General features: G+C 47.6%; 2 long non-coding RNA genes and 1 pseudogene across 5 annotated transcripts; 1 reads left to right on the forward strand and 2 right to left on the reverse strand.

Annotated features, from left to right (window-relative positions):
- Nucleotides 1-13759: 13759 nt before the first annotated feature.
- On the reverse strand, nucleotides 13760-71322 carry LOC126516528 (uncharacterized). Of its 4 annotated transcripts, none has more exons than XR_008609433.2 (7): nucleotides 70965-71322; nucleotides 69868-70146; nucleotides 68446-69608; nucleotides 66393-66634; nucleotides 62073-62244; nucleotides 50016-50057; nucleotides 13760-14194 (listed from the first exon to the last, which is right to left on the reverse strand). It is a non-coding gene; the product is annotated as an uncharacterized lncRNA (long non-coding RNA). The 4 variants fall into 4 exon arrangements; XR_008609432.2 differs by lacking the exon at nucleotides 13760-14194 and having other exon boundaries at nucleotides 49828-50057; nucleotides 68446-68605; nucleotides 69252-69608; XR_008609429.2 differs by lacking the exon at nucleotides 13760-14194 and having other exon boundaries at nucleotides 49821-50057.
- Nucleotides 18769-23862, forward strand: LOC140214206 (uncharacterized). The gene is made up of 2 exons (XR_011891129.1): nucleotides 18769-20440; nucleotides 20629-23862. It is a non-coding gene; the product is annotated as an uncharacterized lncRNA (long non-coding RNA).
- A 31062-nt stretch (nucleotides 71323-102384) lies between the features above and the next one.
- LOC126516962 (U2 spliceosomal RNA) lies at nucleotides 102385-102563 on the reverse strand (annotated as a pseudogene).
- Between the last annotated feature and the right edge of the window lie 41616 nt (nucleotides 102564-144179).

A 144179-nucleotide genomic window follows, 5' to 3' on the forward strand; every position in this document is an offset into this window, starting at 1 on the left:
TTGTCGTCTGTTCAATCTGTGGTGTTGCAGTATGGTGTTGTATTGTAAAGGCACGGGCTTCATAGATGTGGCCGTATCCCTCTCTTGTGGCGCCCGGGAGGCATGAGCTCAGGCTACAGCGTGTGCACACTGATTTCCACGGAGGGACTCACGTCCTGGACTCCGCACTATTTCAACGCCCGGGAATTAGGAGGCTTGTTTGAGGAGTCGGTGGGCGATAGAAGATATTCTGCCTCTCGTGTAGCTACAGCAAGCTGCCTGGGAGTCAGTTGAAGAGCGGCCCGTAGTATGTACACATAGCCACATACTCAGTGACCGAAGTTGGTCTGATGGTAGGTTTCGAAATACATACATACATACATACATACATACATACATACATACATACATACATACATACATACATACATACATACATACATACATACATAGCTCCCCGGAAAGTGCCTGAAGTACTCAAAGAACGCTAACGCATTAAAATATTTCTGCACAATAAGAAAGAAAAATTCAGACTAGCATGAACAATGGCCATCAACATACAGTGGGTGGTGTTCGTGTCAAGACCGTCTCTTTTCTTTTTTTTAAATTCTCGAAGGCATTTAGTTGGGACAGCCGGTATATTGCGTCTAAATACAGTGGTCGAACAAGGTATGTTCCTAGAACTGCGTTGCGACTTCTCTGGGGACTACTATTTGCCAGAGAGAGACTCATTGTTCGGCCACTGCTAATCTTGTTGTGTAGCTCTGTCTCGTTGGGCATAACAGTGCATAACAAAGAAGGATATCCCCAGTGTGAGCAGTAAGCAACAAGCGAAAACGTCCAAGAATGTCATGCTGTTCCGCTACCGTACGTCCTTACCATGTGATAGTTGCACGTGCGCAGCACGTTACCTTGACGGCACGAGGAATGCGGTAACCGGTGGCCACATAACTTTCCACGTAATAGGCAACAGGAAAGTTACAACGGTGTGGAGGAGGCATTTTACAACAATCCCTTATGGCGGAGCGGCTGAGAGTGGGGGAGCACAGCTAACGGATCGATGTCCGGTTTTTCCGGTCATTGCGCCACCCCCACAGTCAGTGCCCCGCTTACATTGGCCGCCAAAGCGCGGAAAAAAAAAAGAAAGAAAGAACGTCCACAGGCTAGCGGACGAGCTCCAGTCGTGACGGTGCGGTGCGTTGGTTGATGTAAAAACCCTGGGAGACGACACACGCATCGCAACCCGCTCCGTCCTCGCAGCTCTCGCCGAGATGAGAGTGACGTTAATCGCGGACACGCAAAGGGCGGCGTGCGATAGAGTTAGTTTAGCGAGGGAGGCGCAGCTTTCTAGCTTATGCGAAAAGTGCTGCGTGCGTCACATAATTTTGCCTTGAAAACGCACATCGACTGCTGCCCACTCAAGCAGCAATTGTTTTTGTTCTAGATATCGGCCTCGATGTTACTGCTTTAAAAGATCACTCTGAGTAGACTGTCCGAAATGGGTTTGACTGTACCTGCACGTGAAGTACGGTACTCGGATATTACTCGAATTTTACAGCGAGCATGCGTTATAAGTTAGGATGCGGGCAGAACGTGTCTGTTCGTTATCCTTGAGCAACAATTCCAGCTTGTACGAACGTACCCGCCGTGATTGTTCAGTGGCTATGGTGTTGGGCTGCGGAGCACGAGGTTGCGGGATCGAATCCCCGCGACGGTGGCCGCATTTTGAAGGGGGCGAAATGCCAAAACATCCGTGTACTCAGATTTAGGTGCACGTTAAAAAAACCCTGGTGTTCAAAATTTCCGGAGTCCTCCACTACAGCGTGCCTCATAATGAGAAAGTGGTTTTGGCACGTAAAGCCCCATAATTTAATTCTTTTACCACCACGTCGAGGCTTGTGACGTCAGAAGCGCGGCGCATGAAATCGAGGAGTGGGTGGGGGCAGTACAAGTGCGCTTGTCCTGCCTTCTCTGTGGTGTTGAGCGATAAAAATTGCTAAATATGAAGCAACTAGTCCAGCAGTGCGCTTTGTTATTCAGACTGCTGTTCGCATGTAACTGCATGAGCTAAGCGGATGAAAGAATCCGTGGAGCCATTTTTTTTCTTTTTTTTTTTTTTTACAGCGAAAGCTGTATATGACTAACCTTCCGCAGTATTTTCGGCGTCCGGCAACAGAAACAGACTTAGCGATTTCTAACAAACCCATACGGGTGCAGTGCAGCGGTGCAGATGTCAAAATGCGGAACAGATTAGAACGCTCACCGTGAAAAACAGCGTGACGTCAAGGTTATCGCAGCACGAGAGGTATCGGCGCTAAAAATAGCTGCGTTGTCGATGGGGCGGACACGTACAGTTCGTACACCCGAAGAACAACATGCTTACGAGGAGCGCCGGAGGGAACAGCAACGAGAATGCAAACAGCGCCGGCGCGAAACGACCACCGACGAAGAACGTTCCTGCGATGCTGAATGAAAACGAGACTGCCCGGGCACCTCTGAACGAGCAAGGACGCCAGACTCACAACGCAAAAAATGACAACCATTCCACTCTGTGAAGATGGAATGGCAGCGAAAGCACTTTGCGTTTCGTTTGAGAGCTTTGACTATCGTCAGCTTTCGCTGCCATTCCATCTTCACAGAGTAGAATGGTTGTCATTTTTTTACTAAACCATGAAACAATGATTATACCTTCCAAATATTTAACGTATTCCTGAAAAAAAAATGGCCGAAAGTTATTTCTGTACTATTTGCGCGACATGATTAATAGGACAGCTTATTGAAACGAGAAAAAAAGATGGAAAAAGAAGTAAGGAGGACTTGACATAGTGCGCTGACGTGAAGCTGAGTTACTGAGGCATCTGCTCGGTGTTCAAACGAAAGACGCGCCCTGAGATAACCATTTATATTTCTTCACTGTTATTGTATCTTTTAATGCCTTAGGACTGTCAAAATTTTAAAAAATATATATATGTGTATGTGAGTGAAGTGTGGGAAGCAAATTAGGCCCCTGATAGAGGTAGAGAGAGGATGGGAGTGCGATATATATATATATATTGACACGTGTACTTATCTTTATCGGGCGACCACGTTTCGCCGCTTAACAACTGTAATCGCACAGCGACGGACGCGCCTGCATGTATCCGACGTTTCTGGAAAGTTATCGATGATTCTACCCGGCTGTCTGTTGTCGCCGAACCTTATGTTATCTGATTTACTCGCCTGACGCGAATGGTGTAGAACTTTGTGGAAGGCACGCGGGTCCCAGCGATTAGTCTGGAACATTCGACGACTGCTGTATAAAAGCCGACGCGCTTGACCCGCTGGGCAGATTTTCGACGATCGCCGAGCGTGTTCGCCGCTATCATCGTGCTATAAGTGTAGCCTGTTTTGTGGGCACAGGTTCGCCCAATAAAAGTTAGTTTTGTCGTTCACAGTACTGCTACTGTGTTATTCAACGTCACGACCACGTGACATCTGGTGGAGGTGCTTGTGCGTTCATGTACCGAACGCCCCCGCAAAGCCGCGATCCAAGCCCGAAGCCCGAGGACAAAACCAACGTCGCCCAAGACCAGCGAGCTAGCCGCCGGCTGCAAGGACTGCCCCCAGAGCACGGACTCCTACCTGAGACGTGCAGGAAGATTGCCACCAAGTCCTCCCCAATGGCAGCCCCAGCATCCCCCGTCGTGCTGCAGCAGCCCAGGGAGCCCCCCACGTTCCGCGGTTCAACATTCGAGGACCCGGAAACCTGGCTCGAGACGTACGAGAGGGTCGCTGCATTTAACAGCTGGAACAGCGACGACAAACTGCGACATGTCTTCTTCGCATTGGAAGACGCTGCCAGGACGTGGTTCGAGAACAGAGAAGCCACGTTAACGACCTGGGACCTTTTCCGAAGTGGCTTCCTGCAGACATTCACAAGCGTCGTACGCCGAGAACGAGCCCAAGCACTACTGGAAACCCGAGTGCAGCTGCCCAACGAGACCACCGCGATTTTTACAGAAGAAATGAGCCGCCTATTCCGCCACGCCGACCCGGAAATGTCCGAGGAAAAGAAAGTCCGGCTACTAATGCGTGGTGTTAAGGAGGAACTTTTCGCCGGTATGGTACGAAATCCACCGAAGACTGTCGACGAGTTTCTTCGCGAGGCCACTAGCATCGAGAAGACACTCGAGATGCGAAACCAGCAATTCGACCGCCGCACCAACGCTACAAACTATGCCGGAGTTCAATCACTGGCCTCCGAAGACCTGCGCGAGGCTATCAGGGCAGTCGTACGAGAGGAGCTTCAGAAGATCTTCCCGTCGTCGCAGCCTCAAGTGGCCTCGATCGCTGACATCGTCAAAGATGAGGTTCAGCGGTCGCTCGGAGTTCCGGAGGTGCAACCTCAATTACCGCAACCCCAACCCGAAGCGATGACCTACGCCGCCGTCGTACGCCGTCAAGGCCCTCCTCAGCGACCGCGCCAGGGCCCTGTAACGCCGCAATTCCGTCGACCAGCGCCGCCGCCGCCGACAGCGCGCCCACCCGTCGCCCAGCGGAGCTACCCGAGGAAGACCGACGTTTGGCGCGCTCCTGACCACCGCCCGCTCTGCTACCACTGCGGGGAAGCGGGTCACGTCTACCGACGATGTCCATACCGGGAAATGGGACTGCGAGGTTTCGCCGTCAACGCTCCGCGCCCGCAGCAAGGTGAACGCCCTCGCGATATCGCTGACTACCTCGCGGCTACTCAGTGGAGTTCTCGACGACCGTCGCGTTCACCATCACCAGGCCGCTACCTGTCGCCGCAGCGCCGACGATACACTGGCCCAGCTCGGGGCCGGTCAGCGAGCCCATATTCGGAAAACTAAAAGCAGCAACCGATGGAGGTGCGGTTGCTGTCCGTCGAACTGTCGAAGATCCTCCGCCGCCGACGAAGACGCCGAAGAAACTACCTCGACGACATAACGACACGCCGCCGTCCCGACGAAGTCTGGAAGGAAAGAATGCGACGACGAAAGACGACCTGACGACGTCACATACCAGCCACAAGTCAACGCGACGCAGTCGTGATCCGACGCCAAGACCGAACTGTAATGCAAGACAAAGAGCCACCGACCTCGACGTGCTTCTCGACGGCCACGCAGTCACCGCCTTAGTCGACACAGGGGCTGATTACTCCGTCATGAGTGGACACATCGCCGCCCAGTTGAAGAAAGTTAAGACTACGTGGGAAGGCCCTCAAATTCGTACCGCCGGAGGACACCTCATAACGCCGACTGGAATGTGCACGGCAAGAATTACCATTCACGACCGGACTTACCCTGTCACCTTCGTTATCCTCCAACAGTGTTCACGAGACGTCATTCTCGGCATGGACTTCCTCAACCAACACGGCGCAGTCATCGACCTGAAGTCGAAGTCAATAACTCTGTCGGAAGACCATGCGATACCGTCGGAGAACCCTCGTAGTCACCACGCCTTGAGTGTGCTCGAAGATCAGGTGAGCATCCCGCCTCGCTCCAGCATTGTTATTTCGGTCGGCACCGAAACACCCGCTGACTTAGAAGGTGTCATCGAAGGCGACCAACGTCTACTGCTAGACCGTGAAATTTGCGTCGCAAGAGGGATCGCTCGACTGCACGGAGGAAACACGAAAGTGTTGCTGACAAACTTCAGCCAGGAGTACAAGCACATCAACAAGGGCACGACGATCGCATACATCGAGGAAATTCTGGAAAACAGCAATGCGTTTGTCCTCTCGGATTCCGCCGCATCTACCCCGACGACCATGGTTGCCGAACCAGACTACGACATTAATCCAAGTCTCCCCGTGATTAAGCAACAGCAGCTCAGATGTCTGCTCCGGCGATACAAAGGCTGCTTTTCGACGTCATCGAGGATTCGACAAACACCAGTCGCCAAGCATCGCATAATCACCGAGGAGTACGCTCGACCACTTCGCCAGAGCCCTTACCGAGTTTCGCCGCGAGAACGTGAAGCTATAAGAGAACAAGTCCACGAAATGCTGCGCGACGACATCATCCAGCCGTCGAAAAGCCCGTGGGCATCTCCTGTTGTGCTGGTGAAGAAAAAGGACGGAACCCTTCGTTTCTGCGTCGATTATCGTCGTCTGAACAAGATCACGAAGAAGGACGTATACCCTCTCCCACGGATAGACGACGCATTGGATCGGCTCTGCAACGCTAAATACTTCTCCTCGATGGACCTCAAGTCTGGCTATTGGCAAATAGAAGTCGACGAAAGAGATCGTGAAAAGACCGCCTTCATCACCCCAGACGGCCTCTACGAGTTCAAGGTTATGCCATTTGGACTGTGCTCGGCGCCTGCAACGTTCCAGCGCGTGATGGACACGGTTTTAGCAGGATTGAAGTGGCAGACCTGTCTCGTTTACTTGGATGACGTCGTTGTATTCGCCGAAAATTTTGACGATCACCTTAGGCGGCTTGCCACAGTACTAGAGGCCATCAAGTCATCAGGGCTCACTCTGAAGCCAGAAAAGTGCCGCTTCGCTTACGATGAGCTTCTATTCCTAGGCCACGTCATCAGCAAATCCGGAGTACGCCCCGACCCGCAGAAAACAGCTGCCATTGCAAAGTTCCCGCAGCCCACCGACAAGAAGGCAGTGCGTAGATTTCTTGGCATGTGTGCCTACTACAGGCGATTTGTCAAGAACTTTTCACGCATCGCTGAGCCGCTGACACAGCTAACTAAATGTGACGTCGAGTTCAAGTGGGAAACGCCACAGGGCGACGCATTTCAAGAACTCAAACGACGCATGCAGTCGCCGCCCGTACTTGCGCACTTCGACGAGCACGCCGATACCGAAATACACACTGACGCCAGTAGCCTAGGCCTCGGTGCCGTCCTAGTCCAGAGAAAAGATGGACATGAACACGTGATAGCTTACGCTAGCCGATCATTGTCGAAAGCAGAAGGCAATTATTCTACAACCGAAAAGGAATGCCTCGCCATCGTTTGGGCCACAGCGAAATTTCGCCCTTACCTATATGGCAGGCCATTCAAGGTGGTCAGCGATCATCACGCGTTGTGTTGGCTAGCTAACCTAAAAGACCCCTCAGGACGGCTGGCACGGTGGAGCCTGAGGCTACAAGAATACGACATCACTGTAACCTACAAGTCCGGACGAAAACACTCAGATGCCGATTGCCTATCCCGCGCCCCCATTGACCCGCCGCCGCAAGATGACGAGGATGACGACGCCTTCCTTGGAATAATAAGCGCGGAAGACTTCGCCGAACAGCAACGAGGAGACTCGGAGCTAAAAGCCCTAATCGAGTATTTGGAAGGGCACACCGACGTTGTCCCAAGGGCATTTAAGCGTGGATTATCTTCGTTCACGCTTCAAAACAACCTGCTCGTGAAGAAGAACTTCTCACCAGTCCGCGCCAACCACCTTCTTGTTGTTCCGTCGGCGCTACGTCCAGAAGTACTGCACGCCCTACATGACGATCCGACCGCTGGGCACCTCGGTTTCTCCCGGACGCTATCGAGGATACAAGAAAGGTATTACTGGCCACGCCTAACCACCGATGTCGCCCGTTACGTCAAGACATGCCGCGACTGTCAGCGACGCAAGACACCACCGACAAGACCAGCGGGATTACTACAGCCGATCCAGCCTCCTTACCGACCTTTTCAGCAGATCGGGATGGACTTGTTGGCACCGTTTCCGACATCAGCTTCCGGAAATAGGTGGATTGTCGTGGCGACGGACTATCTCACCCGCTTCGCTGAAACTAAAGCTCTACCGAAAGGCAGCGCAGCCGAAGTGGCTAAATTTTTCGTCGAGAACATCCTGTTGCGACATGGTGCTCCAGAAGTCCTCATCACCGACAGAGGAACGGCCTTTACAGCGGAGCTCACTCAAGCCATTCTGAACTACAGTCAGACAAGGCACAGGAGGACAACGGCCTACCATCCGCAGACGAATGGTCTTACGGAGCGGCTGAATAAGACCCTCGCCGACATGCTAGCGATGTACGTCGACGTCGAGCACAAGACGTGGGACGCGGTCCTGCCGTATGTCACCTTCGCCTACAACACGGCGGTGCAAGAAACAACACAGATCACGCCATTCAAGTTGGTTTACGGCAGGAACCCGACGACGACGCTCGACGCCATGCTGCCGCACGTCACTGACGAGGAGAATCTTGACGTCGCTACCTATCTCCAGCGCGCCGAAGAAGCCCGACAGCTCGCCCGCCTACGGATCAAGACCCAGCAGCGTACCGACAGCCGACACTACAACCTCCGACGACGCTTCGTGGAGTACCAGCCCGGCGACCGTGTTTGGGTATGGACCCCGATACGCCGGCGAGGACTCAGTGAGAAGCTGCTGCGACGCTATTTCGGACCCTACAAGGTCATCCGACGTATTGGCGCACTAGACTATGAGGTCGTGCCAGACGGCATTTCGCACTCACAGCGGCGCCGCGCACGATCTGAAGTGGTCCACGTGGTGCGCCTTAAACCATTTTACGGACGCTGATGAACTTCCTTAGTTTGTTGTTTTCTTTGCTACGAGTGCTTTTCTTTGTTACTTTCGTTTGTTAGCAGCATCGGGGCGATGCTTTTTAAGAGGGGGGTAATGACACGTGTACTTATCTTTATCGGGCGACCACGTTTCGCCGCTTAACAACTGTAATCGCACAGCGACGGACGCGCCTGCATGTATCCGACGTTTCTGGAAAGTTATCGATGATTCTACCCGGCTGTCTGTTGTCGCCGAACCTTATGTTATCTGATTTACTCGCCTGACGCGAATGGTGTAGAACTTTGTGGAAGGCACGCGGGTCCCAGCGATTAGTCTGGAACATTCGACGACTGCTGTATAAAAGCCGACGCGCTTGACCCGCTGGGCAGATTTTCGACGATCGCCGAGCGTGTTCGCCGCTATCATCGTGCTATAAGTGTAGCCTGTTTTGTGGGCACAGGTTCGCCCAATAAAAGTTAGTTTTGTCGTTCACAGTACTGCTACTGTGTTATTCAACGTCACGACCACGTGACAATATATATATATATATATATATATATATATATATATATATATATATATATATATATATATTGCAACTGACGGTGGTCTGTTCCAGACCACCGTCAATTTCACTACTTCGTTCCTCGAAGAGGCAGGATGTGCGTCGGGCGAGCTCCTGAATAACATATTGCAATATGTGAACGTAGTTTCAATCATCGATGAGAGACCTCAAAGAGTTGCGAAGCAAGCTTACGCATTTCTGTCGCATTTGCCGCAAAAGCGCCAGTGAATTTTCTTTTTCTCCCGTTTCTTTAAATGTTTTCCCCTTTTTCCTTCCTGTTTCTCTCCGCTGGCTACGCCGCTCCACTTTTTGTTGATGACCTTGAACGGGTGCCCACAGCAACGGGGAAGAGGGGGCAAGTAACGTTGTTGACGGGACTGGTGGTGAACGCCATTCTCGATTTCCAAGATATGATCGGCGGCAGCCTTTCTCTGCACCATTTTTCTCCTACCCCCATCCCGCCACTGCTGACCGCCGTTCAGGTGCCAGGAGGGAGGATGCTGTATCTCATACAGTGCTGTCGGCAGTAATATCCTTCCCTTCTTTTTGCTTTATTTCAGTAAACAATCACTTGTGATACGGTTGTATGCGCCTAAGGATGAGGTTTCCTGCGCTTGTCTAATAGCATCTCTACGCCCTATTAGGTTCGTCGGACGATCTCGCCGCTGCCACCATTTGTTAGATTTGGAGTCAAGCTTGTAGGATGATCGGAAGAACTTGGGGCGACAGGACTAGGCGAGCAGGGTTTATTTACATATTAACATTTGAACATGAGATACATCGACAGTCTAGCGTGACTCCCAAATGGAGCACGCAAGACGACGCATACAGCAAACAGCTTACGAGCACACAGCTCACGAGTACATTTCGAGCACGACAACGAGCACTCTGCTCACGAGTACAATGACGAGAACGACAACGAGCACACACTAGCAGCCGGCAATCGCTGCTTATAAGCACTTGGTCCCCCCTTGATTCCAAGCGGACCGAAACGTTCGTCCAGTCATCGTTCGACGTCACCGTTCGACGTCACGGTAAATGACCCGCCCTTTTGGAGGAGGCGGGCTCACATACACGTGTTGCGCAGGTTTCAGTGCCGCCTCGAGGGCCGATGACCTTTGCAGAACAGCCGTCGCCTCTAAATTCCAGAGCGGACCTCGCACAAGGGCCTCCACCGCGGTCCATTGTCTGGCGTCTCGAAAAGCGCATGGGAAGGAGCCTTCGTCGGCTTTCCCGCGGCAACTCCCCCACCCGTGGCAGATCAGGTCCGCGTTGTCGTGTTGCGCACAAAGCCTGCTTTGTCAAACTCCTTCACTCGCAACGGCGACGAGGCTAGAGCGTAACGGTGGCGGTTTCGGCACAAAGCCTGCTTCGTCAAACGCCTTCACTCGCAACGGCGACGAGGCTAGAGGTTGGCGGCGGCGTTCCAAGATGAGGTTACCACCGCTGGCGTAAAAGGCTGGCAAACTTGCACTGCAGCTGGCCGTTCTTAACAGCCCCCCCCCCACCCCCTCCTCTTCATATAAAATAAAGTCAACAACAACAACAACAACAACAATAATAATAATAATAATAATAATAATTAAAGAAACGTGAGGACTACGCACCCACACAAGTGGCTTTTGAGAGGATATTGCAGATTTTATAAGGCTCTGCATATTTGCTGAGGAGCGCAGGCGGGAAGCCACCGCGGCTGCGGTTGACAGGAGAGTGGTGCCGGGGAAACAGCGCGACCGAAATCGTCTACATCACACAGCTGTCGCTGCCACTGATGTGCATACTGAAAGCCCCCTTGGATTTTCCGACGCTCGATTTCCCATAACGCCTTACTTACATTTTTTTTGTACATTTTTGGCACCATTAGTGCTCAATATGGTGACATGGTCGCTGCACTACTTTAAATATGTGCGCCATTAAATGTGTCCGAGCGTTCTTTGTTTGTGCGCGAGAAATGCCGTTACGTAGATCAGCGCGTTAGGCTCCGTTGCCAGCATTGCAGAGAACCGTTTTCTGTCTTTTTTATCCCTCTTTTTCTTCTGCGAACAGTATTTACGGACTGCCTGAGAAATTGAATGGGTTCGTCGTCCCCAGCTGAGCAGATTTCACGGACTGCGCAGAGGGATGCGCACAGAAAGGCCTTCGGCACGGTGAGTGGGGTGGCCAGAGCCCGGACATCACTGCACTATGCCACCGGAAAAAAAAAAAAAAAAAAGAAAGGACGCTCATCAGCGTGTCGGAGCCGCGACGGGGCCTTCGCATAACAGCCGTTCGCGGTAACTGAGTTGGAGGATTCGTAAATCGCTGGAATCTGCCCGTTTAGTAATACGCAGCCGAACGCCGTCATAACGATGCGCTTAAGGACTCTGAAATAATTCGTTATACAGCCCACTTCGTTGTAGAGACGCTCGACTGTATTCCTCTTTTGGCACAGACGATACTGGTATACCTACGGAGCAAAGCGCGTCTCTGCAGAAGCGCGGTTACATCATGTTTGCACCTTTAAGGACGTTAATCTGTACCATGGCCGTACCTGCCAAACCATCAACTTTCGTTAAAATCTTGCGGACACAACAGCCAGAGGGAAAGGGGAAGCATTTCTATAACGCTCAATTACCCCGAGCACACGCCTTTTGAGGGATACATACGTACACACGGCGACAAAAGTTTACGAACCACAGGGATCTCCGAAAACGTTCAGTATCCGAGCAGCCTGCAGTAGTAGCCACAGAAAACTGTATACGACAATGTTGTTAGCATATTCTAGTCGAGGCCCGAAATGCAAATACCAGACTGCGTTGTGAGGTAGCGGAGATATTTAGCTTTTTCTCAGATATCGTGCCCCGCACTATTTTGTCCCTGGGTGCACTTTATTCACGACAATTTGCCCGTCGACGCAGCACAAAAGCACCAGCAAAACTTGAAACAGCAAAGAGTGCAGTGCAAGTAACAGTTTTTAGACTATACTGACTATTTTACCATATTTGCTGTTGCCGATTTCGCTTTCTGCATGAACTTTTCTGCATAAACTTGCTCGAAGCAGGTACCTCTCTTGCATTCTTTCAGCAACAGAGGAGTTCTAACAGAATGCTCGAAGACCGAAGAACAAAACTTTTTTCGCAGACAGAATTTATTTTTCGTAAAACATGCGCCATTCGTAAAACAGTAAAACGAGCCTAAATTCGTAAATTTTATTAAAGATTTGGTAGAGTTGCCAGGTATACCCACGGCGAACACCTTCATGCGTAGGGCTGTAAAAAAATATTGTATACGACAGTGAGCTCAAGGCAGACATGCGATAAAAGAAGCAGTAATTGAATACTTACCCGTCACGGTGTGCAAACATTTATACTGTGACCAGACACTTTCACAGAATACATGAGCCCGCCACCGGCATCCCACGCAACTTGCTGACAGGGCCATCTCCCCTCCATTCATAGGCTGCTTCGTATCATCATCGAACTCAGTGTGGTGATGGCATCCTCCAAACCCAACAAAGATGGTTAAATGACTGATTCGTAAGCCTATCGCCAATGATTAAAAAAATGAAAAAAGAACAAAGCTGTTGGGGGGAGAGGACGCCCTGAATGAAGCATTTCCTTGCAGCCGCATTGGCTGAGCACCCTGTAGCTGCGCATCAGCGAGTGAGGTTTGGCATCACGTCCGCCGCGCCGTTTCTTTCGAGCAAGCCATGGCGGAATAGCGCCCTGTACCCCCGCATTAGGTTGGGTTGCGATGTAGTTGAAGGTTCGGTGCTTCGCGCCCGCATTGCCCATCAGTTTGCGCAGGCACTGAACTGAGACAATGGGTTAAATTTATTCATTGCAGCTGGGGTAAAGGTGGCCGTGCCCCAGACATCAGATTACACGCTGTTAAGAATGGCCGTACGGGCCAGCTTTCAGCCCGCTGCACGTGTTCCAAGCCCACCAGACAGGGAGCCCTTCCGAGAACTGCGGACGGCCGGCAGCCACGTGGCGCACGATCAGCTCAGGAAATTGGTACTTGGCGGAGCCATCCGGGACAAAGCAGTTCTACGAAGCCCTCTGACGTCGGCACTGAAAGCTGGGCGGTACCGAGAACTGCGGATGACCGGCGGCCACGTGGCGCGCGGTCAGCTCAGGAAGGTGGTACTCCGCCGCGCCACACCAGACGGAGCACAGTTCTACGAAGCCCTCGGTCGTTGACTCCGGAGCCTTTGTGTGTGTGGGCGTAAACGATACTGCGGAACGGCGCCCCTCTGTCGTCGGCTCCAGACCTTCGCACCTGTGTGTTTTTGTGTGTGTGAGCCATAGTGCGGGGCGGCGGCAAGTTTACAATGCTTGGACGAACCTTCCCGACCATTCCTGCTCCGTCCACGCCGAACGATGACGTCGAACTATGACGTCAAGCGGAGAGCTTATAAGCAGCGTTTGCCGTCTGCTAGAGTGTGCTCGTGTCGTGATCGTTGTCGGGAGCTGAGTGCTCTGTCATGCTCGAAATGTAGTAGTGAGCTGTGTGCTCGTAAACTGTTTGCTGTATGTTAGTTTTGCGGGCCCCATATGGGAGTCGCGCTAGTCTGCCAATGTATCCTGTTTAAACTGTTAAAATGTAAATAAATCCTGTTCACCGAGTTCCTGTCTACGACCTTCATCTCCTTCAAATGGTGGCAGCGGCGAGATAGTCCGACGACTCCTACATCTGGTCGACAGCGGTAGGATCGTCCGACGAATCTAATAACGCCCGGCTGTGCACCGTTGAACTCGTAGACCAGGACGGGACATTCGCCGAACTCGAACATACTGCAGCAGGCTCATCTTGGCTGCGTGGCGCTGAGCGGGTCCCAGTTGCTTCAGAGCCGCAACCACACTCGTACAGAAAAAAATCTTCGACGTCCGGAAAGCGCTGCCTGGGCGCCGCCACAGCCGCCGTGGGAGCTGCAGCCGCAGGCGGTGCATCGGCTGCTGCAACCCTGTACCGGCCTGAACCGCCGGTGGCCTTGCGCTTGCGCGGTGCCTTCCGGGGACGGGCTCAGGGAGCCTGATGCATGGGCTCAAATGGCATGGACCCAAGTGGCAGGGGGCATGGGCTCAAGCTGTTGCGGCGCGGCCTCGTGGTTGACGACTTCCACCTCGTCGGGGTACTGTGGCTCGATTTTTGCCACCCCGTTCTCCATGACTCTGCGCATGAACACAGCAGCGGTGAATCGCAGTGGCTTCCGCGCCCTTCGAGAGCTTCCCCCGTGATCTCGTGTGCAATTTCTGTTCGACTGAAGCTCAAAAGCTAGTTGCGCGTTTCTGCAGTTTTAGAGTGCACTAGCCAAGCTGACTTTCTGCGGCACTCCTGCGCATTGGCTTGCGCGTGCGCAGTTTTTACTCTCTACGCCGCGTGCATAAAATTTACGCTCGCGTTAAGATCCGAGTTAAAAATTCATCTGGAGCTGTTACGGCGTCTGTACCGCACACTTGTGGTATGGTACCATCTGCATCATCGAATATACTGGGACGAATCACATAAAAAACGAACGACGAGCATGGGACCCTTCCGTGGTCCTTTCAGATGCACTGACCCTATAATACCTCACTATTCGCAAGCGGTACTTTAAAAGTTATCGCTATCTCTCGTCTTTTCTCCTCCTTCCCTACAGTGCTGACCAATCTTCAGGTGTCAGCCGCGCGCTAGAAGGTTACTGGGCTGTCAGAAGACTTTTCTCTACCAATCATCAATCTATTTCTCCTCCACAAGTTCCCGAGAGGGAACGAAAGCGCAGCACGGCCAGCTTTGCACGGCTTAATTTAGTCATTCGCAGCCGCATCTCGCTCAAATTTTGAGATCAAAATAGAGGAAAGGCGAAGGACACATGTTTTTGTGCGTTAGTTCTTCCTGAATGAGGGTAAGAACTACTTTCATGCTTACATCGTGCCCATGCCTCGTGACATCTACCAGTAAATCAGGTCGCACATACCGAGTTCGAAATGTTTCGACATGGAGGAAGCCGCAGAAGCGGGAAGCTTTCGATCGCCCTTGAACGCATAGAAAGTGCCCCGTGTCACCGGGGATTTCGCAAGCGAAATTGGCCGAGTAGCGACCACAGGGAGGTGTTCGGCAGACTGAGAGACGATCATGTCGGCATATGAAGAGTGTGGGCCGAAAGAAGGCCGCCCTATGTTGCCGACCTTGTTGGCGCTGGCTCGGCCACAGATGCCGGCCCGGATGCGTAGGGCTGCATAATGCCGAGCGCGAAAGCTTTGACTCGCCAGAGACATCGGGTTCACGCTGGACCGACGCTGCTGGCCCTCCTCTCTCTAACATTCTCCCTACCTCCTCCCTGGACTATCGTTGCTGTTGCGCGTGAGCACAGAGGCAAGCACAGCAGATCCTGCGATGCTTTTGCCGGGGGTCACGCCTAATTACGGCGTCCAGAGTAAAATAATTTAAGGGCTTTAGTGCTTCCGGGGACTTGTTTCAGCCCCCCGTCCCCCCCCAGGGAGCTTCAGGAGGCATTGTGGCGTCCCCAGGGCGAAGCAGAGGGCATCGTGGCCCCGTTCTACCGAAACGTCGTTGACGTCGCCCATCTCGTCTCCCGCACCCCTGCCGTGAGCTCTCACCACACCGCGACGCGACGTAGATGGCAACAGCAGCAGCAGCAGCAGCAGTGGAAAATTCGAAGAAAAGGGAAAAGAAAGCTTTGCTTTGAAAAAACTAAATACGAATACCGGCAAAAGAACGCTGGCCGCGGACAAGCCACGCTGTTGCCGTCGTGGGGAAGTCGTCAACCCGTGTGCAGGCCGTACCCGGACACGATGAATTAGCCGTCAGTCATGACGTCGGCCCGGTGTTGTCTGCCCAACACTTGCCGGTGGTCGGCAAATGGGCTGGCCATTTGCAAAAACCGAGCACGACCCGACCCAGATGGCCGAGATCGGGCCGTCTACTTTTTAACTGGCCGGGGGCGTCGGCCCGATCTTTCGCCGAGCTCATCTTTTTTGCTTGGGTTGCCATTTTCAAGCTCTATGTGCATCCTGTGAAGAGCAGCCATTTCGATGATTACCACAAAAAATCTTGTTTTATATTAGATTATCATGTTGTTTGCGTATTATTGCTTGTCCTTAGGCTTCGAGTTACGGAATGGAAGATGTAATCAAATATTACCTACGACGTGACCAATCCCCATGACTGGTCTTGGCCATTCTGCATGCCGACATCGCAGTGCAGTTGCCCAGGAGTACGCAACGTCTTCGTTGATGCTTTTCAGCGTTTTGTGTACGTGTTGTTCTACATATACTTTTGGCGCCGCATAAAAAAAAAGGAGAAAAAAAAAGTTGCGGCCTGCATCGAAAACGGCTTGACTGGCGAGGGTGCCGCCGGTCGAGGAGCGTTGTCGGCGACCGGCTTGGAAAATGAACCAGGAACGCCGTCGCCCGTGGAAGCCGGACGCGCCCCATCCTCGACAGGGCCGCCGGCGCCGTTCGGGCCAGCCAAGTGTCCCGCGAATGCCACTACGGTGGTCACGTTCGCTGCCATTGCAGCCCGCCTGACGCGGCAGGCGGCAGCTTTTTTTGTCTTTTCTTTTTTATCCAGCGCTTGTGGTGTCTCTCACCGACAACGTTTGTTGCCATCTCGAACGTGTGTCACCGTGCAAGCAACCGTTACGTGTAATTAAGTACTGTGGGGCTGAAGCCAATGGGCGTACATTTATGCATGCATGGATATGCGAGAACCGTCTTCAGTTTTCGTATTTGTAAGCACAGTTCGCCCAACTGGCGTACAAGCTGCATTTTGTTTGCATCACTGCCCATTATTCTCCTCAGGGACTATTGTTTTCGCATTATTGCAGCCATATCGTGTGCATCGCCGTGTAGTTATGTCAGTATTAAATTATTAGTATTAAAAAAAAAAGAAAATGTTTGATTAGAGTACACGAACCTATTTCTGTTCCAGGGCAAAAATGTCAAAATAGTTCAGCTAAATTGAATAAGTTTCTTCAACGTAAATGACTGAAAATTGCCTCGTCTCTTCACCGCGCAGTGCTGCTCAACCCTAGCCTTTTCTGCTCAACGCGAAGAAATGAACCGGTTGCACTTTTTTCTCCCGTGTGTTTCTGCCACCTACATAATTCAGTAAGAGCAATTCTATATGGACCATGTCACGCATGTATCCCGCTTCGATCGAATGCACCGCGTCGACCGTCGGCGCGCTGCGTATTGTTATGGTTGACCTGTCAAGTGTGAGAGACATTCAGGCGTACGTTCCCATGACAAGATTTGCCTCGTCCCGGAAAACGCTGTTACGACAAGCCTGGACATCGACCTGTCAAGTGTGAGGAACGTTCAAGCGGGCGTCCCCATGTCGACATAATTGACCTCTTCCCCGAAAAAGCGTCCCACCTTTATTCCCTGAGTAGACACAAAGGGAAGCACGAAGGGAAGAAAATCCGAAAAGCAGGAGCTCGTCGACGGCAGAACCTGACGAAAGCACTAATACCTCCACAGGCTCCTCAAGACGAAGTCGACGACAACAAGAGGTTATATTTAAGGCCATCCTGGCACCCGTGTTAATCAGAACCGATCGAGGCTCGGATAAGAGTCACAACCATGTACCAATGAAGTGAATACAATCTTTTCTACTTTTTTCAGCATCACGATGCCCGGCTTCGTCATCGTTTCCTGATTCTTGCGGTGAAGACGGATCTCACGCGGTCGAGATCGTACCAGCATATACTTTGTTCGATGCTTCATTTAATCCTAGGAGCGGAAAGCAAGGAAATACGGCTACGAGCATAACGATTGCAGTTAGACGACTTTGACTCATACGAAACTCAACATCTGTGTGCTGGTGAGCTTTCTTCATAAGACAACGCGTGATGCTGAACTAGACACTTGCAAATGTTTAGGCGGCGACTCAAGTGCACTCACGGGAATAAAAATGCATATAGGAGCTGGGGCCGGAGTGCTGTGATTGCAGACGCGCCTTTGGGAGTTCGTATGCCTTTTTGCGACACAAGCTCACCAGAAAGCTAGACTTTGTCGTTGTCTAGCTGTACGGCTGGAAATCGAGGAATGTTTTAAGCAGATGTAAGTGCAATTTTTGCCAGTCTACAAGGGAAGTGAGATTTCACGAGTTCCGCGCCCGGTTAACTATCATGCACAGTGCTGTCTCACCCTTGACCCGGCGGCAAAGAATACAAAAATAATTTAGTCATTAACGGGCTGTAAGCAGCGGTAAACCACTAGGCTCCACATCTAACGCCTAAAATAAAAGGGACATATACGTGCGCCTTGCGCTGTAGTAAAAAGCGTCGTATAAATGTGAACATTTAGCCCTGTGCTTTAGGCTCGACCACCAAGCGCCCGAAAAATGCGGGAAAGCCAAATTTTCTAAAGTGGACCTTTCTGCTCACGTGGGATGCAGAGTGAAGCAGCACGGCGCACCACCCGCAGGAACTCTCCGTCAGGTTCCGCGCACGCACGCCATGCACATACTATGATAAACTTCCCAGTTCTCTTATTGTCCAAAGGTGCCAGGGTCTAAGAGCGCATATGAATTTCTGGTGCGTATAACTGGCCGACTGTTTTTAAGGGTGATGAAACACCAGACTAACAAATAATACTCCAAATAAGAGTAATATTTTTATGAATAGAACGCATAGCGTTCTTTAAGAAGCTTTACCTCGGTGCCAACTCTGATGCCGCCTACTTAAATACTTGTAAAGCGCAGAAATGCTTTTATGATATAGCCCCCTGACTGATGACGCGTCATGTGCAAAGCAGTGAAAAAATACGCGCAGAATGAAAGTACACATTACGAGAAAAACAAAAATATGTGTCAAAAGTGAACCCCAGCAACCCGACACTCTTCGTCGTTACTGAAGACCCCTTTCTGCGTAAGCAGTCACAAAGCAATGACCAATCCTTCTGCATACGTCTACCAACCCCCAATGGCTAGCGAAGAGTCGTCGAGAAAGATCACGACTCCTTTGTGACTCAAGAAAGATTAAAACGCAAGAAATTAGATAATTTCTCATCGCTTTATGTATGCTTGCTTTTGTCTTAATTATACAGACTCTAGGTTTTTATGTCCTGTTTGTAATGCAATGTCGATAGCTGGTCCTTAACCAGCTATCGCTTAATTAACCGTGCGAGATACGAGTTGACATGGTAAAGGAAAATCAACATTTAGAGTTTGAAGTCATCACAGATCATCACAATGGTCATGTCCTGCAATAACTTCGAACTCTAAATGTTCATTTTCCTAGACCATGTCTGCTTATACCTCACGCGGCTAAGCGATATGTCTGGTTTCCTGTGCAAACGAAGAGCTGGATTCGTCACCACTGGCTTCTGACCATAACTAAATCTAAAAAAAAAAAGAAAAGAAAGAGAGAAAGGCTTGGTTACTAAACGGAGCACAGCAACGCGATACCAAGACAAGCTAATAGACGCGCTCAACAACGCCGCCTGTAAATATAGTTCCGTGCCATAAGATCAAATTCTGGGGTTTTACGCGACAAAAGTAATATCTTATTATGAGGCACCCCGTAATGGGAGGCTGCGGATCAATTTTGGCTACCTCGGTTCCTTCAACGTGCACCCAATTCCCGGTGTACAAGAGCGTTTTATTGCTTTCCGCCCCATCGGAATTAATGTGGCCGCCACGGCCGGGATCGAACCCGCAACCTCGATCTCAGCAGCGCAATGCCACAGCCACTGGGCTACCGCGGCGAGTTGCGTTCCGCGACTAGAAAGAAACACGAGCGCGCACAACACTGACCTTTTGAGTCCCCTTAGACATTTATGAACAAAAAATTTCAGTTTCACCCGAAAGGCGAAGCCTTGATAGCCATAGCAACGTATTAGACAACTGCACAGAGCAAGGTTCGTAGTTATATTGCAGTGAAAATTGGATTACTAACTAAATGAAGAGCGCAAACAGAGGGGGACCGAACGCTTCTGCTGCGTCTTCCTTCAACGCGTCTCCGACACTTCATATTACGCGACCTCGGCCAAAGCCACCTAGAAAAAAATGTAAGGCCTCCGCATCACCTCCTCTCCCCTGTCAATACGTCACGAGAGTCGGATGGTAGCGGTGGATGGGGGAGCGCTGCGTTTCTAGAACGCGGCGCGCGTTCTGAAAACAAATTTTCTTCGTGGCTGCAACGCTAGAGCGGCAACGCGTGGAGCATTTGCTTGGTGGCTTTGGTGGGGCATGCTGCACCGTAAACGCGATTGCTTTTCTTCGATTGTGCGTGGTTCGTCGTACACGGAAGCGCAACGATGCCTGGCTGTTGTTGCGCACCAAACTGCAAGTCCAATTATGACGGAGGACAAAGTGTCCGAGTGCACAAGTTCCCATCTGACCGAGCCACTCGGGAAGCATGGACGAGAGCAGTTCCTCGGAAGGACTTCTCGCCAACGAAGTACACAGTGGTAAGTATTTCTTCTCTCTATTGTTATTCTGGGTTTCCAGACGAATAGGTTTCGTCAGCATAGTGCGCAATGCATTCGTGCACGCGTGCACAATAGATGGGTCTCTGCACCTGTCGGCGCGCTTGTAAATTCAACATTTTCGTCGAGCTTTATACCTGTAACGGCTTGTTTTTTTTTTTTTTTTTCAGCTCTGTGAAAAGCATTTCTTAGCATCGGATTACTTGAAGACGACATCTTACACGGACGTCAAGACAGGAAAAGTGGACGAAGTTGCCATGAAAAACATCCGTCTGAAGAAAACTGCAGTTCCGAGCTTGTTTCCCAATTGCCCTGCCTATTTATCGCGTCCGCAAGTGCGCGCTCGAGAAGCGCCGGCTGCCAAAAGAGCGCGCTTGGAAGCCACATATTTGCAAAAAGCAATAATGCTTTCCCAGCAAACCCAAGCAGAAGAGGACGCCAAAAATCTGGTTGGTAGCTTTGCGGACTTGCTGAAGGCCTTGCCAAGCTTTCAGTGTTCGGACTTCTGGACAGTTTTGAACAAGGGCTCCAAGGTTTTCTTTTTGGACTTGTCACTTCAATCTGCTCCTGCAGTCCGTACTTCGGTGATCGTGTCCACAGACCTGCGCGTCGAAGTATTTTTTGGTGAAACGGGTGTGAGGAAGTGTGGTGATGTTTTAGTTCCTGAAAAGCTGTGCGACTTGAGAGATTTGAAAAGTGTGTTACACATGATCGAACAGACACGTAAGGATATCAGCACTGAGCGTTCTGAAAAGGCCCGTCATCTACTGACATTGGTTTCGACATTGCTAGAGGAAATAAGTGGAAAACATTTCGCATGCGAGTTGCAAGAATGGCATTTGGAAGTGCTTAAATTCTTGAAGAGTCAAGTTGATCTTGTTTTGAATGATGCTGGCCGATATCCCCCCGATTTATTGGTTTTTGCTAGCCTTTTGTTCACAATTTCACCTCATGCATATAGATTCCTGAGAAGTTCGATGAAGCTTAAGATGCCGCATCCTGATACGATCAGAAGACTGTGTTCATCGTACGATGTACGCCCTGAAACGGAGCAGCAAGAATGTAGCTTTCTTTCCTATGCAAAGCGTATTGTAAGCACATATAAAGAGCATGAAAAGACTGTAATGTTAATGATTGATGAGATTCACCTTCAATCATTTTTTTATTACAAGGCTGGGTTGGTTACTGGTGCTGCGGTAAATTCATCGACTGCAGCAAAAACTGCCCACGTATTTATGATACAGAGCCTGCTTTCTTCAAACAAGGATGTTGTACACATCCTTCCTGTGGCACAAATCGATGCTAAGGCGCTGCACGACTTCCTTCGGAAGATTGTTCTTGATCTAGAGGCATCTGGTTTTAGAATAATCGCAGTGATCTCGGACAATAACTCCATAAACAGAAAAGCCATGTCCTACTTCGCTAAGCCGGCAAGTGTCAGCATTGTTTACCAGCATCCTGCTGACCCATCACGACCCCTGTTTTTTGTGGTGGACCCAGTTCACATACTAAAGTGTATAAGAAATAACTGGCTGAATCAAAGAAACATTGGCAAATGCATGTACTTTCCTGAACCGAAGAGTATGAGGCTGAACCAAAGATACTTACAGCATCTTTCAAGGTATTATGCCAGCTGCACGAAGCTGAAAAGCATGAGCTCTTGAAGCTAGCACCAACGCTCACTTTGAAGGCACTGAACCCCTCAAACATGGAACGGCAGAACGTTAAACTGGCCTTAAAGATATTTAACTCATCTACTGTTGCTGCTCTCAGTGTTGCAACGTTCCAGCATGCAAATGAAACCTCTCAATATGTCGACACCATTTTGACTTGGTGGAACATTGTTAACGTCAAGACGCCAAGAAAAGGACAGCGGTTGCGAGATCAATTGCAAGGTCCAATAGTTTCATCGTCATGTCCTCAACTAGAATTCTTAGAGAGAATAGTTCAATGGCTTGATCACTGGAGAAGCCTCGAACATGACAATGGCCGCTTGACACGTGAAACGCACATAGCTTTCAGCCACACTACCCATGCCTTGCACGAACTTGCCATATACTGTCTTAAAGAGCTTCATTTCGAGTATGTTCTTTTGGGCAAATTTCAAACTGATAGCTTAGAGTATCGCTTTGGAAAGTACCGGCAATTGTCTGGTGCCAATTACCACGTGTCTAAAAGGCAGATATATGAATCTGAAAACAAATTGCGTTTGCAGAAGGTTCTGGACCTGCCAGATTTGGACATTCTACTACCACCGAGCGCGAACACGTTGGGGACAAGTGTAGATTCAGGAAACGGCCAGTTTCAAGTCACTGTGACCGACTCCGACATTGAGAAAAAAATGTCAAGGCTACCGGCACTAAGCTATGTTGCCGGCTATTGTGCCCATGCAGCTCTAAAAAAGCTGACATGCGCATCTTGCAGTGAAAGCCTTGTGATGCAAGACGTCGATCTAGATGACCCTGAGAATGCATTAATCACGAAGATGACAAGGGGTGGCCTGAAGTTTCCACGAGCAGTTGTAGTTAATGCTGTACTCTTTACTGAAATTATATTGGACAAGCTCAGGACACCAGAATATGCCGTACGATTTTTCAGCCTTCCTAGGCAGAAAGATACTCTTGTTGGCCTTGTGTTCGCTACCCTTCATAACTTTGAGGATGTAGATATGTGTGTGATTTCGGTCATCCTGCACAGGAGGTAATGGGGCATGTTGTAAGTGCTGCAGCGAATACACTGCTGAACAACTTGTGCCGCACAGAAAACGACAAATTACGCAACGCCAAGAACGACCGAAAATTGCAGACCTTGAAGGCCTGAGATGTTTCTCATTATTTATTTTTTATTCATGAAGCTCTGTTTTGTTGAACATCTACGTATGTTTGTGTTGACAGAACCCTTGTAAAAAGAAACCTGTGGCGTAGCTAGGACTTATTTGCCTACATTATCAAAATTTAAACCCTCCATTTTGGCTAATTCAAATGTTATTTGAGTGCATTGTGCTAGCTGTTTATGATTCGAACTCTCCATGCTACCGCAATCCATTAATTGCATGTTTTCCTTTAGGACTGAGAGTAGGCCTCTCGTTTTTTACTTACTTTTCACCATTATCTCAGTATTTTATGAAGACCAATAAGGCCTGCGAACAAGGCGGGTGGAAATAAAATAACCACAAGAAATGGTACAACAAAGACGGAAGCTTATTCTATTTGAGAATTAGTTGTGCGTGACCCTATAATAATAAAATTTTAACAATAAAATGAACCTCGATATTCGTGTGTCCAGCGAGGACTGTTTTACGCAATGCAAGAGTGAGAATGATAATTGTATATGGAAGATTTAAAATGTTTGTTTCTGAATGCAGTTCTTATCATTTGTGAATAAAGTATATTCTGTGTCTTCAATATGCAGTTTTCCTCTTTCTTTCTTTCCGTCTAAGGTTAAAGTGACTAAGCTGCATGCAGTTTGCTTGTCTTAGTCCCGACCAAACATCACAAGCACAATAAGGCAGGTCGTGTTGCGATACACGCAAAAAAGAAATGTCGCCAGGCAAGTAATCTTAGGAAGGTATGAAATAACATTGCTTTCTATGGTGGTGTTGACTGCGGTGAACCAGCGGCTCCCCCTTATTTTTTGCGTCAGCTATACGTGTCTTGCTTTCGAACCGAAGCATGTGCATTTATAAGGTGCTGGCACTTTAAGGACAGCACTAATTTTCCCATGCCATAGTATCTGCGACGCGCAAAGAGACACCCTACAAGCGCAACGAACCTAGGCGCGGAGACTCCGACTGCTTCGACTGTCCGGCTCATCCGACTAGCGTGACGTCACACCGGCGTGCGGAGGCCTTCCTTTTTTTTCTAGGTGGCTTTGCCTCGGCTCACCCAACCTTTGCACCGGTCGAAGACTACCTCCAAGACAGGGCGAGGGTGGCGCCATACCGGGCTAGAGGAGGAGAAGCGTGCTCACCTGCCCTCTCTGCCTGGTTTGCGCTGGCACCTCCAACATGGGGCACCCATCACCATCCGTTGCAGTTCACCACCAAATGCTTTCCCTCGCACCTACAGCAAACGACGCGCGGTAGCGTCTTATCGCACTTGGACTTTATACATAACCTCCTGGCAACGCCGACGGCTAAATTTCGCCGGGAGTGCCCAACATATGTAATTGCTATCGCAATAAAAGTGGTAATTTTATGAAGAACCAAGCCCATTTGCTATCCAAGAATGCGTTTCGCATGCTCTGGAGTTGGTTATTTGTGGAGCTACGTCGCAGTATGTGTAATGGGTGGCGCTTTCCTTATCACCATGCCTTACCCGTACTTGGGAGCCCACTGTTACTTCGAATGTCACTTCCACAATGACTATAGTTTAGAAGTTTAGAGTGTCTCAAACGACAGCCACCTCGACCCCAGGCGCAGCGTCTCAATATGCTGTCACGAGGAAAGAATGCGAGAATGCTCAGTTGTCCATAATGCGACCGTACGCTATACCGCATGGCACCATCGGTAACACCAATACCACCGCACCGTGGTACTAGATCTACCGCCGTGCAGTTTTTACCGCAGTATTAGTCTGTGTAATCTTCGTCATCAGCCCACAAAAACGGCAAGACACTCACAAGAAAATCGCGGTTAGTTCCCAAAGCTTTAATAATATTCCTACCCATGCATACCGGCTCTGTATCAGTGGCGGAGCCGTGCAAATAACTTAAATCGAAAGACTTTCTGGCAGCTGTTCCGCACCCTTTTCACGGCGATCCAGTGGCCATCGCCACGTTTGATCCATGTGATGACGCGTCCATTCCTTGCCTTAGCTGCCTTTGTTCCCTCCGTGTTTACAATGAATCTGCATGATGCCGGTGCGGCTCAGAAAACCTCTGTTTTGGCAGATATTGTAGACGGTGATTGGGGGAACGACACGAAACTTCGACCACAGCTTTAAAGGGCATGCAAACGCTTTCGGAGCTCCTTACGCCTTGTTAAAACAGCGCAAACACCGTCGGTGCTTGTACTGAAAGATGTATTCCAAGGTGCCCAAATTTTTCGCTTATGAATTAAATCAGAATCGGTGTATTTTGTTCTTCGTTCTTCATTCGGCAAACACTTTGAACAAGCGGCTTGTTTCTGACTCGGTAACCTTCCTCGGTGCGGCACTATAGGCTTGTTTATTTTTTTGCCTAATCGCTCGCGGGTGTGCTCAGTTGTGATAGCTTTGTTCTCGCTATGCAGAAGGTTTGCAACGTCAATTTTCCGTACTTTTTTAATAACTTGTAGCAAAGACGTATTATTGCTAGTCACTTGATTACTCAGTGAACCGTCACGAGTCGTTCAGCTTCGAATATTTGTGTGATGTCGCTGTAGTTGCAGTCACCTATGCTTCGGTGCACTGATTCAACAGTGCGTCCATTCACTTATTTTTGTTACATTGGTGATAGAGTGGGCGTAAGTGGTAGTGGAGGTTTGGGTGGTTATGCATAGATAGCATGCGAGAAAGCGGCGCTAGTTCCTTTGTCACTCTGCAACCAGCAGTACTCACTATTGCGGACGTTCCGGGGTTGAAGCTCTTTCTTTGGAGGTTAAAGATACAATGCTGGCGGATACGTGACTTTGTTTAATTCTTGAGAAAAGCCGTGCATTGCGAAGGGCCAGCAACGCAGGCAGTCCTTGTGTAGCAGCGGTCCATAAACTTGATCACACAGATTCATTCCATTCCTTATATGGCAGTCGCTATTTTTGCAGCCAACTGCTGTACATAGTATCTTCTCTCTACTGTTCAACATTTTGCAGCATGAATGGAGCACAGTGCGCTAGCAAACGATTAGTTGCATTTCCAACAGCTGCTGATCGCACAGTCGCAGGCCCGAAGGGGTAATGGCTTTGTATTCATGCGCATTTACTGAGGCAACGTGCAGTGCGCCGCCGAAAGTGCCATCTCTCTGATTTAGAGCAAACTGCTCCCCGAAAAAGTAAATAACCTTTTTTTACATCAAAATGCCGCGGCGACATATACTGCAGCCCAAGAGCCACAAATCGGCTTGACAAAGGAATGTAATATGATGGCAACTGAACGTCATAAACCAGCGGAGAACGATCTTCCAAGAAAATTTGAGCCTAAATCTCTACCAAACCACTCCACCTACAGTTGGCGACAGCGGCCCATAGACACAAGAACTTGAGGAAATACAGGCGCTCTGGCAGCTTCAGGTACACAAGATTAATCCGTAACATGGGCGTCTTTATAGTTCTACCTCACATCATTGCAAACTGCACTTGGCAGTGATCAAGTGCAGCCGCACTGTTATTGTTAAGCAAATTAATCGCAAATCCACCGCATCTTTCTCACAGCTCAAGCACGCTCCGAAAGCCCAACAGTAGATATTTCAAATGTATATAAATGCAGACGAGCAAATTTTGCTTTCAGTGAACATAGCGGGTAACTCAACACACATGCTTAAATTCATGGCTGTTTCATTCATGAATGTTACTTCCGTGATGCAAAATTATCTTAAGCAAAACAATTTTTGAAGCGCAGCTCTGAGGCACCCATTCCTGCATTGAGCGTTGGACTGCCTCGGCGCCGTTCCTCGGCATAACCGAGCCCAGCGAAAAATGAAAGAGAATGCGGAGCGCAGCAGGAGATCAAAGAAGGGAATGCAAAGGAGGAAATTGGAGGAGGAAGCTACAGTGAAAGCATGAGGCATAAAGTGGAGGAGGCGAGCAAGGCGAAAGCGCGAGAATGAAAGCAGAGTGCTGCACGAGACTACGAGATGCCGCCATATTATTTGTAATCTGATTGTATGCACGACGCGAATTGTGTAGTACTTTCTGGAAGACGCGATTACACTGGAGCCTTCGACGAGTCATGTACAAAAGCTGACGTGCTTGATCCGCAGATCAGATTTTCAACGATCGCAGACTCTACTCGCCGCCATCGCTGTGCTCGAGTGCTACTTGTTTTGCAATGCTTCACTCCGTTTACAATTTGCCACACGAGACATATTTTCCGTGCCAACCAGTATATCGCCAAATGAAAATACGTATAGAGCCGTGCTCAAATTTCGCATTGCGGAGTATTGTAATCGCCGGAGAATTTTTAAGGCAAAAGCCTTCGGTGGCTCATGGGTCAAAAGATTGACCATCCGGCGTGATGGCACCAAAATTAAATGGCACAAAATTGATGTGACTTGAACCCACGATCTTTAGTGTTAGAGCAAAGTAAATTAAGGCACTCGAATCCACGACCTTTGGTGGGAATCGAACTCTCGACTTATGGTGGGACCGAAATTTAATGGCACCAAAACTGATGGTGGCCCCATTGATGGTCAAACCCACAACCTTTGGTGTTAATTAAGGCAACGTTAATTAAGACATAGTTAATTAAGACAGTTAAGGCAATCAAACCCAGGGCCTCTGGCAGGAGAAAACAAGAAATATGAAGTAACAACGCATTTCAATGAGAATGAAAATTTAATATCTCGTGAGCGAGCAGCCTTTCGCCTTCATCCTCTTTACCGTATGTTGAGTGAGTGTACTAATATGGATGAGATAGTTCAAGTAGCTGAGGAGTTCTATAGAGATTTATACAGTACCAGTGGCACCCACGACGATAATGGAAGAGAGAATAGTCTAGAGGAATTTGAAATCCCACAAGTAACGCCGGAAGAAGTAAAGAAAGCCTTGGGAGCTATGCAAAGGGGGAAGGCAGCTGGGGAGGATCAGGTAACAGCAGATTTGTTGAAGGATGGTGGGCAGATTGTTCTAGAAAAACTGGCCACTCTGTATACGCAATGCCTCATGACCTCGAGCGTACCGGAATCTTGGACGAACGCTAACATAATCCTAATTCATAACAAAGGGGACGTCAGAGACATGAAAAATTATAGACCGATCAGCTTACTGTCTGTTGCCTACAAAGTATTTACTAAGGTAATCGCAAATAGAATCAGGGACACCTTAGACTTCTGTCAACCAAAGGACCAGGCAGGATTCCGTAGACGCTACTCAACAATAGACCATATTCACAATATCAATCAGGTGATAGAGAAATGTGCGGAATATAACCAACCCTTATATATAGCTTTCATTGATTACGAGAAAGTGTTTGATTCAGTCAAAACCTCAGCAGTCATGGAGGCATTACAGAATCAGGCTGTAGACGAGCTGTATGTAAAAATGCTGAACTATATCTATAATGGCTCCATAGCCACCATAGTCCTCCATAAGGACGCAACAAAATCCCAATAAAGAAGCGTCAGGCAGGGAGATACGATCTCTCCAATGCTATTCACAGCGTGTTTACAGGAGGTATTCAGAGACCTGGATTGGGAAGAATTGGGGATAAGAGTTAATGGAGAATACCTTAGTAACTTGCGATTTGCTGATGATATTGCCTTGCTTAGTAACTCAGGGGACCAATTGCAATGCATGCTCACTGACCTGGAGAGGCAACGCAGAAGGGTGGGTCTAAAAATTAATCTGCTGAAAACCAAAGTAATGTTTAACAGTCTCGGAAGAGAACAGCAACTTACAATAGGTAGCGAGGCACTGGAAGTGGTAAGGGAATACATCTACTTAGGGCAGGTAGTGACCACGGATCCGGATCATGAGACTGAAATAATCAGAAGAATAAGAATGGGCTGGGGTGCGTTTGGCAGGCATTCTCAGATCATGAAAAGCAGGTTGCCATTATCCCTCAAAAGAAAAGTGTATGACAGCTGTGTCTTACCAGTACTCACGTACGGGGCAGAAACCTGGAGGCTTACGAAAAGGGTTCTACTTAAATTGAGGACGACGCAACGAGCTATGGAAAGAAGAATGATGGGTGTAACGTTAAGGGATAAGAAAAGAGCAGATTGGGTGAGGGAACAAACGCGAGTTAATGACATCTTAGTTGAAATCAAGAAAAAGAAATGGGCATGGGCAGGTAATGTAAGGAGGAGAGAAGATAACCGATGGTCATTAAGGGTTACGGACTGGATTCCAAGGGAAGGGAAGCGTAGCAGGGGGTGGCAGAAAGTTAGGTGGGCGGATGAGATTAAGAAGTTTGCAGGGACGACATGGCCACAATTAGTACATCATCGGGGTAGTTGGAGAAGTATGGGAGAGGCCTTTGCCCTGCAGTGGGCATAACCAGGCTGCTGATGATGATGATGAAATGAGTGTCAACTTTTTATTCAACGCGAAGAAACAAGACTGAAGCTAAGGCTCATGTTATGCAGACCAAAAATGACCCAGAGGCGAAGCCATCAAAAGTGTGGCGCCTTCTTGCAATATATAAGCACATTGTTTTTTTTTTAAAATTACATAATGAAAGTAAAAGCAAGGGAAGGAAAATAAAGAAAAGGATAGGGTGGGGGCCGGGGGGTGTTGCTTGCTATACATTTCTAGACAAGCAAGTCGCGATATTTTCGCAACACTTTTCTTCTGCGCAGCGCAGTTGATGATTCGGTCGAGTACCAGGAATGAGAACCTCTTCGACGATATGAAGGCCTGGTGGGGAGAAACACTGCCCCCAAGTTTTAAGCACGCCCTTCTTCCATCTTTCTCTGTGTGCGTAATTTTTAGCACTGATTTCCCCTCAACAGTTATGGTTAAAGCGATCCGGAATGATGTATAGGAATGCCTTAGATAGGGCAGCAATATTCTTCCTGCTACAGATGCTGGGCAACACCTTTCACCAACTTTTTTTTTCCGAAAGCGGCGCTCTTCTTGCACACATTTGGCACAAACAGTGTGGTCCTAAACATTGGATTCAGGGGAGGGGGGTTCTACTGCCAAAATTCGTTTCCTCTCTGTCCATTAGACCTCAAATATGCTTGCAAACTGCATATATTTCTGCAAGCAGCACGGTCAGGCTGCGCATCTCTTATCTATGGAGGATCACATCAGTGGTGCACTTTGTGTGTGGAACTGGTGACAGGCACAAAGCAAGGGCTAGTTGTTCTCCAGAGAACCGCAAGTCATCAGTCTTTCAACAAAATGGAAAATGTGCGGTTGCTTCAGACAGCTTTTTGCATGCTTGTAAATTTTTCCTTCAATAAAATTTTTCCCTTTCCCCAGTACTGTAATCGCTATGTGCCTGACATAGGCATATGTGCCTGGAGGGAGCAGAGACTCGGATAAACTTGCGAGTTCCCTTCGAGAATGCCTTGACGCCGGTCATGAACGAAACTTAAGGCCCCTGAAAATTTCTACAATGGTACTAGACGCAATAGACCGTCAGCTTGCACCTCTTGAAATGAGCTCTCTTAATGGTCAGCTCGCCCTCTTCATGCTCACTAGCCGGCGTGTCCTCTGCATGGGAGGCAAAATGTGTGTAAATTGTCCTAATAGTCACTATTATAAGTACTGTATTTATTGTAAATAGGCCCTCTGTACTTTCTTGCTCCCCACTATGTGCTCTCTCCAATTAGTTCTCCCTTAATTGCGCCATCGTCCTTTCTGGCCAATGTTCAGGGGTCGGCCATCGCCAGTGCAGCTAGCAAAACTCTTTCTTTCGTCCAACAAGCACAAATGGAGTCACTTTTTGCACAATCAGACGCGAGCTGATGTAGACGTGCAGCAAGCTGCACCTTTTACTTATTTGTGCATGGCGTAACGGTGAAGACGTTTTGTGCACATGCGTGAGAGAGCGGATCGTCCCAATGGTGCTCACCCTTTCCACTGAAGCAGCCACTAGCCCTGCTTCTGAGCCCAACTCCTGAAACTTTCTGTTCCGTGAAAAAGGTGGGAGCAAGGGGTGGGGGGGGGGGACGTTCAACCCCCTCGCATAAAGGGTAATACGTTGTACAAAGGATAATACATTTACATAGTAAATGAGTAACACCACAAAGATGAGACATGGCTGAAGACGACAAGACACACAAGCCTCCTTTGCCCGCATTTCGATCTTGCGATATTACTCTGTTATTATCTACCAATAAACCTAAACTGTCCTCATCAGCTACATTTACTTATTCTCTGTTCTTACAATTTCGTTGACACAACATTAGAAGGACAGATGAACACAGGAAGATGAAGGCTTGAAATGATGAGGTGTGGTAGAACAAGGAACATTGCTCGAGCCAACATTTCGACATCGGGAAGAAGACAAGTCGCCTTGTCAAAACGTTGGCTCGAATGACATTCCTTGTTCTACCATTACTTACCATTAAAAGGAAGGATTATTGCTCTTGCTGAAATATTATGCAGTATGGGAAAAAATTACAGGGTGAAATGTTAACTTGAAAGCTGTCATGTATTTTAATGCTAGAGCAAGAAACAGACAGAAAAAGAAAATGTAAAAGGTGCTTTATTTCTTACTACCCAACTGTTTATTTCTTACTACCCAACTGGCAAGCTTCATTCTCATTTTGCTCTTTTTTCCAATAACAGCTGTGGCAATTTGTTAACTGAATTAGCTTGGTGATTTACTGATGTCAAGAGATGTTGAACTTGAAATCATGCAGCATAACATTACCGCAGACTGAGGCAAAATACAGTGACATTTTAAAATGGGGGTTTGCAGTTGATTAGCAGATCACTTGATGGCATGAGCCTAGGTTCCAACTAAGCTTACATGCGCAGCTCGGCTGCACATTGCTTTTCGTCTTGTCCATAAACATAAAGGCGGTTTTGTTTTTGTCGGGGTTCTAGTTGCGTTGTAGGCCCTAACCATTTACAGTACACCTTTATCTGTATTGGTAGTCCTGTTACATAAAAATATGCTACACTTTTTTTTTTGTAAATCATGACATTGCAGGACTAATTTGTTACAGGTACAGCCTGGCGGCTCCTGCACCCCCCCATTACCACGCAGTCCAGACAACGTCCACTAGAGAGTTGGCTGCCTTAGGGATGAGACCAAGCAGGCCAATAGCAGATATCAACATGCTTGTAAATGCATGTAATCCAGCCACATCTGCTTGACTGAAGCAGGTTGGTGCCACTCAGCGGTGAAGGAATTAATGTGAAAGCAGTTTAGAATTCCCTCATTGGTCCAAGAATGCTGAAATCCATGCATTATGTCTCTGCTGCCAAGAGGCTCTGTGGATTAGATAAAACACGGTGCAAATTTCGAGACTGGTGGGAGATCACTTGAATTTTTTCTTGCTTAAAACAAAGATTTTGATAAATCTTGATGAGTTTAAAAGCAATACGTGGTTTCAGACACTGTATTCGGCACACTTCTAGTAGGTCTGCCTCAATGATAAATATGCGGACAAACATATGCCAAAACAGAGTTTTTTGCAAGTTCAGCCTCGTCTGTGTGCACTGCTCCACAACGTATGTTTCTGAAAACGTTTTTGCAGACTGTACATGTCCTGTGCACTTGAAATGCATAAATTTTCGGCTTCTGCTGAAAGCCAGTCCTCTGAAGAAAAAAAAAAAAGTAATAGACCATGTTGCCCATTTTTAACAGCCCATAATAAATTGAGCCATGGCTAATAATTAATTACACACACTTTTTCTGAGAAAAATTTGTTTTGCTCTCATATTGAAAAAAAAAAAATTTTTTTTTTGGCCCTGCCTTTTAAGACGCATAGTTTGGTGCCTTACAACAAAGATCACAAGGTACTTACGTGTGTAAAAATTTTTTTTTCATAGGAAATACTTTGGAAAATGACCTTTTATGTTATATTGAAGGGCCTCCAATTTTTCAAAAAGAAATCGCAAGTGGTCAAGTGCCAGGTTAGGACAGTTGGTACGGAATAACCTACTCAGAGAAATGGGGCATCCTGAGGGCCTAGTAAATGCACGCTTGACATTATGTTGAGGTGCAATTATTAATGCACACAAGACAAAAGGATAAACATATCCAATAAGCAGTTCCACACATTTATTTGCACCCTTTTCACATTGTTTTTTTTTACAAAGAGTGTGGCGATGTGTGTCTGTCTTCATTATCTGCTATGTGCAGGTGGTAAGCTTCAAATTTGTCCTATGGTGAATAATATTTTGGTGCTTATAGATATGGACTTGCGTTTCTCAGGTTGCTTCAAACTTTTACTCAAGCTGTGCTACACACTTGTGACAGGCTTCTTGGAAATAATGCATGACCAGACTCCAGGCGTGGATATCGAATGATTCTTGGGATCAAGGCAACCTGTGGTGCCCCAGCGTGTAATCTTTACACGTTTCACCTCTACATGTTTCGCTTATTTTCGTAGCTGTACCTTGGCTGCCATCTATCCAAAAGCATCACTAGCTGTGACCTCCCGCTGAACCATTAGCAAATACTGGGGTGTAGTTTTCCCTGGGATTGACATTCTATTTGTCTCTTAAGATTCTTAGCATGTACTCCTGCTAATATAAGTTATATGTGAACTTAATGTCCAGTTTTTAATAGTTCCTTTGTTTTACGATACTTCAACTTTTAACTTTACTTCCCATCCATAAAAGATACAGATGACAGGGGCACAGACAGAAAGCCAGAAATTCAACTTGACATCATCTTGTGCTATAAAAATTTATATTTATCTTTATTAGTTCTTTTGTATTTGTGTACGTAATTGCTAGGTTCTTAATGCTTGTAATGCATCAAGCTAAAATGCCAACGTACGAAAGTATTTTTTTTCCTTTAATACTGTACACCACTGTAAAAGGTTCAAGAAATGTAACTTGACAAGGGCTCTGGGGCAGAATAAATTTAGGAGCAAAATGGAATATTACTTCATGCGCCCTTCATCTGTACAAAAGCAAGACTATTGGTGCATAACAAAGAAACTAATAAAGTAGACAAATCTGGGCACCTACCATAAGTGTGGTAGTAATGCAACTTCTTTTCAGTGCAATGATACCAGTGGCACTGGTACATAAGGTTTGCCATGCTGGCGAATGCCAGAGACATCGTAGGCTTCATGCACACATTAGTGGTCATGGTATACCTTATGAGTATTGCATTTCTTGAACACAAAGGTTGACAACAGTGTTTTGAATGGCAAAGATGTCTTCTAATATGTCCATATATCCATACACTAGCTTTTTTGGATGACACAGCACTGAAAGGTGACAGCATGAAGGTCTTTCAGGTTTAAATATAGGCCTCGGAGCCTGGGTTGGTCTCCTCCTACATTGACGATTCTAGGCCAGACTCCATGTACAAGAGGGAAGTTAATTTAAACGGGTAACATAAATGTGGAAAGATTTTGTTCGCGACACTGATATGACAATCAGCAAGGTTCTTTGTGCATTTATTTTCAAATTTGTGAGGATATACTTCATGTCACTGGTTTCATTACTCTGGAAACAAATATTTGTTTATTGTTACACTAACGCTGATAGCACCCATTTGCATGCAGTTTCTTTACGGGCTATATATTCGGCATATTAATAGGGTGTTTCAGGTTTTGGGCACTCAATGTTCAAGGTACGTAAACCGTGGCAATAAAAAGAATACAAAGGAATGCAACAAGGCATGGGGCTTTGTAGGCAAAGACGTTTGGGTGTACTATTTCTAAAACTCCTTGTGGTCTGCATTGAGGCATTTTCTCATGCTTTGGTAGAGTACATTAGTAGCCAATTATTAACTCAATATTTAATGTACAGAAGGGGTTCTTTGCTATAATGACCTACAACACAGCACACAAAACAGAAGGCAATTCTTGTCGCAGCGACTCTGGGCTGTCTTCTTTTGGGCTACTGTTAAGCGCTGTGAATTTCCCTGTGCTCACCAGAAGTGCAGTACTAAAACTTTTGTGAATGCGCCAGTTATTCACCACACTAACAGAAAAAAAAAGAGACATTTCTCTAAAATGCACAATCGACTATCACTCGGTTCAACATTTACATTTTGCCTCCATATCTTTGTTTTGCTTTTTTCACTGAGTGTTTCACCGATGACTGCCTCTAATTATTGAACAGTACTGCTTCAAAACAGTGCAACAATTTTCGCTAACAAAAATCTATAGCAGCAGCAGGTGTTGGTATTACAGTACTCAAAAATTTCTGTTTTGTAAGAACTCGTGGACTAGCTCTAGTTCTGAGATACACATCCCCAATATCGGTGATGGAATAGATTTTGAGCCCTAACCCTCAGCCACGTCCCTCTTTACCCTTCCCCCTTTCAATAAAGTTTATCACCACCACCACCACCACAGAGAATTGTCCCCCCCACCCTAAAAAAACAACACTCAGACGCGCATTGGTGCAGACACTTGTGCTGTGTACCGCGTTGCAACTCCACTAGTAGCCAAATGCCAGTGCAGTGCCGAAAATGTGCACAGCGCAAGACTCCAACTCCATTTTAAAACAGAAAGCGGCTATGCTTTTGTCCTGACTGCACCGTAAACCACGTAGACGCCGCCTTTGGAAAATTTGGGAAAAAAACTTGCATTATACTTGGGTGACACTTCAAAAACATCTCGTTACTGACGAAGACTTCTTGCAGTGTCGGCCCTCACTTGCATGTTGGTGGCAGCATGTGCCTGACTGGAGATGGATTGTGTTAGGATACTTTTTCTATTTTCTGTACCTTTCTCAATTGGTTCGAATGAAGTCATGCATAAATGAATATAATCAAATAAACAAATCTTGACATCTAGTATGGCTCCTTGAGCATCTTATGGCCGTGTCTTGACATCCATTTTGAAACATACCCGCCGTGGTTGCTTAGTGGCTATGGTGTTGGGCAGCTAAGCACGAGATCGCGGAATCAAATCCCGGCCATGGCAGCCCCATTTTGATAGGGGCAAAATGAGAAAACATCCGTGGTACAGTTGAGCCCGCTTATAACGAACCCGAGCGTCACGCCGAATTCGTTCGTTCTATCCAGAAGTTCGTGGTATGTGGGCCACACACAAAAATTGACATCAATCAAAACAAAAATTTATTGAGAAAGAAAATCGGTGATCGTTGTCTGCCTCGTCAGAGCACACCCAATGACGGCGGTTTCAAGCTTGTTCAAAGCTGCGATGTGTTCGTCACCCAAGGCGTTAAAATACACAAGATTTCTAAGTGTCTCAATATGGCTCACTGCTGTGGTCGCGCTTACGGGTGCTGGCTCCGACGGATCGTTGTCATCGTCCGATGCTTCGGCGTCGCTTGATGCCCGCACTTCCCGGACGACGGTCTCGTCGCAAAACGACTCCGCAACTTCAGCAGCGTCGTCCACATCAACAAAATCTTGCCAATCAAGATTGCAGCCGGCCAGGTTAGCGTCAACAACGCGTCGCCACAAGTCGTCGTCAGACTGGCTTTGTTCAGTGTCTTCAATGCCTGCTTCAGGTGCGTCAGCGAAGCCGGCCTTGCGAAAACAATTCCGGATGCATTCGGGTGTCACTTCCATCCACGCCGCTTTGATCATTTCTATCGCCGAGTACAGCGAGACCTGCAGAGGCACATTGGCAGCGGGGCGATCAACTGCAATCAGCATCCGCTACACAACACGGCGCCTGTAGGCCACTTTAAACGACCGTATTACACCCATGTCCAGCGGTTGCGCTTTTGAAGTTACATTTGGCGGCAGAAAAAGCAACTCAACTGCCGTTAAGACAGCTTGGACATGGTGGGCGGTACAGTTGTCGAGAATCAGAAGAACTCTGCGCCCTTTCTTCGCCATGCTGCTGTCAAAGTCAATAAGCCATTCCGCGAACAACTCGCGTGTCATCCACGACTTCGAGTTATGCCTGTAACGCACTCGTACATATGTGCGGAAGCAATGTGGCCTCTTTGATTTATTGATGACAAATGGCAAGCATCGATCACTTCCATCCATGTTGGTGCACAAAACACAGTTATGCGAACTTTGCTGTGCTTGCCACCAGCACATTTGTCACCCTTCATAGCGTGCGTTTTGCCAGGCAGCATTTGATAGAATAGCGCCGTTTCATCGGCGTTATACACATCCCTTTCAGCATAACTTGATACACGGGCCAAGTTTTTAGACATCCACGTGTTGATGTCTTCGTCGCTTACTGATGCCGATTCGCCGTTAATGGTCTTGAAAATAATTCCGTGGCGGAGCTTGAAGCGATGGAGCCAGCCATTGCCAGGAAAAAAATCTGGGAAGTCCAGGAGGAACGTTAAGTCCTTTGCTTTGGACAACATCAGCGGCCCGCTGATGGGAACATTGCGTGCTCGAGTATCAAGGAACCACTTTAGAAGCGCGTCTTCAACGTCTGCATATGTGGCTTTCCGTAGGCGCTTCCTCCTCGCGGAGTCCGTGGCGGCACTCTTGTAGATTTTGTCCTTCTCTTTTAGTATCGTGGATATTGTCGATTTCGACAAACCATACTGTTTCACCAGTTCGTGGTTTTTCACGCCTTGGGAAAGGTCTTTCAAGATCAACAGTTTCGTGGCCAAGTCCAAAGCTTTTCGCTTCACTGTCAAAGTAGACGCCGGCGAATCTGCCATCTCGGATAGGCACGGGAGCACACCAGTAGGAAACAACGCCGACAACGCTAGCACAACCACAAGTAAGAAAAAGACAGTCCCGCAGTCGTGTGAGGTGTGAGGCGCAGCGTTAAGGGGGGGGGGGGGGAAGGGAGAAGAGGGGGTACGAAAGCACGTGATCACGTGCTACGTTGTCAATCGGTGGAAAACTTCGCCGCTGCCCTGACGTCGACGATGGCGAGTGGGGTCCCGTGGCGAATGAGCTGGCTTGTGTGTTCACGTTGCTGATGCGTGCTGGGCCGGCATTTTTTTTTCTCTCTCTCTCGTTATCGCGGCGATCCCCTCGCCGCATCGCCGCTCCTCCGTGCCTCCGGAGAGACGCCGCGGGAAAGCCAATTCTCGGAGCGTGCACAGCACAGGGTCGGCGGATCTCGCCACGTGGAAAGTGGTCCGCGACACCAAGGCGTTCGCTGTAGCCGATCGGCTAGGCTCGCGGGCGTTCGTTGTAGCCGAGACCGAGCGCCATAGCCTAAACGTATATTTTGACGGTCACGCCGGACTTGTTCGTGATAAGCGAGCGTTCGTCTTAAGTGGGGCCGTTATAAGTGGGCTCGACTGTACTTAGATTTAGGTTCACATTTAAGAACCCTAGGTGGTCCACATTATTCCAGAGTCCCCCACTACGGCATGCCTCATAATAATATTGTGGTTTTAAAATGTAAAACCTTTTAATTTAATTTCTTTTGTTTAGGGTGTGGTCACACTGGGTCGATACAACACCGACAAGATGCTGACACCAACGACTGGCAGAGTATTCAGCCCATTTCATCTTACCAGGTCAACGATGACACAACCGACAAAATCAGCTTGCTGACCATCGTTCGGCTGAACCTTGTGTGATTGGCCGTCAAACTGACGTGATAGCCGTAGTGCCTTCGCTTGTGTATATAAATTAATTGTGTGCAAAAGGAGTCAAAACATGCATTCGAAGTTGAAATGTACAAGCTTCAGCCCTCTCAAGCCCTGCATGTGAAGTTTGAGCCAACCTTGGTTCCATTTCAGTGAAGGTTAGACCTGGTGAAATCGAGTTCATGCATGGACCTGAAGTTAAACATAAGCAGTTAGGATGAAAGTAACTGCTTTTATAGTTCAGTTCTGGCATTAGCAATTGCATATTAAATACTTTTCACTTCGCATGGAGCGTACACAATAAGTGCGGGAAGCGGCGACAGCGCTGTGCCAACATCTGTATGTCACTGTTCTCGAAGGCTGCCCGTTGCATTCACTGCGTACATGGGTAGGTCTGTAAGTGTTGTTATGCCGACACATTTCTTTATTCCAGAGAAGCACTGTTTAACTCTGCATCAAACATGAAACAAGAGCATTTGGGATGCTTTTTTCCCATAAAGAACCGCCTCGCTTAGTTACCTACGGTGTCAGCAATAGCAACTATGTACACGGTCTATAAATGAGCACTTACACAAACGCAGTTTTCTCTAATAATACTTCATGCCACGTGCAAACTGTAAGAATGATAAAGCTAAAGAAAAGTGAAAATCAGTAATAACAGCTTGTAATATATGTATCTGGATCACAGCTGCCATTCTTTAGGTGGCTCGGCTGCTCATATTGACTCGTCTCAGGGTGGAATGCCGCTCATATGCACAGATATGTATCTTTTGCTACATTTTGACATTATTTCTACCGGCAATGCTTAGTTTCCACAATATTTGAAGCCAACAATGGTCTGCGGCTGTAGCTGTTGATGTAAACAAATGCACCACTTTGGTAAATTCAAAGCGGAAGGTTGCATTTGAACACTTCTTAACTATGCGAAATGTTTAAAGAATGTGTAAAAGTAACCCAAAATGCCAGATGAAAATGCAGAAACCAGCGACAACAAACTCCAAGGCAGCTGTGTCGGCAGAAAGAACTCGGCATGCCTTTATCGGCCACACTGTTAGCACAACAGTGCACTCTGGCCTGCTCACCTAGTAGTCATTCAGTGCTACATGGCTTCCGGGAACAACATGCTGCGCTGGAGAAGCCATTGATAATTAATTGTGATCCATGAAACACATGGGTACAGGTACACAAGTCAAACGGCGAAAGCCCTACCACCCTTCCAGAACCTTTCCAGCAGCATACAGCAGCGGGCAGCACAGCAAAACGAAAAAGGCAGATTATCACACAGTTATAATCTCTGTCACTTTTGTAAATATTGGTCATTATATAATGTCAGCCTACTATTCTTGGTTAATATGGATATGCATCACAGGAAGAGCTAATACTGTACATTGAATTTAATAATAAAGGTAATGGTCATTCATATATTACAGTGAAATCTGTACATGACTAACCTTCCATAGTTTTTTCGGCGTCCGGCAACAGAAACAGACTTGGCGATTTCTAAAAAACCCATATAGAATGGGTTTCATTGTTTGCTTTGTGTGTGATCATGTACGGGTGCAGTGTGGTAGCACAAACGTCAAAATGCGGAACAGATTATAGTGCTCGCCGTAAGAAATAGCGTGTCATCAAGGTTATTGCAGTATATAAGCAGGAGAAGTATCGGGGGCTAAAAAGAGCTGCGTTATTGATGGGGCGAACACGTATAGTTCGTACACCCAAAGAACAATATGCATACGAGGAGTGCCACAGGGAACAGCAACGGGAATGTAAATGGCGTTGGCGCAAAACAACCACTCACAAAGAACTGACAATGACAACCACGTGATGCTGAACGAACAAATGAGAACCATTCTACTCTCTGAAGATGGAATGGCAGCGAAAGGTGACAGTCAAAGCTCTCATACGAAAAGCAAAGTGCTTTCGCTGCCATTCCAATTTGACAGAGTAGAATGGTTGCCATTTTTTTTTCATTTTCAGCATTTGTTCTGTACCATAGCTGTTACTTCAAATCTGAAATATTGTACCCGCTTCCTTATGTTAGCAAATTTCAATTATATCTGTTGGCGAAATACAGTTAACCGGCCTACTAATTACACTAATTGGTAATTATCAATTATAATGATATTGAAGGACAAGGAAACAAGATTGGCACTAACTTACAACTGTGCCCCTCTACAGTGATACCGCTGTACCATAAAATGTGCATCTGCTCAGAAGAGCTCAAAGCCACATAAGAAAAAATAATAGCCACCCAAGGCTTTTACTCGTTGCATGCCATCTTGTAAGAGCAGATTATTCGCCAGCTGTAATTTATCCTCAGTAAATACATAAATAAGTTATCTGAGGTGCCACATTTGTTTGTTGCGAGTACGAAGTTTTTGTGATACTGCTTGTTTTTGTTTCCTTTGTGAGCATGAGTGACATACTTGCCTCAATGTGTATTCGAATAAATGTTTCATCATTGAGGGTTACGGAAGTTGATTGACACATAACTGTCCCAGTTGCAAATACAGTCGCCGACTGATTTTTCGGACTACAAAATTCAGACATGCTCGATTATTCGGTGTGCTTTGCGGCACTGCCATTCTCCCCATAGACCATAATCTATAACAACTGCCGAAAGTTCGGACACCTTTCAACCTCTTGTCGGATTTTTCGGACACTCCTTGAGCCAACTCGATTAAGAGCACCGTGCACCGACTCTGACCAGTGCATGGTTTGACTTGCTGAAGCCCATTTTTGTTTTGAACGGAGCCTCCTTGCTGCCCCATGAAGTAGCACTACTGCAAATCCCTTCTCATCATCATCGTTTCTGCCTGGTTCGATAGAGTGGCTACAGCAGTTTCGGTCTCAGCTTAGTAAGCCATGTCAAGACAATCCAGCAGCTGAATTGTTTCTTTCTTCATGCACGACGCTGTGAGTAGGCCACGTTTTTCATTTGTGCGACTGGTGTCGGCGTGACGGCATGGTGGCGTTTGCTTTGTGTGCTGTGTCGAGGTTGCGGTGATCCAACATGGCATACAGAAACATTGTGTCAAGTGTCTAATGGCGCCGACAGTGCCAGCGCAGACTGCGCCGGGGAATGCCGGCAAGCGGGTGCCGGGAGGCCTAGGATTTGTCGCCTTCCGATGTGCTCCCTACTGACACCAAAAATGTTCTGCCGAGGCTTGCGCAGTGGTTGCATTGTGATTCCGGACACCGTCTCATCTGACAGTTTCACAGGTGCTGACACTGCTGTACTGACATGCGCTGAACTCGACGACGGCGAGATCTTTCGTCAGGTTTCTGCTGCGCTGCCGGACGATGACTCCGAGTCGGAAGATGACGCACCATGTGCTATGCTGCCGTCGCATGCGGAGCGTGTACAAGCAGTGACTGTGCTTTCAGCCGCCTATAGTGACCGTACAACCCTCTCCGAGATTCAGGCTTATCTGATTGCGCGTAAACTGAGCAGCGTGCATGGCGCATTCACGATTTATTCAAGCCTACTGCCGAACCCGATTAAGTGCGTGGAAATAAAGGATTGTTTTTTTCTTAATCTGCTTTTTCGGACACCTGTTTATTCGGACATTTCCGCAGTCCCCGTGAGGTCTGAATAAACGGTCGGCGACTGTATAGTAGGCTTCGAGTTTTAATTCTTTTGTCTTTTATGTGTTTATTGTATTTATTCGAATCTAGGCAGATAGTTTTTTTTCAAATAATCATATTCCAAACTCTAGGGTCGGCTTAGATTCGAGGATTTTAAAAAATGCGCCAGTTTTTCATTGAAACTGTGAAATATGGTGCATAGCTAGCGCCATCTAGAAAAGTCAGTATCGCAGCTGCTACTAGCCGTGCCAGTAGCCAACCGTACACAAGCGAAGTCGCCATTTTTGACCCGTGTCATGTCGGCCATATCGGTGTGCAGCATGGAGTTATCGCGATGGCACCAAGCAGGAGATGCCACTACAGTGCCGCTTTCAAGCGAAAAGTTGTGATAGCCGCAGAGGCATCGTAGAACTTGCAAGCCGGGCGGGACTTTGGCGTCGAAGAGAAAAACGCCCGGCGTCGAAGGGGACAACGACAGCAGCTTCTTGCGTGCGCCGCAACGAGGGTGGCATTTAGCGGACCAAAGAAAGGCCGTCACCACGAAGTGGAGACAGTTTTGGCCGACTTTGTTCGGACGAAGAGAGCAGCTGCCCTTCCAGAGACAACAGAAGTGCTCCAAGCGAAAGCTAGGGAACTTTCGAGGAAGCAAGGCCTAACGCCAAAGGATTTCAAAGCCAGCCGGCGCTGGCTTCAGAAATTCATGAAGCGCTTCGGCTTCAGCCTCCGACGTCGCACTTCAATGACCCAGAAGCTGCCAAGCGATTTCGAAGGGAAGCTGATACCTTTTCAGTGCTACGTGCTGCGAAAGAGAGAAGCGGCAGGCTACAACCTTGGGCAAATTGGCAACGTTGACCAGATGGCTGTGTATTTTGATATGCCAGTGGTGTACGCCATGAATGAAAAGGGTGCCAAGGAGGTGAAGGTGCGCTCTGCGGGCTACGAGAAGCAGCGCGCAACTGTGACGCTATGCTGCACAGTTGATGGACATAAACTCCCTCCTTATATGATATTTAAAAGGAAGACACTGCCTGCTCGAGAAACTTTCCCAAGAAATGTCATTGTGCGGGCAAATGAGAACGGGTGGATGACGGGTGCGATGGTGGAAGAGTGGGTTAAGATTGCGTGGCGACGGTGTCCAGGAGCCCTTTTGACAAAGAACTTGCTCCTTGTCGTCGACTCTTACCGTGCGCACTTGACCGACAACGTGAAGGCTGCGCTCGCCCAAGCGAACACGGACTTCACTATCATACCGGGCGGCATGACGGGCCAGTTGCAGCCACTTGATGTCTGCATCAACAAACCTTTCAAGGATCGTCTGCGGAAATATTACATGTGACGAAGACCACATGCATCGCTATCGCAGCTGATGGGCTGGGTAGCTGCAGCGTGGGACGACATCCCAGGTACTTTGATCGTGCGCGCCTTTAAAAAGTGCAGCATATCTAATGCGCTTGACGGTACCGAATATAGTGCACTGTTTGAAGGTGACAGTGACAAGGAACACAGCGACGACAACGTTGAATGAGCTCTGCAAGTTCAGATTCAATAAATGCTGTTTGCATTTTGTGAACGCTGTCCTCGCTTTTTTTGTTCGGCCTACATTTGAGGTAATATTGTTACGGAAAGGAAGAAGCGTGCGTCTGTTTAAGATGGCTTTTAATGGCTGGGCCAACAAGCGTAGAGCAGCAATAAAAAACTACCCTCTTCCTCGTCGTCTCTCAGGCTACCATCATAGTCCTCTTCTTCACACATTACCGACTGTGACATCACCCCCGTCAGAAAAAGCACCTTATTGGTGTGGCTCATCGGTCGGAGAAAGGTAATGCTTGAGACGGCTGACGTGGATGATGTCAGAGAGAGGTGAAGGCAACGTGGCATCCAGCGGAGACACTTCATATGTGACAGGGGTCACCTGGCGAAGGATGCGGTAAGGGCCATAATATCGCGAGAGGAATTTCTCCGAAAGACCAACACGCCGAGTTGGATACCAGACTAGCACAAGAGCACCTGGTTCGTAATGCACGTCGCGATGGCGCTGGTCGTAACGGCACTTCTGGCATGTCTGTGAAGCAGAAAGATGAATGCGGGCAATCTGGCGTGCTTGGGTCGCTGTGGTTATGACATCCCGAGTGTACTCTGTCGGCGAGTCGAGCGTGGTCGAGAGGAGTGTCTCGAAAGGCAAAGTTGGCTCACGGCCGAAGAGGAGATAGAAGGGGGAATAGCCAGCTGTGTCGTGGCGCGAGGAATTGTAGGCGAACGTGACAAATGGGAGAGCAATGTCCCAGTCGCGATGATCGGAGGAAACATACATTGTTAGCATGTCAGTTAATGTGCAGTTCAGGCGTTCGGTAAGACCGTTAGTTTGAGGATGGTAAGCGGTAGTAAGTTTGTGTTTAGTAGCACATGATCGAAGTAGGTCGTCTATGACTTTGGAAAGAAAGTATCTGCCGCGATCGGTGAGAAGTTGACGAGGTGCACCGTGGTGCAAGATAACGTCGTGAAGCAAGAAATCAGCGACGTCTGTAGCGCAGCTGGTCGGTAGGGCTCTAGTTATGGCATAGCGAGTTGTATAGTCCGTAGCGACGGCAATCCACCTATTTCCGTCATTCGACATAGGGAATGGTCCGAGAAGATCAACGCCAACGCGAAAAAAAGGGTCGGCCGGTATATCCAAAGGCTGCAGCAGTCGGGCAGGAGGCACAGCTGGTCTTTTTCGGCGTTGACACGACTCACACGCGGCAACATAGCGCCAAACGGAGCGGTTGAGACGGGGTCAGAAAAACCGTCGCTGAATTCGGTCATAGGTCCGCGTAACGCCAAGGTGTCCAGCGGTGGGAACGTCGTGCAGTTGCTGTAGTACAGTCTGTCGCAGATGAGACGGAATGACGGTCAGGAGCTCGGGCCCGTCGGGGTGCATGTTGCGGTGATACACGATGCCATTTTGTAGCTCGAACATGTGAAGGGATGGGTCAAATGGATCAGAGAGCAGGCGTTCGATAATGGGCCGTAACGACTCATCGCGTCGTTGTTCAGCGCCAATGTCTTGCAAGGCAGAGAGCGAAAGAACGCATATCGGTGCAACATCCACTAAGCCGTCCGGTACATCGACGGGATGATGAGACAAGCAGTCGGCGTCCTGATGTAGACGACCCGACTTGTAGACCACAGTGTATGTGTATTCCTGCAGCTGTAGGGCCCAGCGACCGAGGCGTCCGGTGGGATCCTTAAGGGAGGAAAGCCAACAAAGGGCGTGGTGGTCGCTTGTAACTGTAAATGGCCGACCATATATATAGGGTCTGAACTTGCCCACCGCCCAAATGAGGGCGAGACACTCGCGCTCAGTAATCGAGTAATTGCGCTCTGCGGGAGAGAGGAGGCGGCTGGCGTAGGCGATGACGCAGTCGTGCCCACATTGGCGTTGAACTAAAACTGCGCCGATGCCGTAGCCACTAGCGTCAGTGCGGATTTCTGTCGGAGCGGAGGCGTCAAAATGGGCGAGAACAGGAGGTGTGGTGAGCAGCGTAATGAGCTGCGAGAAAGCAGACGCTTGTTCAGAGCCCCAATAGAAAGGAACGTCTTTCTTTAGGAGGTCAGTCAGGGGACGGGCAACATGGGCGAAATTTTCTACAAACCTGCGGTAGTACGAGCAAAGGCCAATAAAGCTGCGAACATCTTTGGCACAAGTTGGTAAGGGGAAATTTTGCACAGCATGAACTTTAGCGGGGTCGGGGCGAATGCCTGACGAATCGACGAGGTGTCCGAGCATGGTTATTTGGCGGTGACCGAAGTGGCACTTGGACGAGTTGAGCTGCAAGCCAGCGGTGCGAAAAACAGAAAGAACAGATGAAAGTCTTTCAAGATGAGTCGCAAAAGTTGAAGAGAATACGATGACGTCATCCAAGTAGCACAAACAGATGGACCATTTCAAACCACACAAGAGCATGTCCATCATCCGTTCAAAGGTCGTCGGGGCATTGCACAAGCCAAAAGGCATTACCCGAAACTGATATAGGCCATCTGGTGTGACGAATGCGGTCTTTTCACGGTCCATTTCATCCACTGCAATTTGCCAATATCCAGAGCGAAGGTCTATAGATGAAAAATAAGTGGCACCGTGGAGACAATCCAGAGCATCGTCAATGCGGGGAAGTGGATATACATCTTTCTTGGTGATCGTGTTTAGATGACGATAGTCAACGCAGAAACGCCAGCTGTTATCCTTCTTTGTGACGAGAACAACAGGGGACGCCCACGGGCTGGAAGAGTGTTCAATAATCCCTTTGGCAAGCATCTTGTCAACCTCGCTCTGGATAACGTGTCGCTCAGAAGGCGACACCCGGTATGGGCGTCGGCGAACAGGTGTTGCATCGCCGGTATTTATACGATGCTTCACGACCGTAGTTTGATACAAAGGGCGATCGTTCAGGTCGAAAATGTCGGAGTAGGACTCGAGGAGGCAACGGAGCTCTGCGGCTTGTTGGGTCGAGAGGTCCGGTGCAATCATCTTTGTAAAGTCGTCGGTCGGGGCTGATGTAGACGGTGGAGAATGAGCATTGGTCGAAGACGACGCAACAGATAGAGCGGAAATGTGGCACTCGTGCGTCGGTGACAACGTGGCAAGAGACATGCCTCGAGGAACTACTTGTGGGCACTTTCCGAAATTTAGGATGGGAAGACATGTCTGATTGTCCGCAACAGAAACAATGGTGTGTGGGAAGGAGACATTGTGAGAAAGCAGGACTGAAGTCGCGGGAGTAAGGACGTAGTCTCCGTCAGGTACAGGTGGGCAGGCTAAGACAGGGATGCAGGTTGCTGCAAGAGATGGCAGGCATATAAAATCCGCGGAACAAAGCTGAGTTGGAGCTTGAGCAGGAAGGTCAACGGGAACAGGTAGGGGTAGGTCAAGTTGTACAACGCCGGCGGAACAGTCAATCAGAGCAGAATGGGCGGCCAGAAAGTCGAGTCCGAGGATCACGTTGTGAGGGCAACGTTCGAGCACATTAAACAAAACGGACGTGTGGCGACCGGCGACACTGACACGAGCAGTACACATTCCAAGCACAACCGGAGTTCCACCGTCAGCGACCTGGAGCAGTCGAGTCGGAGCAGAAGTCAGTACTTTCTTCAAGCGCGTTCGAAGCTCCGCACTCATAATGGAAATTTGGGCTCCAGTGTTGATGAGTGCTGTAACGGGCAAACCATCCACGTCCACGTCCAGAAGGTTCCGATTAGTAGGCAGGGTCAGCAGAGGAATTTCAGGCCGGTGTTCTAGAGGAGCGTCACCTCCAGGAGCTGCCCCAGTTAGTTTCCCGTCGGAGAGCGGCGACGGTAAGCTGGGGATGGAGAGCGACGCAGCTGGGGCGAACGGGAGCGGCGACTATGGGGTGATGGTGATCGGCTGGTCGCGGTGGCTCGAGCGTTGTCAGGTGTGTCTTCAACCTCGGTGGAGAGGGATGGCGGGCGGGGATTCAGTGGGGAGCGGCGGTAGGCGGGAAAGCTTGGTCGAGAGTGGGCTGGCCAGGAGCTTCGACAGTGGCGAGAGATGTGGCCCACACGTCCACAGTAAAAGCAGCTGGGTCTGTCATCATGGGTGCGCCATTCGGCCGGGTTGCAATAGCCCGGATATGGACTGTATTGGCCCCGGTGAACAGGGGCAGAGGCAGCAGACGAAGCAAAGTCAGGACGGCTGGCGGAGCAAATGGACGGAAGACCTACATTGGCAAGTTCTTGGCGAATGACCGACTGAATGAGTGACACAAGCGGCCTGGAATCGTCAAAGCACTGCGTCACAGGCGTGGCAGGAGACGCTGCTTTGATTTCTCGCCGAACGATACGTACGACGTTCTCGGAGGAGGTGGGCTCACGCGGTGGACAAATGTCTTCGCACGTCGATGAAGCTGCGGTATTGGGTAGCCACGTAAACTGTTGAACTATGCGGCGACTCTTCGCGTCTTCAAAGCGGCGACATTCGTTAATGATCTCATTGACCGTTGTGACGTTCTTATAGACAAGCAGGTTAAACGCGTCGTCCGCGATGCCTTTTAAGACATGGCTGACCTTGTCTGCCTCTGCCATATTATTATCTACTTTGCGGCAAAGAGCGAGGACGTCCTGGATATACGCCACGTAAAATTCAGTGGACGTCTGTACACGGGTCCCAAGGTCCATCTTCGCAGCACGTTGGCGGCCGACGGGCTTGCCGAACAAATCTCTAAGCTTCTGCTTGCACTGGTCCCAACTCGTAATCTCTTCTTCGTGTGTTTCGAACCAGCAGCGTGCCGTTTTCTTGAGGTAGAATATTATATTGGCCAGCATAAGCGTGTTGTCCTACCTGTTGTGTGCGCTGACCCGTTCGTAATTCTGCAACCAGTCATCGACGTCAACGTTGTCAATCCCGGAAAACATGCCGGGGTCGCGAGGCTGGGCCAGGATGACTGTCGGTGGCGACGACGGGGCCGTGGTTGAACTCTCTCCTTCGGATGACATGGTGGCCAGGTTACGTCCGCTGCGGTGCTCCGTCTTGCGCAAGTGATTACCCCGCACGTCCACCAATGATGTTACAGAAAGGAAGAAGTCTGCGTCTGTTTAAGATGGCTTTTAATGGCTGGGCCAACAAGCGTAGAGCAGCGATAAAAAACTACCCTCTTACTCGTCGTCTCTCAGGCCCCCATCATAGTCCTCTTCTTCACACATTACCGACTGTGACAATATATATATTTTTTTGTTGGCTTCGGACTTGAGGGGTCGGCTTAGAATCGGGGTCGGCCTAGATTCGAGTAAATACGGTAATTCTTGAAGTCACATGTCGCCACGAGCAACGTCACAGCCCGAACACGTCTACATAGTCACACTAGCACGTGTACGTCATCCTCCGGCTTGGAGCGCGGCGGCCGCGAGAAGGAAAAACATAGTTCGGTTTTAAATTTCAGACCTTTCTGCAATGCGAAGCAGTGTAACACTTTGCAAACACGATCGTTATCACACACTGTATGCTCTGAATTTGTCAGCTCAAAATGGCCAGACCTGGTGAGGGGCCCTTTAAATGGGAACTGAAGCACTTTTATAAAAACATGACTTTTAAGCTTGTAATCAGTTTTTTACCTGCTGAATTCGAAAATAGATCTGAACGTTCTTAAAAGTGTATGCAAATACTGTATAATCATGAGTAAGGGCGTCAGTTACCACAGAAGGTGAGGTGTTGACCTTTACACATAATTGGAAACTTGAGCTGGTATGTATACACTGGTACACTGTGATATTTTTTGTATGTGTAAATAAAAACCCAGGGCACACGCTTTAGCGAATGATTGGAGGGTTATAATCAGTTATCAAACTCAATCTTGCAGTGTTTGGCTCCAGCATGACATGCGCTTTGCGACAGCTGCATGACGTGCCAAGCAGAGCAATGTATTTGTGGTCTTTAAAGCGTGTAGCGATGGGAGCAGGTACTTCCTTCATTCTTTCAAAGAGGTGGACAAGGTACAGTTCAAGGTGCAGGGACTTAGTTGGACACAATGCCATTGCAGTATGTATCTGACATTAGTACTTTGATAGGCATAAACTTCAGTGGGGTAGAAACTTAGGCCAGTTGGTGTCAGATACTTGAAATTCTGTAGGAACAGCTCTTAGAAGAAGCACATAGAAAAGAGTGACGCAAACATTGCGCTGAGTAGCATATGTATGGGTTTATTGCTTCTTATTTGAACTTTATACATTGGCAAACAAACAGGAGTAGAGAACACTTACCAAAAGATGCTATGTCAGCAGAAAGTTGGTTCCATTCAATTGCTGTCCATGGAAGAAAAGAACCAGAAAGTACAATAATAATGAATAATATTGAATCAATTATACATTGACACAATAACTCCAGCTCTACTGAAGCAATAGTGTACAGGCCGGTGCCAGCTACCATTGCAGTTTCATTAGCGAATTTTTTAACCACTTCTCACTAATGAATGTTCTAAAGCCTTTGCGGAGATTACATCGAAATAGAACTTTGTACTTGCAAAACTAGGTGCAACCTTATGCCTAATAAATAAATAAAAAAAAAAACGCACAAGGACAGTTGTGTTAAATGTGCCGAAGGAGTTGTGTGTGGTGTTCCTCTTTCCTGTGGACTGAAATACGTAAAGCAGACTGAAAAATGCCTAAATTTCATACTAAAATAACACTACTTCATGATGCACAAGCGTAGGCAGGGCTTTCTTGCACTACAACGCAATTAGTATCGCTGCGCTCCACGATTTCAAAGCATGCAAGTAATTGAACAAGGGTGATAGTTGGAGTTTTTTTTTTCTAAAAGAGCCAAATCCAGAAACCGAAACTGGGCTAAATTTGATGGAAACGTAAAGTACACCCGGGTGTCTGTTCATCATCATCATCATCAGCCTGGTTACGCCCACTGCAAGGCAAATGCCTCTCCCATACCTTCTCCAACTACCCCGGTCATGTACTAATTGTGGCCATGTCGTCCCTGCAAACTTCTTAATCTCATCCGCCCACCTAACTTTCTGCCGTCCCCTGCTACGCTTCCCTTCCCTTGGAATTCAGTCCGTAACCCTTAATGACCATCGGTTATCTTCCCTCCTCCTTACATGTCCTGCCCATGCCCATTTCTTTTTCTTGATTTCAACTAAGATGTCATTAACTCGCGTTTGTTCCCTCACCCAATCTGGTCTTTTCTTATCCCTTAACGTTACACCCATCTTTCTTCTTTCCATAGCTCGTTGCGTCGTCCTCAATTTAAGTAGAACCCTTTTCGTAAGCCTCCAGGTTTCTGTCCCGTACGTGAGTATTGGTAAGACACAGGTGTTATATACACTTTTCTCTTGAGGGATAATGGCAACCTGCTGTTCATGATCTGAGAATGCCTGTCAAACGCACCCCAGCCCATTCTTATTCTTCTGTGTCTTTTATTTTAATAATAATTGTAATCAAAACAGGCCCATTCCTGATTGTAATGCGGACTCAAGAAACAGTGTTGAATAAAAAATGAGCCATGTGCTGCACCTGCTTGAATCAAAGTAAGCCAGATACATTCATCCAGTGCTGCGTGGACACCTCGTGACCAAAACAACCAACATGGCCACATACAGTCTGTTTCACGTGTGCTAGTTGCTTTGTTATCATGCTTTTGGTCAGAGATGGTACATTTCAAGTGGAAGACGACAGAAATGAAGAGACTGGGGATAGATCTATTCCTAGATGAAGTGATCGCAAATGGTGCCACCTAAAGCAAGCAAAGTAGAAGCAACTTCCCAAGTACGCGCACAAGAAAAAAAATTTTAACGTGCTCTCGTGCCGGCAAGCTCAACGAAAAGCTTTAGACAAATTCCAAATGCTTGAATACTGAAATATGTAAAGCTTCATTTTGATGTATTGTTCAAGAGGCCCTGTCGGGCGTCGAAGATCAAGCGAGAACTTGTCCACCTGCCATGGGCTATCGGCGATAAACATGGTACGTCATCAGAACGCGAGTGTTGTTAGTGTATGTCAGGATATGTTTTGTGCTGTTCTTGCGGTGGGCCACAGTATGGCGACACAATTGCTGAAGCAGAAGCACGATAAGGGAGAGACCAAGCCTGAAAAACGATAGTAAGATCTTGATGAGGGCTAGTTGGTTCATACTTAGAACTGAGGTGAAACAGCGCGATAAAGACGAGGACACAAGGAAACAACTACCACAGACAAGCGCTGTCTGTGGTATTTGTTTCCTTGTGCCCTCGTCTTTTTCGCACTGTTTCACCTCAGTTCTGAAAAGCGAGAAGGGGACTCTAAGGTAAAGCAGTATGGACAGAAGTGTGAAGCCATAGTCGCATTCATCAAGAGCCTTCAAGCGAGAGTCTCATTACTCTCGCGTGAAAACAAAAAAGCTTTACCTGCTGCCAGAGCTCAAAAGCATTAGGAATCTTTGGCACGTATACAACAGTCAAGCTCCAGTGGATGCACTTGTTAGGTACAGCTTTTTTCATTGCATTTTCCGGACAAAATTCAACCTTTCCTTTGGAACGCCAAAGACGGATGTCTGCTCGGTTTGCCTGAGGAATGCGCATTACATAAAAAATGTTGATGATGCTTAAAAACAACAAGAAGCCATGACAGAGCAGCGTGTGCACAAATAAATATATAAAGCCTTTTGTGTTCTCCCGAGGGAAAGATGGCCAGATTTGACGAGTCTTTCCTTTGACTGCCAACAAAATCAAACAATGCCTAAGCTTCCTGACCAACAACCTTTTTACTGTAGGCAGTTGTACCAGTACCACTCGTGCATAGTCTGCAACCAGCCAGATGGCACAATGCCCCAAAATGCAGTTTACTGCTACACATGTAGTGAAGACGAGCGTGCGAAAGGAAGCGATGAAGTGGCGAGCGCACTGCACAACAACTTGTGAAGTGCCAGATACAAAGGAATTTGGTGACCGATGGCTGTGAGGGCCAAAACAAGAATTCTATTATGATCGGTATGATTCTGTGGTGGCTGCAAAACGAAGCTCCAGCCAGCAGTGTTGAAAGTTACTCTCATGTTCCCAGTGACAGGTCATAGTTTCCTGCCACCTGACAGAGTCTTTGGTAGGATCGAGCAAGACATCAGAAGACACGAGAACTATTGAACCCAGGCGCCTACAAAAGGATATTTGCAGAGCATGGCATGGTCTTAAGAGTTAGGAAAACACTGTGATGTCTACGACTGGAAGTCCTGCGCTGCTGATGTATAGAAGTCTACATCAAGCCTGCCTTTCAAGATTAGCGTGGTTAAAGTGTTCCATATTAAGTGGAGCGAGAGTCGAAAAGGCCCGAAAATTTGAGCAGAATGACATTATAGATTTTCAACATCTAATTTTGTTTCAGTACTTAAGTGCGGAAGGAAGCTGTCAGGTGCACAAGAAAAGCAGAGTTGGTATAAAGACCAGCTAAACCCCTTTCAAGGTGAAAGACGTCACAAGCCTTCTGCTTAAACACTTTGGGGAATCGTGGCAGCAGCATGAAGAGCTGAAGTATTTTGTAGAGGCCTTCAACAGATGCCAAGACGAGGAAAGCGCAGCCGACAGTCCAGAAGAGTGCGCCTGTTGCCAGGAAGAAACACCCGCTAGTACACATCTAGTCATGGCCATTACGCCCATGCAACAGAGGATGCAACAGATGAAGACAGATTGGTGATGTTAAGTTTGTCGCAAAGTATTGTGATATTGCCCATGCGGTGATATTTAGACATTTTTTTGATAACCAATGCAAGCATAAATGAAACAGTTCAAGCAATATGAGCCGATTACTGTGTTACGTATCTATAAGAGCCAAATTCAAATTTTACTCCTGAATTACGGTGACAGTAGGCTATACACAATTCAAGTGTAATATAGCTTTGAGGTATTTTAGTGACATGAGCGCACAGACAAAAAATTGTTGCAGCAAGCTCGACCACATTGCCAGTAGCAAACAATTGCATTTTCCTCACGTCCGTTTAATGTGGACTTCCTCCTTCTAGAGAAAAAAAACGCCTCAGTTGAAGTGGCAGTGATAGCCATGAGTGGCTGTGTCACTAAGCACTTGGTTGCTTTCTGTGAAAAAGAAATACCATATCTTGAATGTGCAGTGAATGGTGCACTCTGCTAATGTTCACTGGTTTTTATAAAGGGCTGGGAAGTATTCTATGTTCTTTATTCTTTTCCTTTTTATGGCTTTTCTTAAATTCTGTTTTTGCAAGGTGGCGATGTGGCAGTTTGTTTGGAACTCACATGTGTGTGTGTGTGTGTGTGTGTGTGTGTGTGTGTGCGCGCGTGCGTGTGCCCTCGGCGTAGAAAACACGTCTGGCAACTGTGGGCAGAGGCGACAAGTCAACATGACGTTGAAATAAACATGTTCATGCCGTCGTTCTGTGGTGTCGGACTTATTACCACTGAGGCTGAGTGGTGAACCGGGGTACACCAGAAGCAGACAAGTAGTCAACAAGTGGTGATGAGGATGGGCTCAAGACGGAATGTACGCACAACACCCGCCAACCAAGCCAGACTACTTGGCGTGAGACACAAGGGACTGCTCCGGCGCACAAGTGGCATGGTGTAACCAGGGAGCGCACAGCCATTGTTCACTACACCTCCGCAATTCGATTTGAATGCGGATACATGGACCAACTACTTCAAGCATCTAGAATCATACTTCAATGCAAATGGAATCACTGAAGAGACTCACAAGCGCACAATTTTCACACCATTACTTAGCCCGGAGGTATATGGTCGTCTTAGAAGTCTGTTGCCATTGAAAAAGTCGCAGGATGTACCTTATGAGGCCATCATTGAACTGCTCAAACAGCACCTGAATCAGGCACTGACAGAAATATATGACATGTACCAGTTTCAAACCTGCATACAGAACACTGGCGAGAAGGTAGGCGAACACCTGGCAGAACTTTGCAAGATCGCAGACAACTGTGGCTTTGGTAGTGCATTGGAACGAAACCTGCGTGACAGACTTGTCATCGGGTTGCGAGAAAAAATGGTTCAATGGATACTCCTCGCAAAGCCAAAGTCCCTTAACCTTCAAGAAGCAGTGGATACCACCATGTCTGCAGAACTGGTTATACAAAACATTGAGCGTACACCCTACGCGAACGCTTCGGGATCGGCGAATGAAGTCAACACCGTAGCCTTCAAGAAGAAAGCAAATCCACAGTTCGGCACACCAAGGCAAAAACACCACGGCCGTGCATTCCCTGTGGCGACTACTTGCATGATGCTTCTAATTGTCTGCATGAAATGTAGACGTGCGACAATTGTCACAACAAGGGCCTTTAGCCACAATGTGTTTCAGTGGCGGAAAAGCGAAAAAGCCAACGATGTTGCACGCTAACATTGCGAGTGTTGAAACTGGCGAAAACAACTGCAGTCAAGTTCTGGACATTTTCACAGTAACAAGCGAAGGTACTGCGGTCTAGCCGGTCTACAAGACAGTGAAATGGGGACCAGTGGATCTTGAAATGCAGATGGGCACGGGTTCCCCAGTCTGCATAGTTCCCGAAGAAACATATCATTTCCATGCCAAGCAGTGGTCAGCCCTGAAGCCCACAAACAGAGAGCTCCATTGCTACTTGGGAAAGCTACCAGTCAGTGGGGTGCTTCCCATGACAACACAGCACCAGAACTACTAGGCAACTGCTAAACTGTGTGTTGTGCAATGTCCCGGACCCACACCGTGTGATAGAGACGCGATCCAAAAGCTTCATCTGCTGCCCAAACAGGAGGTAGGCACAATCCCGACACCGAAAAGTAAAATCATCTGTATTTACATGATTGTAAGTCGACCCCCCCCCCATATCGCGTGTGACAGGGAAAAAAAAAAAAAGCATACCCGAGGGCGCATTCGATAACGAAAATTTATTGGTAGCTGGCATGGTCACTGACCTACTCGTCTTCACTTGTGCCATTGTCCTCACTAGTTCTGCCATCATCATCGCTGCTACGGTCCCACAGTGCGTCGTTGTCCAGCGAAATTCCATACTTGGCAAACGACCGCAACACGACATCTTGTGGAACAGCAGCCCACGCCGAATGCACCCAATTACACGCAGCCGTCAGGGAGGCTCTTTTGACAGGTCCGATTGGCGTAAGTTCGCGGTCTTCTGCCACCAGCCACTCGTACTCACGGCGAAGCAGGTCCTTTAAAGGCGAAGATCCGGGCTTGTTTTATGACCATGTCGCTCTTCATTGGCAGAGACCGATCACACGTTTCAGCGACGTACGCCGCAAGCTTGGCCTATAGCTCCGGAAGGCGTCCAGAATTTGGCCCGTGGGAAATTCTTTGCTTGCCGTCACAAGTGAAAATTTTGCTTTGCTGCAGTTGCCACTCTCGCACCACCCGTTCAGAAACATTGAACTTTCGGCCCGCTGTGCAGTGATTTGTTTCTTCGGCGTAAAGGACGGCAGCCCTCTTGAAGACTGCTGTGAACAAGCACCGTATGTTTAATGGCCCGGAGCACTCATGATGACTGAGGAAGCATGGAAGTAGCACGTAGCCGACAGTCGAGTCGAACGCGTCAAACTAAGAACTACAGGGAAAAAGAAACACGTGAGCGGTGTCTGCTCTTCCATGAACTATCAATACTCCCTGCAAGCGCCGCCGTTCTGGAAGTGCCGCCGCGAATGGAACTGCGGCCCTTCCATCACCTATCGACAACCCCCCATAAGTGTTGTGTCATTGGATGTATGCGCTGTAAAACTCTGAAAAATGTTGAAAAACCCTCCCGAAAAGCGAACAAACGTGCGGGATAGCGAAACCCACGGGTAGGGCCTAGAGCAAATATAAAATTGTAACTACGTTGTAGCTCCCCTGATATCTCGTTGGTCTCGCTTTTTTGGCAGTGTCATGTTTTGGTTTCGATTGTAAGTCGACCCCCCCACTTCAGATTTTAAAATTTAACAAGAAATGGGTCGACTTACAATCGTGTAATACGGTAAGGGTCACAGAACAGCTGAAAGAAAAGTACAAAGACTTCTTTGAACCAGGAACAGGACTGGTGAAGGTACCTCCTGCCAGCATTGCTATGAAGAAAGATGCAACTCCAAGATATCTGAAAGCCTGTTCACTACCGTACGCACTGTGCGAAAAAGTGGGTATGGAACTGGACAGAATGCGTCAGCAAGGAATCCCATCTCCAGTTAGCCACAGCTATTGGGCAACACCAATCGTCCCAGTGGTAAAGTCAGATGGAACCTTGAGAATTTGTGGGGATTTCCAGATCACAATCAACCCCGGTTGTGATGTCAACCAGCATCCGCTCCCAAAACTAGATGCCATCTTCGCCTCCCTCAATAACGGCTACTGATTTTCAAAGTTGGCCCTATGGGAAGCCTACTGCCACATGCCAATGGATGAATGAGTGAAGCAAGTTGTGGTACTGAACACCCGCAAAGGCTTATTTCCGTATACAGTAAAATCTCATTAAACTGCACCCGCTTAAACAGTAGTTTTGTTTTAAAAGTAGTAAAGTCAAATCCCCGACACAGCGACCATTGAACATAATGTGTTTGAACATAATGTGCAAACAAGGCGGTGAGTCGTCTCCATCGGGTTGCCCAGCAGAACAATGAGCCTCAGAGATCGGAACCATGTATCAGAACAACGGCCTCCAAGTGCCCTGTGCGTGAAGCCACATCAACCTCAACATCATTTCGGCGCCATGCCAGAGAGAATTGTGACGCCGTGCAAACAAGGACTTGCATCATGCCGAAGCTCGGATAAAGAAAAGATGCCGGGTGCTCAGCATAGAAGAAAAATTAGGCATCGTTTGTGCTATCGAACGTGACACGAAGAAGCGCGCTGGCACGCGACAGGGATCTACTGTTGACTACGGAGTGTGGCATTTAGGATGAAAAGTTGCTCGGCAGCGCTGCTGCCACCGCGAAGAGATGTCGGCTACAAGGTTCGACTTTTTGCCGTCGTTGCCTCTGTTGCCGAAGTGTCGCCTTGCGACAGTGATGAGGACGACACAGAAAGCGACAGCACGGGCGATTCAGGCCTGACAATGGCAGAAGCTGCGTGTTACGTCAGCCTCATGAATGAACAGCACCCCGCAATGAAAAAGGCGCCCCGCGACATCTGCAGTGTGACTGTGCTTGTGCACGGAGAATATGCAATGCCAACGAGGAATATGTCATGCGTGTGTTTGCCGAGAAAAGGGTGCTGGCCGAAAAGCTGGCTCGCAGCTTCAGTAAGTTTGAGGCCATTGTGGCATCAAACGAAAATGATACTTTTGTCGCGCGAAGTGAATAAATACTGCGTGTTTTTTTTTCTTTCATCGCACTCTCTCTGAGTTGCATTTTTGACAGGTAAAAGGCCATCTCATGCTATATCAGTTAGGCAGTAGTACCGTTTAGTACGTACTTTTTCCGAGCTCCGGCCAACTACGGTTTAACGAGGTTTGACTGTAACAGGCTGCCATATGGCATTGCATCAGCTCCTGCCATATTCCAAAGAAAGATGGAAGAACTTCTGAAAAACATTCCAGGCACTCAAGTCTTTTCAGATGATCTGCTGATCGCAGAAGAAAAGAATAGCTATGGAAAAATGGTGAAGAGGGTACTGGAAATCTTTCGAATGGTATCCGGTTGCGGAAAGAAAAGTGCGTGTTCAGAGCACAAGAAGTGACCTACCTGGGATAAAAAATTGACTGACACGGCTTGCATCCAGCGGAAAAAAAACTGGACACTATCATGAGAGCACCAGTGACCACAAATATCCAAGAACTCGGATTGTTCCTGGGCCTGATCCCCCATTACCGAAGCTTTCTGCTTAACATGTCAAGTCTCCTGGCACCCCTGTACTGTTTGCTACAGAAAGACAGCAAATGGCTGTGTGCAGCTGAAGAGAAGACAGTGTTTGTAGCTGTACGATAGCTCTGATAAATTCAAATTTGCATGTGCACTTTGACCCCATGAAGGAACTATGGCTAGAATGTGATGCCTCGCCAGAGGGAATTGGTGCCATGCTTTCTCACGTGTTTGATGGTATTGACAGACCAATAGCGTTCAGATCCCACACCCTCACAAAGACAGAGAAATATTTTCAGTTGGAAAGGGAATCCCTGGTCCTCGTGTTTGCAGTGGCAAAATTCCGTGACTACTGTACTTATTTGAATATAGGTCTACTGTATTTTTGTTTTCGAAAATGTTGCCCAAAATCAGATAACTACCTATACTCGTGAACAAAGCTAGCAAAAGTACAAACAAATGGAGTTGCTCCGACCTGCCCACTGTAAAGCCAGTTTCGTGATTAGTGAGACTGCCTTTAAAAAGTTATGTATATCCAACGCACGCGATGGCATCAAGGACGGCGTCAATTGGTGTGCCGAGGACGTCCGTGAAGCATCTGATAAGGATGACTTCTATGGCAGTTCCGACAGAGATGCCACTTGCTGCATCTACTAGCGAGATGTAGTAGCCGAGCTCACGGTAGGTAAAGGTGTGTCACATTTAATGTTTTTCGTTCGTTTGAAAAGGAATGTGCCAACCTAAACTTTAAATATTACTGTTTATTTCTCGGCGAGTTGAATAGATCGAGGTCTTCAAGTAAACACGGTACATGTTATGCAGGGAGTTCACATTGAAGACTGGTCATGAACCACTGGTGGGGCTTTTCAAAGAAAACAGGTCAATTCCTAGTACTGCTGCATCACACATTCAGAAGTGGGCAATTACCCCTGGGGCCTACAAGTACACTATGAAATATAAGCTTGGATCCAGCAATCAAAATGGAGATGCATTGAGTCGACTACCTGTGCCAGCCAGCGAGACTGAACTGTGGATGCAAGACTCTGACCAACAATACAGTGCACTGGTAGCCAGAATATTGGTCACAGCACCTGTTTCAAGGAAGCAGGTTGGAGACGTGACTACAAAAGACCAACTCATGCAATGCCTGTGTGAACACATAAAGGGGGGAAGGCCCAAGAAACTCTCATGGTCTAACCATGACTGAGTACTGCCATTTTGGAGACGGAGGAATTTCCTCACTACAGATGGACAGCTCACCTTCATGGGAGATCAATTAGTTGTTCCTGAGGCAGCTAGAAGAGCGTTCCTGCTGGAACTGCACGAAGCACATTCCGGAGTCAGTGCCACTAAAGCACTGACAAGGAAACTCGCGTGGTGGCCAGAAATTGATAAAGACATTGAACAGCTACTGCACAATTGCCCAATCTGACAGCAGACAGCATCTATGGCACCAACTGAGAAGCCAGCAGCATGGCCAGCAACAACTCAGCCAGGGACATGTGTTCACATAGACTATGCCGGCCCAATTGAAGACAAGATGGTGTGTTGTTGTGTTGTGGATTCAGGCTGGACTGAAGCCGTCACAACAAATAGGGCAACCAGCGCAGCAACTACTGAGATCTTAAGGGGCACATTTGCCCGATTTGGTCTGCCGAATCGTCTAGTGTCTGAAAATGGTAGTGCCTTCATCAGAGCCAAACTCGAAGAATTCATCACGGAGAATGCCACACGGCACATCTGTACAGCACCCTTTCATCTCCAATCTAATGGGCTAGCAGAAAGAGCCGTGAGGGCAGTCGAAGATGGTCTAAAAAGGCTCACAAGAGGAACACTCTCAACTCACTTAAACTGGTGGCCGCATGACCACAGATGCACACCATCTGGAGGTAGGGACAAATCCCGAACTGAAATGCTCCTGGGCTATCGACCCAACAGATGCCTGGACCTGCTTCTGCAGAAACCATAAGGACCGAACATAAAAAGGCACACGCCAACAAAACGGAAATGGGTCTGTGGCCAGGCTGTCCTTTGCCATAACTCTGGCCTTGGTCAGCATTGGATGAAGGGGCTATTGGACATGTCTTGGGAAACAGAATTCTCGAGATCACCACGTCACCCGGCCCTTTGACCATGTTCATTGTTGTAATGATGATAGCCATATTGAGCAAAATGCATGGTGGAACATACAGGAACCACAGTCAAGCTCAGCACCAACCCCTGCAAGTGAAGCTCACTCCAGACGGCCAACCCGTATGCGGCGACTGCCAAACCAACTTAACTTGTGACCTGGAAGTCAGTGCTGTGGCTCTCAAACCAAGTGTGGGGGAGTGTAGGCTGATGTACAAAACACGCCTGGCAACTGTGGGCAGAGGGGACAAGTCAACATGGCGTTGAGGTAAACGTGTTCTTGTTATTCTGCAGAGTCAGACTCATTACCGCCGAGTGGTTACACGAGGTACACCACGAGCGGACGTAGTCAACAGTTAAATGTGCCGAGGGAGTTGTTTATGGTGTTCCCCTTTCCTGTGTACTGAAATACGTAAAGCAGACTAGAAAATGCCTAAATTTTAGACTAAAAGAACACTATTTAAAGATGCAGAAGGGTAGGGAAGGCTTTCTTATGTAATCAGTGTGGCTGCACTCTATCCACTGTTTTAAAGCATGCAAGTTATTGTACAAGGGTGATAGTTGAGGTGGCAGTGATAGCCAGGAATGGCTGTGTCAGTAAGTGGTTGGTTGCCTTGTGTGACAAAGAAATACCATATCTTGAATGTGCAGTGCATGGTGCACTCTGCTAATGTTCATTGGTTTTTCTAAAAGGCTGAGAAGTGTTCTATGACCTCTTTTTTTTTTACTATTTATGGATTTTTTTTTTCATTCTGTTTTTGCAAGGTGGTGACATGGCAGTTCATTTGGAACTCACATGTGTAAGTATATATACAGGGTGTCCCAGCTAACTTTAGCCAGAGTTTAAAAATATGCAAATGCCACGTAGCTGGACAGAAGCAAGATAATGTTGTTTACTGTTGCTTGGAGATACTCAAATTATTCTTTCACTCTGCATAATTAAATAATTAGTAATAATTAATTGACTTCTCAAATGTCATAATTAGATGAAAAATGTCAATGAGAAGATTGTAGAGCAACATGAAAAACTCCCGATACAGCTTTCTGTTGCTTAATACGTGTTATAAAAAGCGTTTTTCCGACCGTGAAAGAAGTCCACGAATACATGCAAAGTGCCCCGAGAGGCCAGTCACGCGGCAATTTTGTGTGCAACTGCGGGCTTCTTGCACGCGCTGAAAAACACTTTTACGTAACACATATTGACAACAAAAAGCTGCATCGGGAGTTTTTCATGTTTCTCTACAATTTTCTCATTGACATATTTCATGTAATGATAATATTTGAGAAGTTGATTAATTAAGACTAATTATCTAATTAGGTGGATGCAAGAAAGTAACTTGAGTATCTCCAAGCAACGTTAAACAACATTACCTTGCTTCTGTCCAGCTGCAAAAAACAGTTGCAAAAGGTTTACCTGGCCTTCATTCCTTCATAAGAATATTGGCAAAACTTCGGGGCAAAGTCGCGCAGCAGGCTGGGAAATGCTTCCATGCCATATGTTTGAAATGATGTTGAAAGCTGCGGCATGTCAACAAGCAGGGGCCTTGCTCTGGCTATGTCCTTCGGTGTTTTGAAGGCCTTGGAGTCTGCAAGTAAAAAAAGTAAATAATTCTTTATAAATTAGCCTGTACGCAACAACACTGAGATGGAAGAGCAAGACTTATGAACTGATTTTTCACTTTACGGGTAACTACAACTTCACAATATTTTGCCTAGTAACTATGTACAGTAAAACCTCGTTAAACTGTACCCGCTTAAACAGTAGTTTCATTTTAAAAGTAGTAAAGTCAAATCCCCGATTCAGCGGCCATTGAACATCACGCGTTTTGTATCCGTATAAACCGTACCAGCTGATTGCGTACGTATCGGTTAACACATAGTGTTTCTAATTTTTGTTGAGAAATCACAGCGGTACGTCGGCCCAGCAGAACAACTAGCCTCAGAGATTGGAACAGCCTCCAAGCGCAAACGCAGAGGGTGCTTGGAAGGGTGAATTCACATCAACATCATTTCGGCACAGTGCCAGAGTCGGAGTGCTGCGGCCTGTGTTGCGGTGTCATGCACAGTAATGTTACGTGCAGGGAATTTTCCTTTTTTCGGGGAATTTTCAACACCAAATTTGGGCGAAAGGGAAGGTGGGAATCTTTGTGGTATTGCAGGGAACTTTAATATTGATGAAGTAAATATCAGAATGGTACCCTTGAGCGAGCAATCACTTTGACAAACCACAGCACACCCTTTTCAGTGCACGAGCCAAATTAGGACCTGGCCGGCTTCAAGTTCTAACAGCCTTCGTTGTTGAAAAGCTGGTGTGCTGTTTCAGTATAAAATGTGAACTGCAATTTCTTGCATCAAAATTTGATAGGGTAACCTACTCAGAATCGCTAAAAAGCAGCTAGCCACCAGTGTTGATGCTATAGAGCTCTGTCTATGCAGGAGGTATGTCGCGAACCAAAATTAGAAAGCACCACATTAGAAATTGAGTTCTCGTATCGCCACTAAGCCAAGATGCTGAATAAACTGCAATGTTTTTGAAAACACACACACGCATATGAATGAATCAATTCTGGGTTTTACCTGCCAAGATCACGATTTGACTGTGAGGCAGGCACGGCATAGTGGGGGACTCTAGATCAATTTTGACCACCAGGGGATCTTTAATGTGCCCCCAATGCATGGGACATGGGCGCTTTTGCATTTCACCTCTTTGAAATGTGGCTACCACGGCTGGGATACATCACGCAACCTCGTGCTTAGTAGTGCAACACCATAGGCGCTAAGGCACTGCATCGGGTGCATATTATATATATATATATATATATATATATATATATATACACAGTGGAGAAATCATGCTGGCCCTGTAGGAATAACTTGATTAAAAGAAAGAGTACAACGTACATTGTTACTGCAAAATATATTGCTGAGCTTTCAGCTGGTGGACCAGCCTTTGTGAAGGTTATACAATGAAATAAAATTTCAGTGTATTCCAAAGTATATATATATGCAGGGAGATATCTGGCCATTTTTTTTTGAAGAAATCAGGGATAATTGTCGCAAATAGGGAATTTTCATGCATAGAAATGGGAATTCTGCTGCGAGGTAGGGAACATCACTGGTCGTGCAAGCTAGGACAAAAACCGGGTGCGCGGCATAGAAGAAAAATTCGACATTGTTCGAGCTGTTGAACATGGCACAAAGAAGTAGGTGCTGGCACACGAGAGGGATCTACCGTTGACTATGGTGTGAGGCATTTGGAATGTGAAGGAGAAGTTGGTCGGCAATGCTGCTGCGACCGCGAAAATACATTGGCTATGAGGTTCAACTTTCCGAGGTTCGATTTTTCGCCACCGTTTCTTCTGTTATTCCCGAAGTGTCGCCTAGCGACAGTGATGAGAACGACAAGGAAAGCAACAGCATGGGCGATTCAGGCCCGACAGTGGCAGATACTGTGTGTTACGTCAGCCTCATGCGGGTGTTTGCCGAGAAGCTGGCTTGTAGCTTGAGCGAGTTTGAGGTTGCTGTTGTCGCTGCTGGCGCGCCGTGGCATCAAACAAAAATAACATACTTTTGTCGCGTGAAGTGAATAAATACTGCATATTTTCTGCCTTTTCATCGCACTCTATCGTAGTGCCATTTTTGACAGGTAAGTGGGCTATTTTGGTTAGGCAGTACTACCATTTAGTATGTACTTTTTCTGAGCTCCGGCCAACTATGGTTTAACGAGGTTTCATTGTATTTAGGTAACAACCATTTGAAGCAAACAGACAATGACAGCAAGAAAACTGTGTGGAAAATTAACTTTTTTTATTCCTTCTAACAGCGAAATGTAGAGTTATGAATGGAAGTGAAATTAGTAATAAGCCTTTTACTCGTAATAAAGAAAACGGGAATTAAATGTGTAACGAAAGACAACTTTGTGCCAGTGGGAGCCAAACTAAATGTTCCACACGACACATGCAATGGCTGACGAATTGGTATATGCCAATGGTTATTCTACTATTATCTTTCTTTGATATATATGACCGTGCCAGCAGATGCATTATGGCGGAGCAACAGAATCATGGAAGTGGGACAAAAGGTGCTCAATTTTAAGTGTTCCTTACAACCGTTCTTGCAACGACCGTTCAGCAGCCAAGGAAGAATAGCAGCCTTTATTAATAGCTGATAGCTGACATATATCACTCTAAGACGTTCAATGTAATATGTGAAGGTATCAGCTGAGAAAAAGCTGTGTTCTATAATATTATTCATTTGTTTGTTAGCGTTTTCAGCATTTTTCAAGACAAAAATTTAGAGGACGCTTAAGCTTCGCCTTTTAAGAGCGGAATGCGATAGCATTCAAAGATCCCTGACTGCTTTTCACACCTCCCGGCAACTGCAGCTTACGTAACCCTAACTGTTTACCAGGAAATGCTGGCAGCAAACGCCATGCAGGAGGGCGAGCTTTCTGGTAGAAACATGGCCTCCTGCATGGGCCAATCCCAGGGGTATCGCACAGCCGCACCAAAAAAATTACAGAATTTTCAGGTTTCTGTCATTGTTTTGCACTTTTAATATTTAAAGGGACACTAAAGTGAAAAATGATTTGTTCTGCATCAGTAAATTACCGTTCTACAACACCAAAAACACCACTCTTACAACGATAAGACGTTTGGTAAGCCAGAAAAAGCGCAAGAACGAAATACGGGTGGCGACGCCTACTTGAGTTCCCACACCTGGGGGCTGTGACGTCTTGGATTTTGATGGCATCTTCTAGGGCCTACTAATTATATAGTGCGGTACAGATTGACTACATTGTGCTCTAAAGGAGACAAATATTAAACATGGCAAGTTTCAGGAACCTTTATTCAGCCAATGCGGCTCAAATGCAAAAACATACTTTGGAATCCCTCACGTCACGCTGACGTACCGGCGCTGGGGTTTCGGCGCGAAATTCAAATACTGATACTTGGATATTCATTTTCTCATCTAATAATCAAACTATTTTTTTGAAATGACTGCCTGCAGGGTTCTCAAACAATGCTTCATTAGTCTAAACTGATTTACTGTTTAGCTTTAGTGTCCCTTTAAGTCAGAGAAAGTTTACCATAAAAGGCATGCGCTATCGGTGTTTTGTTTCATGACATTTGTTTGTGAGCTGTCATTCTCAAAATTCCGAGGAATAATTCTGTAAAGAATGTAAGACAAGCTGTGAGCGACTTTAGTCATAGAATGGCGTGGCAATATGATCCACATATACCACATGTCATATAGCAAGGCATGGCATATACATATACCTAAATGTGTACAGAAATTTTCGCTCACGGACAACTCCGCTGACACCCAATTTTCTGTGACATGGGGCCCTTAGCGCCATCACGCGAAGGCTCCATGTCTTTTTACAAGACAAGCACCATATCTAAGTTTATTATAACAACAGCGCAACAGCGGACGGAACGAAGGAATGAACAAACACACACTTTTTTTCCTTCGTCTGCTGTTGAGCTGTTTCTAAAATGGATTACCAACTAGCCCAGTCCCACACATTGCATTTCTATAAGATCCAGTTCTGTCTTATGCTTCTGTTTATCCAATTCAACATTGCATAAAATGTTGTTAGGCGTCCCGGACCTATTGATTAGGATTGGTACCACATTAGTAGCATTTAACTAAATGTGTTCGCATGAAAAAATTGTGTGGCTTAGTATTTGAAAAACAAGATATCCCCATATGTAAGTACAATAAGGCTCACCTCCATACAGCCATCCCCTTGGTTCAATGCCTCCACGAAGATAAGAAGGAAAGGGATAACCTTCATGAGCATGAATATCCTTGACATGGCTTAGCAGAGAAAGCCACTTTGGCACAACGAGCCCCTTGTGGCCTACACTTGAAGCAGCCGACCAGTACAGATGATTTTCTGTTGACTTCATCACGGGCCAAGTTCTGTACAGCCAGAGTGCTTTGCTGTGGTAAGAAGTTTCTCAGAGATACCTGAAATATATTTTAGAAAATGTTGGTCACATGGAGTTCAGTATCTGTATGTGCATCAAAGACGTTGGCCGGTTGAAAGCACGTTTCACCACTTCCCAAAGGTTGCATTTATGTGTGATACTTGGCTTCTCCTTTTTAAAAGAAGCATTTTATTTGGGCACGTCTCTGTCACAACAGAGGCAATTTATATGTTCTTGCTTTCAAGGAAAGCTATGGCTCATTTGCGGCCCTCCAGTGCCATACAACTGCCTCCAATTTCATTTGACTGAAAAACAAATTTCACACACGAAAGGACTTGCAAGCAAGATCTGTGTATACTAATTGTGGCAGCATGAATTTAGTGTCTGGCACTTAAGTACTTCTGAGTTGCTTACACAGGTGTGTCACAGCCTTAGAGTCTCTCTAAACGTCTCTTCAAATGTAACCTTTTGCGTAGCACACTCCATATAGCCTATGGCAACTGCAAGATAGTGTTAACATTAGGCTCAGTGTTGAGCACTTGATAGAAAAGTTTTAGCTGATATACCTATATACAGTAAAAATTTTTTACTCAACGAAAAGTAATGGCCTGTCTGTGTTATTACCAATGCAACTGTGACGTCGTGACTCTTCAGAAATACAAGAGCACATTTTAAGCCTTCAAGCTCCATGCGGCAGCTCCCATGAGATTCATTTGACTAAAACAAGAGGCGCATTTCTCCCCAAAGTATTTTCTAAAAGACAAAAAGCAGCACTTATAACAAACCCGCACAAGTTCAGAATGGATTATCTTTTTGGTCTCTATATACAGCAATGTGTACGTGCCAAACTTGGCACTGTAACCTGGGGGGTCGACTGGTCCATACCCAGCTAGACTTATGGTGTCTTTCACTGGTCGGTTCGGAGCAGGATTTTTTGCTCCGCGGCAACGAATCCAAATTTCACTGGTCGATCTGTAGCGGGTTCGCACGTTCAACTGGTCGTTTCGGATCAACTCGCTCCGCGCCGAATCGCTCTCACTTGCTCCGCCACCGAGACATGGATTCGGGCGGAAATAGTATGTGTCACTTCTGTTTTCAAGCGAAATCGGTACCTGGTTGGTACGCACAACGTTGTGTTGCTTCGCAATATGGCTGCGTTCGGTGCTGCTGCAGAGCTCGCGTTACTCGTGTTTAGCAATGAGAGCTCGGACGACAGCGATTACTAGGTGACGCAGGTGCTGTACGAAGCCTTCTATGCACGCTGTCCATGCACAATCCTTGCGGGTGCGACATGGAAATCACGGACTCTGCGACTACCGCGGTCAAATTACGCACGGGGGACAGCGAGTTTGGCTGCCGTTTAAACGTACAGAGCGGAAGTCGGGCATGGTTTCCGGAACCAGTTTGTGTGACGTGTACGCAGACTTCCTCTGTGATCCCCCGCGGAGCCAATTTGGATTTGTGAAACTCAAGCGCTCGCTTGAGGATTTCGGCGGCTGCTCCATATCGACCAGTGAAAAACGCCATTAGTTGCCTTCCACGAGCTTCCTAAAGTACTTCAGCTGTCCAAAACTACAAGCACAAAACTTTGTGCATTTACATGTTTAAAAAGAAATAGTTCGCCCATTTCTTGTGCGGCCTACTTAATGTGTCAATTGCTGGCCATAAATAGCTGCTCTGAAGGTTGCAAAAGGTCCTTTCGCTAAACAACTGGACACCAAGGAAGGCCAGCATTGTCAGACGGGAAGTCTGGTTGTTTCCCAAAAACAGCACTTCAGTACACAGCTGTAGTTTCAACACAGGTTCTACCAGAAGAAGTGGTTCCCAGCATAGCATTCTGTGTAAACGTACATCACCGTTCCATTGCGCAGGATGTCTACTTGCTTGCACGGTGAGAGGCAGGTCCGACAGGCTTGCACTAGCTTTCTTAAGTGCTCCTCCTGCACCAAAATCACTTGACTGCCTTGTTGGTGGTTGGTGCTAGCCCTTTCCACAAAGGCACATTGTGTTCCTGGAGAAACCACAGAACAATACCAAAAGATTAGAGGGGAAGCCAACTCAACCAATATTGTTTAGAGCACAGCTCTTAGGTGCCCGTTTTTGCGTTGAGCATCGCCGTCCCTCAGGAGGGTACAGCGGAACCGTGAGGTGGAAAGCGGAGGAGGGAGCGTATGGAAAAAGCATGAGAAGAAAGGCGTAGTGCCATGCAAAACGAGTTCTGCAGCGACGACCGCTGCAACATGGCACCAGAGTACTGCGTGTCGTCTGTTCGCTGATGATGCCATTCATAAGGCATGCGGAAAGTGTACGCACCAATATTATATGGAAACAAAGTGCTGCATGAGCAGAGGTCTGTCTGTGGCGGCTGCTGTGAATCGCGCACATGCATCACTCACACACTGCCTCTCACAATCTTCCGATTAGCAAGGCAGTTGTGCCACAATTAGCTCCATTTGCAACGCGCCGCACGAGACAGATTGTCAGCACTAGCCAATATATAGTGAAATGAAAACGAATATAGAGCTGCACTCAAATTTCGCATTAGGGAGCTTTTTTACTTTTGATGCTCAGGGGTAAGGTGCCTCTATGTTAATGAATGCTAAGCCCAGTAACGATCAAATTCACTGATGGAAAGAAGTGTGAAAATGTTAGCTTACTCATTGCTCTGGGCCAGTATAACGTAAGACTATTCCAATCTGCTTTTATTCTAAATTGGCCATTAGTGCTCCATGATAGTGCAAGATGGCTTGGGCTCAGCCAATTTGGGCGTGGTGCCCGCCCATAGGCAGGACTTAACCATTCTGGCCTATCACGGAGGGCTAACGGTGGCTTTGAAATAAAAACAGATTGGAATAGTTTTACATTATACTAGCCCTGGTCGTCAAAAGTGCTGTAGTCATCACCGATGTCCTGATCAGGCGCAGGCTCACTGTCAACCATTTCACTGTTTACACAACTGCACGGCACTTGAAGCACCATGTTCACTTGAGTCTGCACATCTGCTGCGCGGCCACCTACTTGCACATGTGAAAAAAGTTACATGTGACGTGTGTGTATATAGATGTAATTCCTTAAGTCATGGGATAAAATGGAACTTATAAACTAAAATTTTACGCAGAAGCAAAGTTCAGACATGATACAGAAAATAATGTTATAGATCTTTCCTTGTGTGCACATATATCATACATGTACAAAAATGTACATGTATGCATGCATTTTCCAACTGCAACATGTGGACACCTATGCCATGAGTAGGCGCAGTTCAGAACATACCAAGCGCAATGTGGCTGAGATTGAACAGAGCACGACGTGGTGCTTTTCTTCAGGCCTGCTTGCACAGATTTGCTGCATATCTGCACCAGTCCTTGAGTGGCCTTTTCAGCTGACTGTCTATTGCACAGTGTTTCCCGGAGTATCGAGTCTATAGCAGGGGATGACAACTTCAACGATGTTCACTGCATTAGGGCAGCCACAATCCTCAGCAGCATCGGCAGAGGTATCACTTCCTTCACGCGAGCCTTTCTGGCCGGTTCCCAACACCTCATTTAGAATCTGAATATAACACACACAATATGTTAACGTGGTGCCAAGCATACAGTGCCTGAATATTAGTCCAGCAAATTGTGTTTTAATTTAACAATTAACACCTTAAGCAAAAATTTCCATCTCTGCTATCCACCTCTCAATGAAAACTGCTTAGTAAATGTCTCTGTGCACTAAACAATTGTCCATTTAATAGTTACATTATGTGCTCTTACGTGCAAAAAGCACGCTCTCATTATGAGCTACGTTATAGCGGGGAGCTCCGGAATAACTGTGACCACTTCGGTTTTTTTAGCGTGCACCTAGTGTGCGGTACGCGAGTGTTTTTTGCATTCCGTGCCACTAGAATGAGGCCGCTGCGGCCGGGATCCAAACCGCGACCTCGAGCTCAGCTGGCCAACGCCACACCCATTGCATGGGCTACCGTGGCGGGTTGTAATGGCTAATTGCGCGCTCAACAATGCAGCACCTGCCAACGAAAGAGGCACTTCCCGTGATATGCAACACTGCGCGGCTTTACATGCTGAGCGTTCTGTGCATTTTTTTTTTTTTCACTGCGAGCCTACCATTGACATTCCTAAAGGCGACGACAGTTGCTCATGTCTAGCGATCACGGCTAGAAACGTGCGACCAACTGCAACTGTAGCTAGGATAACTTTTATCGGAACTGAGCCACAAATAATTAGGATATGATAGCAAGTGAAACGTGTTTGCTGGCGTGAGGGGTGTGCAGAACGTAATACACTGACGAAAAAACGCGACTGCGCTGCATAGCTACTCTGGACGCATGTTTCTCTGCTCAGAAATCTGCGCTTTCCAACTCTTACCTCCTTTTTTTTCTTTTGGCGAAAGCTGCTCTCGGCAGCGGCGGCGACGCATTCCTTCTGTGAACGAATACTGAAGGGACTGCGCCAGGTATCATTCGGGCACACTTGACGGGAATTCCTATTGACCTCATTATCGACAGACTCCAGCAATATTTGTCGTCGCGGAAGTGGTCTGAGCAGATCATGCTGTGGATCGCAGGTTTAAAATTATTTTTCTTTAGTGCTGCAATCCATCGCGCTGCAAGGATTTTCCCTTTGGGGAAGCGATGCTCGTCGCGGCTGCTGTTTGAACAACCATACGCCGCAGAAAACGACGGCGCTGCGGTCAACAGTATTCAGAAGGCCTCGTTAGATGACTCCAAACCACCTCCAAACACTCCTGAACGATTCGCGAAATATACAAAAGAAAAACTTCGCCGTCGCAGTGCGCTCGGATCAGTCTATAACCAACGCCTCCTATAATATAGGAGGCGTTGCTATAACAGGTGAAGCGTAAACTCGCAGAGGCTCATGGGACACGTCGTCTGCTCGGCGCTTCCGGTTCAACAGGGGACTATATCGGTGCACAATTCTCTATTTGCGGCGCCGCTCACACTTGCTCTCTGTGCACCTTCATCGCAAGGTATTGCCAGGGCCCTTGTATTGCCTCCAATGCTGATTTATAGAGCACGTAGCGTGAACGGCTGAATCACTTCCGGTTTCAGTTTTGGGCGCGCGCAGTTTGAACGTTGGTTAGTACGTGTTATGCCGGCTGCACTGATCGGCGGAGCATTTGTTTTTGCTTCTTCTGCTCAACCGCACGCTGTCTTGATGCGGAATCATTTTTTTAGTAAGATAAATGTGACTGTGAGCGATCTCTACAAGCCTCCACTGAATCTGTCCTCTGTGCAGCATGCATTTTCATAAAGTAGACGCAAGAAACCTTGCCTTGCGAAATGAGGAAATGTTCGCTTTGCTCTATAAAAATGCTCGTTCCGGGATTTTTGTGTGTTTATCCAACGTTGTGGCACCAGGTAAGTAGCAGTAGTTCCCATACGAAGCCCGACCGCATGGCATCAACTGAAAAAAGTTAATTACAAGCATGTGTTATTGTGGTATTTAGACCTCTGAGGAAAATTGCGTGTGGAAGCGAAACGGTGCGAAAGTGCTGAATGGACGACGTTATGAACAAAGGCTATTTGCGTTTACAAATATGGCATAGAAAACACCTGACTCATCCTAAACAATACCATACATAAGAATTCACCGACGATTACGATACTCCCTAATGCGAATTTTGAGCGCAGCTGTTTAGGTGTTTTGAATTCGCGATATATAGTGCCAAAGAATTCGATTCTGAACGACAGGGGTTCATGGTGATGCTCTACTCATTGAGACATTTGACTTGCAGAAGACAATGACAAAGAGCGCTGAAATATTAACTTTTTGTTGCTAACCTTTGTCGATTCTTTACGTATATGTTATCTTTTCACAATAGTCATCTTGCTCATTTTGAGAAGTCACTTCACATTGTCAGCAAGAGCTTTTGACGCATATTCAAAAGTTGCTCCACACTGCCAGCAAGAGTCGAATGACTTACATGGATTATTCTTTACTAACTTCGAAAGAGTCGTGCTGAGTAATTTGACACGCACTGCTGGAGTCATCGCACTCCTTAAGTATAGTTACCTGACTATATTGACACGTGTACTTGTTCATCTTTATCGGGTGACCACATTTCACCGCCTAACAAATGTTATCGCACAGCGCAGGACGCACCTGCATGTATCGGAAGATTCTCGAATGTTATCGATGGTTCTATCCGCTGTCTGTTGTCACCAAACCTTGTGTAATCTGATTTCATGTATGCGCGACGCGAATTGTGTAGAAGTTTCTGGAAGACACGCGGGCACCAGCGATTACTCTGGAACCTTCGATGACTGATGTATAAAAAACGACGCGCTTGACCCGCTGATCAGATTTTCGACGATCGCCGACTGTGTTCGCCGCTATCGTTGTGCTTTAAGTGTAGCCTGTTATTGTGGGCACAGGTTTGCCCGATAAAACGCTAGTTTCGTCAGTCACAGTTTTTCTGCCTCCTTCACCGTCACTATAGCTACGTGACATCTGGTGGAGGTGCTAGTGCGTTCATGTACCGAACAAAGCCGTGACTTGATACTTTGGACGACAACCCAAGCAGATGACCAAGCGCGATCCGATTTGTGATATCGCTGAGCGAGTGGCAAGGGTGAGCGGAGACAAGCTCGACAGACGCACGAAGAAAACCACTTCCTTAAAAAGAAAACCACAAAAAGAGAGAAAAAAAAACAAGCTAGTATGTCCGGCAACCACTTGGAGCACGTGTATTCCTTCAAACCGAAATTAGCAGACTCGCACTCTCCTTTCGGGGGTTGCTTACCTCTCGTCCGCTGGAAAACGGAAAACTTCGCCCTGCAGTTCCTCACTGAGTTGCCACACCACACAGCCGCGCAGCACGCCTTCTGTCCTTTCCTTCGTTTCCCCAACATTGCCGGAACGTTCGCGGGCACAGAAAGAAAGTTTTAAACTGCAGAGCATACGAAAAAACGTGCACGCGCATAGAAAGCGACAGGAGCAGACGAACAGCATGGCAGCTGAAACGACAAGAGCGAAAGCGCCACCAGTTGGCGCAATAAATAAAGCGACTAATAAAGCTATATGACGCCAAAAAATAAGATTGCCGAAAACACATTTCATTTCTGCACATAACTGCATCGCTTTATTACTATATAGGCTGAAAATATAAAGACACATATGCAAAAGTTACTGGATTTCCCTTTGGCTACCAGTGTCATGGCGACGCTTTATTGTCAATACCAAAACTACACTCCTAAACAAAATTACACCCTTTGGGTCGTATCTTGCCACACAACATGCAATAATCGTCATCTGTCTCGTCCCCATTTCCTTTCTTTACCGCTGCGAGCCCGGTACTTTCAAGTCACGAACGGCATGTGCCTTGTCAGCATGACAGAGCGTTCTCGACAGGGAAGTAGCGAGCGCAGCGTTTTCAAGAAAGGAAACGCAAGCAATACAGGTGACGATTATCGTTGTGTGGCAAATGTACCCCCCAAAAGGTGTACATTTGTTTACACTCTTCACTCTTAGAAAAATTTACACCCTTTGGGGCGTATCTTGTCCCACAACAATAATCGTCATCTGTCTTGCCCGCGTTTCCTTTCTTTAACGCTGCGAGCCCGGTACTTCCCAGTCACGAACGGCATGCGCGTTATCAGTGTGACGCAGCATTCTCGACAGGAAAGTAGCGAGCGCCGAGTTTCAAGAAAGGAAACGCAAGCAAGCCAGATGACGATTATTGTTGTGGGACAAATATACACCCCAAAGGGTGCAACCGTTTCAAGAGTGTTAGGCAAAGTTACGCCCTTTGGCTTGCCCCTTCTGCCACACAACAATAATCGTTATCTGCCTTGGTGCGTTTCCTTTCTTTAACGCTGCGAGCCCGGTACTTTCCAGTAACGAACGGCATGCGCGTTATCAGCACAGAACAGTTTACACCCTTTGGAGTGCCGCTTCTGATAACGCGCGTGCCGTTCGATACTGGAAAGTTCCGGGCTCGCAGCGTTAAAGAAAGGAAACGCATCAAGGCAGATAACGATTATTGTTGTGTGGCAGAAGGGGCAAGCCAAAGGGTGTAACTTTGCCTAAGAGTGTAGAGTGTAGCCTCCACTGTTCCCCCACTGGCTGCAATGGGGTGGTTCAGGCGGCTTTGTGGCATGGTAAACTCATCATTTTCAACAAAGTACTAGGTAGTAAATAATTGAGAAAACATTATTAAAATTGTCCGACGGCAGGATTCGAACCAGGACCTCTGCAGCGCAGAAGCCCGATATTCAAACCATCATGCCATGGGCACATGTATGACAAAGTGACATAAAACTCCCTTATGAATTTATCGCGGGTAAGCCAGTGCCTTGAGGCGTTTGGCGCGTTTTGATTGGGCCACCTGTACAAGCTGAACTGTTGCAATATTGCGCGTGTTCGCAGCGTCTTCCACACTGCGGAAATTATAGATTGCTCTGAAATTTACGGCCATGAAGGCATATAAACGGTGATAAACGCAGCTACAAGAACGTCTGAGTCCACAGGCACGAAGATGAGACACGTCCATGTATTTCCCATCATTCCCATGGTGGCTGAAAGACTGCAGCGCCAGAGTTCCCCCTAGTAACTGTTGTAGGAAACTCTTTGTCCACCGCAACACCTGTGGCTTTCTTGCGAGCCACGTTTCTGTGTTTCCTGCGCAACATCGCGATGTAGAATCTTTGCATTCTTCTTGCTCACTGAATAACCGAACTCTGAGCTTTACCATATTCGACTAGCATTCGTTAAAGGGACACATGAAAATAACTTGAGCTGTGTTTGTAAATAACCATTCTACAATACAAAAAGACGAAAAAGTCCCTCTTGCCACAACAGGAGGCCTAATGAGCCAGAAAAGACGCAAGCACGAAAGATAGATGGCGACGCCGCCTTGTTCCCGCACGAAGTCACCGTGACGTCGCTAATTTGAGGGTGTCTGCTCGCGCCTAGTTGATTTCTTTATCGCCAGCGACGGGATGCATCGTATCCGAAAGGAGCTAAATACTAAACCTGGCAGGTTGTGATAACTACTCTTGCGCCGCAACCGCCCAAAATACAAGAGAATACGTTGGTATTCGTGACGTCACACCGAAGCAATGGCACTCCAGTTTCGGCTCGAAAGATTGTCTTTAATTTACTGTTGAAAAAATTATGGGGTTTTACATGCCAAAACCACTTTCTGATTAAGAGGCACGCCGCAGTGGAGGACTCCGAAAATTTCGACCACCTGGGGTTCTTTAACGTGCACTTAAATCTACTCATTTTCTGTTCTAGTAATCAAACTCTTACTGCGAAATAAACAAATATAAGTTTTGAAAGAATACGTTATCTGTTTAAACAGTTTGGTGTTTCTATTTAGTGATCCTTTAAGCATTGGAGAATTCGGAGAATTAAATAATGCCATTCGCGTAGAATAGACAGCCAGGTATTTCGGTATTTGATTCATTGCTCGAATATTTGATATAATGGTAAAGGCATTTTATTTTTTAAATGCACACAGCTTGACACCATTGCGTGTCTCAACAAAACCCAACGAATGCTTCCCAACCTAAATGTTAAAACATAATAATATTGAAATTATTAGACAAAGAGAATAAATCGGTCCCCTAACTCTGCAATTCAACTCTTTTGAAAGGGACTATTGCCGATATCTGATGGGGGTCTCGGTTAACTTTGCCTTTATCCAATAGCGAGAAACTCTGCTATAGAAGACCTGAACTTCGTCACGCGGTGTTAGTCTGTGATTTACTAGGAATTATAAATGCGAACCTACGTACTGCAGCCAAATTGTTTACCAAGAAGACAACGCCTTTGTTTAAACGTGCTTTTCTGCGAACCATTCGTCCTATAGTTAAACAGCTGCCTTAATAATGTTTACTATACTTGGAGAGAAGTGCAACCGTAACGAAGCAGGTCTCTTTTGAACCTCTCTTGTGAAGCCACTGGATTATCTGGAGGGGCAAAGCGAAGCAAACCAATACCGAGGAAGTGTGTGCGTGCGTGCGTATGTGTGTGCGTGCGTGTGTGTGTGCTGGTGGGCGTATGTATGTGTGTGCGTGTTGGAAAACGAGAATGCATGCCTTAAAGCTGTACAAAAGGCAATTTCTGGCTTAATAAAGAAAGAGAAAGCAAAACTCAACTATGCGCAGCATTGGCCAAATCGTTTTAGCTTGGAGGAGCACCAAATGTGAGATGGAACGTGGAGTGTTGCAGAAAGCTTCTGGTTAGAATTGAGCTTTTCTTTTCAGAGTACCCGACTTCCAGGGTTTTGCGAGCCTTACTCAGACGTTATGCGACGGTCCACCTTCAAAAGCGAGAGGGGGAAGACATTTCCTCCCCGTTTCAAAGCTTCAATCTTTTTTGCTGCTGTTGCCGATCTTCATAATCGGTTGGACAGGAAACGATAATGGCCACCGCGTTCAAGAACACAATACTCGCGGACAACTTTCTGTGGCAATGAAGGGAAAGCTGGGAAAGCTACGGGGGCGGAGCTTCTGCACATTTGTTACCGCGCCTAGTAGTCCGCCAGCGTTTGACAGTGATTTTGGTTGCTCGGAAGAGACGCTGAATCGACGCAGCTTCCACGTGCGACGGTTTCGCGTTTGCCCAGACGCGGAATAGAAAAGCCGCAAAAATAAGTAAATGTTTACATTGAGTCGTGTGTTTTATATTATTTAATTGCTGATAATGGGATGTGTTTGTTTTCTCTTCCCCAGCTTGAACTAACGCGGATGAAAACACGGGACTCTTTTCAGAAGCACTCTCACTTGTGCGCGCTTTGCCTCCGTAGCTTTCCCTTCATTGCCACAGAAAGTTGCCCGCGAGTATAGCGCTGGGTAACTTATGCTGCGAGAGAAATAATTCGCGAATCATTATTGGGGAAAAGGAGAAATGAGAAGAAAACGAGGGCGTTTCTCGACACTGGACACCACAACTCCCAACGGACACAGCGCGAATGTGTTATCGCGCTTTCCGGGTGCTCTCATAGTGGCGTTATAGTGCGGCACTGTGTGTGGGTCATGCATTACTCTTTCGACTGCGCGTTGCACGTACACGCGTATGGAAGCATCATGGATAAATTTGGGGGAAATATTTGAATTCGAAGCGAGCTGCAGAGAGGAAGTCGGTAAACCTTGTCTCTGCTTGTGAGAAAAAAACGCTTTTGAGAAATAAATCATGCTTCGGACGCCTACAAAGCGTGGCCCGTTTGATGCTGCAGTGTTCGTGTGAAGGCCATGTTTTCCTGCACTTTGCCGTGACTTTACACCGGTAGGTCAAATGCCCCTTCGTTGCGTACTCACTCACATAATTCAGCCATGGCGGTCTATAGCCTGTTGCAACGAGCTCAGCTTTTGGGATGTCGCATCGCGTGCTGTTGGTCAGTATAGGTGGCGTGAGGGAATGTATTGTATGTTGGATAGCAATAAACTACCCGGCATGACATGCCTCCAGAGGTGTGGTGGATAAATACAGCATGGATATTCATTAACTTAGAGGACTGCCAGATGTATGAAAACCACGCAAAATCAGTTTGGTGTGGCTGCATAGGTGCGGCCAATCAAATATGATATAGCATGAACGATGGGATGCGCATTCACATACCAGGTGTTTTTATTTTTTGCTGCACCAAATTTTAAAGACTACCTGTGGCAGGTAGCACAAATATATCCTTCGAGCTAAATTAATCGACGGGAAACTTCCTTTAAAAAAATTAAAATGCTTAATTGAATAATTACATAACTACACTAATTACCTTTAAAATTAAGAACCTTACAGCAGATATTTCAATTTGCGAATCGTAGCCGGCAATTTCGCAAGGCATATTCACTTATAATGAATTCTCATGGCTGCACCAGTTTCGAGATAGATTTTAAAGCGTTTGATGAAATGCACTGACGTTCTTACTTTTGTGCTTCCATGCATAACACAACGTTTTCTTTAAAAAAGTAAGTCGAACAACAGAGCACTTTTTTACCGCTAGTCTGGGGCTGCATATCTAGAAACTGGTGCCATCCTCAGAATACGTTCCAAGTCGATATGCCTTGCACGCTCACGAGCTGCACTTCGTAGATTGAAATATGCAGCCTAAAGTAATTATTTTTATTTTTGTTTACACATACTGCCGTCTCAGAGCTAGACATCGCAGGAGTAGGTACAAAAAGAACATACACAGGTAAAGGAACATGATATAAATACTAACATAATTCGGTTAGCACCATAAACAGACTATGTACACACTGTACGTATAGAGTGAGACAGGTCGATAACTAATGTAATTCGCATAGCATCCGAGGTGCTTTGTGATGAAACAATGAAACACGATAAAAAGAAAACTAACACAACTCTCTTAGCATCATAATCAGACTACATGTGCACGTTATACATATAGGATAGGTTTATGATGCTCTATGAAAGAGCATCATAAAAACAAAAACAAAAGTAATGGGTTACGTTAGGTTAGGCAGTTCTTTTGCGAATTGATTCTTTGGAGGCTGCCTCAGAGCGCCATTAAGGTCGTTCCCCAGTTCTGCTGTTACCGAAAAAAAAAAAAAGAAACAGGAAAATTTCATATAGTTCGAAAGCGCCTGGAAGCGAACAATGTTCAGAAGGGGAGCATGGCGCGTTGTGCGTGCATGCGGAGCCATCAATGAGTGAAATTTGCACTGCAATAACTGTTGAAGAGTGGACAATGCTATGCACAGTAATAAGGCCCTCGCATATGTGTCTGTGTTCCTATATGTCCGCGATGATAAAGAGTGCGCGCGCAATGAAGGAGAAAAGTAACGGTCGTATCTGTTAAAGATGAGCCTTATCGCCTTTTTTTTCTGCATATATTAGAGCTTGTTAATATCGTAAGAACAATGTGGCGACAAGACAACAGAAGCATACTGGATTACGGGTCTTATCAACGTTTTGTAGATGGTTAGTTTGCATTCTTTGGGTGATTTTTTTCAGCGTTCGTTTTAAAAGTGTGAGTTTGCGAAGTGCTTTTGAATGTATGGCCTCGATGTGCTTGTGCCATTATAAGTTAGTATAGTAAAGGTTACCCCGATATACTTATACTCATCCACTTGGGTAAGAGTGGTTTATTTGTTGCTGTAAGCAAAAGATAGGGGCCGTTGTTTGGGAAGGTCATAGTTACTGTCTTTTTGAAGCTGATAGCCATGCAGCTGTCATGATGCGCTCCCTTCACAAAATAAAGAAAGTACGTTGTTCAATATCAGTTGATCGTGTGAACTACAGATGTTAGTGTGGAGAACGCAATCATCAGCGTACAAAGGAAATTTTATTGGTGTATTACGAGCAACTTGAACAACATCCTTAATGTAAGTAGTAAATAAAAATTTCACGCCCAGACTGGGTTCTGTGCCTCGATAAGACCGTGGTGTCGCTGAAATATGGTTTACAACCACATTGTCGGCAGTGACCTGCTAGGTGAGACGGCTTGGTATCAGCCAGCCTTATCCAGCCAGCCAGGTCTTATCGAGGCACACAGCCTAGTCTGGGCGTGAAATAATCGAAGCATTTCACATTACAAGGAAATGGGGTAGATGTGTCAATCAACCGTCAATTCGGCTATGGGAAAAGGAATTTAAAAATTTCTTGAGCCCGTGTGGCAGCATCAGATAGGAGCTGATGATGTGCCCCAAATTGGAGCATGCGCCAAGAAGACAGCAACGCTTCAGGTGCTTCATCACATGTTCAAAGATTACCGATTGCTTTCTTGATGTTTTTCAAAATAAACGTCAGTTGAGAGTCAGTGCCTATTTCGTGTGTTTCTGCTTCGTCCTTCGTACATTTGTCAGCGCTGCACAAAAATACACCAGGAATATTTACCAACTCGCTCAGTTTTCTATCCTAATCACAGAGTTTCAATCAAGAGCCAGCCTATACAAGGGAATGAATGAATGAGTGAATTCCGGGGCTTTACGTGCCAAAACCCCGATTTGATTATGAGGCACACAGTAGTGGGCAACTCCAGATTAATTTTGATCAGGTGGGGATCTTTAACGTGCCCCCAAAGCCCTGGACACGGGCGTTTTTGAATTTCGTCCTCATCGAAATGCGGCCGCCGCGGCCGGGATTCGATCCTGTGACCTCGTGCTTAGCAGCACGACACCAAAGCCGCTAATGCACCAGGGCGGGTTTTAAACAAGCGGCATTAAAATCACCGCACAATACTAGTTGGCAGTAATATAGTCTATGTTGCACTATGTACTCACTTACGGAATGAATGATGTCGCTTCCAGATTTGGAGCATGATACGAGGGCGAATCGGAAAGTCTTCGCCCCTATTTTTTTATTAGCCAAAATAAGGTACATACAGGTAACTACAGATATACGCACTATTCTGGGTATCTTACACTATTTTTTCCACATGGTCCGCGCACCGGTTCAGGCATTTATCCTGTCGAAACAATAAATTTGAGCTGCCCCATTGCATCCCCGCGGGAAATGTCGTCAGTCAGCGACGCACGCGGCCTCCTCCAACGCTCATTGTCATGCAAGTATTCAAGGTTTTTGAGAACTCACAACACTATCCCCTCACACTTCTCAAAGCGGGACACCTTTCCCCATACGTGGGCTGCATTTCCCTGTGGATTTCGATGGGCGTTCATCCTTCGCTACATAGAAGACGAATCACAACACTTCGTTGCTCGTACGCCATGGACGTGGGAAGTACAACCGCCATCTTCTACAACTGACAGGAGCGCCATGCTGCGGAGCTCCCAGCAGATAAGACCGGGCCGGTCCAAGAAATGTCCACCGCTGGGAATGGATATGTTGACTTCGCATTACAGTCGTAATTTAGTTTAATAAATAGGGGCAAATACTTTCTGATTCGCCCTCGTATATTGCTCCAAATGCAACCAAACCACCAAGATTAACTTTACAACACAGACATTCGATATTAGGAAGTTCTGGTAATGAGGGGAATTCTATAACCTTTCTAATAAAAATCGCAATGCCACAACCTCTACCGGCTGCCCTGTCATTATTTAGCACAACGCAATTAGGATATGAGAATTCACTGTCAACTATTGAATCACTAAGTCACGTTTCAGTGATGCGTATTATTTATTTATTTATTTTTTCAATACTGCCAGTCCCATCAGGGACCATAGCAGGTGGACATACAAAAATGAGACACATGTTAATAAACGTGCACATACAGATTGCGTGTCAATAAGCCAAACAAGGAACGTAAAGACGTAGACGTAAGGAACGTAAGGAACGTAGACGTTAGATCTGGATCGTGACATTCCACTAGGCAATTAAAATCAAGAGCCTTGTTAACTAGGCTGCGCGCATTCACGTTCAGAAGTGTCAACTTTTTTCCAGGGGAGGTCAGGTCATTTGTCGCATGAAGCGGTTATGAGTTGCTTTGGTGACACGGTTACTGGCATCATCCCACTTGTAACGGACGCTGTCTATTACCACGGTGTCGTGACGGGGCTGAGCATTTTGTGCGTTTTTTATCAATTCAGATGACTTTTGCACAGAGCCCTGCGCACTTGGCGAACACGAGCCGCGAATTTTTCGGCTATACATAGTTTGGATCCTTTAAGCTTGCGATCGGGCTTCAATATTTCAACCTTGAAGCGGTAGTCCAGCAGCCTAAGTATGATATGTTTACGTGAACCGAGTCTATGACAACGCTCTATATCGTCGCAGTCGCACTTGACGCCGAGCTTGGATGAAAAAAAAAAAATTTACGTCAGAGGTGAGCAGTTTTTCAGGTGATTCAACTGGTGCCTCAGGAAAACTGTGGATTATTAGATTATTGACGCGAAAGCATCAAGTGGCCTATTGAGCGAAGAAGCCGGCGCCTGTCCTCTGGACAAGCGAAAAGTGGCACCTAAATTCCCATTGGCTGCGATGCCACGTCATGAGCGCGCCTGGACGGAGCAGAGTGGGCGAAGGGGAACAACTGATGCGGTGGTAGCACGCCAGGTTTTGCGTGAGGGCAGAGGGCATCGTCACGACACGGCGTCATCCTCGATCTCTTTCTCAGAAGCCTGTGTTATCCGCGCGTTCCTTGCACGCGTAAGTTCTCGCCTGCGTTCCAGCTGAAAATACTGGGACTCGTTCGAACTTATAAATACTATGGCTCGTTTATCGACGATATCAGTCTAATGTTTTACAACTAAACCTTTACTGATAGTTGTGCTAGAAAAAATTTACAGCGTGAAATCGCTGTGTAATATGATGGCCTTCTACTCTGCAATATCAACATACATCCTATTCTCAAAAATGTAAGAGCTTATTGCTGGTCTTTTGGCTAGCTGAACATATGTACCAGCAGCGCCTCTCGATACAACTCTGCTGCAAAGACTGAATTTCTTGCTATGTCATTGTGATCATAAACATTCTGAATAATGAACAAACGAGGTGCATGCATTAGCGCATACATATTTCATTCTTATAGCCAGCTAAACGCAGGCGAAGTTGAAAGAAGATTCGCTGGTGGTATGAGATTCGTCGGCATAAGAGTGAGTTGGAGAGAGGTGTTTACAAATAATTGGAAATCAATGACACATACCTTATTCTATCAGCGGACGTAAAGAGAGGTTGATAGCTATTATGGGGACTTTCTGACGCTCCTTGACTGCTACTCCGTTTTTAGTCATTACGAAGGTGTTCTTTGCTTTCTTCTGATTGAGACGCGAACTGTTCAAGATAGTTTAGAAGGTGAATGGTTTTTTATGTACGGCGGAATTTATGAATTGGACCCGGCTCGGGCTTGTAAGCTATCCTTTTGGTCTATTTGGTGCGTGCCCACCAAGTTATATACGATGCTGCGGTATTTCAAGGAGAAAGCATTAAGTGGCTCATAGCCCTGGTCGTTTGAAAAATACGGCGTGCGGTACATAAAGTCACGTGAACTCGCCTCGCGCAGACACGCGCTCGTGCTACTGGTCGCGCGTTCGTCGTCTTCTTCCACAGCTGGCTCAGGTGCCACTCGTCACGCCAAAAAAAAGAAAAAAAAGAAAAATTCATTATTATAGAGCTAATTAAGGCACTCGAACCCACGACCTTCGGTGGGAGTCGAATCCTCGAGCTTATGCGGAAGCCGAACACACGACTTTTGGTGTTAAAGTGAATGAAGACACGGTTAATTGATATAGAGTTAATTAAGGCACTTGCACTCACGACCTTTGATGTTTATTAGCGCCATGTTAATTGAGGCACAGCTAATTAAGACAGCGTCAATTAAGGCACTCGAACCCACGTCCTCTGTCGGGAGAAAACAAGTAATAAGTAACGATACATTCGAATGAGATTGTCAAGTAATTTATGGAATGTACCTTGAGCGCGCAGGCTTTCGCCTTCCCCCTCTTTGTCTTATGCTGAAGTGACTGTCAATTTTATTTTTTTCTTTAATGGCAGTTGTCACTTATCGCCGCGACAGCCCTTATGGGCTCACTCCCCTAGGCGTTTTGATGTTCATCGATGTCCGCCACCATCCGTCGCTTGAACCCCAAACGTCTTTGTGAAAAAATTACAAAGAAATAAAAACTCTCATTGTACCCCGACAATTCGTACTTACGACCAACAGATTCGCAATGCATAATTCTATCTGCATGCCACTTTTTTTTTACTTTACATACACGGTACTTATTGCAGCGAGTTAACATTGTTTGTAATCATTACACGAGCAAAATGCAATATATCCCAGTTTACTGGCTTTAGAAACACTCCAAAACTAAAATTTGCTTAAGTAGCAACAGATATCGCAAATAAGCATACCTGCCCCTTAAAGGCAGGTAATGAGAGACAACTGATCAATCGAGGGTACCAATCGGGTTAATTTTGTTTGGCCATAGATATCCTTTAGGTGAAAAATCATTCGACTAAACTGTACTGATGCAGAAGCAATGGGCTCAGCATTACGGCAAAACATTCGTATCTTCCATAAACTGTGTAGTCGAAACAATAAAAGCATACGGAAGGGCACATCACCTTCATCGGGCACAATGTAATATCAAATGATATGCGGATTCAAGCTTTCTTAGAAGTCCTTTGTAGCATGTCCCAAAATATTATCGCATAATTTCAACTGACAATACAATGGTCTATCGTTTCCGGTACACCGTAAAAACGGCAGCTTACAGAAGACACAAAGATGCCTAAGTAGGGTATGGCCTGGCAGATCGCAGAAAGCAGAGCGGTAAAGGCGACCTGGAAAGGGTTCTTGGATATTAAATCATTGTACTTTTGTGGGGCCCTGTACCTTTGAACCTAGGAGGCGAGGCAACCTTTTTAGCCTGGTGTTAACAGCGCAAAACGTAGACAGGACACGCGACTAGAAGACGACACCACAAGCGCTCGTCTTCTCGTCTCGTGTCCCGTCTACGTTCTGCGCTGTTAACACCAGGATGGAAAACCAGCAAGCCCAAGCTGCTATTTTAACCTTTTTAGGCCTGTATGTGCTGGCGGGCTTGGTTTAGTGCATGCTTTCCTGTGACAGGTAGCTTGTCGCTTCTCTTTCAGTGATAGTTCACATTCAATAACCTGATGATTCATCGCTGGTAATTTAGTCAATACTACTGGTGTCATCAAGGTATTCAGAACGTCCCTGTTTGTGGGAGTTTACGTATGAAGTTTGTTTTGCAGCACGTTTTATTTTGGTTAGTTTGTCCAGTCACTCTTCTGATGCTACAGATGTGGAAAATACTGATCCTAGAGAGCCCGATCGCGCCAGCATCTGTAATTTTTGGCAAACGCGTGCTCACAATGTGCAGTGGATAGAGCTAGCGCCCGTGCATTCTTCGTGTTCTAGCATGTCGCCTTCCCAGTTCGAGAGGCTGTCCTAAATTAAGTTTTCTTCTTTTACGTGTAACGCGAATCACTGAGCGCGTCTGCGTCGTCTTCAGTAACCTTCTTCTAACGCTCGACTTCTCTCATTTTTGCTGTGGCGCTGACATAGAATTGTGTTTCCTCAAGGATAGCGTGAGAACTAGTAGTCGGGAAAATTTCGAGAAAATATAAATTTGAGAAAAGCTCAATGAATCCCGCTGTAAGGATCTAAGGGGTTGTTTTAGTACAGACAATGGTGGTTAAGTCCGGATATGTAAGAGGCGTAAGAAAAGCCAAGCCCTCCCATTTCACCACCGGGAGGCGCAACTTCCACAGACGAATACGACTTATACTTCTTCTACTTCTTGAAAGGGGACTGCTTGCTCGCACCTGCAAATGCTCACTCTATCCAAACACCGCGTGAAACACTTTAAGACTTAATGCAGGCAATATTTAGCCAGCTATCGCACCACTGCTCCGCGTTACAGGGGAAAGTTAAAATTTTTTTTTTACATTTCTTTCGCGTACCAATGTATGCTTGTCTCAGACATGTTTCTAATCAGCGCATACTTTTTACGCTAGCACTCCTTCGAAATGGAGCCGGGGGACAATGACGAAAAAGAGGACGGCCTGCGAGTCTCGTGCGGCGTGTGGAAGCGCCTAGCACGCGGTGTTCTTTTAGTGGGCAGCTGCTCGTACGTTACCGTTTGGCTTGTGTTCCTCGGCACCATTTAGAAGCCCAGCGACGAGCAGCAGAATGGAGGCCGCGGGAGCACGGGATCTCAGCAGCCAGGGAACTGGGCAGATGACGCGCGGAGCGACTTATGCGTTGGCTCTTCTGCCCGTTCTGAGGATCAACTGCGTCATCATGAAGCAGAAGCTGCTCGCCGTCATACAGGCGCTCTCCTCTAGCAGGGCCCTAGACATCTGGCGGATCAAGCGCACATTGGACCAGGCCTCCCTCCTGGTCTCCGACGTCAAGCACACCGTGAACGTGCTCCAGCAGGAGGTGCGTAACCTAGTTGCCAAGAACAGCGCCCTAAGGCGCGAGAACGCTCGCCTGCTGGAAAGACTGTCCCGTACGCGTCAGGAGGGCCCCACGGTGCGAAGCCACTCCAGAATTCCCGCCCCAATATCCGACGAGGTCGGCTTGTCGCGAGATGCAAGCTTCGGTTCAGCAACCACGGGTATTTTTCAAGGAATCACCATCCGAGGCGCCACCGTACCCACTGGGCCCCTAGACGTGTCCACGCTGGTGTCTTCCTCCACCTCTCCGGGCTCTGGTGAGAGTGCTGAACCCCACGACTATCCGAGGAAGATTAGGAGCACGGACATGCACTCCTCCGTCAACGCGGACCCGTGACACGTCTCGGACGAAACTCTCAGTGTCGTCGACTGAGGAAGCTACGCGGGCATCGAGCATGAGCTTAAATAAAGTCATCAAACCCATTTGCTTTCCTTTCTTCGAGGCGCTTGTCCCCCAAGTTCTGGGCACCGACCTTATTGAGCAAGCTGCTATATCCTTGAGCGACGAGAAACCTGCCAAGTGCGGCAAGTTAGACGGGTTGGTAAAGTTGCATTGTGACTGTAAAACAGCGTCGTAAAACAGCGTCGTAAAACAGAAAATACGCGATACGTGGTAGACGTGATGATGACGATGATGACTTATTTAATGGCACAAACCCACTGTGGGAGATAGGCCACGAACCAGGTGGTAATATGGTTAAAAAAAAAAGTAGTCGTGACAGAGCATGCCACGTTTACCTTTTCTTTGTCCTCGTATTTTTTAACACTGTTTTACATTCACAAGATAAAACTACATTCTTTAGCTTATATTGAAGTAACCGAACTCCCTACAATCGAACAATACGAGTGCTTCTTGTTTCTTATTTTTTTCTCTTTCTAATTGTCATGCAGCAGGAGAGTACAATCCGTGAAACCATCTTTTCGCTAGACATATTCGGCAAGTGCGTTTGACTCTCCCATGAACGCGTATAACTGTCCCAAAGCTATCGTGGGTGCCGTGGCTGCACATTTTCGACATTTTCTCTTGCTGCATTCCCCGTGGTGATTTATGGCATATGCCCAGGCAATCCAGTAGAACTAGAAGAAAAAGAAGAGAGCGCTTTGAATGCTTTATTTCAGAATCGCGCCTATATTACTGCGCGAGCCAAATGATAAAAATAAACACAAGCGGAATACTAACTGCCTCTATTTTCTTGATATTGTAATAAAAGCATATCTCAGCTTTTTTTTAAATTAAGAGCTACCATATATTATTATTATTATTATTATTATTATTATTTGGTGTAATGAAAACATGCATATAATGCACAGAGAGGAAAATAGGGAAGGAGAGGGCTGGCAACTTCCACCGAGAGGGGCAACCAAAGCCAGCCTAATCTTTAGGAAGGAGGCGATAGAAAAGGAAGTTGAAGATAATAAGAAGGGAAGTAAAGAAACAGCGTGATGACAGGCCACAAGGACGAAAAAAAAAGCAAGGCATAGAGTGAACATAGGGTGAGCAAGAAGGTAACCAAAAGTATGTCGTCCCTTGCAATGTCTCTCACAAAGGGGAAGCCAAGCCAATTTCTTGTATAAGAGTAAGCATGGTGCGATGAGCCCGGTCGCGTTAAGAAGCATAGCCAATCGGATACGGGCAATGATAAAGGGTTGTGTACACTGCAGGCCAAGAAAGCTACACAGTGCCCTTCAAAGCCACTCTTCAAAACAGGGCACTCTAATAAAAAGTGTTCAAGTGTCTAGCAGGAACTACTAGCAGCACACGATGGACTGTCCACGCGCCCTTGCCGGTATAAGCGGTATAAGCCCTAGCACGACGAGGCAAGCCTCGACCACGAACATGTCTGGTAAATAAACATAAGTATTTGATCAGTATGCAGGTTTTTGCAGCTTGCTGGCTCTGTTTTATGCGAAGCATATTACTAGCGCTCAACCCAGCTCCTCAGGCGCGGCGGTGTCGCCTTCAATGACCTTTAGTGACCCCATGCCATACCACGTGACACCGTGACGTCACGACAGAGGAGAAACGGGGCTCCAACTCGCGCCGTCGCTCGCGGCGTCGCGGCCGTATATAAGCAGCTGCGCTTGTTTCTAGGTGGCTTTGGCTCAACTGTTGCAAGATGGGCTGGGTGGGAATCGAACCAGGGTCTCCGGAGTGTGAGACGGAGACGCTACCACTGAGCCAGGCGTACGATGCTTCAAAGCGGTACAAAAGCGCCTCTAGTGAATGCGGTGTTGCCTTAGAAACGAGCTGTTTCTAAGGCTCAGGCGTGCGTCGCTTGCTCAGGCGCACATTTCGTTGCCGCGCCGAACGCTGCGTTGCTCGACGCTCACCGCGTCCAATGCGGGGCGCGTAGTCGCTGCGCCGTAGCCCATTGTCTTGCACCCCTTGGCGGGTCGACGGGAACGCTGTCGCGTTCCACTCTTGAAGGCGAAGCAGAGTAACGCATGAGTTGTTTCTTCGTCTAGCCGAACCAAATATAGCCAAGCAACAGCAGTTCACCAGGCTAAACAGTGGTTCAACAACTAAAATAAAGGCTAGTATGCTTCGCATCCTGGGCTTAACATTAGCTAAGCCACAGCCATTTTTGAAATTGTTAGAAATTTATTCACATTTCTTTTAATTTCTAATCTTTTAACCTGTTTTGCAGCAAGCTTATTTGGTGTCAGTTAAGCAGAATTGCCTTCTCTAATGCCCAACCACATAGGCAACAAAGTGAGTTCTCGCAATGGTGATCTCATCTAAGCACGGAGACAATCATGTGAACTCATGTTTTCTTTTTTTTTTAAATATTGCACTATTTTGCTGTATAGGAAACTGGTGATAAGTGGCCCCTTTCTTTCAGTCGTAAACTCTGCGGAACCGAGGCATTCATAGGACCCCCATCAGTGCGCAGTGACATTGTAAGCTTGACGTCACAGCAGGACTGCAATGTGCTGATGCATCTGCGTGCGATGGATTGGGGGGGGGGGGGTAGGAGTGCGACGCTTCAAGATATTAGAACGAAAAGAACGTAGAGGAATGCTCTTGTGCTAAGGAGCTAAGCAATCTTAAAGACCCAGTTTCGAGTGTTGCAGGTGGGTCAGACACATTCAGTGAGCTCAAGGACATTAGACAAAGGGTTGACCAAAAATGGAAGCTTAATTGCTAGAGGCGGCTTCTTTGCAAGCACCATCGGCCACGGCTGCGGCGACCAGTGACTTGAGACCTTCTCTACTCCCACCGATCGGTGGCTGTCAGCGGAGTCGACAGTACGAAAGTTGCGCTGCGCCATTTAGCGAAATTTACCATCGTGATATGGTTCATGTAAAACAAAGCAGATTAATAAAGGGAGAATGAGACATCCACCCAATAGTAGCAATTGCTACAAAGAAACCCATACGGGTTTCTCGGAAGAAAAGCCCCGCAGTTAAAGAAAAATTCGTCCAGGTCTGGGTCTCAAACCCGGGACCACCACCTTTTCGGGGCAGCCGCTCTACCATCTGAGCTAACCAGACGGCTAGCAGATGGCAGGGCGAAGTCGAATTTCTCGACAAGTCGAAGCAAAGGCAAGAGTTTGGCGTTATAGTTCTGCGGAAACGGTTTCCGCAGAACTGTTACGTCAAAACAAAGCAGAGTTAGGAAAGCATCAGAGATGTGTGCTTTAACGCTCCTGCGTTGCACATGAACCAACGCTGGCCCACCCGGTCGGCCCAGCTGACAGCCGCCGATCGCTGGTAGCCGGTATCCGGTAGCCGGTAATCCGCTGGCCGTCGCCGCCGTGGGCGACGGCGCTTGCGAAGAGGCCGCCGCTAGCGATTAAGCTACAAAACTTTTGTCAAGCCTTTAACGTCTGCACAATTATGTCGCCTAATTAAAACTGCAGTTGGTGTCATTGAAACCATTCGTAGCGAAGAGCAAACATGCAAGCAAGGTGTGTCGCCTCACACACTAAACTGCAGTCGCACTGCTATCGAAAATGACTTATTTTTCTTTCTTTCTTTTTTTTTACTGTAAGAATAAGAAGGCCTTGAACGATCAGTTTCAATAAACCACATTCACCTAACTTTCTGGTTGACAGGTTGACTTTGCACTGTGCGGGACGAAGAAAGGTAAATCATCTGCGGCGAGCGACCACGCTATGTCATAAAGCTGCATGCACCGGAAAACGACTCTCGAAACGGCACCGGGGCCCACCGTGGTGGCTAAGGGGCTATGGTGCAACGCTGCTAAGCACGAAGTCGTGGCGGCCGCATTTCGATGGGGGCGAAATGCAAAAACGCCTGTGTCCCGTGCATTGGGGTCACGTTCAATATCTCCAGGTGTTCAAAATTAATCCATAGTCTCCCACTACGGCGTATCTCATAACACCCTATTCTGCTTCCCACGCCGGATGCTGTGAGTGCGAGGGGAAGCCAAAACCTTCGCACGCCTGGCTGTCTTAGGGTGCGTTTGATCACGTGACCTCCCACATTGGGAACGAAAGTGTGAGTGTCCAATGGGTTTGAGTGCGTGAGTGCGTGTGTTTGATTATAATCGCCACTATCTGACAAAAAACACACACACAATTCGTGATTTAAACCAGTTAGATTTACTGGCTTGTAAAGAACGAGAAAGCAAAACTAACAATCCGCAACATTGCCCAACGCATTTTTTGGATTCCAAATCTGATATAGAAATGTGGAGTATACAGGTAGAAGAAAGTTTTTGGTTTGAATGAAGGTTTTTACAGCGGCCGACTTCGAGAATCTCACAAACCTTACTCGGACATTCTGCAACCATTTACATTCGAAAACGAGTGGGGAAAATCACATTTACTCCAAATCTCAAAGCCATAGTGTCTTCAAGATGAATTTTAGACATCCCTGTGATCTTAAGGTAAGTGGGGATGTGACCACGCTCGTAACCACTTAACGCACGTGGCGAAACGGCGTGATACAAAGGCCAAGTCCAGGCACCTGCTGTGCGCTGTGCCCCGCAGAAACATAGGACTCGCATCATTCAGCAGGGAGATGTCATGATTGGTGATAAATAAAACAACTCGTCGTCCCGCTGCGTTGACTCTTGAGCTTCCTCAAATGATGTGATGAGCGTTGTGGTCCCCTGTGATAATCCACGGACCAGGGTATGTATTTAGTATGTCTTCTAGTCTTCTGATGTGAAATGGTCTTGACGGAGAGAGGTACGCAGGCACTCGTGTGAATGTTATTAAGTCAATGCTGCAACCGCCGTAGTGATGTCATTACGTGATTCTGAACGTCCATGTCTTTGGGATTTTATGCATGAAGTTTATTTAACGGTGCATTTTCCTTTCCTTGGTTTTTGCAGTGGATGTCATTGCACACTATCTCACCCACTCTGCCGGTGCTACAGCTGTGGGGAAATTGACCCTGGTGGAGAACGCGATCGCGCCAGCCACGGTCATGATTGCCTTCTCAGTTGGACAGACGGCCGAAGCTAAGTTTCTTTTTTTACATGTAATGAAAATGTTACAGGATAGCATAAAGCCTAATCATGGGTATAGACCAAATGATTATTTGAGAAAAGCCGAACAAATTCTGCAGAAATAAGCTAAAGGGCTGTTTTAGTAGAGACGAGCGGCAAAGTCATCAGGACAGGTAAGAGGAGGTAGAAAAGCAGAGTCTTACCATCCCACCACAGGGAGGCACCAACTTCCTTCTACAAACGAAAGCGAATCACACTACTTTTGATTCTTAAAGGATATTCTTCACTTGCATCTGCGCATGTTCACTCAAACAAACAGCGCACGAAACACTCTAAGGCTCACTGCGCATAATATGTCGCCAGCTATCGCGTCACTGCTTCGCGTTACGGGCGAAATTGTTTTTTTTTTAGCTTTTCCTTCGTGTGTCAATATATGCTCGTCGCAGACACGTTTCAAATCTGCGTCTCCGTGTACAGTGTTGTATATTGTATACCTTTTTGCGGTCGCACTCCTTCGAACTGGAGCCGGTAGACAATGACGAAAAAGAGGATAGCCGGCTAATCTCGTGCGGCTCGCGCCAGCGCCTCGCACTCGGTGTTCTTCTGGTCGGCAACTATTCGGACGCTACCGTTTCGCCTGTATTCCTCGACACGTTTTAGGAGCCTAGCGACGAGCGGTCGAATGGATGCCAGGGCAGCACGGGATTCCAGCAGCCGGGCAACGCAGCAGATGACGCCCGGGGTGATGTATGCGTTTGCTCTTCTGCCGATTCTCAAGATCAACTGGATCATCATGAAACAGAAGCTGTGCGCCGTGAGGCAGGCTCTCTCCGCCAGAAAGCCCCTAAACTTCCGGCGAATTGAGCGTATATTGGACCAAGCGTCCCTCCTGATCTCCGACATCAAGCATACCACGAATGTGCTCCAGCAGGAGGTGCGTAACCTGAAAGCCAAGAACCGTGCCTTGAAGGCTGAGACCGCGCGCCTGCTGAAAAGACTGTCCCGTATCCGCCAGGAGGCCCTCGCGGTGCGAAGCCATGCCGGAACGCCAAACCCCACATCAGGCCAGAATGACTCCGCCCCAGATGCAAGCTCCAGTTCAGCAACCACCGGTTTCCTTCAAGAAATCGCCACCCAAGGTGCTGCTGCATCCACTATGCCAACAGACGCGTCCACACTGGAAGGTCCCTCCACCTCTCAGAGCACTGGTGAGAGTGCCGATTCCCGCGGCCACCCGAAAGAGATCGAGGCCGCGGACACGCACTCCTCGGTTAACGTGGACCCGTGATGCGTCTCGGGCCAAGCTTTCAGTGCCATCGACTGAGGAAGCAACAGCGGCTTCAAGCGTGAGCGTAAATAAAGCCGTCAAACCAATTGGCCTTCCTTTCTTCGTCATCGTAGCAGTCCCATGGTTTGGGTACCATTCAATTAACCCAAAATTCTCCATGAAACACCGTAGAAGGCGTATTTGTTGTGATAATCCCCCGAATGTCTTACTGAAAATATTTTCCTGCGATTCGCGTTATGCAAGTAGTATTTTAGAATTTTATTGAGCAGCAGCGACATTTATGAGAACCATGCAGGCTTGCCCGAAGTGGACCATGCCTATATGCTTCAGAGCCGGAAACGGGTATATCTGCGGAGAGAGAAGTGGTTCTTGTGGGAAAGGAGGAAAGACTGGCACTATCTTCTGCAACCCATGCGGAAGCATGGCTCAGCGCCAGCAGGGTGGGGGAGATGGGATTAAAAGAAGGAGAGGGTAGGAGGGAGAAAGGTACAGGGTCGTTCCAGCAGCATCAGGGCAGCCCGGCCGGGAGGGCCCAGTGGGTTCGACCGGAGGAGTAGGCTGGAGGTAGACCGTATACGAGGTGGCCCAGTAGAAGTGAAGCGAGTACGGGTAGATTGGCTATCCCCCTCAGTGAGCACGAACCATGACAGATAATCATCATCATCATCATAGGCGGGGCTAGTACAGACGTACGTATACGTCGACCAGATGCGTATGTGTTGCCATGCGTTGAGCCACGTCGGACGTTGACTTAGTTTACGTGAACCAAAAGCCGGCGAGAGGCCTTGTGAAAAAGCTTTTGCAAGGTAAATGAAGACACAAAAAAAGTCCCAGGACGACTAGTGCGTAACGCGAATGTTTAATCGTTAGCTGTGCTCTGGCCTAAGCGTTTTCAGTTCCGATCTTGAGGTCGCCGAATCGCTTGACGGTCTGAAAGCCTCACTTCTTCGATGATAGTTTAGTGTATAGGATATTTTATAGCGCTCTCTCTTAATCTACGATGCTCCTCTGCTCATCGCCGCCTGTCTAAGAATATACTGGCGCAGCTGAAGGCGCTACGACGACGACGGCGTGACGACAATGGAATGACAATTCTGAAATGATGAAGATAGTATAACGACGACACTGTGACGACGACGACATGGCGACAATGGGGTGACGACTTAGTCCTTGACGATGGCGTGATGACAAATGTATGGGAACGACTGTATAACGAATATGGCGTGACCACTGCTGTATGACGAGTGTATGACGACGACGGCGTGACGACAATGGCATGACAATTCTGAAATGATGAATATGGTATAACGATGACAGTGTGATGATGACGACGACATTGTGACAATGGGTTGACGACCTAGTCCATGATGATGGCGTGACGACAAACGTATGAGAACGACTGTATAACGAATATGGCGTGGCACTACTGTATGACAACGACTGTATGACGACGACTGCGTGACGGCAATGGAACGACAATTCTGAAATGATGAATATTGTCACAGACAAAGCCACAAAGGACTTCGGTCGACGCTATAGATCTTTTATATATCGCTGTCCTGGCACCTTCGTCGTTGTCTTCTTCTGGGAGCCACCCAACATGCCTAGCATGTGGCACCGAATTACACCGAGTGGTTGTCAGCTGTGTCGAGGTCGTCGCATTACCCCCCTCCCTGGAAGCATCGTCTCGATGCGGAACACCCGCCGTGGTTGCTCAGTGGCTATGGTGTTGGGCTGCTGAGCACGAGGTCGCGGGATCGAATCCCGGCCACGGCGGCCGCATTTCGATGGGGGCGAAATGCGAAAACACCCGTGTACTTAGATTTAGGTGCACGTTAAAGAACCCCAGGTGGTCGAAATTTCCGGAGTCCTCCACTACGGCGTGCCTCATAATCAGAAAGTGGTTTTGGCACGTAAAACACCATAATTTAATTTTTTTTTTTTCGATGCGGAACATTGATGCACTGAAGATTCCCACGGTGATAGTGTTAAGAAAGACGTAGATGGTGAGAGAGGTGTGGAGCTTTGTGTTCAGCGGGAGTGGTATAACTTCAATCTAGAGACGTGAACGACATCAGACAGACGAGGGTGTCGGGGACGGCGAGTGGTGCGTTCTCCTTCAGGAATCACTTCGTATGTGACGTCGCCGAGTCGTTGAACGATCCTATAAGGTCCAAAGTAGCGGCGCAAAAGTTTCTCCGACCGACCACGCTGGCGGATCGGTGTCCACACCAATACTTTGTCACTGGGTTGATAAGTGACGTCGCGGTGACGAAGATTGTATCGGTCGGCGTCGTTGTGTATTTGGTAGCAGATACGCATTCGTGCGAGCTGGCGCGCCTCTTCGGCGCTTCGAGCGAATTTGGCAGGATCAGTGACAACATTAGAACAGTAGGTGCGTAAAAGCATTGCGTCCAACGTTGTGACCTTACTGAGGAACGAGATCATCGACGATACGACGGGCACCAAGGACAATAGAGCCATACTCGGGCTGGACTTGCAGAGCGCCTTCGATAAAGTGAGGCACTCGGCCCCAAGTATCCAGGCTAAACATGGGTAGGAGTACATACCAGTACATCAAAGACTTCCTGACGGAACGGACCACCGAAATCCGCGCGGGAGACCTGCAGCTCGAAGAGAAGAAGCTGGGAAGCGTCGGAACTCCGCAGGGCTCGGTGATCTCCCCGCTACTCTTCAACCTCGTGATGATCGGGGTGGCCAACTGGCTAGAAAGAGTAGCGGGAGTCCGGCACACCATCTACGCCGACGACGTTACGCTATGGGTACCGGGAGGAAGCGACGGACACATCGAGACAACGCTGCAAGAAGCGGTCAACGCCATCGAGGAGCAGCTGGGCGCGTCTGGACTCGTTTGCTCTCCGGCCAAGTCAGAACTGCTGGTGATTCCACCGACAGGAGCGGGCAGGAAAAGAAAGAATATGGAAGTCAAGTACGAGCGTCCCAAGATCACGGTCAAGACAGCGGGAGGACAAGTAATACCGGAGGTCGAGAAGATTCGAGGGCTCGGGCTGCTCATCCAGCGAAACCGAGTCAACAGTGAAACGGTCAACAAGCTCGCGGGCAAAGCGGCCGCGGCAATGAGACTCATCAAGAGGGTGTCCAACAGAAGAGCGGGGATGAAGGAGGAGAGCCTGACTAGACTCGTTCAATCCTTCGCAGTTAGCCACATAACGTACGTGGCCGCCCTCCACAACTGGAGGCCGAGCGAACGTAACAAGATAGACGCCACCATACGCAAGGCGTATAAGGCGGCACTCGGTCTCCTCGGGAGCACGAGCACCGAAAAATTCATGGCGCTGGGAGTCCACAACACGCTGCACGAAATAGCCGAAGCACAGAGAACGGCGCAACTCGAGCGTCTATCTGAAACGAGAACCGGAAGACAGATACTGCGGGACCTTGGCCTCGAGCCGAGGGAAGGCAAGCAGCAGAAAGACGTACCTATACCGGATAGCATCAACAGAAAGCTCAGGGTTTGCCCGATCCCGAGGAACGTGAACCCCGAGCACAACAAGGAGCGGAGGTTGGCGAGCGCCAGGGCTCTCGTGGACCTGCACGCCAGAGAAGAAGGCGCTGTCTACGTGGACGCGGCGGAGTATCGAGGGAGCAGCGACGCATACGCGGCGGTGGCTGTCGGGGCATCGACGGGTGCAACGAAGACCGCGGCCAGCGTCCGAACTAGAGAGGCGCACCGGGCGGAGGAGGTGGCCATCGCCTTGGCCGTCTCCGACCCCGGATGCACTACAGTGTTGTGTGACTCCAGAACGGCAGTGAAGAACTACGCCAAGGGTAGGGTATGTAGCGAGGCCGCGCGCATAATGCGCAAGGCCGAAGACATCGGACGCAAAAGGGCTGTGGTGATCAAGTGGTTTCCGGCCCACATGGGCAGTGACGTGTCGGAACGCGGGAACGTGAACCACAACGAGACGGCCAACTCGGCCGCGCGAGGACTAACCAACCGCGCAGCTGCAAGCACGGCCGACTCTGAGTGTTGGTCGCGGTGCAGTGCCAAGGACAAGATGACCACCTTCCACGAAATAGTGAAGTGGTACAGACTGAACACACAGACTATGCCGCCACCTCACCCGGGGCTTACCCGGAAGGAGGCAGTGTTATACAGACAGTTACAGACGGGGTCCCTGCTCACCCCGGTGCTAGCTAAGCACGTGTGTCCGAGCGTGTACGCGAGTGACGTGTGTAGACTGTGCGCGAAGGAAAGAGCCACCGCGGCTCACATCCTTTGGGACTGTAGCGTAAATCCGCGAGAAGCCAGCGAGAAGACGACGATCCCGCCGCAGCTAGAGACTGCAACGAGGAGCTATGACCAAGAGACACAACTCAAGGCCGTCCAGCAGGTCTCGGCAGCTCTAGAGAGGCAGTGACCGCGCGAAACCGAGGAGAACGGGGGCAGCACCGCCATGAAGGGAGCGGCGGCCCTCTCGGACCCGCGGAAGTAGCGAGGAACCAAGACCCCGAGGAGCACAACGCACGAGACTGCCGTAGTGGCCGCGTCGCGGTAAAAGCTTGTCCTCTATGCGTGTAGGGAGCCTCACCGACTTTGCAGGCATTTTCAATAATGTTGTTCTCTCTCTCTCTCACGTTGTGACAGCTTCCCGGCCGTGCACCAAGCGAAAATGAGTGAAGCCGGTAGTTTCTTGAACGGCAGTATTATATGCAAACGTAACATATGGGAGAACGTCGTCCCAATTTTTGTGGTCGACGTCAACATACATGGAAATCCCATCAGCGATCGTTTTGTTTAGCCTTTCTGTGAGCCCATTCGTCTGGGGATGGTAAGCAGTGGCTTTGCGGTAAACTGTACCACTGAGAAGCATGATATTTTCTGTGAGCTGCCCTGTAAATGCTGTGCCTCGGTCGGTTATAACCAGTGTCGGAGCACCGTGGCGGAGTACGATATCATGTACAAAGAAGGTCGCAATATTATTAGCAGTGCCTCGTGGGAGAGCTCTGGTTTCAATGTAACGTGTAAGGTAGTCTGTGGCAACAGCAATCCAACGGTTACCAGCCCTCGACGTGGGCTGGTAAATCTATGCCAAGCAAATCTATGCCAACCTGCTGAAAAGGGATCCGCGGAGGATCCACGGGATGGAGAAGTCCAGCGGGACGCACGGGTGGTGTCTTGCGTATCTGGCAGTCGCGGCATGTCTTCATGTATTGCTTTACGTCACGGCGAAGGTTAGGCCAGAAGTACTTTGGCGTATGCGTGAAAACGTCCTTGCGAATCCCAAGTGGCCCGAAAATGGCTCGTCGTGAGAGGCCCGCAGGCTGTCGTCACGTAGTGAATACGGCACTACAAGGAGGCAGGCGGTTGCGGTCGAGTGAAAACCCAATTGTAGAGAACGCCATCGCGGAGAAAAAACGAGGATAACTTGCGGATGAACATGCGAGGCGGTTCTGGTAGACGGTTCTCAAGGTAGTCGATGAGAGGCCGGAGTTCTGAATCATCGCGCTGTGGCTTGCTGATGCCTGATACTGTGATAATGAACAGAAATGCGTCCTCTTCATCAAAGTCGTATGGCGACTGTTGAAATGGAGAACGTGACAGGCAGTCGGCGTCGGTGTGTTTGCGCCCGGACTTGAACCCTATCGTCATATCGTATTCTTGCAAGCGAAGACTCCAGCGCGCAAGACGGCCAGATGGATCCTTCAGATTGGCGAGCCAGCACAATGAATGGTGATCTGTCACAACTCGAAACGATCGGCCGTACAAATATGGTCGGAACTTAGCAATTGCCCACACAATGGCCAAGCATTCCTTCTCCGTAGTCGAATAGTTCCTTTCAGCTGGAGACAAAATGCGGCTTGCGTACGCAATGACGCGCTCGGCAATGAGCGTCGAGCAAAGTCTTTTGTGGCTTTGTCTGTGACAAACTGGTGGAGGTGCTGGGTACGCGTCCATGTGCTCTGACCCCCAGGAACTGGAAGCGGAAAACCTACGCAAAAGCCTACGGCTTCAAAGACTGCCTCCGGAATACGGCCTGCAAGATCTGCAGAGGATGTCCACCACAACCGCAAGCCAGACACAGGAGACATACGGGACAGCCTCCTGCGTCGCTGGTTCTCCACACCCCACGCTGGCCGCGGCCGTTCGATGGTGAGCCTTTTGAGGACGTGGAAGACTGGCTCGATGACTTCGATCGTGTGTCTGACGTCAATTATTGGGACGAGCAGAAACAGTTAAGGAACGTGTACTTCGCCCTAGAGGACTCTGTCCGAACATGGTTCGCTAACCACGAGCAATCCATCACCACCTGGCAAGAATTTCAACGGCAGATACGCGATACGTGCATCAGTCCCGCAAGAAAAGAGCGAGCAGAGCAAGCCCTTCAGAATAGGGTTCAAAGGCCGAACGAAAGCGTAGTCATGTTCGTAGAGGACATGTCGCGGCTTTTCAAGCGTGCTGACCCTGGCATGACAGAAGCGAAGAAAGTACGCCTGCTGATGTGTGCAGTGAAAGAGCAGCTGTTTGCTGGACTGATGCGAAGGCCTCCAGCTACAGTAGCTGAGTTCGTCAGTGAGGCGACAACAATGGAGCGAGCCCTTCAGCAACGCTCCTCAGTCTACGATCGCCAAATCAGCCTGGGATCAGCATCTTCTCTCTCGTTGCCCTATGACACCGATGTGCTTCGAGAGCTTGTGCGTAATGTCGTGGGTGAGGAGCTCGATCGACTACAGGGAGTGCGATTTCAACCAACCGTAACATCCCTCACAGATATCGTCCGCGAAGAAGTCCGCCAGGCGGCACAGCCATTCGTGCAAACCAGACCTGAAGCCGCCCCCGTACTGACTTATGGGCAAGCAGTGAGGCTACCTGCGCAACCCGGGAACCACCGTAACCCGCCTTCTTCTGAAGAACCGCTGTGCCACTTCCAGGGACAAGCTTCACGTACAAATATGTACGGGTCCACGAGCCCCCGAATCAATACGCGAAAGTCAGACGTGTGGCGCACATCTGACTGTCAGCCACTCTGCTTCCACTGTGGCGAAGCGGGCCACTTGTACCGTGCCTGCTACTACCAAAGAATAGGACTTCAGGGCTATCACCCCGGCGCTTGTCGCCCACGTGAGGGAGAGCGCCCGAGAGAAAACCAGCAATATCTGGCCAGTCAACCTTCGTCGCTGTACGCGCAGTTCCCACCGGTTGAACAGTTCTTGCTAACGACCCGATCTCCGCCTCCGCAGAGGCGCTAGTCACGATCACAACCTCCTCGACGATCGGCGTCACCTAGCCGCTACACTACGTTCTCCGCTTCCGTGGGCAACCGGCCCACGAGCCCAAGTCGGGGAAACTAAGAACGGCGACCTCAGGAGGTGTGGCCGCTGTCCAACGCACTTCGAAAGATCCTCCGCTCCGATACCCCGACGACGACGACGACGATAACGACGACGACAACGACGACTGCGTACCTTCGACACCTTCCTTCGAAAACTGTGAACCTGTTTCAGCCGACATACTCGTTTCTGTAGATAACCACCCGGTAACCGCTCTTGTCCATACTGGTGCCGATTATTCTGTCATGAGCGGACAACTGGTTACTGCGCTTCGCAAGTTGACGACATCGTGGCCGGGACCTAAGCTCCGTACAGCCGGCGGTCATGTTCTCACGCCGATCGGCAAATGCACTGCGAGGCTACAAATTCGTGAGGTCCCATTTGTCGGTTCATTTATTATACTGGCAGAGTGCTCTAGACAGGTCATACTCGGCATGGACTTCCTTCGGCAGTACGGCGCAATCATAAACCTTCGCGAGTTGCTTGCCACTTATTCCAGCGAACACGCAACTCATTCGGACGACTACAACCCACAGTCAACAGTGTTACGCGTTTCGGGTGACTGTGCTACTTTACCACCCCGGAGTACTGCGTTGATCACCGTAGAAACAGACCATGATCCTCCTCATCTCGGAATCGCTGAAGGCAATCTGTCAGTCTTGTTGGCTCGACAGGTTTGCGTAGCCCGCGGAATCTTGCAGCTGTCGTCACGGAGTGCTCAGGTTTTAGTGACCAATTTCAGTCGTGAATACCAGCACTTCGCCCCACGAACAGCCATCGCCTATTTGGAGCCAGTGAGTGACTTTCCCGCTTGTTTAACTGTAGGACACAATGATGGAGATTCTAACTGTGACGTACCAGCCAAGAGCAATATTGATGTGAATTCTAAATTATCAGGTGAACAACAAGCTAGCATTCGAAGCCTTTTACAGTCTTTTGCGGATTCTTTCTCTTCAACATCGAAGGTCAACTAAACGCCTATTGCGAAACACAGGATTATTACAAATCCCAATGAAAGACCCGTGCGCCAACATGCCTAGCATGTGGCCCCGAATTGAACCGAGTGGCCGTCAGCTGTGTCGAGGTCGTGGCAATATAGTGTAACGACGACAGTGTGATGACGGCGACATGGTGACAATGCGGTGACGACTTCGTCCATGACGATGCCGTGACGACAAATGTATGAGAACGACTGTATAACGGATATGGCGTGACCACTGCTGTATGACAACGACTGTATGACGACGACGGCGTGACGACAATGGCATGACAATTCTGAAATGATTAATATAGTACAACGACGACAGTGTCTGCTTTGTCACTGGGATTGGCCCACAGTTGCGGACGGTGCCAATGGTGCTAAACTGAGCAACTGAGCAACGAGTTGAGAAAAGCTAGAGCTTTTAAAAACCTGGGAGACGCTTAAGCTTCGCCTTTAAGAGTAGAACGCGACAGTATTAAAAGACGCCTGACTGCTTCTCACGGTTCCCTGCAACTGCAGTTTATGCAACCGTAATCTTTACCGGGAAACGCTTGCGGCGAAGGGTATGCACGAAGGCGAGCTTTCTGGTTCTTTGTTTTCTTTCCGCCGCCCGGCCGGCGCTTACGGTGCCGCAGATGGTAGAAGCGCCGTGCTCTGCGCTATGATTGGTAGAAAGCAGGCGCGCCGCTCTATGATTCGTAGAGACGCGGCGGGCGCTGGGCTGTGATTGGTAGGCACGTTTCCCTCACACCGCCGAGGCCGTGCTCCCTGCGGAACGGGGCCCTTAAAGTTATCGCTCTAAAGAGTGTGGCAGCACTTAGCGACGATGATTGTCAGCCACAACTGTCTTGTGTAATTTGCGCTACCCCGTAAGCGCCATCTAGTAGAAAAGAAGCCGAACGCTAGTAGAAGAAAACTAATGATGCTAAAGCAGACGCACTCAACCATTTTTGTTCTGCGTGAGCAAAAACCGTGGGGCGATCCCCAAGATAGAGAATACCGGGCAGACCCACAGAAGAGGTGAAGCAGGCTTCAAGCACTTCGCCAACTTGCAATAATAAATTTAATATCTTGGGTCCAAATGCAACCCGCATCAAATATTAAGCTGATAAGAACTGGTACTACACTTTGACCCGTGTCGGCCATGTCTAAGTTCGCACTGTCCTCTCTCTGTCGGCGTTCCAAGCTCTTGCGTATCTACTTTCCTTTCCTTCCGCTCTCCCGTGGTGGCGGTTCCGTCGAAACGTCACGCGTGTCTAGTTTGCTCCGGCTCCTCAGGGCGGCGCTCGCGTCTTCCACGCTAACTTATATAAAAATTACGGTAAATTAGTTCGTACCTTTGTTCAAAGTTCTGTGTCACTCCTGTGTCGTGTCCTAAACAGCTTCCCTGGTCGTCCACCTTCACAGAGAGGAAATGTTCGTGATTTTACAGCGAAGTTGTATATGGCTAGGGTTCCGTCCATTTTTTATTACATGTAAAACCTAATCTAGGACCGTCTCCGCAACTTTAAAGGCGACGTGCTAGAACACGATGGCGTGGATGTCAGCTGCATGTAGCACACAGATGTCGGGAGGGCATCAGACAATCTTGGCAGCTGATGGCGCAATCACTCTCTCCAGAATCACTATTATCTACTGCTATAGCGTCGGCCGAGGGGCTGAGCAAGTACTCCGTGAATCTTCTGCACATTTGCTCGCGAGAAGTGTTACACTTACATAACAGACTGGATTTTGCTGATAGACAATAAATTACACACAGTAGCCATCGAGAATATGGACAAGTGAGTGTCTTTCCACCTCGCTGCCCTTTCACCTGTTTCTTTACCCTGATCGTTCTAGAAGGATCACTATTTTAGTAGCTTTTGAGGCATTTCACAGAGGTATTTTACTGGTGTATCTTCCCAGCTGATGCTGTCAAAAGTGTCCGGGGTCAATGGCCACTCACCGTTCCAGAACAAACCTTGACACTTCTCCTAGTTCCCAAGGCTTCCCTTGAAATTTTGAATATTACACCGTCCGATTACTAGTTGGTAAGGATTCATAATGCAAAGAATGGGCAAGGCGGGCAGACACGGACACAAGAGAAGTGGACAACACGAATGCCTCCATTAGGATCCGCCAACATCAGAACGGCTGCTCTTGTGTCCGTGTCTGCATGCCTTACCCTTTCTTTGCATTATGAATCATGACCAACTAGCTCAGCTTTCTGTCGTTCTAAGCTTCGTACCTATTGCATACGGCACGCGGCCGCGATCTTATCGCACTTGGACTTAGCTACGCCGACGGCGATGACGACGGCGGAAACTGGCTTGGAGTGTTCATATAATTGCTATCGCAAAAAAAAAAAAAAAAAAGACAATCCCCTTGTATGTTTCTAGGCAAGCTCAGCAAATAAAAAAAAATGGTATCATAGAGACGAATTTTCATAATTGTGCATAATTAAGCGTAACTAACTAGCTCATCATCATCATCATTAGCCTGTATTATGTCCAGTGCAGGACAAAGGCCTGTCCCTGCGATCTCCATTTACCCCTGTCCTGCGCTCCAACTATCGCACGAATTTCCTAATTTAATCGCACCACTTAGTCTCTTGCCGTCCTCGACTGCGCTTCCCTCCTCTTGGTACCCATTCTGTAACCCTAATGGTCCAACGGTTATCTAACCTGCGCATTACATGACCTGCCCAGCGCCATTTTTTTCTCTTAATGTCAATTAGAATATCGGCTATACTCGTTTGCTCTCTGATCCAAACCGCTCTCTTTGTCTCTCAATGTTACGTCTAGAATTCTTCGCTCCATCGCTCTTTGTGAGCTCCTTAGCTTGTTCTCAAGCTTCTTTGTCAGTCTCCAAGTCTCTGCCCCCATATGTCATCACCGGCAGAATGCACTGATTGTGCACCTTCCTTTTCAATGATAATAGTAAGCTTCCAGTCAGGAGCTGACAATGTCTGCCGTATACGATCCAACCCACTTTTACTTGTATAAATTTCCTTCTCTTGATCAGAGTTCCCTGTGATTAATTGACTTAGGTAAACGTACTCCTTCACAGACTCTAGAGGCTGACTGGCGAACTCTTGTCCCCTTGCCCGGTTATTCATCATTAACTTTGTCTTCTGAATATTAATCTTCAACCCCACTCTTACACTATCTCTGTTAAGGTCCTCAATCATTTCTTGTAACTCATCTGCAGTGTTGCTGAATAAAACAATGTCATCGGCAAAGCGAATGTTGCTGAGGTATTTGCCAGAGATGCTTACTCCTATGCCTTTCCAATTTAATAGCTTGAATACTTCTTCCAAGTACGCCGTTAATAGCATTGGAGAGATTGTGTCTCCTTGTCTGACCCCTTTCTTTATAGGTATCTTCCTACTTTTCTTGGGCAGAATTAAGATAGCTGTGGAATCTCTGTAGATATTTTCCAAGATATTTACGTAAGCGGTCTGAACTTCTTGATTACATAATGCCTCTATGATTACTGGTACCTGTACTGAATCAAATGCCTTTTCGTAATCTATGAAAGCCATATAGAGAGGCTGATTGTACTCTTCCGATTCCTCAATCACCTGATTAATGACATGGATGTGATCCATTTTACAGTATCCCTTCCTGAAACCTGCCTGTTCGTTTGGTTGACTAAAGTCCTGTGTTGCCCTTATTCTATTGGAGATTATCTTGGTGAATATTTTATAATGCTGGGAGTAAGCTAATGGGCCTATAATTTTTCAATTCTGTAACGTCTCCTTTTTTGTGGATTAATATAATGTTTGCATTCTTCCAGTTTTCTGGGACCCTTGCAGTCGATATACACTTTGTATAGAGAGCCGCCAGTTTTCCAAACATTATGTCTCCTCCATCTTTGATTAAATAGACTGTTATTCCATCTTCTCCTGCCGCTCTTCCCCGTTTCATGTCTTGCAAGGTCCTTCTGACCTCATCGCTAGTTATAGGAGGAGTTTCTGTATCCTGTTCAGTATTGTTTTGAATGGAGTTATCCTGAGTCCTCTGGATACTGTACAGATCAGTATAAAATTCTTCCGCTGCTTTTACTATACCTTCAAGATTGCTGAAGTTATTACCTTGCTTATCTTTCAGTGCATACATCTTGGTTTGTCCTATGCCAAGTTTCCTTCTCAATGATTTTAGGCCGCGTCCATTTCTTACGGCTTCTTCAGTCTTTCTCACGTTATAATTTCGAATATCACTTACTTTCGCCTTGTTGACCAGTTTTGACAGTTCCGCGAATTATATCTTATCTTGACATAAAAGCATATTTAGCGCCAGCTAACAAGGACAGAAGGGAGACGGTACCACAATGCGCTGACTTCAGCAATTTTATTGTCAGGAAACAACCACCTATTTAACCCATGCACAGTGGCGCCACATCATCCAAATTTTTAGCCATTCAAATAAGAAGGTTATTAGCAGCAGGGTTTCCGGAGTCAGTGCAGGTTTCGGTCGTAGAAGGGCTGCTAAAAAGATGCGTGTCAGACAGCACAACTCGGGACGCTGAAAATCAGCGGACGGAACGCAGAGGGAAGGTAGCGGTAGCGCTCTATCTGCACAGAACAGCATATAGGCTTTAAAAAATGGCTAGCCGTGTGGACACAAAAGTGTTCTTTTCAGCGCCAGAAAAACTTGCGAAAATATGTCGGTTAACGGACCCGCACCGTAAGCCAGCTGTCGGATGCTCTACGAATCATCGTAAATCACTAGTGGGTTGCGTAGAAGCTGTTTACAAGCTTCCGCTGTCCTGTGGGAAAAAATACATCGGACAGACAGCAAGGTGTCTTAATGACCGGTTACGAGAACATAGTCTAAACGTGAAAAATAAGCAATACAGTCATCTGGCAACTCACTGTCAGGAATGCGGTGGTGCGCTGGTGTACGGGTCCTGTTGTGTTCTTGCGAAGCACAAAGATAAAGAGGTGCGAGAGATTATTGATGTTCAAACTATCTGTCGGAATAGTGATACGTGTGTTAGCACCCCTTCGATCGACTTGTTAGATAAGGAGACAGCTTTTTTGAATGGTTAAAAATTTGCATGATGTGGCGCCATTGTGCATGGGTTAAATAGGTGGTTGTTTCCTGAAAATACAGTTGTTGAAGTTAGCACATTGTGGTGTCGTCTAAGTTCTGTCCTTCGCTGGCGCTAAATATGCTTTCAATGTCAGTTTACCAGCACGCCCAACAAATGACAATGCTATCTTATCTCTTGAGTGACACTTTCATGCTTTGTCGTTTCTTTATTAGGTCCTTTGTTACTTGGGAAAGCTCGCCTACTCGTTGCCTTGGTGCCTTGCCTCCCACTTCGATTGCTGCCTCTGAAGCCAGCCTAGTTATAGTTTCATTTATTACCTCTATGTCTTCTTCATCGCTCTGTTCTAAGGCTGTATATTTTTTTGCAAGCGCCAGCCTGAATGCGTCTGCTGTTACCTTTACTGCCTCTAGGTTGACCTGTTTCTTCATGACCAATTTTACTCTTTCCCTGTTCAAATTGAGGTGAATCCTAGCCCTCACTAACCTATGATCACTGCACTTTACCCTGCCTATCACTTCTACATCCTGCACTATGCTGGGATCGTCAGAAAGTACGAAATCAATTTCGTTTCTTGTTTCCCCATTAGGGTTTTTCCAGGTCCACTTTCTGTTGCTACGCTTCCTGAAGAAGGTGTTCATTATTCTCAGCTTACTCCTTTCTGCGAATTCTACTAGCACCTCTCCTCTAGCGTTCCTAGAATCGACGCCGTAGATGCTAATTGCTTGTTCACCAGCCTGCTTTCCCCCCACTTTTGAGCTGAAGTCGCCCGGCCATTACTACAGTATACTGAGTTTGCACTTTTCTCATCGCTAATTCAACATCTTCCTAAAACTGGTCTACTTCATCGTCATCGTGACTGGATGTTGGAGCGTAGGCTTGTACTACCTTTAATATATACCTCTTATTAAGTTTGATTACGACTACTGCTACCCTCTCATTAAGGCTACAGAATTCGTCAATGCTGCCCACTAAGTTCTTATGGATTAGGAATCCTACCCCCTATTGCTTCTTTTCTGGGAGACCTCTACAGCAGAGGACATGGTCGTTATTCAGCAATGTATAAGCCTCATCACTTCTTCTAATCTCACTAAGGCCGATGATATCCCAAACAATGTCTGATAGTTCCTCAAAGAGTCCTGCTAAGTTAGCCTCATTCGACAGAGTTCGGCTGCTAAAGGTTGCCAGGGTCAGTTTCCATTGGCGGCCTGTCCGGGTCCGGAGATTCTTAGCACCCTTTGCTACATTACAGGTCTCAACGCCGCCTTGGCCAGGTGCTCCGCAGCTGATGGGGACTGAAGGCAATGGGTTAATTGTAGGAATCATGAGGGAGGGGTTGGCCAAATACTGCACCAGGGAGGCCAAGTCTTGTTCTGGTGAGGGAGTGTCTTTGTTGAAGCTTAGTGGGCCTTCCTAATTTGGTTGTACCTTGATTAGTATAGTCCCACACGCTCTCGGCATCTTTTGCCGGTGTCAAGCGTCACTCCAAGCCTGCATATGTAGTGCACGGGAGGAGGTCAAAGTCAGGCACACCATCGTCAGATAAAAAAAAAGAAGATTCGAACTTCCGACTATCGCAACCGAGCATTCGACATAGCTCAGTGAGATAATCCCGCAGGTGGCGAGGCTACCTTATTGCCGCAAAGTATAGCCCAGAGGGCCCTACATGCCTAAGAGATCCGTCGATTTATTTGTGCTGTACGGGTTTTGCTGATCGTTTTAGGTTGCACAATATAGTGTCAATTTTCTGTGGTCCTAACATCGTGTTCCTCGAATCGCACGCACGCATGCGGCCTTGAATGCGCCTAGGTACACGATATATTTTCAGCGGACTTGAACAGCTCTTAAAAGTTTTGTGAAAAAAATAAGAAAAGTAAAAAGTTTTCAGCGCCTATCGAGAAGCCCCGAGCCGCGTATCGTCCGCTCGTTGTCGCGTCTGCCTGCCTCTTGCCGCCCGAAAATTGCGCTCCCGGGTAAAGGCTAAGTGTGTCGAGGCGAGCCGCGCAGAACAATACGGCTCTGAACCTCGCGCAAAGGAGACGACCTTGATAGTTCCTATAGGTCACTTCGAGCTTTCTACAGCTTTGGACAGCGCTTATACTAGAGCTAATGAGAAGAGAGAAATGGGGGGGGGGGGGGGGCGGCAGAACTAAAGAATACACTCAACAAGAATACACTCAACAGTGTTCCACTAAAACAAAGTTCAGAAAATTCAGAGCCCTTCCACCCTGTGAAGAGGGAAGTCCAGCGAAGCTGGCGCTATGGTTGGTTTTGCTATATTGGGCTTTTCCTATGTTGGGGATTTGGTATGCTGAATTTGACTGTTGTGAGTTCAGTATTGGGCGAATAAAGATATATTTACTCGAAGATACCAGTTCATTCATTCAAATAACTTTATTGAGTGCCCTGCGATTTGGCGGGGTGGGCCTGGACCCCGCCTAGGTTTCGGCCAAGGGTTGTTGGCGCTTGGCGGCTTCCATGGATCGCTGGACGGCCCAGAGTTGGCGCTGCAGGTCCGAGCTGAGCAACGCAGACTCCCAGCGCGCGCGGAGGCTATCACTGTTTGAGGCTGCATCACCGTTATTGTGTATTATAGCCATTCCCATAGATAACATTCCCATAGGATAACATTCCCATAGGATATACTCCAGGGTGGCTCTTGAGTCACACTGTCTGCACTTGTCAGTTGTGCATAAATCTGTGTGTATTAGGTGCATGATAGCTGGACTCGGATAGGATCTGGTCTCTAACTGCCGCCATTCGACAGAGTTATTTTTGCTTAAATTTGGGTGCGGCGGCGGGAATGTGCGCCTCTGCAATCTATGGTGTTGTGTAATTTCGTGAAATCTGGTCATTCGATCATCCCACCCGCACTCGTCGGTAGTCGGTCATCATCGTTTATTTCGTGACCATTGTAATCATTGCCTTGTGATCACTGTGGTACACGGCAAGTGGCTGCACTTTCATTGTGTTAATATCCTTCCCGAAGGTTAGGTCTATGCACGATCGGTCACGACTGGTAGCTGCGGTGGCATCGGGGGAACACTTGAAGCCAAAGCGCTCCGACATGAACGTAAGTATCCGCGCCCCGTCGGGTCTGCTCTCATCGACATCGAAATCTCTCACGATGACGATGTATGTGTTGTCGGCGGGCTCAATCTTCCCGAAGACATGCACCACAAACGTTTCGATCGTGAAAAGTCCCTCACACAGTCTCTTGCTCCACGTCTTCGGAGGAGATGTACTGCCGCAACGCACCCGTGGCACTTCCCACTGTTACGCATAACGCACGCCGCCGATCGTGGTCAAGTCTTCGGCGAACCAAAGATGGCGGCTACGCCAATGACAGCGGGCGCTCTAGTGCGCCACACAGGTGGCCGCCGAAGAGCGGGCGCCGCGGTATTGCGCATTGTTGGCAGAGAGATGGCGCTCGTGGAACGGAGTATACACAATTTGGGAAAGAGGAGTCGGCGGTGGAGAGGATATAAATTGTTGGTCTATGTCCACGCAGACGAGATTCGCCAGAACCCAGCCATACACAGCTTCGCTGTAGAACGATGACATACGCATGGCCGGGCAGCAGCAGCAAGTCCATAAACCACGAAGTCGACGACAGAGCTTTCCCGAAGAACGCTGGCGAGCAGATCTTGTTGCGGTGGATGCGATTGCTGTGCTGGGTTTCCCGGAAGTCTAGAATTGACGACTTCCCTCGACCAGGTTGAGCTAACTTGAGGGGAACTACCGTGAGCCACTTTGCAGACGTTGGGTTGTCCACTTTTACGTGAAGCAGTCACTCGGAGTTCAGACGCGGCTAGGCGGCCCAGGCACTACCGGACGGCACTTGCCCCTGGTTGCTTCTCAGCAGATTATAGCCTCGACTTCTAGAGTGATTAGCAGGGACTAAAACCTGCGTTTAAGTAACTTCTCCTTTTTCTAGTTTCCTGGGTCGGGGAACGGCAGATATTAGTGACGATCCAATCAATTTCATCTAATTACATCACGACTCTTCCCAAGGTACTGGCTGGGCCCCTTTTAATCAGGGCCGAGGGAGCTGGTGCCCCCCGCCCCTGCTTTTAGAGGTCGCGCCCTTGCATTGCACCACACAGACACACGCGCACACCCTTGAGTTCGTGGCGGACCTCCATTGTCCGTTGACAAGCACAGAAGAAACAGCGGCAACCGGCCATACGGCGCCATGCCCTCTGACAATACATACACGGTTAGCAATTCGTAGACAGGGTAGTCACTAAGACACCACATATGTCGGGATATTCGCAAGGTCGTTGAACCTTCCCGTCTTAGCAACCTTCTCAATGCACGCGCGGGGCAGGAATGCACAAAACTCTCGGGACGTCAAGGTCGCGCCAACGACGACGACAACAACAACAAAATATAATCTTGCCTTAGACATTTTCTGCAGCTTGCCCGAGTGGCTGGCAATACCCGTCTTGCTGAGCGGTTCTCCAAGTCGAAACAATGCCCCACTGTGACAGAGGCTTAATGAGCCAGAAAAGACGCGAAGACGAAAAGCGGATGGCCACACCGCTTTGAAGTTTTCGCGTGAACTTGCCGTGATATCATCCATTTCTTCACAGCGTCTAGTCACGACCAGTTAATAAAGGAGCCACAGAATAAACTGGCAGGTTTCAGGAACTTCTACTGCGCCATAATTAAGGGCCAAAATACAAAAAAATATTGCATGAACATACGGGATGTCACACTGATGTAATGGCACTGCAGTTCTGGCCTCGAAAGGTTGTCCTTCATTTTCCGTTCTCGTAATGAAACTCTTACTGCGAAATAAACTAAAATATGCTTTGAAAGAATATGAACTTAATATGAACCTTAAGCATTCAAGAACTATTCGAAGAATTGAATAGTGTGATTTGTGTAGAAGAGCTGCATACTCCGGTGTTTGATTCGTTACTCGAATATTTCGTATATTCGTAAAGACTTAGCGAAATGGGGGTTTCACTTGACTATAGTAGCTACTTCGAAATTTTATAGCGATATCTATTATATGGACACTCCAGGCACATTTACTCTGCTGCCGTCGTCGTCGACGCCGTGATGTTCCGTATCAAGTTCAAGTGCGATATCATTGTCGCCGCCCGCCGTATGCTGTGGGTGCGAGTAAAAAGCGTACGAGGGTGAGCCGAGGATCTCGCGCGCTCAAGGGTGGAAGGCGGGGAGGAAGCGCTTCATTTTCCTTCATTTTTTAAATTCTTGGTCGCATTTATTTGTCACAAGTGGTGTTCACTGGCATTGCAAAGGTTGTAAAGAGATAGCATCGGCTTGACGTTGCATGTGTACTGCCGTTACTGTATTACCTTAAATGCCGAGGCGTAGCGGGTAGTCACAGAGACACCTGCGACAATAGGCGAGCCTGTTTTCAGCCGATTGCGGTAATTACTCGAATGCGTAACTATGTTGAATACTTGGTCGTTGGCGCAGAAGTTTCGAGAGTGATGTGATCTGAGTACAGCCGCCTATGAAAACTTTCTGTCTAGAACAGTAGGTCAGTGTAACAACTGTTCTCACACATTTTGGTGGAGCCAACCTTGCGAGTTGTCACCGACGCCATGGCTCCTGGATAACGGTCATACGTGCTCGTCCAACCCAAGCTATCTAAGCGACGCCTTTCCGAAGTCACCTTCCCCCGGTCTCTCGAATAAAGGGTCCGGCGCAACCCACTTGTTCGGCCTAATGGAGCCCTTACGTGCTTCCGGCGTGAGGCCTCCGCTTCAGCTACTTTAACGGCCTGCACGCCTTTCGTGCTCGGAAGGCGGTATCGTGCCACTGCACGGCGACTTAATTTCGCCCCGGGGATGCATCCTGATGAATGGGCGTACGGGGCGCCGCGACGGGGGCGCACAATTTGGAAATACGGTGCGGTCCCAGGAAAGGTCGAGCTCCTGTTTGCACTGCGCTTGCATGGTACATGCCTCAGCCGCAAGCGCGCTACAAAAGATTCGGAAGTGGTCCGTTAATTGTAGTGCTTCCTGTCTCGTAGTGACTTTTCTTTTCTTTTTTGACTGCCCGGGGAGAAATAAAAAGAAAAGGTCACTTGCATAGGTCCCAGCTGTCATAAGTCACGGTGAAAAAAAAAAAAGCGATAAGCTTATAAACTAACTTTCTTTTTCTGTGTGCTGTGTGGACAAGACCACGTGGAACTCGACCACTGTATATTTTTGGGTTCACCAACTCAGGCAAAGCTTGCGACGCGTTACATTTATAATGCGTCAAATTACGAAGGCCGCGTCGGTAGACATGCAATGACATTGTCCTCTTGGGTTGCTTGGCGCACATTCTGCACAATTTTATTCGTTTCGTGAGCGAGCGGTTATAGTATTCTCTTTTCAGTTCCATTTTCTGGAGGAATGTGTGAGTCGAAACTGCCATCAAGGAGAAAGAATTTGTTAAGCAAAAACCAAAAAGAAAAAGAAAAGAAAACGATGACTTTTCACAGCAGCCGTAATGTGAACAATTATGGAGAAGTAAGCTTTGGTTTTGTTGCTGCCTGTCAATTACAACGCATTGGATCGTGTTCCGAACAGAGTTAGAAAGTGTTAGAACCATTACTACTTTATTCTGCAGCCACCACAGCTCCGTGTCAGGAGTTGGTTGCGCGTGCGTATCGCGGTATGGCATTGGCTAGTGCATTTGGCGGATAGCAAGGGTGGCAGCAGCGGAATCAATTTCGAAAAATGTTGAAATGGTGGAAAGGTCAGTCAGACGGTTTTCTCGCATACGAGCAATCACAGGTTTACGGGTACTTAACTGGTGGCTGGATAGTGCGCTGTACTATATCGAGTGTCACATTTCATACAATTGTGAGTTGGTTCTTTTTTTCTTTTTTTTTATGGGGTTTTACGTGCCAAAACCACTTTCTGATTATGAGGCACGCCGTAGTGGAGGACTCCGGAAATTTCGACCGCCTGGGGTTCTTTAACGTGCACCTAAATCTAAGTACACGGGTGTTTTCGCATTTCGCCCCCATCGAAATGCGGCCGCCGTGGCCGGGATTCGATCCCGCGACCTCGTGCTCAGCAGCCCAACACCATAGCCACTGAGCAACCACGGCGGGTGAGTTGGTTCTTAATGCCACATTTCTTTTAAACAGTTACTTGTGCACGAACTCAGCATTTGAAGGGTTCACATCCACATTGTTATGCGGAATAAGTTTCATTCGTACAAAACTTCGCAAAATGGTGACATATACAGTGCCTTATGATGTAATGTGGCATGTAGTACGAATCGTTCCCGATCGCTGTTATGTACGGGCGTAGTAGGTTCGTGAGATTTATTAAAATTTTACCTTTTTCAGCTTAGGCTTCGTTGGTGAAGTCTCAAGTGATGCGTGACCTTGCCACATATTCTGCTTGAATACCCTAGAAAGCCATTCACTGGACTGTGTAAAAAGGCTTATTTCAATTCTCAAGCAAACAAGCAGCGGCTAAATTTGCATTCTGTTTAACATACAAGGAGACAAGCATTAATTTCCAGAGAAGTACGTTTCAATGGGGCTGAAACAGTGTAAATTTTGTGAAATAGTATTAAAAAAAGGTACAACTTCTTCGGAAGCATCTCAGGTCAGCAACTAGACATGACTCATGTCAGACAGAATAAGCAGAATGGTAATGCCCAAGAACAGACATTTAATAAACAGAGAGAAGACAAAACGTGGCAAACGCGTCGCGAAGCTCGGACGATGCAGGAACAATGTGTCAACTTGTCTTTCATCTGTCTGTCTGTCTGTCTAAATCAAATGCATATGCTTCAGTGGTTCGTTAAAGACACCGGCGAATCGTGATTGACAACACCGTATTGAAGGCGACTGACCAACAAATAGCTTTGTGAATTCAGGCCCTGTATGATTTGGCGCTGTAAGCAGTAATCATAGTATGACTTTCGCGACAATCGGTAAAATCATAGCTTTCGCTGCTGACTGACGATGTTCCAGCATCCGTCAGTCGTCAATTCTCGCAGTTTTCGGTAGCAAACAGACGAAACGGGCGATGCTTCGATTAGATAAGGAAAGACGAGCACATGCATGCCTTGTGAGGTGCCAACGATTCGCTATACGCAAGCGAACACACACACACACACACACACACACACACACACACACACACACACACACACACACACACACACACACGCACACGCACACGCGCACACGCGCGCACACGCACACACGCACACACGCACACACACACACACACACACTCTTCGCAGCCACTTCACATGAAATTGTGGTATTATACTTATGCTATTTTTAAAACTGATGATCTTAGTAAATCGTAAAATTTCGTTTACGAATAATTGCATTTATATAATCTATGGCAATGGCCTAGCAGATACATGATTGGAAAAACGAACAGCGCTAAAAATGGGGCCAAGCAAGAACAACATAGTGCTCTTGCTCTATCATGTGTCTTCTTGTTTGAAGGCCAGACTTCTTGCAGCCCAGGTAACAAGGGAGATAACCGTTGTTTTCCAGCCAGATCTTCTAGTGAGTGGTATAGCCACGGTTACATATCGAAGAGGGCAGACACTATTTTGCAAATGGCGTATCACTCAATCGCGCTTCCGGCGTTGTGGGCATGCTATATTATTCTAGATTTAAACATGCTGGAATGAAGCTTTGCGCTAGAACTTCGATAGTGTCATATGATTAAAGTTTCACTCACTTTCGGTGACCTGCTGTCCAACTTGTTTGAATAAATGTTTGGAAGTATTTTGCGATCATGGTACTGTAGTCATTACACGCACAAAAAAAAAAAATTATGGGGTTTAACGTGCCAAAACCACTTTCTGATTATGAGGTACGCCGTAGTGAGGGACTCCGGAAATTTCGACCACCTGGGGTTCTTTAACGTGCACCTAAATCTGAGTACACGGGTGTTTTCGCATTTGGCCCCCATCGAAATGCGGCCGGCGTGGCCGGGATTTGATACTGCCACCTCGAGCTCAGCAGCCCAACACTATAGCCACTGAACAACCACGGCGGGTTGACAATCACACACACACGGTACACTAGACAATACGGTATTCGGTATTCGGCCAGTAGTGCTCTTTCGCCGCGAAAATTATTCTTGGTCATTAATTACCTGACAAGTAAAAGAAGTTTGATTAAACCGTTTTCAATTGTCAAATTAAGCGCCTGAACTGCAATGGGAAAACTGTTGTCACGTCTTAAAAAAAATCCTATTCAGTCATTTTCAGGGCTATGTCCCGAGTAATTATTCCCCCGCTCTTTACTCGTAGCGTGCGAAATATGAGAAGCGCCAGGTGGTCACGCGTTCGCGCGCCTCGACTCCAGCGGGCCCTAAAGTGCATTAAAAGATCAACTCAGCTGATTGCCTAATCCGGCAACCGCGTGGAAGTGCCAGGCTACCGGTGTTCGTGTTGGCTCCCGGCGATCGCGAATGCTTCGCTTGACGATCGCAGCTATACGAACGACAAGGCTGTTGCCGATTCAGGCAATAAATAAGGGCAGTTAGTTCATTCAAACCACTTTTGGGAGCGCTGGTGTTGGCGACGCGCGGGCGCTTATGACGCGGCACTAAGGGCGAAACAATTAATTGTGCAGAACATTTTCCCCGCGCAATACCCGACTGCTCTCTGTAAATTATGTCAGGAAAATAGAGCGACGCTGTCACACATGTTGTGGGAGTGTCGGGTTACATCAGCTACAATGGCAGTAGCTCCGGAGGCTCTTGCGTCGAAGTGGGCCGCCGCTCTGCGCAGCTCCAACCTCAAGACACAAGAGTGGGCTGTCCAGCAAGCCCGAGAGGCGGCGACGAGGCAAGACCTCGAAGTCCCCTCATGGGAGGCCTGAGCCCGGGTCGTCAAATTTGCCGGATTCAAAATAAAGTTGTTTCCATCCATCCATGCAGGGCACAGAACGCTCAAAACGACTGCGTGGCATGTTGTAGGACGCAATAACAGCGCTTCCATTGAAAGCAACGCCGATAATTCAAATATCTAAACTTACTTAATTATGTTTGTCTAATAAATTGGGTAATTAGTACAGAAAATTGGTCCTAGTTGGAGAATACAACTGATGAGCGAGAACCGTGTGTGTCATAATTATATATTGTACAAGTTTATTTTTTTTTCAAAGCCAGGTTGGCTAAGGTGACATGCACACGCCTTGGTCCTGTCTCAGGTTGGCGTCTTGTACATGAAAGGGGGATGCATGCCGCTGCCCGCATGCCGGTCTAATTTTCAGCTAAATTGAACAACCTTTGAGACATGAAATGGCGGTCCGCTATGAGGCCACCTAGACCATTACCCAGATAAGCCACGGTACCGGCGATCGTTGGTCCGTGCAACTAGTGACATTTCTTGAATAAGTTTTGCATGCACCCATAAAAATAATAATAAGAAGAAATAAAGCAACTGCACACTCTACACTCGACACTTTATCGTATAGTTAAACAAATGAATATGACAATAATTATTGTGCAACACTTGGAATATTGCAATAAGATGACATGCTGAGGGGCACTTACAAAGATATCGCCTACGAAGATATCAACCCGAGGTTGGTCCTACGGGAATTTTTTTTTACGTGCAATTACGAGACCAACAAGAAGGATTAAATGCGTTTCACGCTTTTATGGAAGATGACGCTAGCAAGCGCCTGCCACCATGCTGCAGAACTTGTTGCTTTTAGTGATTCGTGCAACATGCAAATGTAAAGAAATAAATTTCATCTGTTGGAAATAAAATCAAAAGACAACATATATATTCAAAGGCGTATGCACGTTCCCTGCGCGCATTACAAACTAACTAAACGAAAGAAATTTGATTAATCGCATGACATTACTGGCACATGTTAGTTCATGACAAAATAAGTAGCATTACGAAGCGCCTTCTATACATCCGAATTGACGATCAAATTGGCGTTCTCCCAAATTTGGGGGCAGAGAGTGGCAGAACTTTTGGAGATGTCATCCCCTTAAAACAGCGCTGGAGCATGTGTGTGTATGAAGGTTAGCTTTCCCGAGTGTATGCGCGATGCCAGGGGACAAATCGGACTGCCATTGTCTCACAGTTAGAAAGATTCGGCTGAACACATCTCACGATGACTGTCGAGTGCGTTTAGCATTGAATCAATATAAGCGACACATCAGATTGCGCCATTGAATCAATACAGCGACATATCATATTGCACCGTCGAAACGCGTTATGTATGAGGCGTGTACTGCAGCAGGACTATTCTCTTGTGCTTCTCTAGTCTGCGGGATGTAGCGGCGCCCTACCGCGAAGCCTGCGCGTGGCATCCGAAATGTGTGGCGCACTGGTGCGTGCGAACGCTCAGAAACGGAACATGTGGCAGCCGGCCTCCGCTCTGCCGCGCTTCTTTCTGTACGCGCTGCACTATCTAGTGGTACTGCCGAGGTGTCTGCATATGGCCTCCAAGATGCGTGGTGCGGCGGTGCTGGCCGGCGGTGCGGCCGCTGCCCTCGCTGGCCGCTGCATACCCAGTGGCGCATATTTATAGTGAGCCAAGTTGGCGGAGCTTCGTTGAAGAGCGGCACATACCCACTGCATTCATGGTGCAGCTCGCTAAGGCGTTGGCGTGAAAGGGGTTCATTAAAAAGCGGCACATAACCAGCGCATGTGTGGCGCAGCATGAGAAATCGTTGTGCTGCTGCGCTTGCAGGAACACCGTAACGTGGGTTCTATGCCGCACTTCTAATGGTACATTCGGCTGGTCATTTTCGAGCGCTCGAGTCCGCACTGGTGGTGCCCGTTACACTCCGCTGTTCAAGATGCCCATCGCGAAATGCAGACCCTCCCCCGGGATTCCCACTGCACACACTGCGAGAAGTCCGCGCTTCCTTGGGTTCGATTCCGCTGAGCATCGAAGAAACGTTAAGTATATTTTTTTTGCCATTGTACAGGGGCACACTTCCAGTGGTACACATGCAGTGACCCAAGTTGGTATCAAAAGAGATTCATTGAAGAACAGCACAGTCTGAGTGGCCCATACCCATCGTTCCAAGTCGGCGTCGAAGAGATTAATTGAAGAGCTGTGCATACCCAACACCGCATCCCCAGTGACCCATGTCGGCTTCAGAGAGGTGCGTTGAAGAGCGGCACATGGGTGCACAGTGCCACATACCCAAGTTGGCCTGACGGTTGGCTTCGAACCTTGTTTCCTAAGCACTGCAGGCCTATGTGCTGCCCATTCGACCATTGATTACCAGGTTTGTGAGAAAATGGTTACACATAGATAGATAGATAGTTAGTTAGTTAGTTAGATAGATAGAGAGATAGTTAGATAGATATATATATATATATATAGATAGATAGATAGATAGATAGATAGCTAGATAGATAGATAGATAGATAGCCGAAGAATGCTAATCGCATTAAAACCAGGGATATTAACAAAGTCGTTATTGCGCTAGAACTGTTCGCAGAAGTTGCCATCCGAGGTCCAGGACCGGCAAAACTTATTTTCGCAAGTGCTGCCGGGAATTCATCCTTACCGCTGCCGCTGTGTTTTCTTTATCGCAGATTGCTATCACTCCACAGACGTTCGAGTGGCGGCTCCTTCACGAGACGATCTTACGTAATACAGCCATACGGGAGTGACACGGCGCACTTTTGATCGCGATCGATCCCGATCTGGCTCGATCGCGGTCGAAAGTGCGGCGTGGGACCCTGCTATGGGAATAGTGCTGTGAATGCGGGTCTTGGGTCTACATTCTCAGTATTCCTCATATATAAGAACGATTCCCCTCTGATTGACACTGGGAAGGCCGCGTCTCTTGATAACAAACCGAGTGAAAATCAGGCGATTGCTTCTGTAATGGCCAATTGGGAATTAGATTTACGAAAAGTATTTTCTATGAATGCGCGCCCAGCCAGACATGTTTATATTAAAGCGTTCTGTTTTGAACAATAAATCACAATTTCAAGCTCTGTCTGACTACGCCATGTAAGTACCTAGATTTAAGTAAGTATGTAAGTGGTCCTGATCCCTTTTGACTCAGGGCAGGCGTTTGTCAACGCTACAGATGTTGAAGATGTTTTGTAACTATTCACGACAGATGGCGCCAGTGGCTCCACCAAAAAATAGCAGTGCACTGAGGCGATTGATCGCTTCGTTAGTGAACGGGAAGGCAGGAGAAGCCGGATAGCCGTGTTGCTTTCCTCCTCCTGACTTTTGCAAAGGGATTTCGGGCGTTTATGGGCATGTTACTTCGGGATAGAAACTGTCACTTTTGTTTAATTGAATATATGATATTCTGCAAGGCATTTACAGCTTAATCTGAGTTTTCGAGCATACATATGAGCCAGCCATCAGAATATGATCAACCGTGGCTGCATTACTATTGTAAGAAAGAACTCCCTCATAAAACCGATCGCAGAGGTAATTTTATTCCGAGGAAGGGCATTGAATGTTATAGTGAAAAATCAGATAAGCTGTGTTTTATTCTTCTTTCATTGTTCATTGTTTCATTGTTCAACGTCGCAATATGTTATTAGATGAAGAGACAGAAAAAAAGGCAATTAAACGTTTACAAAGCCGTAGTGTTTTACGTGATCATTAGGCACGTAAGTGACTTCTGTTACTTTACAACAAGCCCTCAGCAATGAAGAGTCAAATGTAACTGAAGAGTGCAGCTTACTGGTGCAACAAAAATCCCTTTGACGGATTATGACAGTTATATCGTCGGAACTTCATAAACATTTTGCGTACAGACGCAGTGATTAATTGTTTATGCAGGCAGAAGATATTTTATTCTCTTTTCGTGACTTGCGTGATGACGCTCATATGATCGTAGTCGCACGAACGATGATTTTGTCCTCACTTAAAATGAAACAAGAAATAACAGCTATGTATTATTTATTTATTTATTTATATTTTTATTCATGTTTTCTCCACACTACGCACTAATCTTACTGCCTGGCAATTTTTATCATACAGCACCGGTTTCTCACGCAAACGGATCTCGCTTCGAGCAATTGAGCATTACAGTTTGAATCAACATAATATTTTTTCTTTAATGCTTCGTTATTTGCTCTTCGAGGCAGTTAAACAGTTGGCTTGCACTGTGCATAGCGCGCCTGCCAGTAAACCACTTAATTACATAATGAAATATTGTTGTCCACACAGTTCCCTAATCTCGTTCTCCGTAAAGTACTCGATGCCCATTGGTTCTTCATGATAATTAAGTATATTCTGGATTGTATTATTAGATACTAATTCAGCATGTTTAGTTCTGATATGACCGTTTCAGCATCAGACGTATATAGAGGTAGCGTGTAAGGCGTGTGCTCATTTTGCAGGCAAGCTTGCAAGTTTTCTCAACAAGCTGGTGCCACGCTATTGCCCACTAGTGGAAAACGCGGAACAGAAGGAACATTGAAATAACTGAATCACTTTGATTATTAGTTTTTTTTTCTCTAGGCAATACTAACTGAGGAGCGTGGAGGAAAGTTGTGTTACATGGCTCCAAGTGCCCGAACCTCAATGATAACTTCTTGTTTCTGACGTTTTCCCGGCTCTCACGCTCTGAAATGCCTGTCCCATCTAGATCCCATAGAGTCATGTGTATTAGCTTCCTGTTTGTGGCGTTTCTCTCCCAGGTTGTTACACCGAAAACAGCGATGGCGCCACCTCGACGCGGCATCGTCCGTTGACGGCGCCTATATGTGTTTTAGCATTCTCATCCGTGTTCTTGGGAGAAAGGAACGACAACACAGTAGTGCAAACAATCACAAGGGCACTTATTGCACCTTTCATAGATCAATGCCTGCTAGCCGAGTTGCTATCCCCAAAACATGCCGATGGGCACGCGACAAATCTAGGAAGTCCGACTCACCGCGACCGGATAGCGAGCGAATATGTTCGCCCCCATGCTGGATCCTAACGCCTGGTCGTTCGCGCGTACGGTCACGCGAACGGTGGCGCGTTCGAACGAGGCCTCACGAGACGGTCTCGCAGACCATAGATCGGCGCACGCGCGGAACGTCCGCGCCGCTTGACGACCACGAATCAAAGAGGAAGAGCCTTCTCCTTTTTGCGCCCAAGTAACCCCGCCGGTAGGCGGCGTTAGCAGCGCAACACTTGCGCTATCTCGCGTACTGCGCTTCAACCAAACCGACTGCCGCGGGCATCACGCAGGCCACGCGGCGAAGCCGGATTGCAGGAGACGGGAGCCATGCGGGAAAACAACATATCAGGGGACACGTGAGAGTCGCGCATCCCCACAGTGTATACGTTGACCACTGCATATCACTGCGCTGTAAACGGTCAATTCGCGTGACCTGCCCGGCGGCGCAGTAAGATCGCCATCGCCGTATGGAGATCATTGCTAGTCACCAAATGAACGCGGCTCGCGAAGTCGAACGCGAAGAGGAGGTGGAATAACGCACAAGCAGTCGCGATACTTTGCGCGGTTACTTCTAGTGTACTTATACACGGTTGTGCAGGACTTGACAAAAAGGATGCGAGCGCACAAAAAAGCGGTTGTTCGAACATTCGAAGCAAGCCTCGATAAAAAATGACAAGTATCATTTATTGTGACTCATGGCTACGACCGCCGCACAAAGCTCTTTACCGTTCAGCCTTACCGCCAGGCAGCGATAATTAACGAGCCCTAATGAGTGGGATTTTAATAGATTTTTTTTATTTATTCATACCTCAAATACCCCATTTGGAGTTTCATGTGAGGGGCGAGCATATCTAGGTCATACTTTCAATGAATGCCTTGAACGATGAATGACTGGAGTGGTGCAGCTCTTCACCAGGCAGATGATTCCAGTCTTTCGCTGTCTGAAGGAAGAAAGAGTTAAGATGAGCGGTGGCGCGAGCTGGAGGGGGATAAACAGCCTTTGAGTGGCTATGACGGGATGGCCATATCATGAGAAGCCAACTAACACTGACACCAAGGACAACATAGGGGAAATTACTTGTGCTTAGTAAGTGGAATGAAGAAACGATAAATTAAAGGAAATTAAACTGGATGAAAAAACAACCTGCCGCAGGTGGGAACCGAACCCACAACCTTCGCATTTCGCGGGATGGAGTGCGATGCGCAGGCGTGGTTTCGGTCTGGTGAAGCAGGGTGTGATAAAATTTGTAAAAAAGGCATAGTCTTGCTATTTTGCGGCGGTGCTCGATTGTTGGAAGGTTCCGAGATGGCTTAGGTTTAGTCACGCTAGTGTGGTAAGAGTAGTCAGAGTGAATGAACCTTGCTGCATGATTATGTATGGATTCCAGTGCTGTTGCCAGGTTAGATTGGTATGGGCTTCCTATTCAACTTAGCGTACTGTTTTGTGTGTAGTATCTTTTCCTTGATCATGCGTTTTTTTTCGTGGTAACTTAAGAAACATATCACTGGTATTGTACCGTATATACTGTTTCGCATGCAGGTAAGTATCTGGATATCTTAAGGCGTTGATGTTCATCGCACAATGAAGCAATCGCGGATGAGAAGAGAAAAATAAAGAAAGAAAAAGGCACAGTCCTAAAGTAACGCGCATGTTGGAACAAGGATTATATTTCAATCCCGATAAAACAACCCACGATACATGCCAGTTTTAATATGCATGATAATTCGAAACCATATGCTTACACAAAATTATTCCACATGTTTTAAATTCTTGTATTATCTGGACGCGGGTGTTTTTGATTAGAAGCGAATAATGCTCTCGTACTTGATTTTACTCTGGTCTAAAACAACGTTGTTTTATTGCCATTAATAGTCAACCCATCACGGAAACGGTGGTATATCTAATTTGCAGATTTTTTTTCATTGTGGGACAACTTTTAATTGTCATCATAAGCAATAAATGATCATGTCATTATTGTGGACGGCAAATAAAACTGTCCAACACAGTAGCCCTATAAAACACAAAGACAATATGTCCGATTACAAATTGTTATCTACTGTAGCATAATGTTTGCGTGTATAAATGCAGGCTTTGATGAAATTTCGCGCAGAGCGCCGTCTGCCATAATTAAGTCTAGTTAAAGGGACACAGGGACATTACACACATCGTTTAGGTATACTATTTATTTTCCTGTGTTTCGATAGCGTGTTAAGTGATGGTGTGGATAAACACCGTGAAGCCCCATTTATTTGTGTTGAGCTTAAATCCTGGCGTCTCACCCTTACCATTCACAAGTGCACTAAAAATTAGGTTTCTTTAGAGCCGCCATCGCTGTTGTTGCTTACAAACGCGAAATGTGCCCAGACAACAGTGTCTCAAACGGAGGATAGATGAAATGCAGGTTTTCCGTCGAGCAGCTGGTGTTAGGGTTGGCGTCTGGCGCCACGTGCAGAAAGAACTCATCCGACCATCTTCGTCGAAATGAGGCGTGACTTCTCCTGCGATGGTTGGCGTCCTGCACCACGTGCAGGAAGAACTTTCTCTCACCCGACCTTCCACCAGGCCTCGTCGAAATGAAGCGTGACTTCCTAATTCGTCATGACCATTTCGAGTGTCTGCCGGAAGCCCCGCAGTGTACAGGCCTCTTTTTTTTTTTTTTTTGTGTGTGTGTGTGTGTGTGCGCGAGTTTAGAGAGACCCTTTCCTCGAATTGGACCTAGAGGAGAACTCCCACGAACTCGCAACGCGCAGAAGAGACGGACAGGCATCTACAATTCCAGGAGGCGGCACGACCTCTTCCTTGCAGCAGGCTCGGTATAACCAGAGGAGGAGGGGCCCTCGTTCTGTGCCGGTCACGTGACGTCGACGGAAGCAAGATCCCGCCCACGATTGTAGAGAGCCTATTTAAGGGGCTCCAAAATGTACTTTCGATCACTTCATTCTTTTCCCATCATCTTTCATCTACCTTTGAATAAACCGTGCAAGTTTCGCACTAGAAATCGTCTCGCGCTTGCTTGGTCGTCATGGTCTACGGGATGCCTGCAGCCCGCCGACAACGCCACGCTACCCAAGAAGTAACGTCGGTCGAGCTTCGATAGGCAGGCGCCGCAGCAGTACGATACGCTACCCTGGAGTACGCAACACTGATCAGTCACAAATAGCTTCTTTAAGTTTACGTAGTCTCGTGGTGGAGGAAGCAATTATGCATCAGCACAGACTCACCCGTCTCTTTAGAGTGAATAGCTCTTAATGCTGCACTCGATGCCAAAGCTGCCATGCCGTGTCCCGTCTGCAATAAAAGTGATAATCAGAATTTCATATGATAATAATAAAGTGGAATGCAAAAGCACGAAAAAATAAATAATAAATTGCCACAACCGTGGTATCGTATCTGGGTCCATACCCTCTGATTGGTCGGTGGGCGTACTCAGCAAAGGAAAACGTTCGCTCATTCGTTCGTTCGTTCTATTCGCTTACATTGACAATCATCGCCGATAGCTCCCGCAAATCTTTTCTTTTTTTTTGTATATTACAAGATGTGGCTCTTGCAAAGTGATAACAAATGAGATAGCAGGGCTTGACGCCGATTAATAAACCTTCGTCGAAATTAGAGGCTTGAGAGCTGTCTCTGCGTGTGTGTGATCTGTATGTTCCTTTTAGTTTAGACCGCACTGTTTTCTGGACAACGCCTCTCCACAAAGCACGTCATTGGCTCATATCAAAATGCCTATGCCCGTGGCATTCGCTTGTACTGCACGTATGCCATTACATCTGCGCCTCGCGGCGCCCGAGCACTAGCGCGCCTTCAATAGCCCTTCCATCTCTCTTTGTCATCGCTGCTCCTGAAATCACTCCGTTCAAGTTGTCGGCGTGCTTTCATCCCTGACGCACGTCATCCTTGAAATTCGGCATACAACTCATGTCGTGTTTGCTCCTGCAAACAAAGGGTCGCTCATTCATGCTTCGAAGCGGCGCGCACAAAACTAGGTGCAAAAATAATGACGAGCCTACACACGCCGGTGGGGCTCACTGAAGCGTATATAGGTGCGAATGAAAATATTGGAACGTATTAAAGAGAGGGACAGAGGATTGAATGCGGCCGAAGTGCGCCTTCACTATTGTGCGTCGCGAAGGGATGAAGGCCTAAAAGATCTCCCAGAGAGTTCCCGACTGACGTTGTTTACGGCAGTTCAGGCTAGCATTTCCAACACTGCCGAAAGTTGTTTTTACTATAGGCGTTAGCTGCCATCGAAAGCGCGCTTACGCTGCAATATTACTCCGTTCTTGTCGCCGTTGCGCCTCGGTCCTCGCTGTAGCAAGTGTTGGGAATTCGCAACACTGATTTAGCTCGATGAAAAGAAAGACGGAAAGGAACTACATACGGGAGCACACGAAGTAGAAGTCGTTCTTTGCACCTTTCCTATACCGTGTCCTTCACGGTAGTGCACGGAATCAAACGTTGAGGAAGTCTTCCGTCGTTTCGCCTGGATAGTTTCTTCTTTTCAACTCCACTGTCGGCTTTCGGCAATAGGGCTGCTCCTTTCTGCTCCCATTCGTACTGTGAAATTTTCGTTCTGCACTAGTTTCTCCTACACTTCATCCCTCTTTCGCTCTCTCTTTCTGTCCCATTTTCCCCACCTTCCTTCGGTTTTGTTTTGGCGGCGCAAGAGAAGGTGGCCAAGGAAAGATCCCCTTTTAATCCTTTCCCGCTATCAATCTAATTAACGTTTGGCGTGCCGTTCACATACACGACCACCGTCTTTGCCGCTAAATCGCAAAGTAATTTCCGCCGAAGTCTAACTCAATTTACGTCTTGCGTTCTTGTGTCCTTATCCCAGAGTAATTTTGTTAATGCTCTTTTTACCGTATACTTTACGTTTTCTTCGCAGTAAAACGGAAACAGTCTTGCACCGCAGGCTGAAAGCACATCATTCAAGAGGCCACACGCTTGGCGTTCATTAGAGGCCTCCCTTTTCAGGTTGCACTTGCTTTTTTGTCGTGGCTAGCAGTAAGAAAATCTTCGTGATCGTGCTCTACACGAACATTTGTAGTTGTTCCTCATTTCTAGCGCTAGAAATAGGCAAACAAATCAGAGATCGGGCAAGCGTTGTCACCCGGGAAACTTATCGGGTGCCGACGACTTATGAAATCACCTCTCTTCACGTTTAGACCGTTGCGCAGCGCGTGCGGACGGTATGCTTACTAAAATTATACACCGTTACAAAAAAAAAGAATTAAAAACGAAGAACGTGCTACTGCGCGTTGAGAAAGAATGTTTCTATGCAACGGAAGAGACGGTGGCATTAAATCTTCATTTGACAGTAGTCTAAATTCTACTGAAACGAAGGTGCACGAACTGTCGTGCTGTTGTATATAGTTATCAAGTCACAATAAAGTTGAATGGGCAGTACGTACAGCAAGGAATTGCCGTATTATCAACAAATGCAGAAATAGTTCTGTGAAACACCGAATGTGTGAAAGGCCCGCCGCAGTGGCTCCGTGCATGCTGTTCTGCCCGCTGAACAGGAAGTCTCTCGCTTAAGCAGGGTGATCGTTTTTAGGTTTTACGGAAACCCAATGAAATCGTCTTTGGCAGATAGCATAATTCTTGTACACGAGCTGAATTATTCAAAGTGGCGGACATTATAAGGGTGAGAAAGCGAAACACATATTCAGACAATTAACAAAATATTGCCAATTAACTTTTAAATAATTACTTTAAATCCCGTATTGCTAGTTACAAATTGTAGCCGGTGAGTCTGCAAGACGTATCGACTTGAAATGAATTTCCAGGATGACACGAGTTCCTGGATTTTTAAAGATTCCGTAAAACTTGACAATGATCACGCTGCATGCGCGAGAGACGCCGTGCTCAGCAGGCGGAACGCCGGACACTGAGACAGCGCGGCGGGCGTTTCAAGCATTCCATGTTTCACGGAAATATTTCTGCAGTTTGTTGGTACTTTTGACACCAGTTTCTAGATATTATCTCCCAAAATGTGGGAGGAAATAACTGGGCGTTCTACTTACTTTTGTACAATAATGCAGAAAAGATCGTTATGTTAAAAAAGTAAGTGATACAACAGTGCATTTTTTACGGCGAGTTTGATGATGCATGTCTCCAAACTGGGGATATTCTGGAAATTCATTTCAAGTGTATACGTCTTGAAAACATACCGTCTGCGACTCGTAAATTGCAACCTGTGCCGTAGAGTAATCAATTAGGAATTTTATTAGATAATTTCGGTTAACTTGTTGAACGTGTCTCGACTTCTCGTGCAAGTAATGTCCGCCTCTATGAATAATCCAGGTCAAGGACTAGAATTATGTTATCTGCAACGGACGGTCTTAAAAATTCCGTAATGCTGAAATTACCATTCCGTATTTTGGCGTTGTATTCATGTAACCACGAGCACAACTATAGGCATCTGAAGAGAGGGAAGTGACACGCCAGGCGCATGGCATGGGAGTTGAGGCAGCGATGGCGGGATTAGGTATAGCGTTCAGTTAATATAGACAGCCTTGACACGGCTAGCGGAGCAAACCCCGAATAAGCCGTGTGAGCAGCGTAACTCTTCCCGGCCCTGTTTACGGCAAAGACGCTTGGCAGCAGCTACATTACGCGGAGGTGTAAGCAAGCGCGGCTAAGAAAACGTCAGTAAGAAGTGACTGGCCCCAGGGATAAGCCTTATTCACGGAAATCGCGGCAGCAAGATACGTGGCGGTGTCAGAAAGGATCACCGTGTATACAGTCTGTCGGCCGGTCAGGAATAGTACAGTGGAATTTTACAGAAGCGGGCCTGTGAGGTAGACGAATACCCCACGTAGGCGACATGGCTTGTTTACATCTCTGTGTTGGAACGTGCTTTTTTTTGTTTTTAAAGCGAAGCTGTTTATGGCTAGGGTTCCGTGCATTTTTGTTCGGCGTCAACAAAAGTGAAAGCCGATCCTTGTGACAGTGCCGAGAGGGTTCAAGCGCAATGGCACATACGCCTGTGGACTCCGGGTGGTGAGCTCCGGGACCTGTAATGCGCCCTTGAATTACCCTCGTCACACCCGGGACAAAAAGAAGTCCCAAGCATGAGGGTATGAACGGATACTACGATCGGATCTTAGCTCAAAAGGCCGACCCGCGTCGGTCACGTGTACGTTCGCACCGCCATGTCTTAGTCGGCGTTCCAAGCGCTCGCGTACCTGAGTAGTTTCCTTTCCTTCCGCTCTCCCGTGGTGGCGGTGCCGTCGAAACGTCACGCTTGTCTAGTTTCCTCCGGCTCCTCAGGGCGGCGGTCCCGTCGTCCATGCGAACGTATATGAAAACAGTTGGAATTTCCTTTCTCTTTCGTTGTCGTAATGGAAAGGCTCCCGAGGAGCAACGTGCCTATACAAAGAGCGACGTCCCGCATGCGCTTGTCGTTTTGTGCGCGATCTTCAACGGTGGTGTTTGCCGCCAGTCGACGACGATTGCAATCTGGTCTCTGTTCCTGCCGTCGCTCTTCGCAGGCGCGCTGCTCCTCGGGACTCCGAACTATGCGCGAATATGATGGAATTAATATAATAATAACAGAGGCGATACGAGAATGTGTGTGCGTATTTATCGTCATGATGACCACCGATCAAGACAATAAATGCGTTCGTACCTTTGTTTAAAATTCTGTGTCACCTCTGTGTCTTGTGCTAGACAGCTTCGCTGGTCATCGACCTTCCCAGAGCGGAATGGCTCATGAATAAAAGTGAAAAATGGGCGAGTTGGTATGGAAACACGGCTGAATTCTGAGCGCGAACAACTGGGACATAAGCTAGGGAACAAGAAAAGATAGGACAGGGCGCTGACAGCACCGTGTCGTGTCTTTTCTTGTTCCTTAGTTTCTGTCCCGGTAGTTCGCGCTGTGAATTTGGCTAATGATTTTTGTTCTTTAAATCTGTAATTGCCATTACTCTGAAGAAGTTTTCAAAGCTGTGCTCTGGGAGCCCCAAATGCTGCTCAGGTCAAGAGTGACGCTCTCGGGGGTGCCCTCCAGAACGCGCAAAGGACAGTCGCAGGTCAGTGGGCGACGCGAACTGTATCGGCACAGGAACACGTGAATGCGAGTACCTAAGTGCTGCCCTGTGAAGATGAACTTGTTCGCTGGGCTGGATAGAGTGGGCGACCAGCGGCTGCTCCATTGATGGGGGAGAGAAGGTCTCTCCAGGTAGGCGATGAGTGAGGTGCGCTTTGTACTATGAGAGGATCCTATATATTGAAACGAGAGGAGCCGCAGGTGGTGACATTAGTATTGAGTAGCCGACTTACAGACGCTCTAAAATGATATTGGTTGGTGGGTAGCATGCAGTGGTGTGGTCGCAGGACGCCTAGAGCGGGCACGAATATACGGCGAACAAAAGGAACCCGCTGGCACCGCAGCACGCTGCCGCTTTGCTATATATGCCACCACGTGGCGCATTGTCGCCAATAAGAGAGGTCTGCCGGTGGCCCGTACCTACTGGCCACAAGCAGACCGTTTCAGTACGCATTGGCAATAAAGCGGCTCTGCGACACATCTAATCGATGCAGCGTTATTTTTTCGCAGTCCCACCGTTACTTATACCCTTTCTTTTCGTCACTTGAAACGGGCTCGAGTTTTTCCGGTGCAGAACAGGCGCCGCCCGCACTACTCGGCTATTCGCATACACACGACACTAATCGTTGCGCAATTATTTCCACCGTTCGGCCTACTCGGGGCAGCACCAACATTGTAAATGTGGTCGGCACGCATCGTAGGCAATAGATGATAGGCATTATCATATGCTTTCCCTTGAGAAGAAAAAAAAATACAGGTAACAGAAAAGGCGTTTCATTCAGAGGCGTTCACACAGGCCGGTCGATCCCACGAAGCGCAGTAGCGCTTGCACGGCCTTCTGATGCCATGTTAGGTCGCGTCGATGTTTCAAAAATTCTTTCTTCCGACAGAGGCTGGTCGTCCAAGGGGTTAAGCACGACGGAAAACGATTGTCTCTGCACGCTGTTCTGCGGGCGCTGACAAGGAACATGAATTGTTTCCGCGTCGCCGCAATCGCCACATGTTGCGGTGTCCGCCATCCCTATGCGGAACGCGCACGCATTGGTAAACGCGACGCCCAACCATAGTCTACACAAAAAGGGTCGCGTCTCTTCGGGGAAGCCTTGGTGAAAGTCGAAGGCTTAAGGTTGGATCCAGAGTGCATAAACGGACGTGCAGAAAATGTGGTTCATTCCACTGTGATGTAGTGCATTGTCGTGCAAGTAGATGGAGCATCCTTGCAGCATCTGTCCTAGAGAGCGTGATCATTTTTTTTCTCCTGTCGCTCTTGGTCGTCTTTACAACCCATATATCTCCCACCCCAGTGCAGGGTAGCAAACCGGAAACTCGCCTCTGGTTAACCTCCCTGCCTTTCGTCTCTCTCTCTCTCTTTTCCCTTGAGGTTTCTGTCAACAGTTTTTTTTCACTTACCGCCTGTTTCTTGGCCCTACTAGTGGGAAGAATATATTACTGGCGTCAAAAAGAAAATTCTACCGCTACTGAAATTGATCCACGCGTGTCTGTGGCGGCGTGGCGGCTGAATGTATATGAAACTTGCATATGCGGGCAGCTTCCACCGGCGTCTTATTCCGGTGCTGTCTCCGCTCTGAAAGCCAAAACTGAGACGCCTCGCCCCCCCCCCCCCCACCCCCCCTTTTAGACTGAGGGCGGCTCCATATTAAGCAGCTTGTGAATCAGAGAAGATTAGGGAACAGTCTAAAATATCATATGCGATTAAAGCCAGGGAGAATAGGTTAAATAAGATCCAGCTGCCCTATCAGCATCAATAATACACACACGCTGAGAAATAACGGAGAAATTGAAAACAAAATTGGCACAGATGAAAGAAACATTAAACCATGAGTGACGCGGTGGCGTAAGTTCGACAAAGGGTAACCTAATGCTCAAAAAAGGTTCTGTACTGACAAGGAGAAAAAAAAAAAAAAGAAGTCCCCCGCCCTCCCCCCTATTAAGGAATCTTCTCGCCGTAGTTCAAGTGCACGCTGTTGCACGTGCGCGCGGAAGTGCGCGCGGCGAATGTCAGGTTTCCAAGGGGAAGAAACAAGCACACTCGCCCACCGCCGAACTTGCAGCACGACCGGAGAAACTTCTCGACCGACTTGCTCCGCGTGCGAACAGGAGACAGCAGACAAGCCGTCGCTGTTCATTAGTGAAGCTGCGGCGGTCGATGCTTCCTCGTCGTCGCCGTCGAGAGAATTCCCCGCAATTCGACGCCAGCGAGGGCGCGGCCGTTTTCACGTTTGAGCGGCGGCGGCGGCTCTCGAATAACGCGTAGTCGCAGCTCCGAGTCTCGTCGAGGCACGCTCGCGCACAAGCACGAAGTTCGCGAGGAGTACGGCTGTCAGAGATACATGCACACTGGTCTTTTTTTTTTTCTTGCTTCCCCGTTCAGTAACTATACGCCGCACCACGTACGCGGCCTTGTACTTCTGGCACACCACTACGACCGGGCGCTCTTTCGTATGTGCGTTCATTATTTAAGCTCGCGGTCGCTGAAGCCTTAAACGCAGTCAGAGCAACACTGGGAACCGTGCGACACGGCACAAAAGTGCGCGAACAGGTTATGTTTGAATTGTGGCTTCATCTCGGGAGAAATATTCTTCAAAGGGCAGGAACAGCGTGTTAAAATATGTTTTAAAGAGATCACAAGCAGGACTACGACGCTGCGACAAGGTTCAAGTTCGCAGAGACTGCGTTGGGTGAAGGTTTGTTTACATTCGTTATGCAAATGAGTAACAGTTTCTTTTTTTTTTCTTTTTAATTTAAGTGAAGCCAATAAATGAACAAAATGCATTTTAACGCTCCATGGACGCCCAAATCTGCTTTAGCATATAGGCCAGTTGCAGTGCAAAATCCCTCTTTAATTACACTTGCAGCACCTTCTTATTGTGAAAGTTGGAAATTGGACAAGTTCGGCATTGAAACGAACCTTTAGTGCAACTAAAACGATTCTTTGTACCAACGCATGACGTTTAATCTGCTTCATAACCCGCCAGATGTTGCGGAAACGAAGGGATATAGGATGGATAGGACAAAAGAAAAATAGAAAGGAAGCCTTCTACAGATGGTCACACATTTTTGTTGCGACACGAGCTTATTTTTGACTCTCGCATCCACGCTTTTGGCAGATGTGCTTAATCTCGACCGCAGACTCAATCTGTTGGCGCGGATCGCGCAGGGATTGCTGGTTTGACGAAGGGGCAGCTTACGACAGCGCCGTTACTGCGGTCATTACGAACGATCGTCATGGCGGCAAGCACGCGAAAGGTTCAGGCCGAGCACTATATACCTAGGCCGTCCGATCCGACGGTTCCCGCTGTCCCCGGCAAAAGATGACTACCATCTGTAGAAAGCGCTGCAAATTTTGGTGTGTATTGATATCTTTGAAGTGTCGTGCGACCTTCCTTTGGTTTACATAGTCAAGAGCTTCGATTGTCTCCTTCCGTTCATTGCGCGCCGGCCCTGCTTCTTAGTTCAATGAATTACGTATCCGCCGCGCAGACCAAGAACCGACTTCGAAGTTTAAGCTGTAATATCGCACTTTTTTTATGTATTGCTATGTTTTTTTTTTTTTTTGACCAGCTGATTTCCCCCCGACATTTCTGTAAATGAACTTTGATTTTGAGCGGCAACCAACAGGGTCGGCCATATTAGACCAGCTTTAGTGTACATGTTTAATAGCAGCATTTCGTAGCGAAGTGGCACGTTAACACTCGAGTGCGCCGTGCTAGGCGCGATTGCAGCCGTACGCGAGGCCCTTGACCGCAGGCGGAATGCATCGGTCGCCTTCGAGGTGGTCGTTGCTACCGCGTATTTTTTCCCCCCCTTTTTCGATTCAATTCGATCGGCGGACCTGGCCCTCGCGAAGTGCGCCGTCAAGCCGGCAATCGGGGATGCTTCGTTGAGTATGAGCGGCGGCAACGCACTCACGCACTTTTGCCGTTAATCGATATCGGGCCCGCTTTTGGGTCGACTTACACTCAATTGAGCGGCCGCTCCATTGTTCTTTTCCCGCGAACTGCTCTCCCCTTATCGGGTTTCGGCGTGGCCTCGCTTTCTGCAGCCGGCCCGACGAGAAGTGGCGAAGGCCCCGTGGCTATCGCTCCGTGCCAGATGCGCGCGCGTGCTCTCACGCACTACCTTCAATCTCGCGCGTCCCTCGCATTGTCTTCGCAGCAGGTTGCCGCGCGGCAGGTTATGGGATCCATTGTTTACCGGGCTTTCCGCCCTTGGGGTATGTATCGGCGGCGAAAGAACTGTCATACGTGTAACTGCTCACCTAACTCAGGATGGTTGCAATACCCTACTCGTTCAATAGTGCGCGCTCGTGGCATTGAAATAATAAACAAAGCCGGCGGGAGCTACAGTTGGACGTCAGATCCACGCCCCCTCTGGCCACGCGCAGTGACTTAGTCTCAGGGATGATGTGCGGCTTGGCTCGGGCGATGTGGTAAAGAGCCAAACACTGTGAGCGTCGAGACTCTGACTTATGCCATCCTCGAGGGGAAAAAAAAATAATTTTTGCGCAAATGCTACGAGCACTTTCAGTTATAGAGGGCACACTATGATACTACAAAGATATTGTATCGTTATCAAAATGTCTTCGCAAAACTCCATTGGACGGAAGCAAAGCGAAGAAATCACACTTCCTGCGTCCTTCTGGCATGCGGGCTGGCTTCATTTGGTTGTTTCCGCGTCCGTTTATGCATGACTCCTCTAGAGCGTACTCGTCCGTTGGCCAAACGATTTCGGGCGTACAAGCCGATAACCGTCTCCTTAAAAGTTCAGATAAGCGACACGGAATAACATCGAGAAAAAGCCTGCCACCATCGATTACAACGCGACAACTTGCTGTATACAGTGATGAGGAAAGATCTTGCCGTTTATTTTGCTTTTCACGTTTCAGATGATAGCTGCCGAAATAAATAATGGCCGTTTTCTTCCCTATACTAACTTCACCATACGATGGAACTCATGGATGCAAGAATATACAGGATATTAGAAGTTAATAAACGAACAGCAATCCAACGCCCGCAAGCAAACAACAACACTGGCGAATAAATTTACAAGCGACTTCGACAAAAGCAAGCAGCCCAAATGCACTTGTCACAAACTCACCTATAGTCCCGTCTTTCCTTGTCCGAGCTGCGCACCCATATCAAGTTGTCGACATGCCCCTTTATTAGAACACCTTTACTAAACAGTTCGCTCCCCCATCCTTTCTTGTTCTACAGCGAAGCTCTATGGGGCTAGGGTTTCGTGTATTTTCGTGTTAAATCGAGTTTTAAGATCATCGAGGCCTTACTTGACTGTTTAAGATGTACGGGCCCGGACTGTAAGCTTTGTGTAGTCCGAATTCCTTGCTGTATGTTTCACATCCTCCTCCTCTCGTCATCGTCACCCATCATGCACCTCTTTCTTCTCTCTTTCTTTCCCTCTTGCCCTTGCCCCAGCGCAGGTTGCTGGCTAGAGGAATGTACCTCAGGCCGACCTCTCGGCATTTCGTGCCATTAAACCTTTCTCTCTCTCGTGTGCGTCAACAAAAAACTATCGTTATCAATGGCTCATAACCCCGTAAGCACTCATATCCCCGCAAACAATAAAAAAAAAAAATCACAGCCCAAGCACTCCGTACAGATGGTCAACCAGCGAAGCTGAAACGTGCGTCCCCGGTGTTTATCACTGGGTTCACTGGGTTTATCACCCTACGGTTCATTAAAGGACGGCTTGGTAGGCTGCCGGATCCTCGGTACGCAGTTTCTGCTTGCGCTCGATTGCACAAGCCTGTTCTTGTGCCCGGGCTGCAGCATCGGCACGGCGCAGACGAGCTCGTTCCCGATTCTGCTCGCGGTGTTGCTGATCGAAAGCTGCCTGCTACTCAGTAGTACGTATGACGCGTGGCCTACCCGTTTGCGCATTTCCAACTGGTAGTAGGTACAGCGGGGCATGGCACTTGCGGAGACGACGGACTATGCGCGCATGCGCGAGTAAGAGCGGGTGGGAGAGATGAAAGGGGGGTACTTTTGCTCCTTGAATATACGACTCTGCCTAGGCACTACGGAGGAGTGTCTTAGCGCATGTTCTATGCGTTTGTCCCTAGGTGTACCGGCAGAAGTCGCGAGGCGCGGCAGTGCTGAACTTAGTATCGCAAGTTGGCGGCTGGACGCAATATTTATTCATTCGTGTTTTTACTAATTAAAACAATGTGTCATTATTTAGCATTATTGGCGGCGCCACCAGGACACCAAAGCGGCAAAATTTGAATCATGTTAACATCCTCCCTGGATGATAACATCTCCTAAAATAGAATTATCGGTTGACGGGATTGTATCTAAGGGAGACATGTTCATAGTAGCCGCACAACAACTGGCACTCTTCCACATTTACTCCTTATATCCCCAGTACATCCACGTGTAGCAATCCTGGCCGTCCGGCGTGCCCGCGACCAGGCCGGTGGGCTAGACCTGCCGGTCCCGACGTGTGACTAGCCGGGTGCGCGACAAGTTCGCGTCCTCGCCGGTCCTGCAATAAAGTTTCTTCACTCACTCACTCACTCACTCACTCACTCACTCACTCACTCACTCACTCACTCACTCACTCACTCACTCACTCACTCACTCACTCACTCACTCACTCACTCACTCACTCACTCACTCACTCACTCACTCACTCACTCACTCACTCACTCACTCACTCACTCACTCACGTGTATACAGATGGTTTGTGTGATAAAAATTCCTCGACTTCAGCATTCGTCAGTCCACATTTAGCGCTAGAGCAAACATTTACATTATCCCGAGAGACATCCTCCACCATGGCAGAACTGTTTGCAATCCTGTGTCCTCTGCGTTTCATAACATCAGAAAAGCATTCGCAAAAATGGGTTATCTTTAGCGATTCGCAAGCTGCTCTCACATTACTACAGAGCAACAAGAAAAATTCTTTGAACACTTTGCTATTGTATGAGACGCTCAAAGAACTTACAAAAGCAAGCTCAATGAACCACGTAATTGCATTTCAGTGGATACCTGGGCACTGCAATATTCCTGGTAATACTGCAGCGGACGCAGCTGCGAATCGGGCCCACAATAACGCAGAGACAACCAATCTTCCCCTATTGCGTAGTGAAGTCCGTCTGATCCTGAGACAGATTTCTTGTCTCCTCAGAAAAAGTACCTGGTTTGATCAGCAAACTAAGAACTAGGAGTTATACTTTATAGGCCCATGTATAAGCTTATCGATGCCGGAAAATCTAAGAGACAACAGAAAATTTGAAACTTTACTACACCGCCTGCGTCTTGGTACTGCATTTACGAGATACTTCTCGCACAGGATAAAACGTGTCTCTAGTCCGCAGTGTTATTGTGGCCATCCAGACGAAGATGTGCATCATCTCCTCCTCGAGTGCACGAAATACGATCCACAAGGGAGGGTACTGCGAGCAAATTTGTTGATATTAGAGAGAAGACCATTCACCCCAAAAAAGATACTTGGCCCATGGCCAACTGCGGGCCTTCAGAAAAGAGCACTTCTTGCTCTGAAAAAGATTTTAGAGGACACCAACAATTTGGGAAAATATTAAGTTTCAGATGATCCTAATACGCTAAATCAGTAACATAAACGTTGTTCTGGGTTCAAAATTGATTTATGTGGTGATCGCAACTTTTGCGCAATGTCTATAATTCTGTTCTGTACTTGCAGCGTATTACATATGCTGTGTGTTTTGGCTGTTCAAAATATCTGACTTTATATATTCGTACGTGTACTGAACTCATGCACAGAACTTTGCGATTCATGTACTGTTGGACTGTATTTGTTTTATTCACCCAGTGTTCCACTGAGTGCCATACTTTGTGTCACTATTCTCCCTCTTTACGCAAATTTGCTTCTTTTGCCAAGTGACAAGGAGTAGCCGGTGCCACCATAAAGGCGCCAACCTCTCCTAACATTCATTTCAATAATAATAAAAAAAAACGGGGACATCAAAGCTAGAACCCGGACTGGTCCGTGGGTTGGGGCACGCAGAGGCCTGCGCGTGCCAGGGGAGTATAAGATCGGCTGTCCGCGACAGCGGACAGCCAATTTTTATGCGAACATCCCCTAGCACGCTTCGGGCTCCTCGGCCCCAACCCACGGGCCACCCTGCTTCCAGCTTTGATCCCCCCGCTACCGCTTGGGTGCCCTGGAGATCCTGCGCCGCCTGCTTTAATATAACCTCGGGTGCTCTCCTGAGGCCTCCGTTTGCCGGTTACATGTGCTCTCCTGGAGCAGTGCTTGTAAAAAATGCAATCTATCATCGCGACTAAAAAAGCGACCCTCGACTTATACACACCAGTCAGAACTTTGCCCCTTCAGACACAGCGATCACCAAATGGGGCGTCCGTGCCTACTGCCTCACCGCGCGAGCAGCCAGCGGCGGAGCGTAAACTGTTCTGCACTCCGCAATGCCAGCAATCCTAGGGGACAAACGCATACAGCACGCGTTAAGAAACCTCCTCCGTTGTGCCTAGGCAGACTCACATATTCAAGGAGCAAAGTCCCCCAGATTTTCTCTCTCGCACCCGCTCGTACTCGCGTCTGCGCAGAAACGTCGACTGCCGTGAAAAGCGCCACGCCCCGCTATAACTACTAGCAATTGTAAAAACGCTACCCGTTTCGGAGCCGGAGAGAAACTGTTGCGCACGTGCTCGGCTGCGACGGAGAGCAACGAGGTCACTACTGGCTCAGCCAATCGCGCGCCTCTCTTCCTCCTTTTTTTTTGCGCATGCGCATGGGGTTGCGCTGGAGGAGTTTTCGGCCTACAGGCGACAGACGGAGGGGTGGACGAATCTTCTAGCCATATATATATATATATATATATATATATATATATATATATATGGCTCATAGCCCGGTAAGGTACTGACCAAAGCACGGTAAGGTACTCACCACAGCGCTTAGATGTTTTCTAATCATGCATACAACATACGGAACAGCATGTCGAAAGCTTTCATCATCAATGGCTCATTCATCCGTAAGCAATGGATAGCCCCGAGCAGCGCATTTCATTGTGTTCTACAGCTGTTATGGGTAGGCCACGTATAGTTACACAAATATTGACCACCGATCAAAACAATAAATGTGTGTGCCAGGCACGTACGCAGGATATTTTTTCGAGGGGGGCCCAAGCCAAGGTAACGTTTCTATGCAAATGAGGCGGAGGGTACTTTTACTAGTACAAATGTGAATGATGCCCACCATTTGCCGTAAAGACGCGTAAAGCCGCAAAAGAGAATTGAAATAACGTGTACCTCACAGGTACGTCTGTGAGGTACACCTCCTCTTTACTAAATAAAGATTTCTACTAACATTTTTTTAATTGGCTCTGGAAGAACCTTAGAGGAATGTATATTTGCGAAACGGTCCAAAACCGACTCGTGTTGTTATTTGGGAGGTTGAGTAACGATGCGTGGTCACCAGTCCCACACAACTGCATAGAGCGCAGGACGCTGCGGTTCTAGACGTACTGCGCACACCGCGGAAGATTAGAACTAACCCCCCCCCCCCCCCCCCATTAGCATAGCAGGGAAGTGGCTACGGCAGGCGGCTCGATTGATAAGTGCAGAAGTGTCATTCAAAACACGTGGAATTATTCTCCAGTTCCGGCGTCGTTTCCTCTACTTCCTTTTCAAATTAAAAGATGTTGATCAACAAATATTTTCACAAACAATTTTCGCTTTTCCTCCCTGTTTGGCTGTTGCCTTCGCTCTCTCGCTTAGTAGATCGCTTAATTTCTCATCTCCTTGCGACTTTTGTTTCCAGTTGCAAATTTTGCACGAAAAGTTCTGTACAATAAGGGAAAAACCAGACGAGGTAACCGGTGACAGTCATATTGCTTATGGGTTTAAAGGTTATTGCAGGGTCTGATGATCGACGCTGTTTTGCAATATTTTATTTTCCAACTTATTTTGTTGTTGTTGTTGTTGTGTGTGGCAAAGTCAGTGTCAAGCAGACACCCTTTATTATTTCATTTGTTAGTCTGTTTTGTTTACATCAAGTATGATGTATTACATGTGATGTACCTTATATTGTACTTTTCGTTCCTACCACAGTTGTAAGCATGCCTACGGGTGAATAAATTTCCTTGTCATCTAACCCATATCGCGGATATATGGTTCCGAGGATCTGCCAGCGTCGTGGCGAGCTCGAGGAAGTAATGAAGCAAAGGAAAGGTTCAACGCAACTGGCGTTTTCTCCGGCCACAACTCGTTCCACGAGCATACAGACCAGCCAACTATGAACCGAATCCCTATCCTGGCGCTGGATCAGCCTAAACCAAGAAGGTTGAACTAACGAAGCAGCAGGGATGCGCGTGATCGTTGAATGGATGGTAACATAAAAATTGTGTTGGGCATTAAAAACAAAATAAAATATTATAATTAAAACAATCAACTACGGCCAGCCTGCTGCAATAGATGGTGACTCATTTTGAGTTAATCGCGTGGGCACCGAATCGATGACAAAACTGGCCTCCACACCCCAGGAGATGCCGATAACTACCGTCATCCAAAAGGAGTGAAAAAATTGACCACTATAACTATTCCACTCTGTGAAGATGTAACGGCAGCGAAAGCTAACGACAGTCAAAGCTCTCAAACGAAAAGCAAAGTGTTTCACATCCGCTGCGGGTCGGCCTGAAGATAGTGCAATATCGGGCCGACCCACGGCGGAGGAAAAGCAGGCGTTAAGAACCCCGCATACGTGGGCCAATCCCGAGAGTGGTGCAATGCCGGCCCGTTCCGCGGTGGAGGTGAAGCAGGCATTAACTCGTCATACGTCGGCCGATTCCGAAGATATTGCAATACTGGGCCCACCCGCAGCGGGGTTCACCCCGCTGCGGGTTCACCCCCCAGGAGGCGTTAAGCGCTCCCCACACGTTGGTCCTTCCCGAAGGTAGGCAATGCCAGGCCGACCCGCGGTGGAGATGAAGCAGCCATTAAGAGGAAGCTTTAGCTCTGGTGCTCCTATCTAAATACATGTGAAAGGATAATTCGTATTTCTCTGCAACCACAGCAGCAAATTTGATGACGTTTGTTGCATTTAAAAGAAAAGGTTAAAATCTAGTGACTGTTGTTTTCGGATTTCTGAGTTAGGTCGTCAATTTTTATTACGAATGGGCAAAAATCGAAAATATTCAATAAACGAAACTATCAACTTTACAACTCCGTAACTCAGCAAACAAAAAATTATAATATAATTATATGAAATGCATCTAATATTACGTCTAAAGCGGACAAAATTGATGTGTTACACATGAATATAAAAAATTTAGTAATATGTAAATACCGCTTTTGCAGAACCCTTGTAGCCAACGTAACAAATTCATGTAAGATGTAAAATGACATACTGAATTTGCCGCTTCCAATGGTCTAATGGATGCCGTTTACAGAACCGCGCTATCTTTTGTTGGTGGAGAGCTATTAATTTGTAAACTTCGTGCTTCTACTTTTTTCAGACTGTTGAATATTTTAATATATTGTTAACAAAATTCACGTCCTAAATCGAAATTCCACTTCCAACAGTCACTAGAATTTAACTTTCTCTCTCAAATGCAATAAATTTCATTAAAATCGGTCCAAGGGTTATCTCAGAAAAACGTTTTTGCGTTTTACATGTATTTGAATAGGCCGCGTCGGAGTTGGGCCCGAGCTAAAGCTTCCTCTTAAGAACTCCTCATACGTAGGGCGATACCGAACATATTCCAATACCGGGCCCACCCGCGGCGGGGGTGAAACAGGCGTTAAGCGCTCCCCTCATGTGGGTCCATACTGAAGGTAGTGCAATGCCGGGCCGACCCGCGGTGGAGGTGAGGCAGGCGTTAAGCAATCCCGATATGTGGGCCGATCCCGAAGATTCCGAAGGGCGCGTTATAGGTTCCCTAGTCCACAGGGTTATGTGCCATTGATGTTGGACCCTTTTTGCACTATCACCAGGATCGGCCCACATGAGGATTTTTTCTGTTAACGGACGCCGAAAAAGAACTACGGAAGTTAGTCATACACTGCTTTCGCTGTAAAATCCAGCAAAATGTTGGCCGCCGAGTAGATTGATATGTCGACGCTTTAGGAATGTGTGAGGAGTGGTGCTTTGGCCGAATGGGGGGGGGGATATGTGGCTTAATTTCGGGGGGGGCTCGGGCCCCCCCGGGCCCCCCCTTCGGTACGTGCCTGGTGTGTGCGTACCTTTCATCACGATGACCCCCGATGAAGACAATAAATGAGTTTGTACCTTCCTTCAAAATTCTGTGTCACCTCTGAGTTGTGTGCTAAACAGAGCTTCGCTGGTCATCCACCTTCACAGAGTGGAATTGCTCAACATTTTTGTGTTTACAATCTTGCTTTTATACTCACTAGTTTACGCAAGAGGGGTCCACATTGCTTATAAGCAAAGCGGTTCGGGCTATTACACCAGGTTACGAGAAAAACATCAACAGCATATCACGCGGAGAGCTGCCATCATATAAAGTCCAGAATGCACCGACGTTTCAAGCGTAACAGTTACGCAGCAGAAAGGGACCTGTTGCGTCGCTGCAAGACAACCATTCAGTGAAACAGCGCCCCTCCGAACGCAACGTTTTACGCCGGCTATAGCGTTCCAGCCAAAAAACACCATCGCCGTCGTGCACAGGCGGAGTGGCACGAGGATGTCGTTCCGCATCTCTTGTTATCCTGCGCTCAACACGTTCCGCTCTCTTAAGACCACATGTGGAGTTAACAGCGGCCGTCAGACAGTCCCTGCGCTCTGCTCTTCCCGAGAGGCGATTAGCGACAGCCTTCACTGCCATCAACGCGATGTTATTTTTCTTTTCCGTCCACACGTACGAGACAACCCCTGTAGAGCTCATTGAAAAACAAGTTTGTTCTTGTTTCCATAAATAAATCTTCGGTGAAACAAGAGAGCCGCCCCACCCCTCCGCCTCCCACCACGCCGCGAGGAAACGAAAAAAAAAAGTGATAAAGGCGCGGAAACTTCGTGGTAGTGGTTTCTTTTCTTTCTGTCCCTGTTTTCGGCTGCCTTCGCTGACGTAACACAAAGCTCACGAGTTCCCGGGCAACAGACACAGACGCATGTGACGAGCCACCTCGCTGCCACCGCCAAAAGTTGTGTTATTTTTCCTTTATTCCACCCTCGCTTTTCTAGCCTGCCCTACGTCTTATTTTCTTTTGTGTTTTCATCTCTTCTATTATTCGCGAGTGCCTAAAAAAAAGGGAATGTCGAAACTATTTCTATATGTACTTTTTATTTTCTTTTTGCCTTTGCTCTCGTCCGCGCGTCCCGGAAACTCTTTTCTTCCGGACGCGGTTCCTGAAAAGCGTAGCGACGCCTCACAAATGATCCTGTCAACGAAAGCTGGCCAGAAACATCAGAAGCGACTCAGACGTCGTCTTTACAGCTTGTGTTCCAACCGAGAAGCTACTTTCGATCGTGCTGGCTTGCTTGTAGTTTGTGCCCACCTCACTTATCCTCTTTTTTTCTTCCTTGCCAGGGTTAGCGCCTGCTCCACTCTTCTATTTTTATATCTAGTTTTTGTGATGTTCCTTCTTACGTGCGGGCCTCGCCATATACAGAGTCAGCCTCTGGGGCGAGGAGAACAGTCTTAGACTTTTGAGCTTTGCACGACCGCCTGCTTCACTCTGCACCTTTGTGCCTAGCTCGTGGACGGTTTCGTTGAATGTTTGTTTTGTTGACACGTCCTTTTCTTTGGGTCCGAAAGGCACCACGCCTGATAGAAAGGCACCGAGTGGCTCTTGACTGCTCGACATTTTCGATCGTACCGCGCGCGAGCTTCTCGGAATGATTTCAGCACCGAGAACCGTGTGTTCGCGGTGTGTGACCAGGCTGATCTTGGTCAGCGATCAGCACGCGAACCGTTGTTGCATCCGGTGACGGCTAGTTGTAGGCGCAGTGCGATACACAATTTATCCCTATCCTTGAGACAGCGAGATAAAATTTGACTGTTTGCAGGTGCATAATGCTGTGTAGCTGTCTTCAGTGCCAGGTGTTTTGTATCCCACTGCTGTGATAGTTTTTCGCAAGATAAAAAAAGGATAGGCTTGAATGTGTGTAGACATAAGCTTCGAATGGCTCGGGTCTCGACAGGAGAGGAATTTTGTGAGCTTAAGTAATAGCCAGCTCTTGGAATAGAGGAAAAAGAAAAAAGAAAACGAGAAAGAGCGTGTTTCCTTCGCATTAGTCCACGACAGTATGCGTCATGTACGAGGCCGATGAGACCGATTGCGATGATGCTACAATACACGCAGCTTTCTTTTAGAAAAATATATCACTTTCATTTGCGTCAACGTGTGAAAAACATAATAAGAACATTTTAGGAGACAAATTTCAAACTTTGATGGCAACACGTCTGGCCGGAAAATACGTGTCGAAAAATGCGAAGTTAAGCAGCGACTAAAATTATACTCTAACTGAATGACGTTTCGGCTTCCATGCGGGAGCCTTGTTAACAATCGGCTCCCGCACTTGGGCCAAAATGTAATTGAGTTTCAGTACTATTTTGGTAGGCGCTTCACTTCACGTTTTTCGACAGATCTTAAAAGAGAATGAGGACTATCTGTCACCTTGGAACAACGAGCCTGCAACTTATGCTTGCCTCAAGGAACAGAGCAAATTGATAGATGAAGGACAGAAACTTGATCAGCACGTGGGAGAGAAGGAGTGAAATAAAATGAAGGAAATGAGGTTAGCCAAGAAGGAAATATTCCGGTTGGCTATCCTGCACAGAAGGAAGGACATATGCGGTATTGAAAGAT

Source organism: Dermacentor andersoni, chromosome 1 (genome assembly GCF_023375885.2).
Source record: "Dermacentor andersoni chromosome 1, qqDerAnde1_hic_scaffold, whole genome shotgun sequence".
NCBI classification, from domain to species: Eukaryota; Metazoa; Arthropoda; class Arachnida; order Ixodida; family Ixodidae; genus Dermacentor; species Dermacentor andersoni.